The 119,787-nt window shown below is 50.4% G+C and overlaps 8 protein-coding genes across 29 annotated transcripts in view; 5 read left to right on the plus strand and 3 right to left on the minus strand.

The window, feature by feature from the left end:
• Positions 1 to 8,488, plus strand: part of UBN1 (ubinuclein 1) — a 23,381-nt gene extending 14,893 nt beyond the window's left edge. For 10 of the 11 annotated variants that reach the window (XM_015877174.2, XM_015877176.2, XM_015877179.2 and 7 more), the window contains 5 exons: positions 246 to 288; positions 616 to 1,845; positions 3,164 to 3,416; positions 3,724 to 3,813; positions 6,044 to 8,488. In XM_015877174.2, coding sequence (XP_015732660.1) covers positions 246 to 288; positions 616 to 1,845; positions 3,164 to 3,416; positions 3,724 to 3,813; positions 6,044 to 6,096 — 1,669 coding nt within the window. In that variant the 3' untranslated portion in view covers positions 6,097 to 8,488. The remainder of the gene's footprint in view (positions 1 to 245; positions 289 to 615; positions 1,846 to 3,163; positions 3,417 to 3,723; positions 3,814 to 6,043) is intronic. The other variant, XM_015877177.2, reaches the window with a different exon arrangement.
• An 847-nt stretch (positions 8,489 to 9,335) lies between these two features.
• On the minus strand, positions 9,336 to 28,986 carry PPL (periplakin). Its single transcript, XM_015877169.2, has 22 exons — positions 28,834 to 28,986; positions 23,885 to 23,984; positions 23,524 to 23,678; positions 23,060 to 23,180; positions 22,396 to 22,521; positions 22,109 to 22,150; positions 21,867 to 22,028; positions 21,140 to 21,247; positions 20,837 to 20,932; positions 19,513 to 19,635; positions 18,664 to 18,810; positions 18,154 to 18,305; positions 17,767 to 17,864; positions 17,060 to 17,217; positions 16,158 to 16,336; positions 15,882 to 16,020; positions 15,520 to 15,713; positions 14,760 to 14,910; positions 14,383 to 14,466; positions 13,848 to 13,964; positions 13,552 to 13,644; positions 9,336 to 12,931 (listed from the first exon to the last, which is right to left on the minus strand). Exons 1-22 carry the CDS (start codon positions 28,893 to 28,895, stop codon positions 10,247 to 10,249), a joined length of 5,292 nt encoding a protein of 1,763 aa, XP_015732655.1. The 5' UTR covers positions 28,896 to 28,986; the 3' UTR covers positions 9,336 to 10,246.
• Positions 28,987 to 36,277: 7,291 nt separating this feature from the next.
• On the plus strand, positions 36,278 to 68,863 carry LOC107320997 (syntaxin-binding protein 4-like). 3 transcript variants are annotated; one of them, XM_015877454.2, is made up of 22 exons: positions 36,278 to 36,541; positions 43,073 to 43,146; positions 46,663 to 46,758; positions 47,464 to 47,533; positions 47,822 to 47,896; positions 53,193 to 53,278; positions 53,483 to 53,603; positions 55,258 to 55,399; positions 55,571 to 55,677; positions 56,092 to 56,248; positions 57,575 to 57,647; positions 59,447 to 59,544; positions 61,549 to 61,645; positions 62,132 to 62,259; positions 62,988 to 63,080; positions 63,215 to 63,280; positions 63,421 to 63,609; positions 63,901 to 64,017; positions 64,686 to 64,735; positions 65,631 to 65,761; positions 67,090 to 67,147; positions 67,595 to 68,863. In XM_015877454.2, the coding sequence occupies exons 1-22, from the start codon at positions 36,474 to 36,476 to the stop codon at positions 67,698 to 67,700; spliced, it is 2,202 nt and encodes a 733-aa protein (XP_015732940.1). In that variant the 5' UTR covers positions 36,278 to 36,473; the 3' UTR covers positions 67,701 to 68,863. The 3 variants fall into 3 exon arrangements, with proteins under 3 accessions (XP_015732940.1, XP_032303589.1, XP_015732941.1); XM_015877455.2 differs by lacking the exon at positions 36,278 to 36,541 and adding an exon at positions 40,364 to 40,449; XM_032447698.1 differs by lacking the exon at positions 65,631 to 65,761 and having other exon boundaries at positions 67,595 to 67,707.
• A 3,245-nt stretch (positions 68,864 to 72,108) lies between these two features.
• On the plus strand, positions 72,109 to 96,507 carry SEC14L5 (SEC14 like lipid binding 5). Of its 3 annotated transcripts, none has more exons than XM_015877339.2 (17): positions 72,109 to 72,231; positions 74,926 to 75,021; positions 76,907 to 76,982; positions 83,370 to 83,519; positions 83,637 to 83,768; positions 86,059 to 86,187; positions 86,802 to 87,021; positions 88,057 to 88,169; positions 89,692 to 89,881; positions 90,161 to 90,249; positions 90,780 to 90,850; positions 91,112 to 91,283; positions 91,469 to 91,603; positions 91,754 to 91,891; positions 92,127 to 92,372; positions 92,595 to 92,773; positions 93,392 to 96,507. In XM_015877339.2, the coding sequence occupies exons 3-17, from the start codon at positions 76,920 to 76,922 to the stop codon at positions 93,495 to 93,497; spliced, it is 2,133 nt and encodes a 710-aa protein (XP_015732825.1). In that variant the 5' UTR covers positions 72,109 to 72,231; positions 74,926 to 75,021; positions 76,907 to 76,919; the 3' UTR covers positions 93,498 to 96,507. The 3 variants fall into 3 exon arrangements, with proteins under 3 accessions (XP_015732825.1, XP_032303618.1, XP_015732826.1); XM_032447727.1 differs by lacking the exon at positions 72,109 to 72,231 and adding an exon at positions 72,290 to 72,353; XM_015877340.2 differs by lacking the exons at positions 72,109 to 72,231; positions 74,926 to 75,021 and adding an exon at positions 75,556 to 75,762.
• A 309-nt stretch (positions 96,508 to 96,816) lies between these two features.
• On the minus strand, positions 96,817 to 104,641 carry NAGPA (N-acetylglucosamine-1-phosphodiester alpha-N-acetylglucosaminidase). 3 transcript variants are annotated; one of them, XR_001558418.1, is made up of 12 exons: positions 104,538 to 104,641; positions 103,944 to 104,429; positions 101,696 to 101,835; positions 101,255 to 101,363; positions 100,827 to 100,955; positions 100,238 to 100,446; positions 99,923 to 99,970; positions 99,369 to 99,497; positions 99,110 to 99,241; positions 98,849 to 98,909; positions 97,773 to 98,364; positions 96,817 to 97,408 (listed from the first exon to the last, which is right to left on the minus strand). XR_001558418.1 is itself a non-coding variant. In XM_015877343.1 (12 exons), the coding sequence occupies exons 1-11, from the start codon at positions 104,624 to 104,626 to the stop codon at positions 98,145 to 98,147; spliced, it is 1,752 nt and encodes a 583-aa protein (XP_015732829.1). In that variant the 5' UTR covers positions 104,627 to 104,641; the 3' UTR covers positions 96,817 to 97,408; positions 98,120 to 98,144. The 3 variants fall into 3 exon arrangements, 2 of the variants coding, with proteins under 2 accessions (XP_015732829.1, XP_015732828.1); XM_015877343.1 differs by having other exon boundaries at positions 98,120 to 98,364; XM_015877342.1 differs by having other exon boundaries at positions 96,817 to 98,364.
• A 69-nt stretch (positions 104,642 to 104,710) lies between these two features.
• Positions 104,711 to 111,657, plus strand: ALG1 (ALG1 chitobiosyldiphosphodolichol beta-mannosyltransferase). Of its 4 annotated transcripts, XR_001558419.2 has the most exons (15): positions 104,879 to 105,104; positions 105,197 to 105,274; positions 105,367 to 105,470; positions 105,968 to 106,116; positions 106,584 to 106,673; positions 107,042 to 107,158; positions 107,481 to 107,602; positions 107,838 to 107,876; positions 108,327 to 108,386; positions 108,805 to 108,915; positions 109,477 to 109,591; positions 110,036 to 110,111; positions 110,300 to 110,498; positions 110,844 to 111,001; positions 111,548 to 111,657. XR_001558419.2 is itself a non-coding variant. In XM_032447728.1 (13 exons), the coding sequence occupies exons 1-13, from the start codon at positions 104,749 to 104,751 to the stop codon at positions 110,432 to 110,434; spliced, it is 1,287 nt and encodes a 428-aa protein (XP_032303619.1). In that variant the 5' UTR covers positions 104,711 to 104,748; the 3' UTR covers positions 110,435 to 110,532. The 4 variants fall into 4 exon arrangements, 2 of the variants coding, with proteins under 2 accessions (XP_032303619.1, XP_015732830.1); XM_032447728.1 differs by lacking the exons at positions 104,879 to 105,104; positions 110,844 to 111,001; positions 111,548 to 111,657 and adding an exon at positions 104,711 to 104,839 and having other exon boundaries at positions 110,300 to 110,532; XM_015877344.2 differs by lacking the exons at positions 110,844 to 111,001; positions 111,548 to 111,657 and having other exon boundaries at positions 110,300 to 110,532.
• On the minus strand, positions 111,137 to 115,281 carry EEF2KMT (eukaryotic elongation factor 2 lysine methyltransferase). Of its 2 annotated transcripts, none has more exons than XM_015877345.2 (8): positions 114,957 to 115,281; positions 114,777 to 114,848; positions 114,593 to 114,673; positions 114,423 to 114,524; positions 113,813 to 113,946; positions 112,694 to 112,989; positions 112,205 to 112,351; positions 111,137 to 111,630 (listed from the first exon to the last, which is right to left on the minus strand). In XM_015877345.2, the coding sequence occupies exons 1-8, from the start codon at positions 115,260 to 115,262 to the stop codon at positions 111,530 to 111,532; spliced, it is 1,239 nt and encodes a 412-aa protein (XP_015732831.2). In that variant the 5' UTR covers positions 115,263 to 115,281; the 3' UTR covers positions 111,137 to 111,529. The 2 variants fall into 2 exon arrangements, 1 of the variants encoding a protein (XP_015732831.2); XR_004308991.1 differs by having other exon boundaries at positions 111,517 to 111,630; positions 112,205 to 112,301.
• Positions 115,233 to 117,006, plus strand: NDUFB6 (NADH:ubiquinone oxidoreductase subunit B6). 2 transcript variants are annotated; one of them, XM_015877346.2, is made up of 4 exons: positions 115,233 to 115,440; positions 115,524 to 115,616; positions 116,193 to 116,237; positions 116,850 to 117,006. In XM_015877346.2, the coding sequence occupies exons 1-4, from the start codon at positions 115,261 to 115,263 to the stop codon at positions 116,916 to 116,918; spliced, it is 387 nt and encodes a 128-aa protein (XP_015732832.1). In that variant the 5' UTR covers positions 115,233 to 115,260; the 3' UTR covers positions 116,919 to 117,006. The 2 variants fall into 2 exon arrangements, with proteins under 2 accessions (XP_015732832.1, XP_015732833.1); XM_015877347.2 differs by lacking the exon at positions 115,524 to 115,616.
• The last annotated feature ends 2,781 nt before the right edge of the window (positions 117,007 to 119,787 follow it).

Genomic DNA, 119,787 nt, shown 5'->3' on the forward strand with positions numbered 1-119,787 from the left:
GTGCTTTCACTGCTCTGCAACCATTTCAGATACTCTGCTCTGCTCCCTAAATCGTTCCCCTGTGTGGGAGCTGGGACTTCCTAGGGCAGCAACAAATGTCATACGATTTTGAATCCTAGCAACCTGAGATGCTGCCTCTGTTCTTTGCAAAAGACTCAGTGGATCATCATTAACAGGGCCCCTGACTGGATGCTTCCCTACAGGCACTCAGTGAACCCATGTTTTCTTTGTCTCCCTTGAAACAGGGCGAAGAAGAAGGTTGTCGCTCCTACTAAAGTGAAGGGGAAGGTGAGTTCTGTGTTTTTTGGTACACACATTTGATATATCCCAGTAGTTGAGAGACTGCCATCCTAGGTCCTATACTTGAGCTTTGTATCTATGCATAGATGTAAGGAAGTTGTATTCTTAAACAGCAGCAGTCTGCACTGTGCTTGAGGAAAGAATTAGGACAGCAGCTAGAACTGATGGCAGCAGGAGTACCAGCCTGGAAGGAGGGTACCTGTCATCGGACAGGTATCACACCTTTCATCCCAAAATCAGGGACCTTTCCTTCCCTTCTCAGCATTACATTCTGCCTCTGTTTTGACTTTGCTTTCTGTTGTTATTTTGTTCCAGGAACTCTCCTCTAAACCTGATAAAAAGGTGGCTGTTTCTGTTCCATCAGTACATTCAAGCAACACCGTAGCTCTGTCATCAGAATCCCAGGCAGGAAGTCTTAACATCAGTGCCCAGACCAGAGAACTCCTGTCCCTTGGGACAGCACAAGCAGCCAACAGCACTACTACTCCTGCTGCCTTCATGGACAACTCTTTGGATGAAGATTTAATTCATAATCCTACTTCCTCCCTTGAAGCAGTCTCCAAGGAACTGGCTGTGTTGAACAGCAGAGCAGGAGGGAGCCCTGACTTTCCTCTTCCTGGAGCTCCAAAAGCTCCACCTGAGAAGATTCCAACTATTGCATCCTCAGAAGAGAAGAGAACATTTCCAAAGGCCCACCCTGCTCCCACAACATCCTCTGCTGGTTCCCTCCAGTCTCCTCTAAATTTCCTGGCTGAACAGGCCCTCGCATTGGGCCAAACTTCCCAAGACAAAAAGACAGAGAACTCTAATTATAAAGAGCTCTCCTGCCAAGCCTCCCCCAGCAAAATCCTTCCTGATATACACCAGGCTAAACAGAAGCACCACAGCCTGGTCCGACCAAGCCATGGGCCTCAGACCTCCACCTCGGTGCCAGGTACTCAGGTGAAGGTTTTCCACTCAAGCAACCAGCCACAGAAAACTTTCACCTCTCCGGCTCCATTTGTCAAACTGCAGAACCCCAAGTCCTCCTCCCCATTGCCCCAACGCTCCCTCCTCCAGCAGGTCAAGTCATCAACCAAAGCTCAGAGCTTCCATTCCTCTGCTGCCTCAGGCAGCACCCAAAACTCCAGCAGTTCTCACAAAAGCCCAGGCTCATCATCGTCATCTCTAAACTATACAGGAAAGCACTCAAGTGGCTCTAGCACTTCAGGACAATCCTATAAATCACCCTTTGTTTCTGGATCCCTCTCCAAGCATGGGGCTTCTTCCAGCAGCTCCTCATCGGGAGCGTCTGCAAACCAGGGCTGCTCCTCTGGGAACTTGCTGCCCAGCATGCAGACCCCTTCCTCCAGCCAGGCATCCAGCCGGCCAGCCCCGAGCTCTGCAGTGAAGAAGACTCCTGTCTCTCAGAAGCTGACTCTGGTGGCACCTCCAGGAGGTTCAAATGGAGATTCTAGTGGGGGCACACAAGGGGTGGCCAAATTGCTGACCTCCTCCCTAAAGCCAGCTGTTGCCAGCAGCGCCGCATCTTCTACCTCTGTGCCGGTAAGTAGGAGCATGCTGACCCAGCCCGATGCCAGGAGAGCACATGGCGTTGTGTCAGGCAGTCTCCTGACTTGCTGAGACCTGCCATAAAATGGTGACTTTGAAAGAAGTTCCTGAAATTCTTGAATGACTGTCTGGACTTTGACTGCTTAGGTTAGGAGGACTTGGCCTTTGCAATGGGTTTACAATCTAGAGTTCAAGCTTTTGTTTTCAGCTTAAAGTAATGATCAAAATACTCTGGTACCTTCCAGACAGCAATTTTTGGGTAGGCTGTGTAGTGTTCTAGACCTGGTGTTGTGAGTTATGGTGACAATAATGCTGCCACTTAGGGCAGGAGGAAGCGTGGTAAGGCAGGTAGCTGATATCATTGCATAAACTAAGATTATAACTGCCAAGTTGTTTGAAATTAGGTCTGCGTTTTGACCTTCTTACATTATAAGTAATTTTAGTATTACTGGCGCTTAGTTTCACTACTGCTCTGCAGAGTAAACAGTCTGTGATACTGGGCTTTAAACTCAAAATGCCAGCCCAGCTATTTCTGTCCACATTCTGTTGCTCCCCGGCTGCTCTCATAGGTAGTGAAGTGATATTTGGAACTCAGCTTGCTGGCAAGCTGTGAAACTCGAGGTCTGACAGATCAATGAGATACGATGCTCTGTGCAGGTCTCCCGGGATACCTATACAAATCTGTATTATTCAGCCATTGTATTTAATGATTTTCATCCATAGACATTTCTAATGCAGTTGTATTAGTTTGTCAGCTGCTCAAATTGGCACTCGTTAGTGGCACACAGTAAGAGCAGGGCAAGAAAAATGTTTAAATGGGCTTGAGAACCACATACTATTCAGCCTGTGCACCCTGTCTGTTACCAAGATAAAGAGCTGGAGGGCATTTCCCAGTGGAGCAGAATTCTGTGGGAGTGATCTCCAATAGCATTCTTGGGTAAAGAGGTAAACCAGGCCTTGGTGCCCTGATTTGACAGCAATTATATGGTGTTGAAAGATAATAAGAAGCTTCCTTCCTGGAACTCATAGGCAGTAGTTTAGCTTTTCCTCTGCTTATTGGAGGCATAGTTCCAGAGTAAGAGAATAACAGGCTCAGATCCAGTATGGTCACATTAGGAGACCACAGAATCCAGCAGCTGGGTTGTTAGTGTTCTGGGCACCTCTAGGTGGCCTCAAGAGTTGGCAGTTTGGGCACTGCTGGGAGGGTGCTTCTTGCAAGGAAGAATTCTAGAGTATGTTTTGATTTGGAGCTCTTGATGTTGACTTGCCTTGTTTTTCCTACTCCTGACTGACCTTTTCTCTTGCTTTTCAGAAAGGAACTAGTGGAGCTGTGCTGCTAACCAGTTCTTCCTCCTTAAGTGTACTGTCTCCATCCTACAAGTCCAACAATCCAAAGTTGCCAGCTGCCCTGAGCTCCACCCCTTTAGGTATTATCTCTCCTATTCATACCTTCCCTCTTCATGTCATCTCCTTCACTTCAGACTCCACCCCGAAAGCAGGAGTATCAAAGGATGCAATAGTTACAGGACCTGCTCCAGGAACTTTCCACCATGGCCTTGGCCACAGTGAGTGCACTCCTGCTCATGCATGTGTCTTTGTGCCTGTGCTGTTAAACAGCAGATCATTGGTGTTCTTGTTGTGTGAAGCCATTGCAGACAAACCCATCTCTCTCTCGTTGTTGCTTTGTGCTGTAGTTCATGCATTTATACCTCTAGCAGTTGCATTTGGAGAACCTTGGGCACATTCCTGTAGCTAGCCCAGAAGTCCCAACAGCTGGAAACCAAACTATAGGCTGCAGCTCCTCTATCATTTCTGTCTTCAATGTGTATTTGTTCTTTTTTTCCTCTCTCCTTTCTTTGTTTTTCTCTCTAGGTCTTCTGGCTGGCTTGCACTCCAGCCCCCACCATGCTGCGCCACTCCCACATTCTGCCCTGTCCACTCATTTACCGCAAAGTCTGCCAGGTAACTTGTCAGACAGTCTTGTTTGTCTTCTGCATCGTGAGTCACCCTGTATCTCAGCAGGATGACTTTTAGGGGTGAAAGCAAAATTCCTGTCCTTGCTGTCTGACCGGTGTGGTCGTTGCTGAAACCTCCAGCCTCCCCAAGGTTCAAAGCGAGGCGTAGCCCTCTGTGTCCTTTGCTGTTTTGTTAGCCAGTGCAAACGTGTGCTTCTGAAATGAGGAGCACTCGGTGCTTATAGTGAGCGTGGGTTCCTGGAGGCACTTAATGTTGCTGCTTGCGTCGTGGTAAAGGCTTATTCTGTTAGGATGAAAGCTGTGCCTCTTTATGCATAGTCTGCCAGGACTGCCCCAAATTGAATATGCTGCCTGCGTGGAGTTTTGTCACTGGTGACCTATATAATGTGTGTCAGACCAGTATGTCTTTCGTCTGTGCACTGAGCTAATTGCCCACATCTCCTTCACAGTGAGGGATGCAGGCTGTTTTCCTTGGTACTGACGATGTGATGATTTTGCAGTTAAGCCTGCTCCTCCCCGATTGATGCCTGCAGAACTAATGCATAAAACAAGAGATGTCCAAAGAACATCTCTGCTGATAATTGGAGCTCTGCCTGCTGTGGTTGCAAATGCTTGTAAGAACTGCCGAGGAAGGGAAGGAGAGAGGAATCCATTCAGCATTCAGGAAATGGAAATGAGGGAACACCAGATTGGGCATGTCTGCTTTGGTAATTGTGCCATGTATGTCAGTGGTAACTGCTGCAGCTATTTCTGCTTTACTGATCAAGAATCCCTTGGCTCTTCACCGTGGTTCACCATGACTGTCGTAGATTCTTATTGGGCAGTGTGAGTCTGATCTGGGAGTGACTGTGCTGGCTTCATACTGTGGCACTGAAGACATTAGTAGATGTGTGGGCACACTTCTGGAGGTAACGTGGCCTCCTGGAGCAGTCTATGTGAAATGCCCTTGGCTGCTGAGGACAGTGCTGGAGGAAGAGGAGACCACTGAGCAAAGCTGAAAATAGGAAGAATTCCTCTCCTTTGCTTCTTTCACTGGAGTTTGTGTGGGGTGAGTTGTTAGGTCCCTCCAGCGTGGCAGAGCACAAGAAGCCCCTTGCAGCAGTTGCTGTGTGACAGACCTTTCCTTCCTGTTCCTAAACTTCCACTTGCTGGAGAGTGAGGAGATTGATTTTGGTTTGAACATGAGTTGTGAGATGTTGCTGAGGAGTTGTTCTCTTCCTCATTATTTGAAGGAGTTTAGAGCCCTCACTCGATGTTTTCACACAAACATTGAGCACAGTGCAGTCTTTTCTGACAATGCAATCAATTGTGGTGCTTTGTTAAAGAACAAAATAGCTTTTTCATTGGCTACCATGGTCTTAAAATATCTCCTATTTCTTTGGTGGAATCAACTGTAGCTGGCTGTATAAAGAGAAAGCTGAAAGCTGTGAGCTGGTGCTTGGGAGGTTACTACAAATGCAAGGAACTGTTGATGCCTTATGTGTAAGTGCTTGTAGCAGCCAGCATTCATCAAAGAGCATTTGAGCAAGGAGCATCCAGTGTGTGCTTGTGTGTCTTTACTGCTGTCTTTGCTGATGGGTGTTTCTGCGTGCTGGTGCCATGGCCATGGTTGTTCCAACTGCTTGCTTTAGAAGTACTGTGTGCTGGGACTGCAATCTTGCATGGAATGAACCGTCCTTGTCCTGGAGAAGGAGCTGTCGCTGCCCTGCTTGGTGCCACTGCTGCTTGACTGCACGTCTCAGTATATCCATTTGTTCACTGTGATCTAGTGGCAGTTTTAAGTGTTCCTAGAGAATTTCTGATCTGTTAAACTACCTTTCTCTGTTCACTGCATTTACTCTTTTTCCTTCACATCTGCTCCTTTCTCTTACTCCAGTGGTTAGATTCCTATGACTCCTGTTGCTGTCAATGCACATGTAAGGACTTCATTACGACAGCAAAGGTCTGCTGAGTTGTATTCAAATCAACTGTAGATGCTAGGCAGCAAGCATCATGTATTTCTAGTTTCCTAGGTTGGGAGACACCACAGCCTGGCTTTTAGAGGACAGATTGCCAGGCTAGCTAGGAAAGCAGCCATCTGAATCCGTGCTGTGGTGCTTTTGTTGAGAGGCCACAAGAGACCCTCTGTGCTTCCTGTGACTGCAGCTCCTCTGCTGCACACAGCTCCATGGGGCTGATGCTGAAACCCTTCCCCATTTGCTTTTGTTTCCTTTCAGATGCTTCTCAGCTTCACGGCAAAGGGTCCAACACACAGCAGCGGAAGTTGTGACGTCTGCCAGGAGGGGAGCTAGAACACACATGGGATAAACCGAAGAGCAGTTAATTCATGGATACCGACGGTGACTTCTACTCATGACAACTGGAGAGACTGAACTTCAACGAGGGGGTTTGTTGGTGAGTTTGCTCAGAGGTTCTCAGAGTAAAGCCCCACACCAAGGGCCACCTTGAGCCACGTCGCGATGAGAGAAGTGTTTGTAGCACTCTTCTATTGCTGCTGCCCTTCATGCATTCCCTGGCACTGGCATGAGCTGGAACTTGCAGGGAGAGTGGCCTGGCTTTCCTGCAGGAAGTTCAGGGCTGGTGGATTCCCACTCACCTGCGTCTACGTCTGCCAAGTACCTCCAAGCCCAGTTACCTCCTTGGTCTCCCTGTGGAGGGTATGAAAGGTGCTTCTTTCTTTTGCTTTGGATTTACTTGGACAATTCTAGCACTGCCAGTGCTTTCTGAAGACATTTCACTGATTCTTTTCAATTGTACTATTAAGCTGTGCTACACTTAATAGGACCTAACATTTCCTGTGCGGTGAATCTAACGAACCACCTGATGTTCCCCTCTGGAGGAGAAAGAAGACTCTTTAGAGAGACACTTCTAGATGCACTCATGGACGTTGAGAATTCGACATCTTTTGGTTTTTGGAATTTTCTTTTTTTTTTTCTTCTCCAAAGGGATGCTTTTTTTCCTGCTCAGTTTTATCCTCATTACCGTTGAATGCATTGGATTGAATGGGACACTTCTCAGCATGTCATATATAGGAAGACATAATTCCAGTGCCTTTTATGGTGGAGCAAGAATGGACTAGTGACATACATTTCAGCCCTATTTTATGTGCTCCTCAACCCTTTTTTAATCATTCTGTATTTAAGATGTATTCTGTTTATTTAATAGAGCTTTTTATGGTTGCACATCAAAAAAGCTGCACTGTCTGGACTTTAATGGTGTCTTGGTGACTGCGAACACAGTACCAAATCCAGCAAGAGCACCAGTTCTTATCAGAGTTTGTGCAAGCGGGTTCCAGACCCTCCCCTAAAGCCATTCTTTCCTAGGGTTGTCAGCAACGATCTCTTTAGTGGGCAGAGGGAATGATCTAGGTTAACCAAGGTCACTTATATTCAAATGAATTCCAGAGAAGAGTTTTGCTCTCCTTGATGATTTCTGCACTAGAATCATGCGCTTGTCCCAGCGGCAGGAATGGGGACCATCTGGGGTTGGGGTGTATCAGTTTTATTTTTTAAGATGGTATTTTAACTCTTAGCCCTAAATACTTCTCCCCTGAGCACACCCTTTCCAACTGTGCATAGCGAAAGGCAGGCTGTGGTTCCAACTGAGCTTTCTGGGTTTTATTTTTCTGCTCTCCCCAGTCTCTTTTCTCAGGCTCCTGTAGCCCATGTTCTGAATTGTGCCGTGGTGGCACTGATCTGCATAGATTTCAGCTGTAGTTCAAGGGAAAGTCTGCAGCCTTCCTCCTAGAGCATTCAGGTAGGATGCTGGCGCTGAGTATACCAGCAAATATCTGCTTTTGTTTTCCCTATTTTTTTGTAAGCTCCGAGACAGACTGTTCTCTATTTGGGCTGGTATGTAATTTTCCAAGATCATTGTGTTGTTTATATTAATAATAATAATAATAATATTAATAATAATAAAATGCAGCTCAGAATTAAAAATCTGTTTACAGAAAATATCTAGGTTGTAGCAAAAGAGCCAAAGACAAGAACTTGTGTGACTGAAATGAAGCACAGCAGTTTATCGTTGGTCTCTGATCAGTGGATGTCGCATGGTTCCCGTTGGAGGCCTCATCCTGAGAGGTGCTTTGCACCTTCAACTTCCCATGGTTGCTGAAAGCACGTAAACACCTGGTGGGACAGGGACTCGCAGCGAGTGACCCAAGGTGCTGGTTCTATCCCTCTCTTTGCTTTCACTTGAATGCTTCTGCTGGGAGGCACCTGTGTGCGTGGCCAGAGCAGGACGCCCTTGTTCTAGGAATATAGCGAAGCCTCTTGCCTCAGGGAAATGTTTATTTGGTGGAAATTCTGTGGGATATTTCTTCTTTTTTTAATTTACGTGCTATAATGAATGAGTGAATGGTACGGAGCAGAGCTGCAGCAAGGCAGAACCACGCGGAGGCCTGACAGCTGATGGGGAGCCAGGGCTCTGGCCTCTGCCTCAATGGGGCAATGTGCAGCACTTCCGTGGCAGCGTGGGGCAGTGAGGCTCCCATGGCACTTACTTTATAGGGCAGTTCCTTTTGGATGTAAGAGCTGCGGTTTACTATTATATTTTTTTTGTGTGATGGGACTGTCTTGCTGAAGATGATGGGGGTGGTAATGAAAACTGTTAATCTTGTACAGAATAACTGAATAAATTGTTTCAATGTTTCCAAAATGCTTTTTTTGCTTCCCCATCTCCTTCCCTCTAGTTTTTACCATTTTGCTTTTAAGAATTTGTTTTAGCTTGGTGATCATCTCCTGACCCCTATTTCTTGAGTGACTAATCAATTACCGTCTAACTAAATGTCTTACTTTGTAAGTGTACTGTGGCTCTGAAGCCACTGTGATGGTAGAATTAATTCTTGTTCAATGCTTTTGAATCACAGAAGGGGTTGGATTGGAAGGATTGGATATTTGCTGGAGCAACGGCACGATCCTGCGTGATCCATTCATTTACAAAGGTAGAATAATTGCACTGATCTCCAAAGCCAAGAAGGATGGTCAGTGAATGCTCGCTGATGCTTTTGTTGATGGCAAAGTTTGCTGAGGCTCAGGTATTGAGCTTTAATGAAAGGAGAGGTGTCACATGAAGAATGCGGGCTGGTCGGGGCAGAGCTGGATGTGAGTATGGCTGAAAGGCAGCACTGCTCTGCCAAAGCTTTTGCTGCATCAGTTGATGACATAACGTGAAAAAGATCCTGGGGTTTAAACTTTGATAGAGGGGTTGGTAAAGCAGAAATTGCCCTGGTAAGGCAGAAATTGGGGTAAAGGAAACAGTTAGTTGTACTCTAGAAGTCTCTAGTAGCATCCCAGCATAAATCCCTCTCTTCCCGTAGCTGCAGTCTCATTTGATGGTGCAGTTCCCTCCCATCTAATGCCGCTAATTAGTCCCAGCTAACGCTGAGTCTGGTCAAAGGAATAGTCCTATTTATCAGTTTCTTTTTAATGTTGACTCTCAGCTGGCATCTTCCCATAAGGCCAAGGATCAAGAGAGCGCTGTAAGCAATAAAGGAAGACAAACATCTGATTGGAACCACTGCATTTTTTTTTTATTTCATACTATAAATAGAATTCCCCTCTATTTCCCGTTCCCGTACACAAGTAAGTGAGACGTGTAGCTGCATGTAACTCTATTCGATAAGATACCAGCACAAATGGCTCTCAACCACGAGGTAAGCTAACTGTGTTTCGAAGGCACTCTGCGTTTGGTTACAGTTGCATGCTTTACACCAGCATCTTGTGTTCGGCACTGCTGCCGGCTCTTCACATACTTCTTGGTGAACTCTATGGTATAGGAATGCTCCTCCTGGATCTAGGGCTGACACCATCAAATTACTGTGCTTCATTTCACTCTTGCCCAGCAGCATCAGCACGCCGGTGAGCAAAAAGGTCGGGTGTTCATGTGATGGTACCAAGGTGAGGTGCACATCACGCCTTTTGCTTACAGAGCCGGTTTTCTCCAAGGATAATCCCATCGTTTGGTTGCCCACAGTCAAACTGTGAGGCTTACCAACATGGAGCTGATGTACCCAGCTCTCGCTGGTCAGCCCAGAATCATTTTGACCCTCAGTCTCCTAACATCTGCTTTATTTATTTGTTTTCTGCCTTTGTGGCTTACATGTTGAAGAAACTGTGGGTTTGACTGAGTCTTTTGGACTTCAGGTACTTTGCTTGTTTTTGGCTTGTCATCTTGTTTGTTGAGTGGTTGGGTAGGGCTGAAGAGGGAGCGAAGGTTTAGTTGTAGGCTTGACAAAGGTGTTTTCCACTACTGGCGGTGCTTTTCCGCAGCGTATGACAGCAAGCAGTGCGGCTTCATAGCGCGGCTGGACAGAGGCTCTAGCATTTTGGAAGATGCAAAGGAGGGCGAGGATTTGCAGTGATCTGGTAGTCTTAACAAGTGGTGCAGCTCTGACTTGCTGCCTTTAAGAGAAGGTTCTAAAGTGGAGCGAGCACTGGGTAGTTACTTCCAGACACCAAGACCGCCAGCTCCTGGATTGACATCTGCTTGTTGAGGTAACTGTTGTACTGGGCCGTGCTTAGTCTGCCGCTTTTCAGCGCATCTTCGATTGAGAACTCTCTGCCTGATTTCCTGTCGAGGATCACGGATGATTCCCCATTGGGCCCCTTGATTGAGATCTCTTCCCAGTCGCATTCCTGACTCTTCAGCTTGACAAACAGGCTCCATTCAATGAGGCCAAGCACATGAGCTTCCTCTGGAGACATCTCCTTGCCTGTGTCTGGATCGATGACCACAATGGAGCGCCTCAGGTGGTTCTCTCTTTGTTCCCTCTTGATTGCCACCGTCTTGAGGCGGTTCTGGAGCTGCTCGATCTCTGCATCTTTTTCTTTAGATAACTGCTTCAGATCATCTAACTCTCTTTCCAGAGCTTGGAATCTGGAGTCTAGGTTTATTCCACTGTCCATGTGGGTCATGTTTCTCAAATCCCGAGCTTCTGTTGCTGTGAGTTCAATCTCTGACTGCAGCCTCCTTGTTTCCATCAGCAGGTTCTGTTTCTCAAGGTGTAATTTGTGGTTTTCTTCTCTCAGTAAGTCTAGTTCCTTCGATGACTTAGAGTTGTTGAATTCCACCTCAGACAGCCTGGTTTCAAGCCTATTGATGTCCGCATCTAGCTCCCTCTTGCGCCTGCTCTCCTCTTCCAGGTTGCTCTTCAGCTTCTGAATCTCATACTCCGTGTCTCCTTTGTCCACTTGGACGCTCTCTGAAAAGACAACTTTCTCTTTGACCTCCATTTTCTCCAATGAAAGAAGCTTCTTTCTCAAGGCTTCCAGTTCAGTTTGCAGGACTTGTCTCCGGTGTTTTTCTTCTTCCAGTTCCAGCTTGAGAAGGGAGTGCTCCTTCTCTTGCTGGGGATCTTGCTGAAGGATCACTTTCTGTTTCACTGTTACTCGTTCTGTCGTTTCCCTCTCTTGTTCTTCTAACTCATTCAACCTAATCCTCAGCCTCTGCACTTCCAGTTCCGCCTCTCTGCGGGCCTGTCTCTCTTTCTCCAGTTCTTCCAATTGTCGCTCCAGCTCAGACCGCCTCCTCTGCAGCCTGCGCAGTTCTTCACGGAGGGAATCTATCTGCTTCAGCTCGCTCTCAATGCTCTGCGAGAAGGAGTTCACTTCTGCTTTCAAGGCAGGATCTTGCTCGTACTTCACCACTTCTTGCTGGACCACTTTCTCCTTCACCTGGGAAAGTTCCTCCTCCTTTTGTCTTACTTTCTCTTCTTGGAGGAGCCGCTCCCTCTCCAGGTCAACGTGCTTCATTTGTTCCTCCGCCAGCTGCACTCTCAGAGATTCCACCTCCTCTCTCGTCTTCGGGTCCTCCCGGAACTGCAGAATTTCTTGAACAACTTCCTTTGTGTGCACTTGAGGCTTGGTATCCTTCAAAGCTTGTATCTCTTGTTTCAGCTGGTAGATCTCGAGGTCAGCTCTTTCAATTGCTGCTGTCCTCTCTATGATTTCCTCACGGAGCCGCTGTAGCTCCTTTTCAGTTTCTGGATCATTCTTGTACTTAATGACCTCCTTAATGACTTCTTTGACTTCTACCAGCGGCTCTCTGTTCCGCAGAGCAGCCAGTTCATTCTGACAGCTCTTCAACTGTTCGTCACCACCCCGGTATCTCCTCTCCTGCTCTACCAGCTCCAACCGAAGGTTGGCAACTTCATTTTCAGCCTTAGGATCCGGCCGCACGATCTCCCTCACCTTCTCCTGGACAACCACCTTGGTGTTCTCTTCCTCCAGCAGCTGGATCTTCCTGAGCAGCTCGGCCTTCTCCCTCTCGTTGGAACGCCCCTTGGATTTCTCATCCTCGTACTGGCGCCGAAGCTCATTCACCTCCCTCTCGATGGCCACGTCTTTCTCCACCTTCAGCACCTCCTTGACAGTAATCTTGCCCTCAGCAATGGCCCGTTCCTTCTCGAGACGTTTGAGCTTCTCCTGGAGGAAGCTGAGCTCTTCCTCGTGCTTCTGCCTCAGGGCACTCTCCCTCTCCTTGTTCTCTTGCAACATTCGGAATTCCATCTCCAGCTGGGGATCGTTCTGCAGCTTCAGCACCTCCTTCTCTGTTACCTTCTCCTGCTCTTTGTTCTTCTCGCTGGACAGCACAGCGATTTGTTGGCGTAAAAGATTGACCTCGTTTTCCCTGGTTCCTTCCTGCCTCCTGAGCTCTTCCAATTCTTCTTTGAGCCTCAGGATTTCTTCAGCTTGAGCCTTATCTTGCTCAATGCGCAGCACCTCTTTCACTATATACTCCTGCCCTCCTTCCTTCTTCTCATGCTCCAAAACACGCAGCCTGACTTTAAGGGCCTCCAGCTCATCCTGCAGCACCTGGTTCTTGCGCTGCTCTTCAGCCAGGCTTTGCTGCAGTTTGTGGAAGCTCTCCTCCAGCTGCGGGTCCGGTACTTTCTTCACCAGTTCCTTCTTTACCACGGTTTCTTGAGGCTTCTGGTTTTGCAGGTGGACAATGTTGTTCTGGATGGCTTGGATCTCAGCTTCTAACTGTTGCCGACGCTGAGTCTCATCCTCAAGCTCTTTCTTCAACTTCCAGACTTCTTCTACAGGCCTTACAGATTTTTTGGTCTGGATGAAGTCTTGTGTCACCTGAGCCTCTGGCTGCTGTTGTCGAAAAAAAGCGTGTAGTTAAGCACCAAGTAAGCTCGTTCACTCCTGCGACAGTACTGCAGGAGGATGCTGATCTGGGTTAATGGAGGCTGCCTATTGCAAACACTAAACAGGGCAGATTTGCAGATGGGTGTTTCTTGAACTGCTCTGTGGATTCCTGGCCTGGAAATCGCTCTCAGTGATACCTGTTATGGTCCCAACAAAGCTTTAAGCTCTGACAGATGCACATTCTGGTATGGGCTAGGCATAAAGGAAGTGTTAAAAATAGCACAGAGCTTCTAAGGATGATCAGGAACTGGAAAACATGGAGAGCTTGGGCCTCATCCCAGGCAGACCACTTCATTGAGGTGTCTGCTGATTGATGGCTTTAGGGGCATGAAATGCCAGCTATATTCATTTCCAGTTCAGCTTGTAATAGTAAAGGCACACGTGTGTGTGTGTGATTCTCATATTCTCTCAGATTCACACTGCCACAGCCTGTTGCAGCTGCATCAAGCTGCCTGCCTGCAGCACACATAGATCTAAGCCAAGAGCTTGAGCTTGCACCGAGCTGACCCTCAGGAGCCACACAGCACAGCCAAGCCCTGAGCCTCTGTGTGTGGGAGATGGCTTACCTGCCTCAGGAGGCTCTGAGCAAATTCCAGGTTCTGCAGCCTCTGCCTGTTCACAGCATTCACTTCGGTGAACTTGGCTGCCAGAATGGCTTCCTAGGAGATAAAAGAGTGTTCAGCAAAGGTGGTGGGACCAGGGATCGTCCCTGGTCTTGGCCAGTGTCAAGTGGCTGGTGGCCTGCTCTCTCCACAAGCACTTCTATCCAGGATGCTGACCATGAAATGCTTGTTTGCATAACCCCCGTTGGTCCCACAGGCTGTGAGCTGCTGTAGCTCTCCGTAGGGTACCTCTTGCTTACCTCCTCTTTCACTTTTGCAGCTGGAGATTGCAGCCTGGGCTTCTTGCTCATGTACCCATTGCGCCCGTTCTCAAGGTCGAGGATGGACCGCAGCTTCTCAGCTTCCAGCTCGTAGTCCTGTGGGAAGAAGTTCCCAGGAGGAAGGGGTGAGATTCCTGCATCACCCCCCCCAAACTCCATCTCTCTTGACTTCTTCCCTTTGGCCACATTTTGGGCAAGCTGCTGAGGCTGGTGTGGGACCTGTGGGTCACCCTGCAGGCTCTTGGGCACGTTCTGCCTGTCCTACAGTCTGGTGACCACAGCAGTATGACCAGACTCACCAGTCACCTCACCAATGCTGGCCATGGAGTAGAAAACTCCTTTCCCAAGCAGGAAATCCTGGCTAATTGCCATGTGATGTCCATGTTGGAACAGACATCACCTGGGTCCAGCTCCTCAGCTGTTTAAGCAAGCACACTAGGCTTCCTAGTTCTTCAACAGACAGCTCTCAATAGAATGTGAAGAGTTTTCCTGCTGGCAGAATTGCAGCCCTTACCTTTACTGCCTGCTGGTACTGCTGAGCTGTGGCAGAGACCTTTTGCACCTCCTGTTCTTTACTTGCGATGTCACCAAGGAGCGCCTGGGACAAACAAAGATGCATTCAGAGGGAATGCAGAAGCCCAAAGACTTCATTCACCTTTTGGGAGGGTTGCCACTGAAGTTACAACACTGAGAATTGCAACCTCCTAGCACTGCCCTGCTATTTACAAACATGTCACAGGTAAGAGTGTGGGACCTTATAGTGTAAAAATAAAGCTGCTAAGCCTGTATGTTTTCCCATGTTATGCGCAGGAGCTGTTTGACTCCATTAATCATCTCTTTGTGGTCCTCTTCCCCTCCCTCAAGCAGCCCAGGGCTCTCAGAAAGAATTACCGCTTGGTTCTTCAGCTTCACTTCCACTTGCTGGATGTTGTCTGTCTCCTGCGGCTCATAGTTGGGTATGTTGCAAAGGAACTGGTTGATTTTGTCATAGTTTGTGCGGTAGTTGGAATAGGCGCTCTTTGCTTTCTGCAGGGTCTGCGTTCTGTAGGGGAAATGGACTCAATGTCAGCACAGTCTCAGTTGTTGTCTTCTTCAAACACCTCTTTGTTCGTCCCTGTTTTCCCTTCCCTGCTCCCCAAAGACACAGATTTGAGCTGGAGTTGTTCTCCATCCCCCTCCCTGCAGGTGCTCTTCTGCAGGAATCACTGCCACCTGGTTGGTGTGAAAGCAAGAGGAAATCGCAGGAGAAATGAGTCACAGGGAAATGGCAGGGAGAATGTGGAGGATGCTGAATGCTGGGTGGAGCCTGCAGTGGGATAAGAAGGCACAAGATGTGCTGTGATCCAGGCAGAGGCAGGTGTGGGTGGATGACAGCTCATATGCTCTTATCTCACCTACTGCTGGTGCAGCCACTTGCCAAAGTCCCCATCTCTGTTGCAAGAACATTTAATCCCAGAGGCTGCCCAGACCTACCCAGCCAGCGCGTGCCAGGAACATCTATCGCCTCCTCCTTGGCACAGCCTGGAATCCATTCTGCAACTGCCCATTCCTAGACAGCATTACACCTCTTCTGCTTTCAGAGTGGTTCCTGCCCTACTGTAAACATCCCAGGCTGGTCCAGTTCCAGCTAGATGCTGTCCTAGAGCCTCACCTGTGGTCAATCTGCTTGCTGAGGTTGTTGAAGCGCTGGTTGAGCTTGTAGAGCTCAGCTTCCTGCCGCTCGATGTCAGGACAGTGCTCTTGGAACTTGCTGGCCAGGGTGTTGGAGCAGGTCTTTGTCCTCAGCAAGTTCTGTTCTGCCTCATTAAGCAAGAACCTTTTGGATTGGAGCTCAGAGCCCATGGCCTGTGGAAAAAGGAGGGAGAGATTCTTCAGGGCCGCACATGTACCAGGTTTTTGTCACCACCAATTTGTGTTCAGGGCTTGGGGCAGCAACTGCTACAGCTCCTGGGAAGCAGTTCTGTGTGTGAGACACATCAATAGGGTAGAAAACAGGCTGCAGCAAACACTCACCAGCAGCTCTTCTTTCTTACGGTCTATCACCCGCAAGTCCTCTGGCACAGTGTCATCTGTGACCAGTTTGTTCTCATATGAAGACAGCAGGTCTCGGCCTTGCTGGAGGCTCTTCTCCAGGTGTGTGGCCACCTCAACTCTGTACGGATGCAAGGGGAAGGATGTTGAATCATAGAACCATTAAGGTTATCAAAGGTCTCTAAGACCATCAAGTCCAACCACCAGCCCATCACCACCAACCCTGTCTGCTTCTGCTGGGCTTGTGCCATGACTTACTTCTCCTGGGCAGCACTGAGCAGCTGAACCACACGGTCATACTTCTTGTTGGTGTTCTCCACCTTGTTCTTTACCAACGTAGCGCTGCCAGTGTTGGGCACGGACTCAATGAAGGCCTCGCAGTCCTGGATCTTCCTCATTTTCTCTGGTTCGATGCGACGGACTTCATTGGTTATATTCTGCGGTAGGAAAAAACCTTTGCAGCAACTGAACCTTGTGGCTATGGGGAAGAACAGCTGACCTGTAGCTGTCTGGTGTGAGAGGGGAGGGCAGGGCTGAGGTGTGTGCTTGGTGGCAGGTGCCTTTCAGCCCTAAAGGGAACAAGAAGATATTTTCTCCATCCAGGCTCATATCCAGCTCTGTTGGAGCAGGCTAGATAGCCCTCAGCAAGGAAGCTCCGGCTCTGTTGGAAACATGCTGAGCTCATCTGGACCACTGGGCTCTGCAGCCTGAAGGCTGGCTTCTCTCCTGGACATCAAAGTGCTGCAGACAGCTGGAGCAATTTGCTCTCACTTGTGGTGGCACTTGGATTTTGACACAGCCCTCAGCAGGTAACGTAGCCAGGAGGTGGATTTCCTCCTGGAATGAGGGAGGTTTGTGGCACAGAGCCTGAATTAATTAGGGGTCAGAAGGAGAGGAAGGGAGCAAAGTGTTGCAGCACCGGAGCCTAGTGGAGCAGATGCTGAGTTGTGCACAAGGAGAAGTTGTGCCTTGGACTGCAAGTGTTGGTACCTTTGTTTGGTCACTATGTGGTGGTGGCACTGCCCTGTGCCCTCATGCCCCTGGGAGCACCGACAGCATCCAGAACATCAAGAACCACTCTGAAGACCTCTTGGAAGGACCCCAGCTTTGGAAGCAGGGTCCCTGTGTTGCACAATGTGCCTGCTCCTATAGCCCCGTACCTTCAGGTCCTTGGAGCGCTCAGTGCTGTCCTGCACAGCCCGACTCTGCTCCAGCGGCGGACGGAGGTTTGCTGTTATTGCTTTCTCCAACTTGTCCAGGTCACTGTGTACTTTCTCCAGCCCTGCCAGAAGCTGGCGGCCCTGAACTGATGCAGCATCTGGGGAAGGAGAATGGGGCAGGTTAGAGTCAGCTCAGTCCCACCACTGAGCATGAAACCTCATCCTCCTCTGCTCTCTGCCTGCTGTAACCACAACCTGCTTGCTCCAACACTGTGCCCCAGGACTCTTAGGAGATAAGAAGCTGTCAGTGATGTCCTCTCACTCCAACAAAGCAGCAGCCCAACGCTTTGGCCACCAGCAAGAGTCAAAGGCCCTGTGTCTCAGGTACTGGTGTGTGCCCAGGGCAATAATGGTGTCCCCATCCATGCAGTGTTTGAGATGTATGGGTGTAGCACAAAGGGATGTGGTTTGGTGTGGGACTTTTTGGCTGATGGTTGGACTTGGTGATCTCAAAAAGCTTAAGCAACCTGGACCATTCCAAGATTTTGATTCCAGGTGGTGCTATGTTCCACCATTATCTCCTGGGTACGAGGACAGAAGTGGCGCAGGATTGCATGGTTGTTGGTGGAGGGGACAAAGCAGAGGCACCCCTGAGCTCAAGACACTACTACAGTGTAGGGGAAAGGGCTGCCCTGGCAGAGCTGTACCTCCAATGCTGTCGGCCTTCAGCCCCTCGTAGCGCTGCTGGAGGACATTCTTGCAGTTGGAGGTTTTCTCCTTCACAGCTACGTAGCTATCAGCAATCCTACAGAAGGGAGAGCGTGGAGATGAGGTAAGAGCTGCCCCTCCAGCACTCATCTGGCCTGTAAAAACTGGGAGAAGCCCAGCTGGGGGGTTCTCGGCACCCTCATCCACATTCATAAGTGGGCACAGCAGAGTCTTCCTCTGTGTGGTGCAGCAGGAGAGGTGCTTCATCCTGTGAGTGCTTCCCAGTGAGTGGGAGCACTCCCCTCACTTAAAGACCCCCCCAGAGGAGGGGGATCTGGCTGGAGGGGTGGCACTGGGAGGGTTGGGCGCTGTGGTCCTGCACTTACTGGTCTGCCAGTGCTATTGCCTCTGCATCTGGAGGGGGGATCATGAAGCAGACACCCGGGGCACTGATGGCACCTCCAGCACCGTCCATCACTTCCCAGATGTCTCCACTGTTCTTCTGCAGGGTGTAGTGGGCTCCTCGGGTTATCTGGCCCTGGAGATGAGAACCATCAGCAGCAGGTCAGGCTGTGTCCCTTGAACTTATGGGCTCACTCCCCACAGCCCCCAGCCTCTTCTCTGCTGTCAGTCACTGCAGCAGGGCAGGGAGGAGGTGGCATCTCCTGAACCTGCTGTGAGTCCCGTGGTGGAAGCTCAGTCTGAGTCAGCCCACCCGAGTGGCCACTTGGTGTGGCTGTAACCTCACTACCCCCCAGCTCAGCATGGCACTGCAACACAGCATTGCAGGGGGGTGTGCAACAAGCACCATGGCTGCAGGGCGATCAGAAGCTGTGCTTTGCCTGTCACCCTGTCCCCAGTGCTGGTGTCCCTTGCATTCACCCTGGGGCCGTTACCTGCTCGCCCTCATACTCGCATAGAGCCTCCACAGGGATGGGTTGTGGTGGTGGCAGCCGGCGGTACCGTAGGGGCAGGACATGCTGGCTGCGTTCCTGCAGCGACTGCACAACAGCATCGTACTTCTCCAGGGCCTTCTCTTGGTCCTAGCATGGGGAATGAGCAAAGAAACGTGGGATGGAGGGAGAGGGGATGTGCTCCTGTGCCCCCAAAGCTGGGAAGAGCTTATACTGATTGACAGAGCCTTCAGTTTCCTTTGCTTTTTGGATGGCTTTTTGGGTCCTGCTCTGCAGCCACTGGGATCCTGCACTGAGTGCTCCCATGTCCTCCTGCCAGCTCCTACAGCCAGGCTGAGGAAGGGGTCTCTGTGCCTGGTGCTGGGATAGCCCTGCTCCCAGCAATTAGCTCTAATGAGCACTTTACAAAGCTCTGTGTGGGTTGTTCTATTTGTGTCCAGGCAGGTGGGTGTCCTACAATGGTCACTGGGGTGGGAGTAGAAGGGCACCCATTGGGCAGAGCTTTTGCTGCACCAATCAGTGCTGCATCATGCTGGGGACACAACCAGGCCCCAGCACAGCTCGTTCCACTGCCTCCTCCGGCAGCAGGTCTAATTATACTCCTACCCTTTATGAGCACCAACTCAATGGGAGAACAAATAAAAACCAGCCCGGTGAGCAATTACGTTGCTGTGGGAGAGGCAATCCCTAGCTCAAGGCAGAGGAAGAGCCAGGTGGAGGGAGGCAGCAGCATGGCCAGTGAGCAGGGCTGGTGCCCACCCCTATGGGGACTGCACCGTGGTGCCATGGAGGTGCTCTGGATCCCCTGGTCCTCCATCTGCCACTACTCACATCCAGCTCCCTGAGGAGCGACTCCAGCTGGTATCTGTCCTTGAACTCTGGGCTGTACTTTTGGTCCAGGTCCGTATCGACTCTCTTCAAGAGCTGCTGGGCATCTTTTGCATCTTTCTGAAACTGCAGAAAAGCAGAATCTCTCACCAGGGGATCCCTGCAGCAGGAACAGCCCCTGTGAGGTGCCGTGGGTGAGACACATAGACAAGGATGAGAAACTGCTATTTGCAAGAGCAGAGCCAGGGAAAGTCAGCTGGGGGAGAGAGAAGGAAGGCAGCTTTTCTCCTGCAGGGTTGTTCAATCCACGTTTCCCAGCCCTCCCCACCTTTAATTGGGGTTTCACGTGGGCAGCATCACGCCACGTGCTCCTCCCTGCTGCCAACGAGGAGGAGCAGGCAGAGTTTGGCCCTTCCCCATGCAATCCACCCCATGGGCAGTTATTTGGGCAGGTACCAGGGGAAGCACGGAGGGGCTGGGCACCCTGCTTCCCCCTTGGCAGGAGCCTCATCACGTCCTCAACACGCCCAGGCTGTGGGAGAGGAATCCGGCCCGACCTGCTCCCTGCTCAGCCTCCCAGGCTGCCAGATGCAATTTATCAGGCAGACATCTGTCTGCAGCGCTCAGCTGGGCTGTGCAGCTCCATGCAGGCTCCCTGCAGCCAGCACAGCACTGCAGGTGCGGTTTTTCCCACTCACAGCTGTGCTGCTTTGGTGGGAAGCTCCCATTGCCTGATGTGAGGCTTCCCTGGGGGCTTTGCTGGGGGTTGAGGTGGTGAATAAGTTGCAAAGAGGCGGCAGGAGCCTCTGTGAGTCCCAGCAGAGCAGGGTTCTCTGCTGTGCATGAGGGTGCTGACACCGAGCAGTGGTGCTGGTGCATGGAGGAGGTGATTTTTAGGGGCACAAAAGTGATCTGAGGGATGGAACCTCTCTCTTCCAGGACAGGCTATGAGCTGGGGCTGTGCAGCATGAACAGAGGGCTGCAGGGAGAGCTGAGAGCGGCCCTTTGGTATCTAAAGGGGGGCTCTAGGATAGAGGGGGACAGAGGTCTTTAGCAGGGACTGCGGTGACAGGACGAGGGGTAATGGTTTCAAACTAAAAGAGGGGAGTTCAGATTAGAAGTCTGTTACAATATGGGCAGTAAGGCACTGCACAGGCTGCCCAGGGAGACAGCGGTGCCCCATCCCTGCAGACCCCCAAGCTCAGGCTGGGAGGGCTCTGAGCACTGATGGAGCTGTGGGTGTCCCTGTTCATTGCAGGGGTGGGACCAGGTGGTATTTAAGGGTCCCAGCTTCAGTTCCTAAGGCCCAGCCCCAGCAGTCTGATACCTTGTGGAAGTCCTCCATGAACTTGAGGTGACTCTCCTCGCAGATCAGGAAGTTGAGATACTCCTTCCAGTCGGCGTGGACTGCCTCGATGTGTGCCTGTAATGCAATGCTGTGTCAACACCTGGGGGGGATGGCAGCCTGAGCTGGCCCCGACCTGCAGCACCCATCCTGAGCAGTGCCAAAAGTGGGGCTGGGAGATGGGGAAGGGCTGTGGGTTCTGCCCAGAGCAGAGGAGCCTGAGGGGCAGCCTTGGGGCAGCTGCAGCTCCCCATGGTGGGGGATGAGCACAGCACCGATGCTCACCTCTATGGCGTTCTTCCCAGGATGGTTCTGGGCCAGCAGCTGGTCTCCATCTGCGTGCAGCTTGTTGATGGCCTCCTCCTTCTCCTCCAGTTTCCGATGGATGAAGTTCTAGATGGAGGGAAGCAAGCTGCTGACCCCCACACAAACAGAAGGGGATGATACCCAAAGCGCTGTGTTCCCTCGCTGTGGCTTTTGTTTTCCTTTCCTTGCAGATGTTGCTGATGATGGGATTCTTGCCAAGCTAATGCTGAGATAAGGGTGAGGAGAGGCAGCAACCTGCCAGCTTTCCTCTTTGCTTTATTTCTAGCACAAGATAAGGTTGTTCAGCCTGGAGAAGGTCCTGAGAGACCTTAGAGAAGCCTTCCAGAGCCCAAGGGAGATACAGAAAAGCTGGGGAGGGACTCTTTACCAGCAAGTGTAGGTAGTAACATGGCAAGGGGGAACAGTTTTAGACTAAAAGAGGAGATTTAATTAGTTAGGAGGAAATTCTTCACTCATAGGGTGGCACTGCTGCCCAGAGAGCTGTGGGTGCCCCATCCCTGGAGGTGTCCCTGCTCTATGAGAGGCGTCCCTGCCTGCAGCAGGTCAGAACCATCACACTGTAAGTTCCCTTCCAACCCCAAACCATTCTGTGGTTGTGTGATTAATGTTTCTATCACCTGTAGACCTCCAAGTGTTTAATGATGGGAAACTGAGGCAGAAGGGACCGGTGTGATCGTGCACCCACCTCATACTGGCGGCGCCGGCTGGGGTAGTCCAGGTTGTGGTCGCTCCAGTCATAGTGCGTGCGGTCCTTTGCCTGCTGATCCAGCCAGTAGAGCTTGTTGGTGCAGCGCTGCATGTAGTCCTGCAGCGAGTTCAGGTCCTGCTGCCTCTGCTGCGAGCCGGCCTGGCAGGGAGAGAGGGAGAGCTCAGCCCTGTGCTCGTCTCCGTACCCCACCCCAGCCCCGCACTCCATAGGTCTCTTACCAGCAGCTTCTGGTACTTGGCTTGGAGGTCACCCGTGTATTCCTGGGAATGGGAGAAGAAAGGTGGTTGGGGAGGGGGTGTTTGCAGAGTGGAAGTTTGAATAGGGCTGAATAGGGCTTTTGTGGGGTTGGGTTCCTCGTGAAGCTGGAGGTGATGTGGGATGCTCAGCTCCAAAGCCAACAGTGGGTCTGGGCACTCACCCAGCCCAAGCCAGGCTTGGGAGCTGCCTGCATTCCCTCTGGGCATGAAGCCCCTGTTCCAGAGGGATATGGGGCAGAAGTGCTGACCTTGTTGCCTTCCTTGGTGATGTGTGGGCCAATGGCCATGACTTCATTGTGGAAGATGTTGTGCTCTTCAACTTGGCTGTTGACCAGCGGCAGATCGGTCCCAAAGCCCTTGCCACACAACGCATCCTACAGCACATGAGATACGGGGTCAGCAGCAGGGAAATGGGATGCAGCATCCAGGGCCTGGGTGGCTCCTTCTGGTCACTGGAGCTGGATGTGGAGCTGGGCTGAGGCAGGCTCTGGGGCTGTTGCTGAGGGATATAGAAGCTCTCACGGGCTGTGCAGCACCATGATAAGGGGGATCTGAGAATTTGAGATTGAAGCTGATGCAGCAGAGAATGCATGCAGAGAATGGGGGTGGTTACTGAGGGCACCTGGCAGTGGCCATCCCATAACTGCAGGGTGGTTACTGAGAACCCAACAGCATGTAGATAGAGGATGAGAACAAAGGGGCACATGTTGGAGCAGAACTGGCAGCTGGGTGTCAGGGAAGCCTTAGCACTGTTAGGGCACCATATAGAGAGGGAAGAGAGCATGGTCTCCACCCTTGGATGCAGAGCAGCAGAGGTTTGCCCAAGCTCACCCAGGAGCCTCTCCTCTCTCAGCCCAGGTGTCCCCATTGAGGCACAGTGCCCAGGCAGCAGCACTGCTGTCCCCTCGGTACCTGTTTCTCTTCGATCACTGTGCACCAGTTGACCTGGGGCTCAATGTGCTGCAGGGGGAAGTTGTAGATCTGTTCATGTTTCACACGTAGGTTTGCCACTCGCTCCTTCAGCTGCCGGATGCTGTAGGAAGGGAAGGATGAGGTGAGGTGCAGGACGTGGGTACAGAGCAGCCCAGCCATTAGCAACAGCTGCAGTTGTCCCCTCCCTGCCCCCTTGTGATGCCCTCGGGGACCTCAGCCATGCCACTGAGCAATGGGCTGGGCAGCAGAGGGCAGAGGCTGCCAAGCACCAAGGCTGCTCTGTATATCATCTAGCTCAAGGCAGGGGGAAGATATTGCCCCGCAGTGCAGAGCTTGATTTGGGGCTGTTGGTGGGTGACATGCTCAATCGCTGCCTGTGGGTTGTGCATGGGGGGCTCTGAGCTGAACCCACAAAGAAGGCCATCCCCTCCCACGGTACTCACTCCTCAGTGATCATGTCCCCCTGGGGGTGCTTCATGTGCCTGGCGACGGCTGCATCCCCATCCAGCACATAGAGCAGCTTGTCCGACTCCGTCAGCTTCTGAGCTGTCAGCTCCTTGTACTGTGCTAGCTGGCATGCCTTGATCTTGTGCAAGTCCTGGGTGGGCAAAGAGCAGGGAGAAATGATCACAAAGGGCAAAACACCAGCATCCATGATGGCGTGCCTCAGAGTGGGAGCCAGATGAGCTCCTCCCTCTGCATTGCTCCCATGCAGCAGCGATGGGCAGGCTGGCTAGAGGACAATGTGGTCCCCTTCCCATCCCCTGAAGCACAGGCATGCACGGGGCCACAGCTTGTACTCACATTCTGCATTCGGGAGTCAGTCTCCACGATGTTCTTCTCCACTTGGTCAGCATTTTTCTGCAGGCGCTCAATGAGCTCGGTCAGCTCTTTGCTGGAGATGCTGGGGAGAGAGAAGAGGGAGAGGAGCTCGTCACGCTGCAGGTACCCGTGCAGAGAGGCCACATCCCAGGGGGCTCCTTTTGGCATGCCATAGCCCCACCACATGGCTGGGGGCCAGCTGAGCCCGCCAGGCCTTGCAGCTGTGTGTGACTCACTGCTGCCTTTCTAACACTTTCCAAAACACGCAGCCGTGCTGCCAACATGGGGGTGGTGGCCGGGGCTTCACGATGGGAGTGATGCCACACGTGGGCCCTGGGCTCAGGGCAGGAGTTCTGCTCACACCCTGCCTCCCTCTGGAGATACCAGCTCTGCAGGGAGGTTTGCACCATTTAGAGCAAATAAAAGGCAATGGGATGGCACACGCTGCATCTGTGCCTGTGCACTCTGGCTCCTGCCAGGCAGGGATCCTCCTTCCCTTCTCTATGTGCTCAGGGTACAAGCCTCTTTGCTGGCTGTTTGCAGGGCTGGCCGTCTGCTTTACTTCATATCAGTAAGGAATTGCATGGGGTCAGCCAGACGTTCCCAGCAGGGACAGCTGAGCTGCAGCCAATGCTTCCATTAATGCCCAGAACACCCTGTGCCACAGCTCCTGCATCGCCATGGTTAGTTTAAACATCTCACCTCCTCTATTGTTTTGGCTGCACTGTGCTGATGGGATGTAAGCACCAACACCACCACGCTCCCACGTGCTTCATGCTCCCAAATACTTGAAGGGCCCAGAGCTGGTCCTGCCATGAGGGCTGAACCTTGGCTCACTCTAATCCCAATCATTTACCCAGTGGAGATAACGAGCCTTAATGATCTCATCACGTGGAAGCAGAATTAATTGTTATACGGCGCGTGGAAAGGCTGATCCCCGTTAGAGCTGCTGCTCGGTGTGCCCTGTGTCTCCTACACAAGCTGTGGACCACAGTCCAGGTGGGAGCAGCGTTATATGGTGAGTTGCAGCATCATGGCTGCAATGGGGAAATCACAGCCATCCCCTACTGCGGATGCAGGCATCCACCTCAAGCCCTGCCCCATATACCTGCAGTAGATCCCACTTCCCCAAGAGGTTCCAGCACAGCAGGGCAGGCTGTGCACTGAGGTTTCTTTATATAGGTGTTGTGTCATAAGCTGGGCATGGAGCAGGGTGATGGCTGTGTCCATCAGTGACCTGCAGGGCTGAGCATCCTGCTGCCCTGCCTGCCTGCCCCATGCTGGCAATGGGGCTGCGTGCTGCCCAGCCACATCCTGGGGTTGAATCTATGGGGATCTGCAGCACGGATGGAAATGGCAGCCCAAAAGACAGAAGAAGTTTGGAGCTTGTTGAGTTTTGGTTTTGACTGTGATGTAGAAGCTTCCAGATTGTACAGGGGAAATAAAATTCAGCTTGGGATCCACAGTGATGCTGTATTTCAGATGGAGCCCAGATAGAGACGGCTTTGTTTGAAAAGGGGGGGAAAAGAAAAAGAACAAGAAAAAAATCCCTGGAAAACCAGGCTTTGTCATTGCTGAAGAACTCGAACATTTCCAAGGAGTTTTCTGATCACGAAGGAAAAAATGATAATGTTCGTGACAAGCTGTGTTTGACAATGGCTCTGTTTCTGTTCTGCAGTGCAGGACGGGGCTGATTCCAGCACGAGGGGAGGGTTTGCTCTGGCTTTTCCCAGCTGGGGAGCAGGGAGGAGGCAGCTGCTCTGTGCTTGACCGGTTGTTGCTCAAAGCTTTGGAGCCGCTCTCTGCTCTTCAGGGAGAGGAGATGCTTTTGCCCTGGCTCACCGTGCTTGGGAGAGCTCCAGCTTTGCTGAGAGCTGGCAGCAGCCTCTCGGGCGTTCCCCAGAAGAGCCCCAAGATGCTGCAGGGCATGTGAGCATCCACAGCAGGAGGGTCCCCCCTCTTCCCAGCATCTCAGAACAACACGGTGATGCTCAAGAGATGGTGTCAAAGGGAACTGAGTTCCAAACCAACCTTCTGCCTGGACCTCCCCAGCCCAGCAGCACCTCCAGCCTGGCAGACCCCCACACTGTGCCCTGAGCAAGGGCTGTGCACCAGCTCAGCTCTCTGACTGGTGCCAGAATTTGAACCTTGCAACGATGTGACCCCTCTGTTTCCTTCTCTCTTCCTATCAGCCCGTGTCTTTGCTGATAACACTCCTTGCAGTAAACGCCCCAGTGTGTGTGTGTGGGATGAGGGCAGGACTGCAGCGGTGCACAGTCCCTGGGACCTCTCCAAATGTTCTCCTTTTCAAACGAGGAGGAGATTTCACCCACACCCCTAAAACAAGGGAGTGCTCACACAGAGCAGAGCACAACCCCTGTGAACAGGACCTGTAGATCAGGTGCCATTCTGCATCCCTGCTCTCTTAGGAAGCTGCAACCACCCTGTGCACAGCAGTGTCTCTGTGCCATACAACAGCACTGCTGGTGTGGGATGGGGGCAGAGCAGAGGGCTACATCCAGCATACCTTCCATTTGGGGGAGGCCAAACTCTGGCTCCAAAGTCTCAGCACACATTGGGACGTAGCTGGCCAGCAGGCTGTCATGCTCAGCCCGCCTTGTTTCAGTGCTGTTTATCTTCCCCTGTATTAATGGTGATATGTTATTGTAATGTGCATGGAAATTAAAGTGAAAATAGGGCAGGCGATGGCGAGGCTCGCTGCGCTATAAATACAGAGCAGGGCCCTGACTCACCGGTTGTCTATTCAGTCCTGCTGACTCCAGCCCTGCAAAACAGCCTCTGGAAATGGGTACCAGCCCCACAACCAGGTCCCCCCCACCCCTGAGCCTTAAGTTCCAGTCCCAGAGGCCGGGCCAGGCAGGTGCTGCGTGGTGGGGAGAAACCCACCTCCTGCTTTTGGGATATGGGAAAGGGAATGGGGGAGGATCTGAGATGTTCCCCTATATGATATGGCTGCTCTGCCTTCCTGGGATGTGGGACCTCTGGCACCACTGTGTGGTTGGCACTGGGCTCTTCTTAAAAATAAACCGAATAAGATAAACACACTCATGCTGCACCCCCAGCAATGCCTCTCCTGGCACACCCAGCCCTGGCAGCTGGGCTGGAGCTTTCTCAAGGCTCCCACGGCCCATGTGCCCTTATCCCTACTCTCTTTTAGGAGGAATGGAGAGGGAATAGGGACATCCTACAACATAGACCCCATACAATTGTGCACCAGGAAGGCAAAGACATGGAGCACTGCCTGCCAATGGAAATGCCAGAGGAAGGGTGCTCAGAGCTGGCTGGCAGGGATGTTCTCCAGGGGCAACGGGTGCTGCTAAGGCTGGTACATCAAGGTCCCACCATGCCATGTGCACCCCAAATCCTCTTCAGGATTTAACACAGGGACAGGGGGAGCAGCTCCTGGCCGGGCTGTGACCCACTGCAGGACATGACCTGCTGCTCCATAGGCAGCCTGGGCAGCGATCTCCTCCCTCCACAACACTCCTGGGCACAGCTCCAGCACAACCTCGAGCTCGCCAAACCATGACTGGGTTGGTGCCATGCCACCGAGCTGCTGCCAAGCCTCGGTCACCGCGGCACCCTGGCACTGAGCACCTTCAACACGGCATCGCCGCCTCCCCAAAGTGCTCCACAAAGGCTGGAGGAGCCCCCACCGTGTTGAGACCCCAATTCCTGCTTACAACCTGGTGCTGGGCTGATGTTAGCAGTGCTGCTCAGTCCCTCCTGTGCTGGCTGGGAGCCTGGCACTGCCCAGAGCGCAGGACGGGGCGGCTGCCTGCTGTCTCCCTCTGCCTTCTCCTATGAGTGGTTCGACCGGTCGGACGCCGGCGTCCCCATCCTGATGGCAGGGAAGTTTCCCCACAGTGGGAGTGTTCCCTGTGTTTGCAGCTGTTTGTAAACTCACACGCAGGAATGAACAAATTGGGGCTAATGGGCACAGCCCCCTCTTGGCTGTGTCTAAAGCAGGAGGGGTGGGGGGCGAGGGGGAAGAGGGGGGTGCAGCACCGCGGTCCTGGCACAAACCAGCCTAAAAATAAGCCTGGTTTGCAGCCTCCCGAGTACCATGGCCCCACAGCAGGGTGTTGGCACCTTCCTTCAGCAACGGGACCACTGGGAATGGGGCTGGTGGGGGGCTCAGGGCCATCCCATCTTCTCTTGCCAGCCCTCCTGAAGGCAAGGGGTGTCTGACCCCAAAAAGGGGGAGCCCAGCAGCACCTGAGCCCGGGCTGAGGCAGCAGCATCCCCTCCTGCGGGCTCCTCCTTAACGCAGAGACCAACAAGGAAGAAACCTAAACCTCTCCCAGCACTGAGCACGTTGGGGATGCAACCCCTCAGCCCACAGCACGCAGCACTGAGCGCGGCCGTACCTCCTGGGAGGGTGATTCCCCATTGATTTCCATTTTAACTGCGTCTGTCTGACAGGCAGCTTGACTGCTGCTCTTGTTTTACAAGCAAGACAACTGAAGCACTCTGTCGCACCGATAAAGTTGAGGAAAAATAAAACAACGAAAAGAGAGAGAATAGAAGGAATCATCGATCCTTAGAAAGCACTAACAAAGGTTGATGACTTTCTGCCCCAAACTTCTGCTCTGGGATCTCACCTGGCACTCACAGGGACAGTGAAGGCACCTGCCCGGTCCCGTCTGAGCAATGAGTGCCATGCCATGCCCTGGGGATGGCACCGGGGGCTGCTCTCACCTGGGGGTGCCTGAACTTTGGGACACCGAGGGAATCTGGCAGTGTCCGCACACAGAGGCACCCCAACGTGGGGGTGCTTATGCCATGGGGTTGCCCACATCCTGGGGTGCTCGGGGCGGCCCCACAAGCTGCAGCACCGGCTGGGACCCCCGGCAGAATCCACCCGGGTCTGGGCGCTGAGCTCTCGGTACCGCAGCGGTAGCACTCACCTCTTCTTCTGCGCCGACGGGCTGTATTTCCCCTTGTTGCGCTTCCTGAAGAGCGAGTGCATCGCGTCCCCGGCCGCCGCCCGCTCTTCTCCTGCTCTTCCCCCGCTGCCGCCGGGATCCCTCTGAGCCGGGAACGGCGACGGCGGGGCCGGGCCCAGGGAGGGAGGCGGGGACGGGGCTGCGGCTGCCTCTGCCCTCCCGGGGAGCGGGGCCGGGGCTGGGAGGAGAAGGGAGGAGCCCGGAGGGGGATCCCCGCTGCTCCTGTGCTGCTGAGAGGACGGGAGGGGGGAATCCGGGGTGAGGGGAGGGGGATCGCAGCCCACTGTGTGCACAAGGGGGGGCACCTCCCGTAGACCCGTCCGTGGCTGCGAGCACCTCCAGGGATGGGCACACACAGCTCTGGGCAGCACATTGCAGGGCCTCACCGCCCACTGGGGGTCAAGAATTTCCTCCTCACATCCAACTTAAACATCCCGTCTTTTAGTTTAAAACCGTTCACCCTTGTCCTACCATTGCACCCCCTGGAGTCTCTTCCCATTTTACTGTGCCTTTAGACTGCTGCACCCCCTGCCCCTCCCCAGCTCCCCGGACCCCAGCCTCCCCAAGGCTCAGTGCCTGCAGCTCAGCCATTCCTATAGCAGAGATTGTCCCCCTCTGCTCCACCATCGGGAGCTCCCACCTGCAGCGCTGCATCCAGGCCTGGGGCCCAGCAGAGGAAGGGTGGGACCAGGGGCCAGTGGAGGGCACATGGATGCTCAGAAGTTGGAACATTTCTGCTATGGAGACAGTCTGAGGGAGCTGGGGGTGTAAAGCCTGGAGAAGAGAGGGTTCTGGGGAGACCTCACTGCAGCCATTCAGTTCTTAAACGAGATTATAAACTGGAAGGGAACAGCTTTTTACATGGTCTCATATTGACAGGACAAGGAGGAATGGCTTTAAGCTAAAAGAGGGGAAATTTAGGTCAGATGTTAGGGGGAAAATCTTCACCCAGAGATCAGTGAGGTGCTGGCATTGCTGGTCAGAGCTGGGGTTGCCCATCCCTGGAGGTGCCCATGGCTATGAATGGGGTCCTGGGCAGCTGGTTTGATGTCTGCTCTATGGGTCAGTCAGTAACCCTGCCCACTGCAGAGGGTTGGAACTGGGTCATCTCTGAGATTCCTTCCAACCTGTGCCAGTGTGCAATTCTTTGTCCCTTGTGGCCTCCTCCAACCCTGCTCCAACTGCTCCATGTTCCTGTGCTGCACACAGTGCTGCAGATGGGGGCTCAGGGAGTGGAGCAGAGGGGACCATCCCCTCCCTGCCCTGCTGGCCACACTCCTTTGGGTGGCCCAGGTCACTACACTGCCTGTTTATACCTCCAACCAAGTCCTTCTGCAAAGGGCTTCTCATCACCTGGTTTGTATGGGTTGTCCAACCCAAGTGCTCCCTTGCACCTGGCCACGTTGAACCCTATGAAGTTCCTACATGCTCAGCACTCCACTCCATCCAAGTCCCTCTGGAAACATCCCTTCCCTCCTGCTTATGACTGTACCCTGGTGGGGTACTGACTGGGAAGTCCCCAAAGAGCTGCAACCCAGGCAGAGCAGGGAGCAGCCAAAACGCCCCTGCTTCCCTCTCCACTGCAAAGCACCACCATGTGCTGCTGTATTTAGGGATGCTGACCCCAGGGTGCCCACTGGCCTTGGGCACGTCCTTCCCCTATTGCCACCAGGCTGTGCCCACACAGCAGGCAGGAAGGCAGCGGGACGTCTGCCCCCAGCCCTCCGTCACCTAAGAGGTTTTGCTCACCCACCCGCCAGCGCACAGCAGTCAGCAATTAGGAGCAGCTCTGGCATTTTGATCCTGGGATTTTGTGCCCATATGGGATTAAAGGCCTGAATACGTGATTGTAGCCTCCCCACCAGCCCCAAATCCTCTGCTGATTTTCTTTCTGGGGGCACGTCAGTGCATGGCTGTGACCTATTGATCCTGATCCCCCGCTTGCGTTGCACTGCTCCGTGGGGCCACTCGCTCCCCGCAGCGGGGACAGCTCACAGCCTCCATCCGTCCTCCGGAGCACAACTGGACCCAGGTGGGACCCACATCACCCAGCTGGGCTGCAGGTGCCATTGGAGGCAGCACAAGGCAAGTGTATGTGTGTGGGGATGGGGCGTAATGGGGGGGCAGGCAGGTAATACCCGAAACCATGGGATGTGGGCTTTGTTGGGCTGCAGGGCCTTGTGATGAGAGTGTGGGATCCCTGCATAGCGGGGACACTGCTGGCTGAGTGTGGGTGACAGTGCTGTGTCCTGCCTCCTCCCCAGTACTCACCAGGTTCTGCCAGTGCCCTACAGCTCATCCAAAGGCTTGGGCCACCTCTGTGCCTGCTCCCATATCCACTATCCCCTGCCCTGCTCCATTCCAAGTTGGAGGGGGGTGTGAGGGGGGGAGAGGAGAGCAAGACCTAATTGAGTTCCTTGTGTGTAACCACGTGAAGCTCTGCATGCCTCTGTTTGCTCTAAGAGCTCTCGTGCTTTCATACTCCTGCTATCTCACAGCAGCGCATTCCTGGGCACACAGGGAGTGGACTCTCCCAGCTCTGCCAGCCGCAAACCCCTCTAAGCTCAGCACAGTGAGGGGTTTCCAAGCAGCTGCTTTTGCCCACTGGAGGGTTTTTACATGGCAGCTCCTTGCAGTTCCGCAGCCTTAATCCTCCTGATCTCCCCACATCTCTCCCGTGGCTCATTTTGGTGCGTGGATGCCTTTGAAATCCATAAAATTGCAGCTGCTCACTGAAATGTGGAGCGGTGAGACACCCCACTAAAGTGGGGAACTGTGGTTTGTGCCGACTGCCCGGGAGTTCTGCCTGTATGTTGCTTGGGATCAGAGGAGCTGCACAAAGCTCAGCTTTGGGTTACACTGTGCCATGGGGACAGGCTCCCAGCCCCATTCTGTGCCCACACTGCTGAGCTGCACATGAGAGCTGTGCTCTGGGGGTGTCAGCAGCCTTAGCACTCAGTTTTTGGTCCCTCGCACCAAGTTCTGCCCATGGGAATGCATGGAGTGTAATCCCTCAGGCCTGGAATGCCCCTGTGCCCACTGATTGCAGGGTCCAGCTTGCCTCCAAGCTGTGCTGGATGCAGCACGGGATGCCCACATTGAGGTTTCCTCCCTCCAAGCTGCATTCACTCATCAAAACAAGGGCTTTTATTTTTCACATGATCCCTTCTGCAGCTTTGCCCATGCAGTGACTCCCACTGCCTGCCCAGCTCAGCAGCAGGTGGGGATAGGGGATCCATGCCAGTGCTCAGGTGCTGCTCTGTTCCTATGGGTCAAAATCCCAGCACTGTGAAGCTCATTCTGGGGTTGGGGCTCTGTCCCCTGTGGTGCTGGAGCACCCATGGGGCCCCTCCATGTAGGAAGCACTCGGTTGGAGGCAGCGATGTGGCAATATTGACTTAACCGGGGTGAGCAGCTCTTGAGCCACCGCTGCGGGAGGGGAGCGGGAGCGGAGCACGTTTTATGCAACGCGATTGCATTTTCTTGGCAAGCCCTTCTCCGGAGCTGCTCCCACGCCCAGCCGAGCCCTCACTGCTCCACCCTGCACCGTGCCCAGCACAGGCAGCCCAGGGTGTGGGGTGGGTGCTTGCCCCCCAGAATGGGGCTTGGTGGGGACATAGGGGGCTTCTGGGTGCTGCTGTCTGGTCCCCTGCTGGCACTTTAGTGCCACCGAGGCCCACTGCATCCCACTATGTGCCAAGGCATCCCACTGCATCCCATCCCTTCAGTCTCATCCCACCCCATCCCATCCCACCTCATCCTACCCCACCCCATCCCACTCAATTTCAACACATCCCACCTCACTTTCCCTCTCAACCACATCCTGGGTTAATTCAGGAAGGTTTTGGGTCTCAGTGGTTCATGTCAGTAGGGAAACATTGTGGCAGTGCTTTTCTCCATGCACCTTCTGGATAAGCACAGCTCCAGCACATCCCTTGGGCATTCCAGGGACCCACTCCCCCCATGGAGATGCTCAGCCCCCAGTGTTTCCCCATGCAGAGCTTGCTCTGAGGCTGAAGGGTTTCTCTCTGAGTGTGGGCCAGAACATTTGGAAGTATCTTCCAAAAGCTGAGACACGCAGTGAAACAAAACAAACAAATCAGTTCAGCCCAAAGCTCACTGATTTTCAGGGTGGAAATATTGACAGCTGTGCTCGGAGCCACTCGTGTCCGTTTGGGGCTGCAGGGAGTTTCCATGCAGGGTTGTAGGGCACGGGGACATCTCAGCAGTGCTGCTTCCTCCTGCAGCCCCCACCCGGGCAGGAATGCAGCCCAGCCCGTTCCAAGCTGGCCCCGAAACCTCAGCCCCATTGGAGGTGGCTTTTGCTCTGGAATCACCCCATGGTCCATCTGCCCCATCTGCAATGGGGCTCAAGGATGTAGTGCTGGAGAAATGAATGCAGGGATTTGTCCACCTGCAAGAAGCAAAGGAAACACAGCAAAGGAAACACAGCAAAGGGAACACAGCAAGTGAGCTGCTCCAGAGCCAAGTCATGCTCCTGTTCCAGCAGCGTGGGGATTTGGGGGGGTGGGAAGTGGCCTTTCTGCTGCTTGGTTTGAGTCAAAGTGTCACTACGAGTGTTAAATATTGAACAAACATGGATCAAAAGTGAGCACTATCAGCCAAGAAATACAAAGCAGCGTGTGTGGCTGCAGCTCTGACTCATTTGGCTTGGAAATGAAGCAGGGAGTAAATTAAATTCAGCTCTTCCTCACCATCTCAGTACGGAGCAGGGGATACATGTTGACACATGGGATGGTGGCAATTACAATGACAGGCACTGAACGACCACTGAGGAGGGCTCAGGGACATCCATGCTGTGCTTGGCATGGGGAGATCAGGGGGCTGGTGAGTCCTGGTCCCTGCAGGTGGATGGTGGTGTCCCCTCTGCATGGGGCCACAGCCCTGGACCTGGGACTGAAAGCTCAGGAGATGCTGAAAGGTCACACAGCTCCCGACCCGTGATGTAAAGGCAGTGAATTTCCGGGGTGTCATGTTTGCATCTGCATAAATATGTGCACGGGGTGCACCCAGAGCAGCTGCCTCCGATGGGCGAGGGAGATAATGTGCAGCTTCCGCCACTGAGGACAGGGCAGGGCAGGCAGCACCCTGCAGCTCCCCAGCACCGTATGGGGGTCTGTGCATGGAATGCACCCTGGGGCACCCCCTGGGCTCTCTGTGAGGATGGAGGTGGAAGTGCTGCCCAAAGACACCGGTTGCCTTATGATCCAGAGCAGAATCTCGCTGCCCTCGAAGTCCCCACTCAGTGTCACCCGTCCCAGGGTGGTGACAACACCCTTAGCAATCCCAGTGGGTGAGTAGGGGAGAGCAGCCCAGCCCCGAGCAGCCACAGCACCCCAACACTATGAGTGCTGTCAGTAAACCCTGCTGCCATCGCCCATCCCAGCTGTAGGAACCTGTCCTGGGGAGCACACCCAGCACTGCCCGGCCCCGAATTGCACCAGCCCTGGGAGTGGCTGCTGGGGAGGTTGGGGACCTTGAGGTGCCCTGGTGGTGGCGTGGGTGTCCCATGGCTGGAGGGTGCCCGATGCCCCCTGTGCTGCTCTGTCAGCTTGGTGCCCATCTGCATGCCCTCTGCATGCTGTGCTAGGTTCAGATCAAAGCCCAGCGTGGCTGTATGGCAGCACAGGGACTGTCCCCAGGATGTCCCTGCCAGCCCCAGGGGATCGTACCCAGCATGTCCCTGCTGGCACAGCTGGAGACGCTTTGCAGAGAGATGGGCAGACTGGAAAATCCCAGAGCTGCCATGTTGGCTTTGGCAGTGAGCAGCCAGAAGAGAATAATTTACATTTCTTGGGGATTTTTGTTCACCAAAGCCTTCTTCTTCTACCCTCTGCCTGTCACACCTGGGGAGCAGAGGGAGAGGGACAGCACAGCCAGCACCAGAGGACACCATGTCACTTTGGGGATACAGCACCAGTGCCAGCTGTGATGCCTCTCACCCAGAATCTTTGGAGCCACTTTGTCCATGGGTGTAAAGCTGAGCACCCCACAGATATCCAGGCCATGGGGATGCACAGTGACAGAACTCCCGTGGTGACAGCTGTGAGGGCAGAGGTTGTGCCTCTCCAGGACACTGTCACCGAGCCAGGAGCTGTCAGGCAGAAGGTTTTTGGCTCAGGCACATCCTGCACAGTCACTGCAAAGCAATGCTGAGCGTGCCAAGCCTTTAATTCTCAGTCTTCTTCTGGGGCTGCCTCGATAGTGCCCGAGAGCAGCGCCCGTGGGCTGTCCCTGGGGGTGTGGGTGCATCCACGAGACCGACTGATGCGTTTCCCAACTATAGGACTCACCCTGATCCCCAGCCCTGGGCCGTGCCTTCCCTGCTGCAGGGAGACAAGTCGGATTCCTGCACACTTACCAGGCTCAGCTGGGGGGGGGGGAACCACGCAACAGTTGTGCCCCAAATAATGTAGATGTGTTTACTTTTGTTTTTTGGCAGTGGCTGGGAAGGAGGTGATGGGTGCACGCGTCTGCAGCCCGGCCCTACTGCAGCTCGGCAACGCCTACAATCGGCTTTAAATAGTTCGATGTGCTGAGCACCGTGTGAAAGCCCGTGTGCTGGCTGAGTAATTATAATTGTGAGCAGCCAGGTGTGCTGTGAGGGGGGAACTGAGCTCTGGGATGTGCTGCTGGGGACCCTGGCTCCCCACCTTGCACTCCTGCTGCACACAGAGTGGTCAGTGGGCTGTGCCATGCTGTGCCAAGCAATGCCACGCCACACCAAGCCATGCCAAATCGTGACATGCTATGCCAAACCATGCCAAAGCATTCCATGTCATCTCAGACTATGCCATGTCATGCCAAATCATGCCATGCCATGCCAAACCATGGCACACCATGCCATACTGTGCTATGCTATGCTATGCTGTGCCATGCCCTGTTGGTTCATGCTGTGCCATGCTATGCTGGTCCACGCAGTACAACACAATGCTGTGCCATGCCTTACTGTACCATGCCATGCTGTTCTCATGCCATGCTGTGCCATGCTGTGCCATGTTGGTCCATGCTGTGCTGTACCATGCTGTGCCATGCCATTCTGTGCCATGCCATGTTGGTCCATGCTGTGCCATGCCATTCTGTGCCATGCCATGTTGGTCCATGCTGTGCCATGCCATTCTGTGCCATGCCATGTTGGTCCATGCTGTGCCATGCCATTCTGTGCCATGCCATGTTGGTCCATGCTGTGCCATGCCATTCTGTGCCATGCCATGTTGGTCCATGCTGTGCCATGCCATTCTGTGCCATGCCATGTTGGTCCATGCCGTGCCATTGCAAGCAGCTCTCATGCCACACTGTGCCAAGCTGTTCTGTGCTCCATGATTTCATGCCCTGCTGTACCACACTGTTTCTTTATGCCCTGCCCTGCTGTGCCACGCATGCTACTTCATGCCACGCCGTGCGGTACCACTGAACAGCGAGTATTTAGCAAGGGGGAGCCGGCAGAGGGGCGATCACATGTTCGCCCGCATGGGATTAGATGTGGCCGGTGGCGGCTGGGAGCCGAGCCCAGCGCCTGGTGTCGGGCGCTGCGAGCCCATGGCCCCGGGCAACCGGGCACAACCGCTGTAGGGCCCCGGATGATGTCCTACCTGCAGCCCCCTGGCCGGGACACGGAACGCTTCGATGGGCTTTCCCTTATTTACTGGTAAGCGGGATGGGATGCTGCCGCGTAGGGAACAGAGCTGCGCCCGGAGACCCGCGTCGCGTCTTAGGGAGCGGCGCTAAACCCACGGAGGGATGTGATGCGCTCATTGACCTCGCAGCTTTTGAGTGCTTAATTCTATCGATTTTGACAACGGGAGCCCCTCTCCAGAGGGAAGAGGGTGGCAGGGGAACGCTGCAGCCACAGGGAAGCACGCAGCAGCACACACTGTGGGAGGGCAGTGCATGGGGAGGGCAGAGAGGGATTGATTTATTTTGCAGACGGCAGCTGGGGAGCATCCATTCTGCTTGCAGAGACTGCGAGTGCTCCTGCTCCTCTTGCAGCCCCAGTCCTGGGATTTCCAATCTGGATGCTTCCTCTCCATGCAAAGCTTGGAAGGAGAGTGTCCATCCCATGCAGATCTATGGAGCTCCACTGGCACGGGCAGGGCTGCACCACCCGTGGCAGCGACTGCCCTGAGCCATGGGGTGACCTGGGGGCATCTGCAATGCATCCATCCCAAAATACAGACCCGGGGTTCCCTGCAGGCTGTGGCTGCAGGACGCTCCATGCGCGGGGCTCGGTGCAGATGTCTATGTAGGGCAGCTGGGAGCCGGCAGGAGCGCGGCTGCAGCCAGAGCCAGGGTTCAGAGCACGCAGCTTTAGCCGATTAACTGGGGGTCAGTGGGCCGGATCTGCACCGGCGGAGACTCGGCAGGCTCTTGGGGCCACCCCGAGCTCCAGTGCTGGCCAAACCCCAGCATCCCAACTAGGGACGAGGACCCTGCAGGCATCTGGGACCATGGATGTTTGTGGGACACAGCTGGAGTAGTCACTGAGGTGAGGGGTATGGGGTGCTGAGGTGGGTGCATGGAGTGGCAGCACCCCATGGGGGGCATGGAGAGGGCAGAAGCTCAGGGGGAAAGCTGCATCTCACCAGAGGGCTGCCCTGTCCCTCCCTTCTGCTTTTGGGAGCAGGAAAGGCAATGGTGTGGGACAGGCTCGTTGACCTTGTGGGTTGCATCCTGCTGCCAGTTCAGTGCCACCCATGGGTGCTGCAGTGGCTGAGGGTCAGGGAAATCAGGGTGGCACAGCACCCCAATCCCACAGCATCCCCACATCCCCAAGCACCCCCAGCCCCATGGGTCTGTGTGCTCCCCAGCTCTGCTTCCCACGCTGTGGGGTGATATTGCTCTACAGCTATTTTCTATGTGACAAATCTGTTCTTGTGTTGGGGTGTTGGGTCCAAACCTTCCCCAGCTTTGTGCCCCACAGCCAAGGGGAGCCCCTTACTGTGCCAGGGTTGGATCCTGTGTGCAATGGGCATCATATGCACAGGGTCTGTGTGGGGCTGTCTGGTTCCACTGCGAGCAGATGGTGGGGAGATAACACCTCCCCAGCATGCCGATAAATATGGCCTCTGATTAAAAGATTAATTTTACAGTTTGCCATAGGGATTGGATAAATGTGGTGTGGCAGTGGGACATCACCCTGAATGGTGGTGGCTCCGGTGCTCTGCACTGAGCACCCCTAGATGATCCTGTGGGCTTTGCCACATGGATCTGGTCCTCCTGAGCTTTGCCAGAGGGTTTGGTGATGGATCCTTAGCACACAGGGATGCTCACGGTTCGAGGATGAGGCCAAGCTCTTGCCAAGCTGCTTTTTGAGGTGTGGAGCTGCATATCTGCTGTGCTCTGCACTGGGTGAGACATCCTGTACAACTGCGATCCTTCCCCAAAGCCTTCATTTCCCCATCTCTCTGCACCCTTCTTGTTTCTCTCTCTCTCTGAGGACACACTGGGGGCCACCTGGGCTGGTTTCCTGCCACCATTCTGGTGACCCCCCCCCCATTAATTCCCTGCTCTGCAGCACTGCGGGGGCGGTGGTGATGCTCCCTCCCGCTGCCCACTCAACCACCAGCATCCTTCCCTGCTAATAAGTTTATAACCCATCCAATCCTATGACCGAAGGGATTTAGAGAGGCAGGGAGGCTCATAATCCCGTTAACCCTTCGTGGGACCAATCCCACTGCTGAGGAGTGGCTGCAGAGCTCCGTGCAGCTCCCATTCACAGCCGGAGCTGCTGGTGTTTCTCCAGCAGTGACTTTGGCACTGTGCTGTTCCCTCTTCTGTTCAGGCTTGTCTGTAACACCCCTGATTTGAGTTCACCTGAAACAGCTCCAGGGGCAGTGTTTATGAACACGGTGTGGGTGATGCTGTGGACACTTTGCCATTGCTTCTCAGCTTTACAGCAGCCGATTATCTCTTTTTTGTTTGATTTATTATCTACGTTTCATTGCTGATCTTCTAAGCAATGTTTTCTCATCAGACACAAACGCCTTTTCAGCCTACGCTGATGTTTTGTCATGAAACAAATGTGGGATCTTCATTAAGCACGAGTCCAACATCAGCTCTGGGGATCTCCCAAGCATCCCTTGCTCCCAGGGTGGGGATGTGGGGGCACAGAAGGGACTGCAGAGCCGTGTCCCATTGAGGCCACCCCTCCCACCTCAGACCTTATTACAGCTGCCTTCTGCAGCCTCAGAGTCGCTGCTGTTGAAGGACAGCTTTCTGCCTCTCCTTTAATTCCCACCCACACAAACCCTCCCAGACCCCATTCCTCCGCTAAGCCTTGATGCGAGGCTCCTGGTGGGAGCAGAGATACTGCCAACTCCTTGACCTGTTCCCAGGTCTGGCACCTCTGTCCCTCTCCTTGCCTGGCAGTAGGAGGAGGTGGCCATGTTTGTGGGTGCCACCACCCTATCCCACTCCCTCCTGCACCTCCTATTACCTCTCACCTCCTCCAGAAGCTCATCCAACAAGCAGGGCAGGAAGGAGGAAGCAGGAAGAAACATGGAAGAGGCCAAAGTGCACTGTGATGCTTTCCCAGAAGGTCCTCTCCAAAATACAGAGAAGTGGAGAAACCCACAGCAGGGGATTACACCCATTACACAGAATGGAAATTCTCACCAGTGCTGTTGCATTGCCATTCCATCTCATAGAATCATCCCATCATGCCCACTGACCATGTCTCTTGATGCCACATCCCCATGAGGCACTGAGTACCTTCAGGGGCAGTGACTCCCCCACTGCCTGTGCAGAAGGACCAAGAAATTTTTCTTAATACTCAACCTGAATCTCCTCTGGTGCTGCACTGATTTATTAAGAGAAATCTCCAGCTTGTGAGTCAAAAGGTTAATTCTGTGAATTAATCCATGAGAAGTCCCAGAGGACTTCCTAAAACTGTACAAAACAATGTAGATTGAATATGGTTGGAAGCTCTCTCTTGCTGTGACTGTCATATAACCTTGGGAGGGTAACAGATCAGGCACCAGATCAGCTGCCAAAAAGTCCTACCCAAGGCAAACACTGTGCTGGGGTTGCTCCTGGTCCCGAAGAGGCTGTGCTCTGCATGGGAGCCACAAAACTCCTTGGCTGTCCTTGACCAGTTCACTCAGGGTCAGAACTTGGTGCTGGGACCACCAAGGGGTGGATGGGAAGGTGGATCCCAAGCAGCAAGGTGGGAGGATATTCTTTGTGGAGCCTGCCTTTGGGTGCTCTGTATCCTGGTGCACCTCTGGGGGATGGCTGGAGAGGGCATTGCTAACAGGGCTCTCAGCATGGCACTGCACAGACCATCATGCTCCAGCTGCTTTGCTCCTGGTGCCACTGACTAAATCCTTCATGCAATGTAATGGAAACGTGAAGCCATGGCCTGAAGCAGTGATTGAGCACCAGGTGGGAAGGCAGGGCCAGCCCAGGGGAGCTCAGGTATAAGCAATACAGCTGAATGACCAGAAGGTGTGAAGCCAGGTTCCACCCCTTCCCAGACCTCATTTAAGGACTGGCAGTGGAGGTGAGGGTGTTTGATCTGGGGACCCCTGCCTACAAGGTCTTGTAAGCCTTCTGATGGTAAGCAGCTTCTTTCCCTTATTTCTAAGCCTACTGCTGTGGTATCTGAGTGGATTCTTACTTGCTGCAGCCTGGTACCTTGCTGTTCTGCTGTCTTGATATGCTTTTCATTGTGTGACCCTGTGTAAGTTAGGTGCTGAGTGACTTGCATTGGTGTATCACTAGGTGCATCTACATTTGGTGTCTAGTTGGCATTCTTTCTCTAAGAGATCAGAAAGTGGTTAAATGAGTTGTGTATGAGAGCTTTGCCTACTCAAAGGCTTTCCATGGGATTTTAGTATCTCATCTGCAGTCCCCTGGATAAAAGGCACTTGAGAACTATCCACACTGAAAACACAAGGAGATCTTTTGTGTTTTCCACTGTTCTACAAGTAGCTCTGCATTGCCCATTAAGGTGGCACATGGACAATGGGAACTCTCCCATTTGCTGCTCATCCATGGGAGTGGCATCCAGCAGACATGCAAATATTGGACAGAGGGTTTACAATGGAAGAAAGACCCCATTAATAGAGCTTGACTATCCTAGGGTGCAGTACATGCGCTGTGCCACCGATCCTGGTGCCTGTTGTCCCTGCAGGATGTGTTTCTATGTCCCACCATCTACAGATGTGTGTGGCTGGGGGTGCACAGCAGGATGGAGGCGGGGAGGCTGTTGGAGGGCAGAATGCCCTTCTGACCTCCTGATGGGCAGTGGGACAGCTGAACTCACTTCACATTAAGAAGGAAATGCTGTGGGCTGGAAAAGATACTAAAAGAAAAACAAACAAAAAACCTCTCCAAAACTAAACCCTTGAGTGCTACAATCTGTTACTGCTTCCAAAGCTTTGCTACAGACTTAAAGTCTTTAGGGATGCTGAGGATGCTTGTCCTGCACTGATCACTTCCCTTCATCTTTGTAGGGTATGTGCCTAGGGATGAATAATAGGGTGCTCCCAAATAATTATTCTACTCTTTTAATGGGGGGGGATGAGGGGTGTTCTGGAGCATCTCTGTTTGCCTGCTCAGAAAGGCGCTCACAATGGGCAGCGTTGGCTCTGTTTGGCTTGCATAAGCTTTAATCTAAAGTTGGAGATGTTTTTAGCTGATCTGTGTTAATGTTGGGTGGAATTAACATGCATACGGGGGCACCATGTGATCCCTGCCCTCCCCATTTTGCCTCGCTTTAACCGATTCCTGCCAAATCAGAGGCTGGGCTGGGTTGCCGCCACCAGCAAGATGCCCGCAGTCTCCGTGCTCTACAAAGGAGCCATCATCATCAGCAGGTGACACAGCGGAGAGGTCGGGGAGGGGGTGTGGGGGGGTTCTGGGGATCCTCTGTAGTGGGTCTTGGGCTCCTTGAGTTGGGGTCAGCATCTGATGGCATCAGCAGGCATCTGTTATACTGACACCTCTACCATTGTGTTGCGTTTCAGGTTGGCTTGAGCTGTTTCTTTTTGTTCCCGATGGTGTTTTCTCAAATATTTAATCAAAATTACTCTGGCAAACAGGAATGGTTGTCCTCGGTTGGGGTTGGTGTTGAGTTGGCCTCCCGGTCACCCTCTAAATACCATCTTCTGGCAGTGTGCAATGGGGCCAGCTGTTTGTCTGGGCTACTGAATGCATGGAACGTTTCAAGAACATCAAGGGGGGAGGTGGTTTGTAATAAGGATATTTTTGAAAGGTGTTTTGGGGGTTGATCTGAAGTCCTGGAGGCTCCTTCCCCTCTTGCTGGGTTCTGAGCTATGTGTTGTGTCCCCTTGTCCTCCATTAGCTGCATCTGGTAAGAATTTGGGACCTAATCTTGATTCAGAAGTTTGTTTTTGTAATCTTGATTCAGAAGTTTGTTTTTGTCTTGCAAATGAAATTCTAGGAAAAGGAGCATTTTGGAAGAGCAGCCCCACAGTTGATAATCCCATGCCTGGCTGTGGGCTGCTCACACAAAGTCCACTATTCCCATGGTGCAGCCTTGCAGAGCTGCAGCAGTGTTCTAAAGCCTGGCTTCGTTAAACCAAATTTATAAGTAATATAAAAGAGAGAAGGAAGAGTAGAGAGGGTAGAATGCGACTTGGCATGGGGAACGTGAAGATTTCAGTTGCTCTCTTCCCTGCTTTGGCTTGTGTTGAGAAACTCCCACCTTCAACCTGGCAGAGCAGATCCCTGCAGGAGGGGTGGAGGTGTGGGAAAACAGCCCCTGCCTCCTTGTGTTCTGCTGTGTGTGTTACAAAACCCCAGCAGTCGGTTTCGCCTGGTTTTCCTCATTATGGACTGTGTCTATTTGTGAAACTGGTATGTTCTCGGAGCACTGGTCTGGCCCTGATCTCATTTCCCAGAGCTGGACAGCTGTCCGGCCCTGTTAATCTGGGGTAATGAATCGCAGACAGGTCCATCAGCTTTGCTGGGTGGGGAGGATGATGTCCAGCACTGCACATATTCTCTCATTTAGCTGCATAAACCCCTGGGGGTGGCAGGGGGGCTGCATTTTGCCAGCATAGGCTTAATATATCAGTGTGACTCTCGGCTGGTGCCCCTTGGTCATCCCATGGGAATCCCTTGTTGTAGTGGTAGGGCTGCTGTGGGTTTGTTGGACACGAGTGGCAATTTATAGCAGCCCATGAAAGAATTATGCTTCTCATCTCTCTCCCAGGACTCTCATGGGACCATATGGGATGGATCGAACTGTGCATTGCTTTGAATTCTACGACTGTGCCAATGGACTGGGTGAGTATTCAGACCTCAAGACCTGAATCTGGGGAAGCCCCAGCATCCCTCATGTCACAACATTAGTGTTATGATCTGTTCCTTGTCTGAAAGGTTGGATGGGACCCTGGGCAGCCTGATCTAGTGGATAGCAAATGTACCCATGCAGAGAGGTTGAAGCTCAATGCTTTCAAGGTCCTGTGTAATCTAAGCCATCTATAACCCTATGAAATCTGGTATTGGTTCTTGTGTCTGTATGTGCTGAGCATTTGACAGCACCTTTCACAGCTGAGGCACTGAAATAAGGTCAACATTCTGATTAATTCTCTATTGTTGAGCAGCTGCAGTGCTGATGTGTGGGAACCCTGGGGTAGGGTCTGAATAGGATTGAGGTGGGAAGGTTTATCACACCTTTCTGCAGGTCTTGCTGATTTCTCTACATTAAAACAAACATAAAAAATTCCAAGCACTTTCTATGCCCATGCCAGTGTCCCGGCCCCAGGAAATCCTGGAGATGGGTCTATCTGAGAGCAGGCTGGATCCCATTGGAAACTCCAGCCCAGAGGTATGAGTGTGAACACAATGAATCAGCCATCCTTTGTAGGCACCAAACATCAAAGCAGAGGGAAAAGGGAAAGGAGATGGTCATACCCATCCAAACGTGAGAAACCGCCTTAGGCTCATGGAAGGCAGCTGCAAAGGATCCAGTACAGCACCTCCTTCCACCCCTGTGCTCCCAGCAGCAATCAGCCTGCAGAGCTTATGGGGTCCCTAGATGACCAGCTGGGCACCCAACCCAAGAGTCAAACTCCTCAGGCTTCCCAAGACCACCTGTTAATTAGAGGTTGTTCCCAGCTCCTGGCCGATGAGGCTTTCCTGGCTCTTCTCTCTTGGCCTTCCACTCATAAGGCCCATGGGAACTCAGAAATTTCTTTGCTTGCTGGCTATTTTAATATCAGGAGGTGTATTTGGTTGATGAGTTTGGTAGATTTGGTTGAGTTGATGGGTTTTAAAGGAGGAGATCCAGGAAAAGCAGCCTTGTGCTGTGCTGCTGGTATGTGGAACTGTGTGGGTTTTCCAGTGCCATCACCACTTTTCTCCATGCTTCTTCCCTGTGGATCCAGGTGTTTTTGCAGCCTGGTTTCTGACAGGCAGCACCAGCCTGCTTGGTGCTGGACAAATGGGTCAGCATTTGGCCTGAATCTATGGGAACCCACTTGTGAACCTGGGCAGGAGTTCAAAGGGGTTACCTGGCGGCACCAGAACCAAGGTTTGGTATTAAAGAATGGTCATCAAAGGGAAGTGATGCTTAAGGAGCATTTCTTAGAAATGCTGAGATCCCATTAACTTGACCTTCATCTTCTTAGGACAGGGAAGGGAGCAATTCACCTGCAATCTGTCCCTTCCTCCAGACAGAAGGAGTTGGCTGGGGCTGCAAGATCAACAGAGGGATTACGGGAAATGTAATTGAACATTGCTAGCTTAAGCACAAAGCAGGCAGGCACAGCCTGTGCTGACAGCCAGGGCTGCAGCACGGTCCTGCTGGGGCTGGTGTCCCCCTAGAAAGTGAATTTCACTGGTGAGGTGGCAGAAGAGGGTTTGGGTTCCCATGCTTGGAGCAGACCCCATGCTGCTGGGATGTCCAGGGATGAAGGCTGTTGGGCCAAACAACCGGATTAGCCAGAGCACCCCTGACCCGTGGTACAGAGCTGCCTGGCGAGCCAGGAGCAGGTGAGATTATAGGGCTGAGAAGTTGAGAACTGCAACACTGGCATTAGTGGGAGCAGGATTAGATGCAGCTGGGAAGCTCGAGAGTCTCAAAAATATATAGGATTGCTAGGTATCTGGAGAAAGCTTTATTTTGGTTTGTGTTAACTGCATTCCCACCTGGAATTTCCCCGTAAGTCTTTTTTTCCTACAGAAGAGAAATGAGTGGGGTCACCAAAATTGGCTCCTGGACCTCTGCCAGAATAGGAAGATTAAAGACAGAGATCTAAAATAGGCTAGATTATCTGGCCCTGAGTATGACTTAATAAGCATTATACCAGGACTTTGATGCTGTGATAATTAAAGAGCCGTTATTTACCTAAACTTGGTTTCAGATAGAAACTCAATTGAAATAGGTGTTTATAAAACATGAGGGTTCTCAGGGATGTTAGCCAAGCTGTAGAAATCCCAAACAAAGCCCTGAGGGGCAGCGGGTGGTGGGGGCTGAACATCACACCTGCTCTGGGCTGGGACCCCCATATGGGACAGGTTGTGTTTATCACTGCCAGCTTCAAGATATCCCATTGTTCAGCACCAAACTCAGGCCTGGGTATTGACTCCTTGGTGCAACACTCTCTTGGTTAAGGAGAGGAAAAAAGGGGCTTGGGGGTGTTTTTTTCCTCCTTTGTCGAAGTTTGAGAGTGGCTCGGAGTAATGCTGTGAGTAATCACTGATTTTAATAACAAGATCGGATTTTCCCCTGACATTGTTGGGGATAAAGGAGGATTTGTAGATAGTTTGGCTATATTAAGCCATTATTACAATTGAGTTGCAGACACAAAAGAGAAATGAGTCATTATTCAGTTGATACGTGGGAGGCGGTAGTGAATGGGCATCATGGTGATGCTGGAGGCATCTGGTCCCACCCCCCTGCAATGAACAGGGACACCTACAGCTCCATCAGTGCTCAGACCCCATCCAGCCTGAGCTTGGATGTGCGCAGGGATGGGGCTCCATCTCTGTGCCAGGGCCTCACCTCCTGTATCATTGCCTGGGAGAAGCAGCAATGATTGCATGTGTACGTGGCTGAAATGTAAAATTAAGATAATCTGTGTTTTATTGCAGTTTTAACAGGGATAGCTGGAAATTGCTGGGCCCCTAGGGCTTAGGATACAGTGGGCACAGAGCAGTGGGTAGACACTGTGCTGCTGTCCCCAGGAGGTCCTGAGCTGGGGCCAACACTAGGGCATGTCCCTGCTGCTGAGCCACTGTCCTCAGTCTGCCCTCCTGGCCACAGCAGCAAAATGCCCGACCGGCGGGTCCTGGGGCAGATTTGTTAATTAAAGCCAGGCTTTTTAATCCTTCTGTCTGCAGCCTGTATCTTCCAAGTGGGATTTAATGACAGTGGGTAAATAAGACTCTTGTGCCTCTTCCAGCTTATGTGTGCCAGCGGGGACATGGCCATGCAGTGCCAGCCTGTGGTGAAGGCACCCGTGGGGCATGGAGAGCTGCACAGCCCCAAAAGCCACCCCTGTGCTTTACCACAACAGCACCCAATGAGTCTCATCAGGGGCATATACAAGGACAGAATCACTGCCCTTTCCCAGCACTGACCACTTTAACTTCAAACACTGAGTTTTCAGTAGTTGGGAGGCAGTTCCTCCTTGCTTGAGAGCCCCTCAAAGTGGAGGAGTTGCTCCCAGGTGCTCTTGGCCTCTGTTCTGTATTATTATCCTACTGCTGGTGTAGGTCTTATCACAGATATGGTTTGCAACAAGTCATAGATTCAAGAGGCAGCTGGTTCATGCCTTTGTGCTTCTCCTCCTCCAGGAATTAAGGTGATCGGTGGCATCAAGGAGCTCACTGGAGAAGAATATGGAGTTTATGTCAAGAGGATCCTGCCAGGGGGTGTTGCTTATGCTGATGGTGAGTGAAATATGGAAGAGGGTGGTTGGAAAAGCCAGAGGATGGTATATTCTATATGCTGCTTTGTTGGGCATTTTGGGTCTTTCCTCCTGGATTCCCCAGTAGCAGAGTTGGGTTTAGTGATGATAATCACTGCAATGAAGGAGAGCAGCCTTTGGGCTCTGCAGCTTTTATAGGATTGCTTTGTGTCTTTAAGCCAAGCTCTATCCCCACCACATGAAGCTGACTCCACTTCTCTGCATGCAGTGATCGCTTGCGATTGCGTGCGGCAATGGGATGACTTTTTCAGCTCAGTGGGTATTAGGCAAAGGGTCTACGGAGTTCAACTTTTAGAACTTAATCCAAGAAGATTTATTTTTTTTCCCCCCAATGTAACAACATCATTTTTCCATCCAAAGCAGAAAAATCAGGAACAGGTGGAGGTGCCACTTGTGGGCTTTTTCCTTGACCTTAGATTGAATTGAGCAAAAGTTTTATGTCATTTTTGCCTGCAGCATGGGAGGCCTCTGATGTTGGCAGAGTTTTACAGGGACGTGGTAGAAACTTCATTTAGGGATACCTTGAAAAACAAGTTGGATGAGCATCTTGGAGAGACCCATGCATATTTCATTCTGTCTCTGAGCAAAGGCAGGAACAGCCCAACCTCTCTAAGTCCCTTCCAGCTGTATTTTCTGCAGGTTTTTATCCATTAGTTTTCTCTTCTAGGGCGCCTGCAGCCAGGAGACCAGATCCTGGAGGTCAATGGAGATTCTCTAATTGGGGTTACCAGCGAGAGGTATTGTATCCAGACAGAAATCTTGCATTCCTCTTGGTTTTGTGTGATTCTGTGAAGTGGTTTAGGCTGCAGGTTGTGTGAAGGACACCAGGGCATTGCTTTGTCTGTGCTCTGTTGCAAACAAAGGGATTCTGCACCCTACATTCTTCCCAAGGGCCAACTTGGGAATCATCAAATGAGAAGTTTGTGTGTGAATATAGACTGGTTTAATGTGAGCTTTGACATATGGCTGGGTGAGCACAGTGCAGCCCCACTCTGACATGGCACATTGTGGTTCTTGTTCCACAGGGCTGTGGATATCCTGAGGACAGCATCAGCCACCAGCCACATGCGCCTTCTGATAGCCCGCGATGATGATGCCAGGTGAGGGGTGGCATCTTGCATTGGGAGGGTTGACAGTGGCATTTGTTGGCACCTGGGGGGCATTTGCAGGACGGGGCTTCAAGACCATGGTAAAGATAGAGGTGGCCAGGAGTCTTTGGCTGAGGGCAGGATGGGCATGGGAAGGCTCCTCCAGCTCTGCTGTGTGGTGTTGAGTTGCCTACAGCTTATGGCACCCCATACAGAGCTCTGGGTGAAGATGTGCAAGGACAGTAGGAACTTCTCTTTCCTTTTCAGTTGGTTGCATTGAGTCTTCCTTCACACTGCCTTTCCCAGTGGATTCCTCCCTCCCAAGGGAGGATGTGTTGTTTCTCTCTAGAACCTCTCCCTTTGAGGTTTTGCTTCCTTTAGAGGTAAACTGAGGCACTGAAAGGAGAAAGAAAGAGTTCATTTTGGTCTTGGCTGGATGATAATGATGGTGGCACAAGGGCAGGATTGTGGAAAGCCAGGTCTGGGATGAGATGCTCACATCTGAGGGGGGATCTGGTGCAGCGTGCTGAAGCATCATCTTTTGGCACATGTGGGACATTGAGGTGCACCAGGAACCACAGACGTGAGCTGAGGGAAGGCCAGGTGCTGTCATGGGCTTTGTGCTGCAGGTTGCCATGTTGCTTTCTCAATGCACCCATGTCCCATTAGTGTAAGAGACTGTGTTTTCATTTCTTATCCATTAACAGCCATGGAGCATCACCCCCTTAGCTCAGCAGTGAGAGTGCTGTAATGACAGGGCTGAGATGCATTATATTCTGGAGGAAGGAGTATTTGGTATTAATGACAGACTACTTCTTTTATTGTGCTTTATAAGTGGAAATTGCATCCTAAATAATGACACAAAGCCTGAGTCCCTCAGTAGGTGCCGCAGATGCTCTGGCTGAGGCCATCAGGTTGCTATAAACAGGGACACTCAGTTCTTCATTGACTTCTGTCTGCTCTGAGCTGCTCAGGCCCCTCGACCTCACCTCTTAATATTGTAAACTACAGCAGATGGTTCTTTAAAGCATCCCCACTCGTGGCTCTGGCTGCAGCTCCTGTGATGCAGTGCAGAGCCTGGCTGGGGGCAGGCAGACCTCCAGCACTGTGCTCAGCCTCCGTCTGCTCATCCGTTAAATCTACATAAGGTTACCCAGAGGGACAGGGGGAAAAGTAAGCAGTTTATTTATGGTGGGTTGGCTTTGTTTTTGGTAAAGATTTGCAGAGATTTCGCTTACATAATAATCTCAGAGATGAAGCATCTCCAGGATGAAGGGCTGTGGAACAAGGAAGGAGGATTTTCCTCCTTCCTACCTACTCTTTTTTTTCCTTACATCTGCCTTCATTTTTACAATGCCATGTCAGCTTTCCAGGCCATGGGCTGAGCACCACCCTGCAGCTTTTCTTTGCACAGCGGGGGAGGAAAGGCGATGGCTCTGGATTTGGAAGAAGATTTGCCCTGCCTGCCAATTTTCCCCATGACTCAGCTGAGTAGCATTTTGCTGTGGTTGCCCTTGGGTGAATTTGACTTATAAACGCTATTATTTGTCCCTGAAGTTAATTATAAGCCCCAATTACCTGTGCTGGTAATGGATCTCAGTCCTGGCATGTATAAGATGCGTGCTTTCGGCCTGGAAAATCAGGCATCCTGCAGAGAGCTGCAGTAATGCTAGGGCTTGGAGCAGAGCATTCAGATTTAGAGCTGGGCGCTCTGGAGGACAGTTGGTTCTCATTTCATCTGTGCTCCTTTTTGGCTAATGAGGATAATTTTATTGCATACATGTAATCATTGTTTATTCATCCTCAGCCCCAAAGTTACAATAGCTCCTTGTTTCCGTGGGCTGTGCTGATACCATGCCGGTCTTTCAGGTTTATCAGTGTGAGAAAGCCTTCCTGTGCTGCACCTCCTAGCACAGCATAGCTGGTGTTTGGTCACACATCTGAGCACGATGCATGCGGGTCATCTTGTCAAAAAACGGGCTGATGTGTTAATCATGCCTTTCCATATGCAGTGATTGCAACACACATAGAGCATATGTGTGGTGATCCCCTTAGCCTGCAAGCTCCAGCTGTGGGTGGGAGCTTGCTCCTGTGGCTGCTCTCATAGAATAGTTTGAGTTGAAGGGACCTTTAGAAGTCATCTGGTCTCACTGCATGTGATGAACAGGGACGGTCATAGCTCCATCAGGTGCTTGGAGCACATCCAGCCTGAAAATCCTCAGCAAGCCTGACATCCCAGGCTCTTTAGCTGCTCTTAAGAGAGAAGCACATTCTTTCATCCCAAAGCCACGATGCATGTGTGCCCACTGCTGCTTTCCAGGCACCTGTGTGGATCCATGGATACAGATCATTGCCCACCTCAGAGCTCAAAATGCCACAGCTGCTGTTTGATGGGTGTGAGAAAACAGCCTTGCTGGCTGCTTGCATCATGGTTGCAGCTCTTTGGGTTCAGGGTTCCACTGCCCTGCAGGCTTTATTTATTGAGACGCTATTAATGAGAGCAGTGTCCCAGGCTCCTCTCTCCCCAGTCTTAGTTCAGGGCTCAGGCTTCCAGACGCGGTGCTCTCACGTCACCTTTGATGTTGGACTCACCCTTTGTTCTCCCAAGAACAAAAGAGCAGGACAAAAAGGTATTATGAGATAAAACAGCAATATTCTGCGGGAAGATTGACCCCCTGCTGCTTAATCTACTGCAAAGTCAGCCGCAGCTGGCTGCTGCTGCATTGCCATCATCAACTCCACGCTGCAGGGCTGAGCTCTGTGCAGGGCAGCCTGCCCAGCCTAACCTTGTAGGCCTGCAGGGATGGGGCACCCTGTGCCAGTGCCTGTCTGCCCTTATTGTAAAGAACTTCTTTCTTAGATTGAATCTAAATCTCCCCTCCTTTAGTTTGAAACCATCTTTTCTTCCAGCAGACCCTGCTGAAGAATCTAATTTCTTACAGCCCTTTCAGACACTGAAGGGCTGCTCTTGGGTCTCCCTGGAGTTCTCTCTTCTCTAGATTCTCTTCTTCAAATACAATACTGAGTAAAGGGCAGTGCATTGCTTGCTGCTGGGATAGCCTTCAAGTTAATCACATCTTTAGGCCTTCATGGAATTGCTGTTTGCAGTATTGACCAACAAAGCAGGAGCCAGGAGGGCAGCGTGTGATGCAGGTTGTCACCTGTCCCTCCAGCAAGCAGCTGGGCTGGACATCTCACTTTGTAGATGAACAAAACTCAAATAACATAAAAGAATGCCCCAGCCTTGCCTGCCCTTGCTCATAACAAAGGGTTTGACAGCACGGGCTGTTGATTGGGCTTGCATTGTTCAGCAGAGCTAAAGAACACAGGAGCTGCTGGACCAGTTGCATTTGCATTGACTAAGGAATTTGTAGCCATTGTTTTAAGTTCATAACCTGTCCCATGCTTTGCTGAATTATTATCTGGGGAAAATGTAACAATGGATGACCACAGAAACACCCAGCCCAAAACAAAAAGCCAGCTGCTGATGGCTTGGTAATCACTGGAAATAGCATGTTAGCTTCTAGCATGTTAGCCCTGCCATTACAGTAGGTCACAGAGGGATGATTCCATCCATCTCCGCGTGAGTTACCAGGAAATGGGGATCCGAATGCTCTATGAAAATACAGGGCTTTTATTGGAAAAGTGAGGAATTTCTGCTAAGGTAAAATCCATTCATGGCTTATCCCAAGGAAAGCATAGGATGGGGAGTCAACATTCTGCTGCTATAGGATCTATCCAAGATGTCTTTCAACTTAGTTCATGTTTCAGTGTTTAATAATAGAAACTACCAGCTGGAGTAGCTTCATGAAAGTGATGTTTCCTGGCAGGTCTGTACCCCAAGAGCTGAAAAGCTGCCCTGACCAAATGGCCAACACGTTTGGGTTCTGGTTAACCACGTAACTGCTCATCTTCCTCCTCTCTGAAACATGGGAAGAAGATGTGGGTTTGCCATCAGCATGGTACCCATTGCCTTCCCAAGCCCCAGTGAGTGCCTATAGGATCTATCTTAGCTGTCCTTCAACTTATTCAGTGCTCAGTGCTTTATTTCAATGGATCTCCCACTTGAAATAGCTTTATGGGAGTCAAGGTTCTTGAACAAACCAGTTGCCTTCTTTTAAGGTCATAGGTTTGGTTGACAGAGACAACAGTGCCAATGCAAAATATCTGGATTCACTGAGACGTTCCACTAAGTGTTCTGTGATACTTGGATTTAAAATTAGCATTAAAAGGAATGATTAAGGCATACATCTGATGGCAATACAAGATAAGGCAGGCATTGTGCTTTGAAGTCAGGTAGAGAGCTGGTTGTTAATGGGAAGGCTTAAATTACTGAGAACACTTCCAGCAGGATCCTGAGGAGCTGATGATTCACTCATCGTTTTATATTGTTGACTCTAACCTGGCCAATAACGCACAGCATCTACCATGGCAGAGCGTGCCAATGACACAACGTCTGTCGGTGTGCAAGAGCAGGCTGCTCGGTGAGGAAACTGCTGCTGCAGTGGCTTTCCTGCAGGTTGTGTCCTGGGCAGGACTGGCTGTTAGTTGTGAGAACTGGCTGCTCATTGCTTGGCTTTTCATGTGGCTGCGCCGTCAGCCGGCCGCCTTCCCATGGGGATTCCCTCCTGCCTTCAAAGCGGACACCTAACGCTGTCTTTGCCACAGAAGCACCAATTTCAGGGTCTCTCCTCTGGCTGTAATGACACCTGGAAGGAATGAGTCAGCCCTGGGACTTCTCTCATTGAGTGAAGGTTGACTTGGCTGGGAAGCATTGGGTTATGAAGGGAGGGGATGGCACAGGAGCAGAGCAATGGCAGCTGCCTTGCCCAAAGAACAGACGCAGCATGGATGGGTGCATGAGGCTGGTGCTTGACCCCAGCATCCCCTTATCTGTGCCCCCTTGTCTGAACGGATGTGAGAGGCTCACAGCAGCTCAAAGAAGGATTACAGAAATGATGCAAGAGCTGGTAAACGTGGCTAATGGTGGGTCTTAATGGCTTAAGATCTCCACATGTTCTGCTTGCTGAAAGGAAGGTTGCAAAGCAACACCTCTCATACACGAGCAGTCAAGGCTCAGCAAGGACCTTTGGGTGTTTTCAGTTTCAGCCTGGCAGCAAAGCATTAATGAAGGCAACCTCTTGAGATTGCAGGCTTTAGGTGTGAGAAAGCTCTTCCTGCCCTCCAATGCTGGAGGGAGCCAGCCCTATGGGCTTGGTAATAAGTCACAGAGTGAGGGCACTGCTGTCACATAGCGGGGTGGGAAATGGTCAGCAGCTGCTGACCCATCTCATGTTTTCCTTTCCAGGAGAGAGTTCTCAGAGCTGCTGGAGAAGTTTGGCTCCCAGAGCAACACCGGCTCCGCACGGAGCTCACCAGTCCTACATGGTGGCAGTGAGTACCAGCACCAGCAGCTCCATGGCTGCCTTCAACCCTCTGTCAATAGAGTTTTCTTTGTCTCAGTGCTATTTTGAGTGTGTTTTGGTCTGATTTGGTTTGGGTGAAGGCTTGGAGGAGGTGATGTCTGAGGATATCAAAGCAGGAGGGTGGTACTGAAGATTTTCTGTTCCCTGAACTGATTGTAACCTTCCTCTTTAGGTCGGTACCTGGAAAGCACATCCTCAGGCTCCTCCTCACGCTCCCAGAGCCCGCTGCTGCTGAGCCCAGCCAGCTCCCACGGCCCCTTTGTCGGCAGCCCAGCGCATGCACCCCACACACAGTAAGTACAGCCAGGCCCCATTGTGCCACGGGGTAGTGATGTATGTACAGTAAAAAGTGAGAAGCTCCAGACCACTTGCTGGTCAGAAAGATGCCAACATATATCTAGTACTGTTTTGGGTAGAAAAACTACACTAACATGACTATAGTGTTCAAAGGATGGCTTGTTCATCTTTATGTCTTCTGTACTATTGAATCAACGTGATAGTTTACTGTTATAACACCAATTCCAGAGTGTCCCCTAGCTGTCCTTGTCACAGCAGTAGCTCTCCTCTTCTTGGCAAGTCTGTACCCCAACAGCTGAAAAGCTTCCCCAGCAAAATGGTCAACACATTTGGGTTCTGGTTAACCACACAACCACTCATCTTCCTCCCCTCTGAAACATGGGGAGAAGTTGTGGCATCCCACCAACCGTGAGGACGGTGCCCATCACCTCTCCAAACCCCACTGAGCACCTCTGTGAGGCCACTGCTGCCATCACAAGGTGCCTGAAGAGCACATTTCCCATTGCCCTGCTCCTGGCACGCTGACATGGCACAGCGAGACAGTGAGCCATGGCCACCTACAGACACCTTGTCCTTTGGCCTTGGGAGCGTTTCCTGGAGTGTGTGTTTTCATGTGGTCATCCGGCCCTTTCATATTTCGCAGGGTCAGAGGTTTGGGCAGGCTGAGCTTGTTTTTGGCCGAGTCTCCTCACTAGGGTGTGTGGGGTTGTCCTTCGAGAGACGCACAATGCAAAGGGTGTCAGCGGTGCTGGAATTGGGACCGCTGGTCCCCAGGGCCCACAGCTCCTTTTCCTTTGACACTGTAAACAAGTCAAGTTGCTGCTGCTGTGGAGAATCAGGCCTCTCTGCAGAACCAGTAAATCCTCTTGCTAAATATCAACCCTTTATTAGGGATTTGCAGAGCACAAATATTTGGCACCAGAGGTTTAAGCTGCTTGCACAGAGTTGAGAGACCCTTTCAGAGGAGAGGCCAGCTCATCTCCTTGGCAGCTGGTTTGGATAAAGCAGGCATCTTCCCTCCTCAGTTAACCCCCTGCATTTCTTAGGGCAATGATTTTTCATAAGGTTAAGGAGGCACACAGTGAGCTTCACTTTGACTCCTGCTATGGATGCTTAGTAGTTAGCCAGCCAATCTGTCTGGTGATTTAGGTTGGATTTTGAATGATAACCTCATTAATTCTTTGTGTGCTTTGGGCACAAGGGTGCAAAATCTATACTGGCTAAAAGTTTAGTTTCTTCTGTCTTTTAAAGCGCATTTCTTTAAATGAAAACAGGTATTCCCCACATTCAGGATTAGGCAAGGCAATTATCTTCATAATGATAAACAACATCTGCTGTGAAACTGGTGTCTTCACCTCCTGCCTCCCACGTGGGGTGGATGGATGCCCCATCCCTGGATGCATTCAAGGCCAGGCTGGAAGTGGCTCAGGGCAACCTGGTCTGATTGGTGACCCTGCCCATGGAGGGGGGGGTTGAAACTGAATGATCATTATGATCCTTTTCAACCCAGGCCATGCTATGGCTTTGATAAAGAGATGCAGAGGCAGAAAAGACCCTATGCTTGAAGAGAACCAGGCCAAATTCATCCAGAGACGTGGTGAAATAAACCAAGGTCACCTTGAGTCACCTGCTAACCTCTCTCCCTTGCAGCTGCTCCATTGAATCAGGAATCCAGAGTATTTCTATAGCAAAGTCCTCTGGCCTAGGGCTGATGGTCAGCGGTGGAGCCAACAGGCCTGATGGACCCATGGTTTATGTCCAAGAACTTACACCAGATGGTGACTGCTACAAGGTAAGTCAGTGTAGAAACCCTCAGTGCCTCTGAATAGCTAGTTCTAGAAGCTTTAGCTGTTCTGAAGCAAAGGGATGAATAATGCATTACATAGACTAATGGAGATTGTACTGCAGGAGAAGGTGCTGGGCAGAGGGACATTCTTTCCCAGTGCTTTTTCTCTTTGTTTAGGATGGTCGGCTCCGACCCGGTGACCAACTCATTGCTATCAACAGAGATTCTCTGGTGGGCAGCACACTGGAAGAGGCCAGAAAAATTATTGCAAAAGCCAAATTCAGGTAGGCGTGCAGTACATCTCCTGTCATCAACACAGTGTAACAGTCCTGGGGAGAAACCCTTAATGTCCTGCCAACCTTTGGCTTCAGGAAGCAGAAGGCTGTTTGTGTTTGAATGGCACTTCAAAGTGCCCATGACCCAAAGAAAATTTGACAGCCCAGACCCCCACAGAGTATAACACAGAGCTTCCCAATGCTCTGTCCTTGTGAATATCCCATATCGCTGCCCAGAAGGGTTCTGGTTTAGAACTTAAGCCCAAACAAGCAACCTGGCTGGTGGAGATCCCCTATGCTGGTGTGGATTCCATTGGCCTCAGTGAGATTGCCCTGTAGAAAGAACCACGGGCACAAAAGTTTCACAAATTTCAGCTGTGCTTTATTCATTCTTAAAATAGTCTCTATTTGTTGCTCTTTCAGACATGAGGGAAACACAGAAGTGGCCTTTATTCCTGGAAGGGGACGGTTACATCCTGGACTGTCACCTCATAACAACATCCCATCGCCACCACCACCAAAGGCTGTGGGAAATGGGCTGAGCTCCTGCAGACTGAAGGTCCACGTGAGGTCCCCAGAGGTAGGCTGAAAATTCAGGTCTGAGACCACAGTCCTGTGATCTTCCTTTGATCAACAAAACCCCTTTTTTAGGGACCTTATAGCGCTCTTTCTGGACTGGGAACAGTCTGTAGCATTGACGCATACGTCTCTGTTTTGCAACTGGGTATTTTAAAGCTGAAATATTGTGTCTTCTGTCTTGGGTTTGGGGCAAATGACAGGAGCTTTGTCTCCAGAGCTTCCATCCAGACCTGTTTCAGGAGTGTCAGGTTTAAAAAAACAGCAGTGCCTGGATAGCAACCTGCATCTCATTCCCAAGCCACCGTAGGGCTGGAAGGGATTACGAGAGTCAGTTTGATCTAGTTTCCTACCTAAGGCAGGAACAGCTCTTTGTTCTTAAAGACTTCTGATGAGGACAAACCTGTAGCATTCCTAAGCAGCCCATGACTGCTCCTTGCCAGCTTAATGATAAGACAGGCTCACGCTTCCTTGCTCTACGCTGTGTTTGCTGAGGTGAGGGCTGGAGCTGTGCACAGTGATACAGGATTTAACCATGCATCCGCCACGATAATTTAGGCCTGTGGCTGGGCTGTGTGCAGTTAGCATTCCTTTCCTGGATTGTTGCAATGCCTGTTGTATCGCCCGCCCTTTTCCACCTCAAATACCATAAGAAAAGGCTGGATGATGTTTCCTTTTGTATGAGCATCATTCCCAAAAGGTTTTCCTTTCCAGACCCTGTGGAGACACAGACTCACAAGGATGCCAAGCACACGTTGCCTTTGGCTGTGCCAGGCTGCAGACATGCTTATGAAAGTTGGCCTTAGCCTATATATACACATAAATATACCTTTATCATCCAGCTTGTGTAATTCTATGTATGTGAAAACAAACTTCTGGCTGGAATTACATTTCTCCTTCCCTCGCTTTGTTGCTAGAAGATGGAACCCCTAATGATGGCTCAGCTCAGCTGGGCTGTGGCTCCTTTCCCTTCATCTTCAGGCTTCAGCCCATGAGCTGATAGTCGAGAAAGGGTGGGCACACAGCTCTGCTTCCTGTCACACTCATTCTGAGTTATGTTTGGGGTGACCATGGTCATAATGAGGAACTCAGCGGTGTTCTGAGCACAGGGGCTTAAGGAGAACCCCTATGGAGAAAGCTCAAGAAGCCAAACTCATCCTCAGCTCTTAATTTCAGCTAGAGCAAAGATGAATTCACATTTTCCATGTGCAGTTGCTTTGGGATGGCTCAGGGACAGCTGGGTTGCTCCCTCTGAGCTCCTCTGCTCTGTATTTACACCTCCAGATTGTGCTCAGTGATTCTCTATACCTTCTTTGTCTTCTTTTTCTAGAGCAGACATGAAAACCATTTTCCTGTGCCTTCTTTGTCACCAGATATCTGCCCACCAGAGCTCACTGTCTCAGGTAATAGCCCTGCTCCTCGTTAGATCTGTGTTGGCCACAAGCACAGCTGTGGCTCCTCAGTGCTGGGGACAATGAGATCCACTTCCAGCAGCATTTATATTACTGTAGTGTAATTTGATGTTGTGATAACGACACTGACCCCAGTAGTAGAGAGGGAAGGTGGTACACCCAATAGGTCGTTGTTATGCTTGTGTTGATTTGTCCATGATAGCAAAAGTTTTTACTAAGAGGTTTGGAGGAGTGCTGTCTCCTACTGGCAATAGGAAACAGTGCTTGTCCCATGGGATTGTTTGCAGCAGCACCTTCGCCCAGGTGCAAAGATCCTTGCAGGCAGCATTGCCTTCTGATGGGAAGGAACAAAGAGTTCACCTCAGGTGTTCAAATCAAAGTTGCTTCTAGATGAGACTGTCAGATTTCTCACTAAGTCCAGGCTTCATTTTTGCTTGCTTTTTCATGCTGTTTCCTCCCCATGCTCTGAGCCCACTGTGAGCTGGTAATCAGGTGGGACAGCCCCAGGGGACTGGTGGGGGGGGATTGAGCTCAGATCCCCATGTAGCTTCACCTTTCCATAAAGGAATCACAGGGAGCCTAATTTACACCCATGATCTGGGGCCTGGGAAGGTTACTTTCAGCAAGATCCCATATATCCTTGTGTTACAGAGGTTACTTCTACCTGGAAAGGTGGGCTTTTACCATGGCAGTGAGTCCACAGCAGGCACAGCCTTGGTTTCAGGGAGGCTTTTATGTGGCCACAGCCAGCAGTCATTGCTCCTGGCGATGGGGAGCAAACCACCCCCAGGCCATGGAGCAAAATAGTGATGACCTCATGGCTTCCTGCCTTAGCTGGGGGATTTTATTGCACACGTTTGCTTTGTGCTGAGTGCTGAGAAAGGTTTTGTGTTGGTGTTGTCACCCCTGAAAGCAGACAAGTGGCTTTGAAAGAGCAGTAAGCCATGCTCAGAGCCCAGGTCAGGGCTGCCTGGAGGTAGGAGCCCAGCAGACAGCCTGGATATCCGCATGTCCAGTGCTGACAGCAGAGCCTTGCTGAGCTAATCCTGATTAGCCATGCTCAAAGGTAACATCTCTGCCCTTGAACTTGGGGAGTGAAGTGCCAGTGGCCAATCCAGCAGCCCCATGTGTTACCTCTTCCTGCTTTCCAGCTGCTGCCATTAGCAGAGCAGATGAATCTCAGGATTAGGATGAGGCTTGTGCCTGTCGGGCACCACTGAAAGGCTGGGCCAGAGATGGGAGCCCAGTCTGTAAAGCAGATCTCAGGCAGGAAAAAAGAACTGGCCCTTGGGAGAATCCTGTGCTGCTGGCACAATGAGGGACTGCCATGCTGTAGGGTGAGCAGAGCCACCCTGAGCTTCTCCCAGGGGATGTTGTCACTTACGGACATGGTTTAATTGTGGGGTTTCTCCCAGGGATGAAGGAGCACAAATGCCATAGCAGTGTTATCTATGCCCTGCACCATCAATGAGCTTTGGGGACAGCACCTGCAGGGAGCAGCCAGCTGTCAGCAGAGGGTTTTCCCCTTATTGAGATAGCATCAACCTGCACACTGCTGCCCTTTCTCCTCTTACAGGGATGTTTCAGCATCCAACTTCCACCCCATCAGCCTGCCTGGGAAAGGAGCCCAAGGCCTTTTGCAGGCCTGGGCCCAGATTTAACAAATCCTGCTCTTTAGTTGTGTTCTGCTGCATCCACATTCTACTTTATGTAACCTGAACGTTGCTTCACAGGCACTTCTTTCCTCTATCCAAGCCCTCTTCCATTAACATTTCCCCCTGGTGTTTCAGCACCCTGCTCAGCCCCCAGCCTGAGAGCAGCCACGGGCTCCAAACCCAAAGTAGCACTGGATCCTCACATTCGCCTCAAGGATGGCAAGCTGGAGCTGGTGAGTGCATGGTCCCAAAGTGGCATCTCCTCCCCACCCTCCTGGGGTGCTCTGTGCAGAACATCCAGGATGTAGATGTGCCACCAGTCCCTCCCTGTGCTGAATACTGACGGTGGGTGGGTGGTCTGCACACAGCCTGGGAATCTGGCCCTGAGCTGAGAGTAGACACAGCAAAACCTGGTGTTCAGCTGGGAACTGGTAGAGAACTTTCCATTGTGCACTGATATTGCATTTGGTTATGGGGGAGTTGCACCAGGTGTTAGCACTGAGGTCACTGTGTCACTTCCCAATTGCAAAACTGAAAAGGAATGGTCGGAAGGAATCAGCCTGGATGTTTGCACAGAATAAAGCTGCTGTGCCTGATCAGTGCTCTAACCAGCACACCCCGTTCTGTACCAAGCAGGGGCTGCTGCTGCTTTAGTCCCCTTTACTCTCACCTGTAGCCACCCAGGGCTACAGCTCAGGAGTGTGGTTCCATGGTGGCATTGCACTGCTCACCTGCTACAGTTAATTTATCCAATCGTTGCTGAAGATTCTGGAAAAGCCCTTCATCTCGACTCTTCAGTTGAGTTTGCTGGAGGTTGTGTCCAGTTTTAGGAGATCTAAAAGGGAGAGCAGGGTGTGGTGAGCATCCCAGCTGTGTGCTAAGAGCCACTGGAAGAAACTTAGCTCCTCCTGGCCACCCCCCAGCGCTGCAGGCAGCCCCAAAGCCCCCAGCACTGCCTTCCCTCGGCTGTGCAGTCTGTCGTGGGGGTCGTGCTCCCCGCTCTGGTTTTGGGGTGCACGTCCCTCCTCCCCACTCCGGGCGCTGCTGTTTTTAGGGGCAGTGCGGGGCTCCGGCGGACATCTGCTGCCACCGCCCGGCAGCGCGGGGCTCGGCTCCTGCCCGCACACGGGCTGCGGTGTTCTCCTCCTCTCCCTTCTTCTCTTATAACCCCTATCCTATCCTCTGCCCTCCATCCCCTGCCCTATCCGCTGTTCTCTCTCCCATCCTCTATCCAATCCTTTATCCTCTATCCTCTATTCTGTCCTATCTTACCCTCTATTATACCCTCTACCCCCTATCTTCTCTCCCAACCAATCCCATTTTATCCCATTCCATACTCTATCCTATCCTTTAACCTCAGTCCTCTCTTCTATCCTTTATCCCTTCCTATCCTCTATCCTCTGTTCTCCCCCTTCTCCCCTGTCTCCTTTTCTTCTATCCCATCCTCTCTCCTACTTCCTGTTCTCCAAGATAGGGATTTAGGATTGTCTCTACCTTGGCTATAAACCAGCCTCTCTGCAGTGTGAGGAGCTTGGGCTCTTGGCATTCCCTTCCAGAACCCATCACTGGGAGGGGTGGCTGCTGTATCTCCTATAGGGTGACACGGTGGGGACGCTCATGTGGAATGTGGGACCCTTGAGTAGGAGGCACAGGTGCAGTTTCAACTTCAATCCCAGCTCATTCCCAGCTTCTCTGTTGAGCCGGAATTTGTCTTTTAAAGTCTTTTAGTCGTTGCCTCTGGCACCAAAGTGGTTTTTGCACAGGTTTAGCCACCTCTGTGCAGTGCCCAGGGGTTGAGTTGATAAATATCTGCAGGAGCATCCTCATAATGAGAGCAATAGGTGCAGTGAAGAGGGAAAGTATTTGAATGTCTCTCCATTGCCTCAGGAAATACACTGTGAATAGTTTTTATCCTCTCAATCCCAAGCACGGTTCAGGCTGCAAGAGAAAGAGCTCCAAGCATTTAATAAAGCTCCTGCCCATTTAATAGCTGCAGATCTGTTTGCCATCTGCATAACATGTTCTTGGAGAGCTGTGAACGTATCTCCTGGAACAAGCATTGCTGTACAGCTGTAGGAAAGGAGAGACTGGAAATCCAGCCCAACCCTGCTCCTGCAACAGCTGATGCCTGGAGCTGCTTCCAAGAGTAACCCAGCACTGTGTTCTCTCAGCACCTGCTTCAAAGCATTCCTTATATTTAGTATTTTTCTATTAAGTGCTTGTTGTTCCTGCGGCAGGTTCTGCAGTACCTCGGCCTGGAGGTGACCGAGGAGAAGAAGAGGCAGCTGCGGCAGAGCCTGACCACGGACTCACAGGGGACAGTGGCCTATGGAGGTGAGCAGGCAGCTCCCCGTGGGCTTTGAGCATCTGTGCAGCCTTAGTGATGGCTGAGAGAAGAGAGAGATGGCTGCTGGAAGGCAGCGGGCTGGGCAGAAACATTCAATTGAGCCCAGATGTAGACTGAAAGTAGTTATAATAAGCAGCAGATACCAAGAGTGCCTCCTCCCCACTGCACCTGAATGCAGACCAAATCTTGATGTTCACCCCCATCAATTCAATGTTGCTCCAAAGTGCTGAAGCCATCGGTTTGGACTGCATTGCTTAGGTCAGAAGGAGCACCAGCAGGCAGGCTGGGGCAGGGAAATGCTGTCTTGGTTCAAATGTTTATAACTGAAATCCACAGTGTTCTAATGCATGGTTCTTAATTAGAATTACATATATATTTAGAGTATGTATCTTTATAAGTGTCTCTAATCCCACTCTTGGCAGCCAAGGGGTTTCCCCAAGCTCTTTCATTTCTCTCCTGCCTTTTCCCCTCAGACCTCCTCCAAGCACTCAGGGATGTGATGCAGGATGAGCTGGATGAGGCTGGCCTGGACTCCAGCTCTGTGCTCTTCACACAGCATGAGGTGGCCAGTCTGCTGGATACATCAGCATTCCATTCCCCGGTCAGTGCATGTCCTTCAGCCCTGCTCCTGAGGAGCTGATGCTGTGGGGCTGTGCAGGGGTGGGTGTGGAAGATTTAGGTTGGCCTTCCAGTACTTGAAGGGAGCATATAATCAAGAGGGGGAATGGCTGTTTACATGGGGGGGCAGTGATAGGACAAGGGTGAATGGTTTGAATCTGAGACAGGAGGTTGAGGTTGGATCTTAAGAGGAAGTTTTTCCCCCAGAGGGTGGTGATGCACTGAACAGGTTGCCCAAGGAGGCTGTGGATGCCCCATCCCTGCAGGCATTCAAGGCCAGGCTGGATGTGGCTCTGGGCAGCCTGGGCTGCTGGTTGGTGACCCTGCACACAGCAGGGGGCTGGAACTGGGTGAGGATTGTGGTTCTTTTCAACCCAGGTCATCCTATGTGTCTATGCATACAATGGGACAAAAACTAAGGTACTTCTCTAAGCATCATGGAAAGCTGATCTCAGATAGATGAAGATATCCATGAAAGAGCAGTCTGCCTTAATGAGGGATCAGAGACTCAAATTCTGGAGTGGAGGGGAAGCGTCCCGTTGAATTACTTAGTGCGCCTTTTCATTTTCTTCCTACAAATGCCATCTCTTTTCCCAAATGAGTTTGATTCACAGCTATTCTGGGGATGGAAAGCAATACACCTGCAACACAACTCACTGGTTTTGGTGCAGTGGTGCCTAACGCTGCCTGTCCTCTACCCTCTGCATGCAGACCCTTGACTCACTGAGCTGCAACGGCAGCGAGGAGATGGAGCAGCTCCAGATGGAGATGACCGATCTGCGGCAAGAAGTCCGAAGGCTGAAGGTGGGACCTCTCCTCCATGTAGACCCCAGAGTGGGTCCTCAACTCCCTCTCCCCCCTCACTAAAAGACCAGGATCCCTTTTAGGGGATGTCCTATCACTTGCTGCTTCTAATCTGGTGACGATATTTCCTTTAGTCTCTCCTGAAAGAGATGGAGAGCAATAAGAAGTCGATGGAAGATGAGCTCCAGAGGCTGAACCAGGTGGGTGATGAGCTGCCTCATTGGATGTGGCACAAACTGTTGATCATTTTTTCTTCTTCTTTCTTTTTAACAGAAGCTCAGGTCCTCCCTGACCCAGAAAGGGGATGCAGTGCATTCACATTGCTTCTCACTGCTTCCAGAAAGCCTTGGGCTTCCTCTCGGAGAACCGGACACTGCACAGCAAGCTGCAGATGGCTGAGGTGGTGCAGAGACAGGCACACAGCGCAGAGCAGGACTACGAGGAAGTGATCCACTTGCTGGAAGCTGAAATTGCAGAACTGAAGATGCAGCTGGCAGGGAAAAAAGCGAAACACGTCGCTGAGATAGAGGTAATGCAACTCCTGAGCCTGGGAGTACAGATACACACAGAGACAGGGCTGAACAGCGCTCCTGATCCTTCTCAGGAGCTTCCACCCTCTCCCTATAAAGTAGAAAGTCATGGTAGTGTATACATCACTTGCTGTATTCTACAAGGCCAGCACTGCCTTTGGGTGTGCACTATATTCTGTGCAGCTCACACCATTCGTTCCAAGAGGACTGAGGTTTCTGTTTATAGCAAATGCTGTGAGCTGGTCAAAGCCAGGGCTGGAGGGTCCTCATCACCTTCCTCTCTTGGGCAGGAGGACATCCTGGAGCTGAAGAGGCAGCTGTCCCTGGCTGATGGTCAGCTACGGAAATCTGAAGTCTCACGGAAGCGCCTGGAGATCTGCAATAGGAAACTGCTCCTGTTTGTGCAGGTGATGTGCTGAGCTGCATTACTGCGGCCTCTTTCCTTAGGAGGGATTTTGCAGTTCCAGCTCATTTCCTGGTCCATAGTCCACCTCCTGGTGGAGAGAAAGGAAGTGAATGGTTTTGAACTGAGACAGGGGAGGCTGAGGTTGGATCTTAGGAAGAAGTTTTTCACCCAGAGGGTGGTGATGCACTGGAACAGGTTGCCCAAGGAGGCTGTGGATGCCCCATCCCTGCAAGTATTCAAGGCCAGGCTCAGTGGAAGCTCATCCCTCAGTACTATCTGAGCATTCACTAACCACAGGGGGAAATTATATGTGTGGGTATCATTCAGAAAGCAGGGATGGTTTGGTAGCCATGATCACAGCCTTGCTGAAATGTAGCCTGCCAAACCACTCTTTGAAAGAGTATTTTTATGCTGTGTTCAGTATACTTTATTTGCTGGCATTCAAACGCATCATTTAGAAGTGTCTGTGTATTTGCATGGGCTGTGAACGTTGCCTGTGCTGCAAAAGGCCTTGAGATATTTGCTTCAAGGGCAATGAATAAGGAGAAGCTGATTACTGTCATGTTAAATCTGATCAGCAGCAGAAGCCCATGGGGTTTGTTCTCAGGAATTATTCGTTCCTACAAGTCTGAAACCTTTTTGTTTTGTTTTGCTTTTCTTTTATGGCAGAATGTTCACAAGGTCCTGAGCACACCCGGTCACCTACCGGATGAGAAAAGGTAGGAGATGGCTCCTGGGAACTGCAGACCAGGAACATTTCATATTTCTGACCTTTCCAAGGGGAAGGTGATTCACACAGAACCTACCTATGCTGTCACTTTGGGAAGGAAACCATTGGGAAATGATGCTCTGGGGGCTGCAGTTCTGTTGGTGCTTTGGGAGCAGCTTGCCTCTGTTTTGGGGGAGAAATGACTAGGTGAAGCACTCCTGTGGTTAAGCTGCTCCTGTTAGCACAATCCCTTAGCAAGCTGTTTGAATGAAGCAGAGTTGTGACTCACCTGCTTTTCCTAATATAAATCACTCTTTTGGGTTTAGGGACATGTACTTCTCTATCAGCAGCTATGGAAACTGATAGAGTGAGTGGAAACAAAGAGCAAACGTGACTCTTAGCTTCAGGAACGGTTGCAGAAAGGAAGGTCAGGGCTCCTCTAACCCTTGGAGGAAACGTATCAGAATTCTATTATGGGAACTCTGGTCATGTTTTGCTTTCGTTTGTTTTAAATTGATTCACCTGTAGAAAGGTCAGGGCCATGTTGGTAATGGCAGCCCCTTAAAGAAAGCTGATCTGTAAGAGGGATGTTAAGGGGAAGCAATTCTTTAAGATGGCGAGGTTTCCAAGATGGTTATTCCTATGGTAATAAAGGATAAAAGACTTTGAGGGATCCTTAAAATATATATATATAGAAATTTGAACAAAGTAATAGTGTATCTTAAATCTCTACCTGTAACAACACGAGCATATCTGAAAGAGACTCCTGTAATGCTGAGGGTTGGAGGGGCAATGCCCCCTGAATGCAGTCATGCAGAGTTAAGTATCCTTCAGAAGAAGCTGGCCAGGATTTTCAGTGCTTGCTCCATGATAGAAGTATTGATGGCACTTTCCGTATTTGTAAGAGTCAACAGTGAAACAGAAGAGGATAAAACAGACGCAGTCTCAGATACATCTCTTCCATCTTCAGATCTTGTTGACCTTTTGCTATCAGAAGCTAAAGAGCTGCTTGCACCAATGTTCTCCAACAAGGACGGTAAGCACTAAGCTGACTGGAGAAACCCAGATCCAAGCAAGTCACAAGGATGCTAATTGTTAGCATTAATTACACTTTCCACCAACCTCCATCCTCTTCTCCTGTACCAGCTAAGTCTCCCATGGACATTCCCAATTCTTTCATGCTAATTGAGATGTAATTGCCCTCTGTGTACCCATATGACTTGTAGCTGGATCTGACAATCAGACTTGTGATCTAAAGAGTCAAAAAGAGTGTGGCTTGTGCCCCGGACCACAGGAAAGGTGCTTGTCCTGCAAAGAAACTGGGAGCAAGGAGGATGGCTTTATGGACTCATAGTAACGCTATGAAAGGAACAATGCTCCTTGAGATCAGCAGTCAGATCTCCTGTTCTAGGGAGGACCAACACACTAGACCAGATCTGCAATGCTTTTAGCCAACTGCATCCTAAACACCTCCAAAAAGGAGATCCACAGCCTCCCTAAATAACATCTTCCCGAGCTGCATTGTGCTCCATGCAGATAAAGATTTTCCTAACGTCTAGTCTGAGCTCCCCAAGGTGCAACCTCTGGCTGTTGCCCCCAGTTGTATTGTCTGCCACTGCCAGCAAGAGTTTGGCTTCAACATCTTTTTGTAATTACCCTTGAAGTGAGTGCTGTGGGATTGCCTTTCAGCCTCCTCTTTGCCAAGCTAAATGAGTTCAGCTCCCTCCGCCCTCCTCAAGCTCCTCTTGCAGGTTCTGAGCCCCAGGGCTGCCTTTGCTGAATTTTATCTCAGCAGCTTTGAACTGGGAACCAAAAACTTCTTTCACCATCCTGGCATGAGTGCAGCAATACTGAGTAGAGGGGAAGAGAAATCTCCCTGTTTCCTTGGCATGCAGGTCTGGCAGCCCAGGTTCCCTTCCACTCTCATGGCTGCAAAGGGGAGAAAATCAGTCACCAAGCATCTGAATTAATTTTCCAGCCTGAGGTTCTCAGCTGTGACCCACAGATGCTTCTTAGCAGCAGTTATTTGACCCTACTTGTCTCTTTCCATGCAAAAGAAGAGCTTATAATCCCATTGTCATGATCAGGTGAGGGTACAGCCCCAAACGTGTGCCCACTCCTTACTCTTCAATGCCATTCACCAACTGGGCACACTGGCACAGCCTTTCCTGCACTGCCTCTTCTCAGAGCACAAGATGCAAGGACAATAGCAGTAGCCTTTGGGAAGCGCTCCTCATAGATGAGCATGTTAACATTTCCAGAGTGCCTGCTTCATTTATGTGTGTGTTATGGTGGTGTAGCAGTGGTGCTTCTATTGGACATCCTCTCTAACCCTTTACTTATTCTTGGTTTTTATGCTTGCAGCTTCTCCATGTGACAGGGACCAGTGCCTGCCTGCCGAGGGGTTCCCAAATTACAAGGAGTAGGTGTCAAAACCCAGTCTTGCTCTTTACCTTCCACATCATAACTCCTACTTTTTTCCTTGATGACTTTGAACCAGATCATCTGATAGAGAGCTCCACGGCCTCATTTTTTCTCCAGTCAGTAGCAAGTCATAGAATCAAATACCCATCTGTGTTGGAAAAGACCTCTGAGATCATCACGAAGTCCAACCCATCCCACCATGCCCATTAATTGTGTCCCTCAGTGCCACATCCCCACGGTTCTTGAACACCTCAAGTGGGGATTGTGACCCCACCACCCCCCTGGGCAGCCAATGCTTCACTGCTCTTTCAGAGAGCAGTTTTGTCCTAACATCCCGCCTGAATCTCTCCTCTCACAACGTAGGGCCACCACCTCCCATCCTAAACTCTTCATCTTATCTTTTGCATCCTTTTCCCATGTTACAAAAAACACTCTTTCATTTCAGCCATCTCCATCAGAAGACCACATGGCCACCTCCTCCAAGTCAGAACAAGGGTGACCAGCCGCAGCCACCGAGCCCAACCAAGGAGCTGCCCACAAAGCCAACATAAATCTCCCATAAGCAGCTCATGTTCAGGACTGTGACAGCATGCAGCTGCTGTGCTGGGAGATGGCAAGGACACACAGCAGGAGCTTCAGCTTCCAGGCAGCCCAGAGAGAGAAATAAGCTTTCTAACATGAGACTGATTCCTTCTGATTGCTACCCAAGACTTTATCAGCAACCTCCCCCTGCGCGTCTACCTCTGAGCTATCATACAAGGCTACCTGCTCTTGGTTTTGCAGCTTTATAGGAAAACTATTCTCAAGAGGTTACACAAGCCTGGATTTCACTGGCAGCCTTTTAGAGCTTGGATCCTGGGTAGTAAGAGGAGCACGGACTTACTCAAGGGACTCAGATTCCTTTTGGTATTTCATACGAAAAACCAAAGCACATTTAGTGGCTGTCATCAATGCAGCTTAATCCATAGCGTGCTAGCTGTCTTGGGATAGGAACTTCTCTTTTTATTCTTTTTGTATAGCTTATCTCAGCTGCAATGCTTGAAACAGAAGCAGCATCCCAGCAAGCTGCTGGGGGTGTCTGTGTGCAACTGGTGCCCACGTGTTGCTGAGCACTGAGTGCTCCCTGCAGAACCCAGACATCACAAACGCACCTCAATAACAGCCTGCAGAATCACCTGGGAGCTACATCGGTGTGATGCAAGCTTGTACGTGGTTAGCAGTGGACATGGGAGAGGTCTGAGGTGAATACTGGCAAATAAAATGAACGTGCTGCTCAGCAGGTGCTGGCTTTCTGAGCTGGGTTATGCTTGCAGTCACTGTGCACAGTGTCTCTGGGGTGAATATCTTGCTCTGCTACATTTTTAACTCCATTTCTAACTATTCTGACAGCTCACAGCAAGATACATACAGGAGTAGCAGGAGAATGGGATGCATTCTAGCTGTTACACCAAGTTACAGTTACTTTAGCTTTCCTTTGTGTGGGTTCAGGGCATCCTTTATAGCTTTACAATACAGGCCTAGGAAAAATCATGGTGATAACTGATATCCACTGTATCAAAGATAAAACTGCACTGCTAAAACAAGGAACTTTGTGCTGGAGCTTCTCGGATTAATAACCAGTGTGAAATTCCAATTGAATTTACTTTCATAGCTTGTGACTTTTTTTGAATACAACTCTCAGAATGCAAATTAAAAGACTTCTTTTAAAAGGAAACGTTGTTCTTTGGATCACACACAAGGATCCTCCTTGGAAGAAGATGCTTTTAAACAGTATTCATCTTTTTGGGGTCTGCTGTAGTTTACAGCTTGCTCCCCAGTGCTCCCTGTTTCAGGAGCAGTTACCGGTGCTACCTGTGGGTTCAGCCCTAGGGCTTGGTTCCCATCTCATGTTATATAGGCAGGGGGAATGCTATAAGACGGTTAAGATGTGCACAGAGCCAAACCCAGTCTCACCAGTTTGGTCTGTGCTGTGTCTGGGAAAGCACCTCCCGTCCCCATGGAGTTTGTGTGGCAGATACAAGATACAACAGATACAACAGAAGTGTTGGGCTGCAGGCTCTGTTTGAGGGCAATGTCTCCATCCATTGCTCTCCACACCTGCCAGAGCACAGTGCCAATATGGTTTTGGGAAGGAGCAGGTCTGCAGCTGTGCTGTGCCATCACGTACACCCAACATCACCTGAGACTTAATGGGAAAAGAGCATGTTATGGGATGTATAAAAGGCCACAATGAAACAAAAGAGGAGAAAACAGACGCAGCCTCAGGTGTGTTTCTTCCACCTTCAGGTCTTGCTGACCTGATTATTTTGGCTTGAAGATTCTTGTGGCAGTCAATGGGGGTTTTGCTACCAACACTAATAATGATGGGATTGTCTCAAAGTGTGGGTACAGAACTGAGTACTGGAGCAGAACAGAGCAGCAGGAACAGTCCCATCCCAGCAGGGATTGTTTTTGTGCTTAGGGAGTGCACTCAATGCTCCCTCCATAGCCAAGTGATGCATATTTTAATGTCCCAAAAAGAAGATTGCATATAAAGTATTCACTGTGGGTCACAGCCTGGCAGGGGTAAACGTGCCCAAGCCCAACCACAATGAAGCTGACACTCATGTATGGCAAAGGTTGGAAACGGTGAGATTCTGGTGCAGGGCTGTTGTACTTTGTGCATCCTGAGCTGTGTGACTACAGAAGAGCAGGGAAGTCATAAACCTTTCACAAAGCCCACGCAATCCTGTGTCCCCAGCTTATTGGCAACCTCTTTGGAAAAGAAACCACGCAGGTTCCTATCAGGCTCCTGGTGTCAAACTTTGTATGCTTTCCAAATCAGCCACATTCCTTGTTTTCCATTATTTCCTTTGAACTCATCATGTTCCATGTGCCACTGCTTCAAGCACAGAAAACTTTCCGTTCTCCTATTAGTAGCATTGTTACTAACTGCTGCCTTTCCAGAGATGTGCTGGGGGATGATGTGACTGGAGATGCACTCCTGGAGGTGATACTGATTGCAGTGACCCAGAGTAACAAACCTGTGTCATCCTTGCTCCTGGGTAAGCGGGGTCAGGCAGAGCTCAGTGCATCACAGGGCAACATCTCCTTATGAGAGGCAAGAAGGGGAATGTGTGAAGGGACAAAGCAGACACAGGACATGTCATTTGAACAGGATCTGTTTCATTTACACAAGGCCTCTCCTGGTACTCTTAGACAGCTGGATTCTGTCCTCATTTGTGGTATCATAGCTTGCTTATAAAGTGCTGGGGATCTGCTGCTGTCGCAACATGCCATGCCTGTGTAAGAGAGCCCCACACTGAGCAAGGAGAGGAAGAGCTCTTTGGCTAAAAATGGGTCCTGCAGGTCATACCGAGCTGTTAAAATGTGAATCAATGAGAGTTTCATGAGCCACGGCAGGAGATGAAAGCAGTCCATGTAGATGGACATAACAGTGTTTGAGACACTCACAAAGATGTAACTGAGGAGTACCAGCAGGGTCAGCTGTTGGCCCAGCAGCTTTGGGGGTCACATATCCCTTTCCTGATGGCTTTCTTTTGTGTTCTTCCTACACAGAGCAGAAGTTCAGTTCCAACCTGTGGGCTGGGATCTCTTGTTCCCTAATGAAACCAACCAAAACTAGGTACGAGTGCCTAATTTAACAGCTGCAGGATGGGGAGGTTGGGCAGGCAGCCACCTCAGCATTATCTTGAAAGGTGAGTGTAGCAGAGGGCCATTAGTACACCATTTATCTGCAGTCTGATGGGTAAGGTAACTGAATCTGCTGTAAGATGCGCTGGACTGGAGCTCATTAGATCTCCTCTTTCATCTCCGTCAGTGATCTCTGCCACCTCACTGCACGACCTTGGCAGTGTGTCCCATCTCACTTTTGCACCAGAAAAAGAGACTTGCAGCAGCAGCTGATGTGAGCAGCACAGGGCAGGCAAAGCACGAGGGACCCACAGGAGCTCCAGTGTTTTTTGCTTCCTGCTCCTTCTAAGGAAATGTAACATTAACAGAGGTGGGAGAGGAATGCCTTTCCTCTGAAAGCATCCTGAATGAGAGAGCATAGGGTAAAGGCAGATGTGAAGGCAGATGCAGGGCTTGGATGACTTGGTTTCAGCACCCAGCCCTTCCATGCAGCCTGCAGGAGATGCTGACTGCTCTGGCCATGCAGGATGTGGCTTTCCCGGAGTTCTGCCATTTGAAGGCTCTGTGTGTTCTTTGCAGAGCAATGGCAGGGCCGGCCTGCTTGGTTGGAGGCAGCAGAACATTTCAGGAAACATTACTGATCAGAAATAAGACCACAGCTTCCTGAAATGCCTGCCCGGAAAAGGAGATGTTCTCCAGCTCGAAGTGATAAGGAAGCAGGAAAGGAAACACCATCTTGCACAGTGTCAGCTGGCGCCCAGGGAGATCTTGAAAGGAGGTTTTTGAAGGTGTAAGACATCGCAGGGCTGGTCTCCCACATCCCCTCCTCACCTTCCCTTGGTGCCCACAGGTGCCACCAGCCTGGGCAGCTCCTCCTCGGATACAGCCACATCCTGAAGGACGGAGCAGAGCTGGTGGCACCAGCATCGTCCAGCAGGTGGCCCGGCAAGAGGAAACCACTCCCTGGATCATTGAATATCCCGACTTGGAAGGGACCCATAGGGACCACAGAGCCCGACCCCTGGGCCTGCAATGAGCATTGTGGTCCTTTGCAACCCAGGCCATTGTGAGATTCAACCCTTCCAGTGTGCCCCAGCTCGGCCCGCCGGCCACGACCCCAGGAACAATAAGCCGAGCTCCGAGCACTTCACTACGGTAAAACCGGGCTGTACCCCCCGGTTCGGCTCAACCCACCGAACCAGCCGGACCTGAACGAACCGAGGCGGGGATTGGGGGGGGATTGGGGCGGAGCTGCGACCCGCAGCACAATGGACAGCGCTCTGCGGCGCCGCGTGCGCTGGGGAGGGGCGGGCGCGGGGCGGTTGAAGCGGAGCCGGGGGCGGCGCAGCGCTGAGCCGGGTCGGAGCCGCCGCCGCTGCTCGGAATGGGGCCGGCCCGGTTCCGATGTGGGCGCGGTGAGGACGCGAGGAGCCGGAGTGGAGCGTTTCGGTGAGAGTCGTGTGAGCGGTTCGGTTCGGGGCTGTGCTGGGAGGGGGATTCCGCCCTAATCCCGGTGCCGTGGGGAGGAGCGTTCGTAGCACAGGTGGTGTGGAACTCCAGGGCTGAGCACGGTGAGCCGCTATTGAATGCGTTGATGTATTTGGGTCAGTTCTGTCTTAAAGCCCCCCTTGGCTTTAAGGCTGGGTTAAACCACGCGTGTGCTGGGCTCGGGGCCGCGTGGTTCAGCTCCTCCGAGCAGCGCCATTGGTGCGTGGGTAGGGGAAGGGTCGCGTGGTGGCAGCGGTTGTACCCTGTGCTCTGCCTGGGCCCAAGGAAAACGCGGCCGTGAGCTGATTGTTCCCTTCCTGCTCGGGGTACCCGCTGTGCTGTGCTGTCAGGGCATCATCCCACATGGACTTGTGTCTATGTTAAGCTGGGGCGCTTCTCTGTTATGTCGGAGCTGTTGTGTGCATGTGGGGGCAGCAGAAAGGGCTCCGTGTAACCCTTGTGGGTGAGGAGTGAGGGCTGCCCCTCCAGGACGCTTTCTCTGCTGCCAGCCAACAAACTTCAGCTGCCAGGGAGTCAGAGTTTGGCTGCGTGAGTGAGAGAGGTCAGCAGTGGCTCTCTGACAAGAGGATTCCCTACTAAGTATTACGAGATAAAGGCATATAAATATTAGGCATGAAGCTGATTTTGATGCTTGCGTGGAGGAAATGGCTCACTCGACAAATATTTGAGAGCAGAATGCTTACGCTGTTCCTTTTTCTCCTTCCCCCTTCAGCCAAAGGCTCTGTTCCCTATTGTGTTGTGCAGAAGGTGGAAATGCTGTCGGGGTGTTTATGTTGTCCGCCCTTGGTTGTAATCCACCACTGGACTCACATCCGTGCAGGGTGGCAGCGTGGGGGCCGGGCTCCCAGCAGCTCTGCCCTGCTGCCCTCCGTGCCCCTTCATGATGCTGTGTGCACAGCTCAGGGCTGAGCAGAGGATGGAGCCCTGTCTGAGATGACATCGGCTCCTAAAAGACAGCAGTGGTGTCTGCTGGCACCATCCCATTCCTTACTCGAGCTGCAAAAGACAAAAGCAAGTTTTGGTGTGCAGAAGCTCTAATAAGCATCCTGCAGCTTGGTGCCATCTTGTTATTAAATAGGTGAGGCATCTGTGTCAGCACCTACCACAGCAAAAAGCTCTCGAGGCAGAGAGGTGTCGTGCACAGCTTTGTGCATTGATTTGAAGAGGGGGGATTAAAGGCTGCAGCCCCCTTGGAACCCTCCTCCTTTCTGGCTTGGGGACAGCTGGCTCTCAGGTGGTGGAAGACAATTTGAGGAAGTCTGGAAGTCTTGCTGTTTTTAGCTGGGCTTTATGAAAGCAAACAAACAGAACCCTCAAAAACCAGAACCAAACACAAAACCCGCTCGGTGCTTCTTCCTCCTGCTGACAGGAAGCTGCCATGGGTGGGAGAAGTGAAGAAAAGCTGTGGCTGCTGAGTTCTGTCACCCAACAGGCAATGCTGGGATAAGAAGCTGGGCTTGTGGGCTTCAATCCGAGGCTTTATGTATATTTAATTTCTAAACCCAATTTCTCATTTCCAACCATCTGGCTGTAGTCTGTCAAGTCAGCCTCTCCTACAAAGAATAGAATAAAAGTTAAGCATATGGAAAATCCCTCAGGTGCCTGCTGGGTGATTCTAAATAAAGTGGAAGCGTGTAGTTAATGTCACTGCCTGTCCTCCCTCTGCTGTGTGCTGCCATGCGTGCTCCCTGCAGGAGCCCTCCCAGGCTCAGCTGATACTCAGTGATAGCTCTGTGTGCTGCACGTGCACTTCTTGTCAGGAGCTCACCTTGTCCCTGAAATGCCACCGAAGTTGCTGTGAGGAAATGGTGTGCAGTCAGGGCTTGTTTCCTTCTCTCTCCAGTGCAATGCCAGGGGTGTATTCTTGAGCTCACCATTAGCTCGCTGCCATGCAGGGTTAGGCTCAGCTGCAAGGTGCCGTAGCAGAAGGGTCATGCAGGGAGCCCCAGCCTAACAACCCTGCGTGCCACTGGCATTGCTGGCAGCATCGTGGGGCGCTTTATGCAACGTGGTGGCTGCTGCTGCCCAATGCGTCTAGGTGCGCAATAGCTGAAGTGCTTCTAACATCTAATTTGGATGGTTACAGGGATTAGCTGCATGTGTTGCTTCAGTGCACCGGCTGCTCCGGTCTCTCTGAGTTTTTCAGGCTGCTTTGGGCTTGGCCAGACCCTGGTGTTACCCATCGTGTGGCTGCAGGTCTGCCTCTGGGTGTGGATTAAGCCATTAGGCTGCAGGTTACTGAATCACTGCTCTTCAGCCCAGTTTCCTTGTGTGCTTTTGGCCAGATGCACAGACAAAGCAGAACAGGCAGCTGGGCTACTAGAGGCTGCAGTGGTGTGGTGGGTGTTTATGGAACCAGATGTGGTTTTGTACTTGTGGAGCTGCTTTCTGGGCTTTATAAAGAGGTTGAAAACATCTGTTTCTAACTTGTGTGAAATACTTGCTGACTGCTAAAACAGGTCTTTCTTTCAGGTCTATAAGTACTAGGAGGGTGCATGTCTTCAGCAAACCTGGCTCAGCAGCCTTCTGGTAGCACATGGAAATCCTACATCCTTATCACCACCCGTCATCTGCCTGTATCCCCATGCACAAAGTCACTACTCTCACTGCCTTTCTGTTTTCTTTCCTCCCCAGGAGTTCTAGCTGAAGACCCTCTTGCTTTGAGAAGCAGAATGACTGCTCAGTCTTGAGGAGGGAGCACAGAAGATCTGCTGGCACGCTCTGCCCAAGGTATGGAAGGTTTCTGGGTCAGGTGTGAGTTATCAGCTGTCTCTCTTCTATGGGTACAGTACTTTCTGTCCCCTTTGCTCTAAATTCCCTCAGCCAGAGCAAACCTGTGGCAGGCTGCTGTTGCAGCTGCAGGCTGGCATAGCAACAGAGCGGTCCAGGCAGTGTGGCAAAAGCTGTTTGCCTACAGCTCATGCCGCTGTGTTGTTCTTCTGCTGCCTTTATTCCTGGGCTGTGGGTGGCTCTAGGCTGCTGTGTCCCCGGGCTTTCTCCTGCAGAGGTCTCTGACCCCTTCCTACAGCAGTGCCAGAGTTCCAGGCTTAGCAAGCAAGGCTAGAACTGGCAGCAAGCTGACAGCTAAAGAGGTGTGACAAGGCTTCTCTTGCTATATTTGCACTGGCTCGGAAGGTTCCCGCACAGCGTAGGTATTGCGCTTGCATAATCATATTACAGCGTTGCATTACAAGGTGCCCCGTGCCTCTCTTGGCTCGGGTATCTGATATGTGATAGCAGCCTGGGCTTCCTGGCTGTTTGCTTGCTCCCACTCCGCTCACTTCACTCTGAGGTGGATGCTGTGCTGATGCCTTCTCTCTGCATTTACTCGCTCTGCGAGGACCGGCTTTTAGCATCGGTAAAGCTCCCAGCCAGCCAGCAAGTCCTGGTTGTTGCTCCCTGGGTAACGTGATCCTCTGCAGGGCAACTCTGGGACCGTGAGAGCCTTCTACAAACATTCCCTGCTCTCAGGTACCCAAACTTTTTAAAGCTTTAAAGCCTTTTTCCCCCCTCCCCAGCTGAACGCTTGGATTTTTGTATTGATGGCATTTTGCAGCAGTTCTACTAGAGGAGGATCTGCTGCCGGCTGCCTTTTAAGTTGTTTCACCTCCAGTTTTTGGCTTTAAATGTCAGGGATAAGTTGTCTTGTGCTTGGACTGTTGAGTTCAGCTGTGCTGCTCTGTGTGGTGCTGCCAAGGGCTGCGTCTGCTTAGCAGTGGAATTTGAGCAGGGTGGAATCAGCATAGTCTCAAACCAGCTGCCCAGTTTGGTGTTTCAGATGTTTTTGGATGGCATTAATGGGACCGACATAAAGGTTCCCAAAAGGATTGTAGGAAGCAGCCCGAAAACCTTTATAATGGCTTATCTGCTTCCTTGAGATGCCTGTTATTGACGCGTATTTAAGGGTTAAAACCTCAGCAGGAGAGTGTGAGGGAGGAATCCTGATGAGAACAGTGAGAGGTGGCTTGGAGAAATGAAACACTGAGAGCTGAATTGTTTCCATTGCATGCAGTTATTCCCTCAATTCAGCTGCAGGCAGTGGGCATTCAGGCAGTGGGATGTGATTGCCAGCTTAGCATCAGGCGTGTTCTCTAAGCACGCTGTTTCCTTTTCCTTTCTTTCAGTGGGTTTAAAACAGCAAAATGCTACTTGGAGCACTGAAGTATTTAAAACAATATACATGAAGCTGTGCAAGCTTTCAGCAGGGGGGTTTGCATAATGGTATTCAACTTAATGCAGAAAAAAGAAGGGGGGTGGGAGGGGAAATTGCCATGTAAGCTTTTGCAAGGTCCCTGGGAGAGGCTGCCTTTTCCAGGTTCTGGCTTGATGTCTCTGTTTTTGCTTTAATTATTGTGTGTTTTGAGCTGTAAGTTGGAGTAGTGCTGGGAAGCAGCAGAGGACTCTGCTGTGTGCTGGGTGTGTGCTGGGCTGGGGCTGAACGCACCTACCTGCCTTTCTTCCATCAGTCACTTACAAAGTGAGGCCGGGCAGCAAACAGACCTAAAATCTCTATGGGAGTGAGTTAAGGCTGCCAGGTCTGTCCATGAGCATTGTTGGAATGGGTCAGGGTCAGTTATCAGGGACCTGAAGTTGTTCAATCTGATTGGTATTACAGGTGCGTGCTGAAGATGGTGCAGAAATACCAGTCCCCAGTTCGAGTCTACAAATACCCTTTTGAGCTGGTCATGGCGGTGAGTAACACTCAGCACTTTGACTTCTCCAGCTGTTGCAGGCTGCAGCCTCAGGCCAGTGGGAGGTGGGGACTTGCAGTGTGGTTAGCTTATCTTCGTGGCAACCTTCTGTGGGAGTGCTGCAATAACACAGGCTTAGCTCTCGCTGTCTTTTGTCCTTCCTTTGTTTTCCATGACAAATAAGGGCCAACATCCGAGTGTTTTCATAGAGACGGTTCATTTGTCACTGCAGGGAAGAAAACAAACCAACAACTTGTAGAAACTACTCATTCATCATTTCAAGTTAAGCACTGGAAGGAAAAGACTGTTTTGTTGTAGGCAGTGTCCGTTTGTTGCTCTATGCCATCTTTGCACTGTCACCAGATGCCGTTCTGGTCAGAATCTCTCTAGATCTGATCCCAGTTGGTATCAGGCTGCCCAGAGAGGCTGTGGATGCTCCATCCACCCCTGGAGGTGTTCAAGGCCATGTTGGATGGGGCCCTGGGCAGCCTGACCTAACATTACATATGGAGGTTGTTGGCCCTGCCTCTGGTGTGGGGGTTGAAACTCCATGATCCTTGAGGTCTCTTCCAACCCTGGCCATTCTATGACGATAGGATTTATGTATCATAACATTCTGTGTTAGGATTGGATACCAGTGCTTGTAATGGAGATACTTGGCTCTGGGTTCACCTCTCTGTTCTCGCTGTCTGTCTAAGTAGGATAACCCTCTCTAGGTGCCCATCAATAGATTGGCTGCTTGTACAGCGAGCTGCCTCTAGACAAATCCTTTGTAAGCTTGTTAGCAGAATGCCTAAAGGCTGGAGTTTGATGGGTTTAGTTTTCAAGTGGTTTAGTTTCGTTTGTCACGTTGAAAAACTGGAAGCAGAATTTAAGATTCCCTGGGATTTCAAGGTTGGGATCATAAATGTCGTCCTTTAGGAGCTCAGCAAGCTCAAATTGCGGTTACCTTAGCAAAGTTATTAGCCCTCTTATAAAGATTAAGTTACTCGGTCCAAGGTCACCCAGAGGACTGTGTGGTAGCCTAGGGAACTGAATATAGACCCTGCAGTCCCTCTCTAATCTCCTGTGAAAATCACGTGTCCACAGCAGGGTCTGCATTATTACAAACACTGACATTTTGAAAGCTTCTAAAGGCGGTGGCTGGGCCTGGTGGCAGTCCATACAGGTTGGATACAGGCTTGGTTATCATCTTGGATGTGTTGGGATGGAGCTCTTAGTTAATGTGGAGGCAGCGTGGATCTCACAGAGCTGTCAGGCTCTAGCTGTCAGTTGCTGGAAGTTTTGCAGGCAGTGTAGGCGTGCAGTGAAGCTGTTTTGCTCCTCAGCACATGGCATTGCCGTTAATCTGCCTCAACAGAAATCTGACAGCAGCTTCCTCAGTACTGGGAACCTTATATTCAGCTACTTTCATCTCTCCTCCTCAAATGCTTTCTGTGAACCTTTGGAGCTCAGTGTGCTCGTGCTGATGCTTGTGTCAGGAAGGTAAGGATGGCGTGAGCAAATTCCCAAACATCTCCCTGTTATAAGGGTCTCTGTGCACTGAAAACATTTGTAATGGGGAGGGTGAGACTCCTGGGGCTCTGTGCAGGCTGTGCTGTGAGTTAAGGAGGGTTCGATAGGAGAAGTGTTCTCCCCCAGAATCTCTGATGTTTGGATGCTCTGATAGCGACCTATGCAGGTGCTTCCTCCAGTTATGAGGACCTGAGAAGCAGGGTGGTTGTAGCCAAATGATTCACTGCATCCTGGCCTTGTTGAAAGGCATTGTGTTTCCCATGCCTTTTGTTGAACCCTGCCACCAGGAACACGATTTGTCTTGCTGGGGCTTGCACAGTGCGCACTGTGCAGCTCATCCTCAAGACAGCACAGGGCTGCACGTGACAGAAGAGCCCGTGCTTTCACTGTTAATACCTTTATTATTGTGCATCTCTGGTTAATTGTCTATGGATTTACACTCTACTGGTTACTAAGGCTTCTACTGCTGGCATTCTGGCATGAGCAGGCAGTAAATTTGACAGATGTACAGAGTCCTTCACATTGCTTTCCCCTTCTTGTTCTCTTTGCTAGTCCTGTGCATCTGAGAAATAAGAAGGGATATAAAGGCTTAGAAAGCATCTCCTGGTCATGCAGGAGTTTTGGTTGTTTTTTCTCTTCCTCTTACAAGCAGAGTGCTCCCTTCTTTATAAACAAAGGATCATCTTCTCACACTTGTCCTCATCCACAGAAGTGATTTTCGTGTGCTTTGTTCCTATTCTGTGCTTGCATCAAAGGATCACAAAGTTGCTCTTCAAATTACAGCCAGTGACATCTTTGACTTGAAAAGAATCTTGAGTGTTTTTATCTTGCCTTTCCCTCCCTTTTCCCTTCCCCTTTTAAATGTAGCTGTTCAATCCAGTGGTGTTCAATCCATCAACATGTGCTGCTGAGTTTGGTTTGGATGTGTGGGTCCATAATGTCTAATAGTACAGGAAGCCAGGCTAGGAGAGAGACTGGATTTTTCACATTATTTGTTGCCAGTGAATTATTAGGTCAGGTATGGCAAGGATTCTTTCCCTGTTAATTTTCGTGGTGCATTCAGCCTGTTAGACTTACAATCTACATCTACCACACTTGAATACTCTGTAGTGTGCCCTAATTTTGCTTTGTTTCCAATGCTACAGGCCTGAAATAGCTGTGCACTATGGTCTTTCTGCACAGAAGTCTCTCAGCCTTAAAGATCTGTTAGGGACAGCCCATCATCTTCCCTCTGTGTTGGTCTGCAAATAGAAACTTGGCTGTGTGAGGTCCTGATCTGCCACCTGTACTTCCAAGCAGCTCTATTACTCTTTCCTAGTTGTAGAAGCAATGCAGTTCTCTTTGCATTTACTTGATCTGAAGTTCATTATTTTTCAGGTAAGATCAACTTAACGGACCCACAATGCTGGGTGCTTCTGCATCCCTCCAGTGTGGTCTGAGTGCTAACGAGCTTGCTGGCAAGTTTAGTTCAGGCTGCAGATGTTACTGTTTTTATCTCAGAAATGACTTCCCATTGAAATTAGTAGTAAAAAAAAGAGTTCTCCATCTTCCCTCTCATCCTGTAGCACAGAGCTGTAGCACACAGCTGTATCCCATCAAAAGCAATTAGTTGTGGTCCTTGTGTGGGGTGTCTTTCTCATTGGCCCAACCAATTATGTCTCTGTCTTCTGGTATCCTTTTGTACCAGCAGTGACAGGGGGTTTGTATGCACAGTCTTAATTGAAAGCAGCTCGTTGCTATTTTAGCTGTCAGGATTAGCTGTAGGAGGAGAAACTGAACGCTGTTGAAGTCCTAATGGCTAGAATTTCCCTCCATGCAACTTTCCCAAACTATTTTTGCTCATATCTTTTCAGTACGAGTATGCGTTGTATTACAGATGTTGGCTCTTTAGGAAGCTTTACATAATGACTGCTTCCCGTCACGTTTGGCACATTGGCTTTATAAAGAGGTTGATTAAACCCTGACACATTGTACGTGCTCTGCTCCTTGATGCTGTGTTTCTCAGTATTTCACTGACTGGTGCAGTGATTCTCTTCTAACACAGCATCTAAGCCTTCTTGTGCCGGGTGGGTGCTGCAGTTCGGCCCAAACAGCTTGCAGTACACCTTGGTAACAGAGAGAACGGTGTGTGAAAGCAGTGCAGTGTACAAGCAGAATGATGTCTAACAAGGATGGTGTTAGCTCTGAGGGTGTGTTTGGTGTGACAAGTTCAGCATGTCTTCACAGCCCATCTGGGTCTCGCAAAGGCTGCTGCTGTTGTGCTGTATCAGATGTGCAGATCGGCTGTCAACTGCGGAGCAGTATCTTACAGCACCTACAGCACAGATGCGCCATAGAACACATCTTTGGGCCTTGCCTTACACTTAATTATAATTACAGACTCCCCAGCTGGGGCTCCAAGCCGTCATTAATCTGGGAACATCCCAGGCTGATTTTTAGACAAAGTAGAATCTTAACCAAGATACTTGATGCTGGTTCACAGCTTCTGCTCTCAAGTGTGAGCACTGGAAAAAGAAAAGCACTTGCTGCAGGGAGAGCAGAGCGGCTTCTGGCAGCTGAAATGCTTCACAGGCACAGAACAGCAGTGGTTCAGCTGTGCAGAGTGGCTGAAAAGACTGGAGGATTGCTCTCAGTGCAGCACCATTGGAGTGCCAGAGGGGAAGTGCGGTGCTTGTTGCCCACTGTGTCCTTGGGTAACCACAAGTGAGGTGTGGTTGAGCTTTGCAACCTGCATGCCCAGTGCTCGAAGGCTCCTGGATCAGCTGATGTAGGTAACAACACAGATTTCAGATAGTGTGGAAATGGGGTTTTTGCTTGGCAGTGCCCTGGAGATTGCAAAAGAATCAAAGTGCAAAGAGGAAAATGTTTTAAAACAGCTTCTCTTGTTGCTCAGTCCCTGTAATATATGGCATGAAATGTCCCAGGAGTCATCCAAACACTAGCTAAGAAATGGATGCTTCCCTACAAAAGTGACTGTACTCCCTATAGCAGGATTGATAGGGATACAGAACGTGCCTACTGAGCGCAGACAAATCATCTTTGGATCCAGGTGGTCTGTCTCCAACCATTGTCCACGCTGGTATTTTAAAGGAAGGCAGCTTCCCTTGCCTTTATTCTTGCCATGCTTTGAAGGAAGGCTTGTTGTGACTGTCAGAAGGCACTGGGTTAACTTTCCATGTGCTTACAGAGGATTTAGTGTTGACTCAAGACGTGCTGCTTTGGTGTGACTTGATGGCTTGAAACCGTGCTGTCAAGATACACTATAAATATCCCATCATCTTACTGCTGAGAAGCACTTGGCAACTGAATTCTGAAAGCAATGACTCCTGTGTCAGCTGGGATCATTCTTCACAGCTGTATTCAGTTGTTCAGTCCCTGTGCCCTGCCACCACCTCCTCAAGTTATTAAGCTGAGAGCGAGCAATAGTCAGGCAGAGCTGACATTTCTCTTGAGATTATGGTGTGGGACGCTGCCCCTTGGGCAAGCAGATGATGTTTGTCACAGCTGCTGGAAATGGATAGAAGTGCTTATTTCTGGGGATGAGATGCTGGCTGTATCCATGCACCCAGGTCTGCTTAGCCTGCACAGTGGACATCATACAAATCCTTTTGTTAGACTTGCATTGCCAGTGCTAAGACTCCATTATAGCTTGGCAAGAGTGCTTTAGGAATGGATGAATCCAGCACCATGTGTGGATTTGGAGAGTAGTTGGATCATTTGAGCAATCTGTATGGCATTGTCCATGGTTTCACCTGCTCCAGGAGCAACATGGAATCTTATTGCTTTGGAGAAGGATTCATTTCTCAAGCTTCATTCAAGGAGTGCGGTTTGGGGCTGGAATGGATGAGCTCTGAATACTCCTTGCCTGGTGCAAGGAGACACAATATAGCTGGAAGTTCAGCTTGTATTCCAGTCATGTCTAGGAGACTTTTTGCTCTTCTGCTGAATGTATAAGCATAGAAGTTAAATAATAAACTCTTGAGCAAGTAATAAAATAGGTGAGAGAACTTAGAACCACCATCAAAGGTTGAACCTCAAACAGGGTGGATTTCCTTAAGCTCCTAAGCACAGCGGCCTGTCCAAATTTGACCCTGAGTTTACGTAAATCATCCACAGTTCTTAAAGCTGCTTCTGGCAACAACAGATTGTCGTGCCAACCAAGCATTACTTTGTGAGCCAGCCTTTTTGATTTGGGGCTGGTTCACTGAGCAGCCTGCGTGTGATGTAACACTTGATTGCTGTGTTTTGCCCTTTAAGGTGTTAGTCACCCGAGATGTCTGCTTCCTTGCCTTCCAAGCTCTGTGCATCTTGCCTGTTTCTGCAACAGGTAATGCCAAACATGCCCAACAGTGTGGCAGTCATTCCTGGATAAGGCATTGCTTCTGTGATTGTTAACAACATGGTTTTGTTTCTGCTTTGTGTGGGAAAGAAAAGAGATGTGAAGACATGCTTAGCTGCGTGACTGGCACAAGTGGATGCTAATGGTGTTTATGTGTATTTGGATTTAACTTCACCCCCTTCATTCCCTCCCCTTTGATTAGAGAAGAAAGGCAGCCATGCATTGGGCTCTTAGTGTAAGGGAAACAAGTAGAACCATAGAATGGCTTGTCTTGGGAGGGACCTTAAAGATCTTCTTGTTCCAAGCTCCCTGCCATGGACAGGGTTGCCAGCCATTAAATCAGGCACTGGATCAAGTGCTAGATATGCAGCTCAGGGCCCCATCCATTTTGGCCTTGAGCTCCTCCTGGGATGGGGCATCTAAACTTCTCTATAGGCAGCCTGAATGATTCACAGCCACTTAGTCCATCTGGCCAGAAGCAGAAATATATAGGTATATACATTTTACTTCAGCTCTATTTATTTTACTTCCAGGCATATGAAAAGCGCTTTCCTACATGTCCAGAGATCCCAGTCTTCCTAGGAAGTGAAATCCTGCATGAATCCAAAAGCGACGACGGAGCGATCCATATCATTGAACGGAGCTGCAAACTGAACGTGGATGCTCCTCGGCTGCTAAAGAAAGCAAGTGGAATCTAAGGGGCACGGAGTGCTGGGCTTTGTTGGCTGGTTCAAATCAGTGAAGATTCCTAACGTTGTCCTTTCTCCCTTTTTCCCCTTTTGGCTTTTCACCCTTCTCAGATTGCAGGGGTAGAGTACGTGTTCTTCATACAGAAAAATACAGTCAACTGGAAGGAGCGAACTCTGCGCATTGAAGCCCACAATGAGACTTTTGCCAACCGTGTGGTCGTCCTTGAGACGTGCAGCTACTCAGTGAGTGCCTCGACCCTGTTTGTCTGTGAAGAAATTATTGGGAGTCGTGTGTTAGAGTGTAAGGCAACATTTCGTGAGTGAGTTTGAGCACTGGACTGTGCTCTACAGTTTGATAACAGGAGTCCATTGGGTTTTGGGGAACAAGTCTTTCCCAGTGCTTTCATGGAGCATGGGAAGCTTCCTTAAGTTGACTTCTAGTTGTAGTGTTGGGATCTGGAGGGAGAGCAGAAAACACGACTGGTGCTCCAGGATTGACAGCGTTCCCTGAATTTCTTTCAAGTTGAAATTTGGGTTGGTAAAGCACCAGGAGCTTGGACACGTCTCTAGATTTGGGTATTTAGGAGGAAACTTGCATTGCCAGGGAGGTTTGGCAACTGACTTCTCTTTTTGCCTACAAGTGAAAGTGTTAGCATCTATTTTATCTCCATCTTCTTGCTCTAAACAAAGAATCACATAACAGAATGACCTGGGCTGCAAAGGCCCACAGTGCTCATCCAGCTCCAACCCCCTGCTGTGTGCAGGGTCACCAACCAGCAGCCCAGGCTGCCCAGAGCCACATCCAGCCTGGCCTTGAATGCCTGCAGGGATGGGGCATCCACAGCCTCCTTGGGCAACCTGTGAACAGTGCGTCACCACCCTCTGGGTGAAACATGTGGAGAAAGGTCTTATGTGTGTCCTGGGGTGCCTTGCTTTGTGTCTGTTTCTTCGGCAGCAGGGTGCCATTTCACTGTAATTGTGCTATTAGGGATCAGTCACCATTAAACAGCTTCAGCTGTTTCTTGAAGCGATCAGATACTGCTTTTTGTTCCCTAAACAAAAGTAGATCCCATTACTTACCTGCCCTCTCAGCAGCTGGATGGCAGCTCAATTTCTTGGGGGTGAGCAAACTGTGTGTAGCTTCTGCTTCAAGCAAAACAAATAGCTGGAAAGCTGTCCACCCTTTTGGATGGTGACGGGGAGGTTCCTGAGCCAAAGATCAGTCGGTGGCTACGTGGCGTTTCCCAAAAATGACAGGAAATCAAACTTCCATCACCATGAAGGGTGTTGACAGTCATGAAATACTGCCAGGTCAACTCTGGGATTGCTCACGCTGCTGCACTTGCTGATTTTGGCTGTGCTGCTTCTCCGGCTTGAGTCCTTCGGAAGGAAACGTCAGCAGCTGGGCTTTGAGGAGAGTGCTCTTCCTGGAACAGAGTGGGAGCAAACTGTCTGCATCCTCAAGATGGTTCTCTGCTCTATTTTTACCAGCTCTCTTTTCACCACCAGGACGTACCGGAAACAGGTTTATTCTCATCTTTCCTTTTCTGCAGTGTTCTGTGAAGCAACTTGCAGAAATTTGATCCTTCTCTTGCGGCTGCTGTATTTTTCCCTAAGGGAATTTGTGTCCTTTGTAGAGCTCGCTGTGTATTTGTGAGTGGGCTGGGTTTTCCTTTCATACTAGTTCACAAACAGCAGCACCTGCAGAGAGGAGGCAGAGTCCCCCCAGAATAGGATTAAATTCAGAAGACAAAAAGAAAAGCTTGTGTAGATTGTAACCATATGTAGGGTAACCAGGGGGAAACAACTACATAGAGAAGATGGATCTTAGGGGGAAGTTTTTCACCCAGAGGGTTATGATGCACTGGAACAGGTTGCCCAAGGAGGCTGTGGATGCCCCATCCCTGCAGGCATTCAAGGCCAGGCTGGATGTGGCTCTGGGCAGCCTGGGCTGCTGGTTGGTGACCCTGCACACAGCAGGGGGTTGGAGCTGGGTGAGCATTGGGGTCCTTTGCAACCCAGGTCATGCTGTGATTCTATGACATTGAACTGGCAGTGAGAAGATGCCCGGTTTGACCATGCATGCTGTGTTTAGTGGGGAAGGCTGATGTTCAGTGGCTGAGTTTCCTATCCAGAGGTAGAAAAACCTTTTCTTTTTCTTTGCTATAGATTGAAAGATTGTCCTGAACGTTCCCTAAGGAGGTTTTTCCATGACAGTTTCAAGACAGCTGTCTTGCTCCTATTTTAGTTCTGCTATTAATGCAGCTGTTCAGGTGTGCTGGGTTTTAAGCTTATTTTCTTTGTGAGTGTGTGGAGTGCAGCTTCAACCACAAAGGTTCACATGTCCAATTCACGACATGCTTCTGTAACTCATTCAGTCTGTTGGATCTCAGCACCCTGTAGGAAGCCTCTTTTGCCCCTCTGTGTAGCTCTGGAATTAAATTCAGCCCAATTAAGTACCAGGAGTGAGGGCCCCATGGAACTGAGCTGCCTGCTGCCATCCAACCCTGTGTCTGTCTGTCTTTGGGTTTAGGTTCACCCAGAGAACGAAGAGTGGACGTGCTTTGAACAGTCTGCATCTCTTGACATCAAGTCATTTTTTGGCTTTGAAAGCACGGTGGAAAAAATTGCCATGAAGCAATACACGTCAAACATCAAACGGGTAAGATGGGCTTCCCTTTTGTGCCATTACAGAAGTGCCTGCTGTCAGTGCATCTCTGTTTTCTTCTCCGTAAAATAGGCCCACTGTAGCTTTCTGTTGCTGCTTGTGTCTCTGGAATTGCTCAGCAGGACAAAGGAAGAAAAAAGCCACTGTGCAGTGAGCAGAACCAAAGTGTTCACTGAAATGCTTCTGTGCAGGGGAGGGATCAGGCTGTGCCAGTGGGTGCTGTGGTGCCAGGCTCCTCAGACACTGAGGACACTGTTCTTATGCAAGAAAAAGCTGTGGCTAAAAAGCAGCAGCCTGTCCCTCCAATTGCCCAGGGGTGAGGTGCTTCCCTATGGCTGCAGAGGAGCAGCCAGGCTGACTGAGAGGTGGTAGGGTAAACATGTTGTAAGAGACTCACAGCACTGCAGTGTGCCAGGCTGGTGTTGTACTCTGCCATCTGTATGTGCTGATGTTTCTGCTGGAGGTTCGTGCAGATGGAAGGAGGCAACTGCTTTCCTCCTGTTTATCTCTAATAGTGATAGTTGTCCATCCCAAGGAGGAATCTTTGGCATCTTGCAGGCTTTGAGTAGATGGGATAATTCTTCCTTATGTGAGTTTTCCTCTGTCAGGGCAAGGAAGTCATTGAGCACTACCTGAAGGAGCTGATCTCCCAAGGAATCACGTTCATCCCTCGTTGGACGCCTCCTGTGACACATGGACAGAAGGCAGAGCAAGTCCCAGCCACCAGCCACGAAGCCAATGATGCACCACTGGAGTCTGGGGCTCACGGAGCTACCAAAGAGCAAACAGGCAGCTCCTGCCCCCCAGCAGAACCCATCAGCCCTGATGGTACGCAGTGTCCTGGCAGTTCAGATACCCCGAGTAGCACTTCATAATGAGCTCATTTATGTTTCTTTTTGTCATGAGGGTTTTTTCCTTCTCGGTTACTGTTGGGAAGAGGGAATGTTCTTTGCCTTCTTCAAGAACAATACAAACAGTTGATCTTTTTTTCCTCCCAATCTGAAAGGCCAAGAAAAGCTTTGCAGGCTGCATAAAGGGTGATTTTTGAGTATAAAGAAGAGCCCCAACCCTTGGCTTTCAGCTGATATGTAAGACATTTTATCCTTGAGAGTGGAGAAACTTAAGAGTGCCCTGAGCGCAGTGCCAATGAATTACTAGCCAATATTTTGCCCTCTTCAGTGTGAGTGTTCTCATGGCTTTGTTTGGTTCTGTGGGTTTTTCCCCATACCCATCACAGAATGGAACCTTATCTTTATGTGTATTGACACCTGCTAGACTAAGGAAGCTTCTCTGTCAGAAATGAAGAGAGCAGTTTAGATCACTGATGTTGGAAATAGCTGTTGCTTCTCAAGAGCAAAGAGCTGCTCTTTCAGCTGAATGTAACTCAGGGAAAAGCTTGAAATTTGGCACTTTCCAGGGTTCTGCTCTATGTGGGCCTTCTCTGTAGCTTCTCTTTATTGGAATTTGCCTGCAAACACGATCCAAATCCATATAGGAGCTGGGAACAAGAAATATTTCTGTGCTTTGAGATTAACTTCAATCTGAAAGTGGCAGATTGTGTCTAGCAGAAGGGGAGAGCAGCTCTCTTTCTGTTTATATTCATGTTCATAAAGTGATTAACTTCCTCGAGTCTGTTTCTCAGCTTGCCAGCTCTGTGCATTCTGTGTGGGTGTAGCACTTGCTGCATATAATTTCTATATCATCAGCCAGAGACACCGGCATCCTGTGGGTGTCCAGTCCTTATTCTGCAGATAATGCTATCTGCTGAGTAAAAAACATTGTGAGTAACGTGATGTGTAGAAATGACCACGTATCTCTCTCCTATGTCACATCTCCTCCAAATTGCTCTTTTTCTTTCTCCAGCTGACAAATTGGATGCTGATTACATTGAGCGATATCTGGGCCAGCTGACTCCAATGCAAGAGAGCTGCTTGATCCGACTTCGGCAGTGGCTTCAAGAAACTCACAAAGGCAAGGTGGGTAGATAACACAGAGAGAACCCTTCTGCAAGTCTGAAAGCAATTGTTCTCATAGCTCGGATGTCCAGCAGTAAAACTCAGTTGTGATAATTGTGTGTTGAGACTCAGCTGTCATGGCAAGGTGAGGTTAGGGTCTGGAATGGAGAGCAGCCTGTGTGATCTCACAGCAGCTCCCAGCAGCATCATGGACTGCAGCTGCAGCCCTGTGTGTGTTGGAAAGCCTGTGCTGTGGTACCCAGGTGTAGTGGTTTAGCTGTGCATTTACAGTGGGCACTGATCAGGGCTGTAAGGGATGGATGGATGGATGGATGGATGGATGGATGGATGGATGGATGTTTCCCAAACCCTGCAGGATGGGGTGGAGTGGCAGATGTGGTAAGCTGTGCCAATAGCACAGTCCTTCTCTCTTGACAGCTGCAGCTCATCAAAGAGGCAGTTAGTAACGCCTAGCTCTCAGTTAGTGCATGTCAGCAGCGTGCTGTGCCTGTTGGATCAGGCAGGCTGTGTAAGCTGATACAGCCAAGGGCTGAATTCCTTTGAGCAGAATTCATCCTGATCTTGTTTTAATCTCCTTTATCAAAATGTGCTGTTTCAAATGTGCTGTAATGTTTGTAAGCTACCTGGACTCCTCTTAGTTGAGGGAGAGTCTCTGTATCATCTGTGGATGTGGATGGAGAAAAACTTAAGCAGAAAACAGCAGGCTGGAGAGAATAGCAGTGTGTGCTATTGGGCTCTGGGCTGCCATTCATGTCTGCCCTTGTTTCAGCCTGCTGTCAGATGGAGGGGAGTTGACAACAAGCAGGCACGAAGCAAAGGGCAGGGATTCCCAGGTGTAGTTACATTTGAAATAGAGGATGTGGGTTTTCAGGTCATCAGTGACGTGTCAAATGAAACAAGTGTGGGCTTTCTGTGATGGGCAGGAGATGTCTCTGCTATTGGGTGTCCAGCTGAAAATGAGCCCTAGATGAGAGCAAGGCTGTGAGACTTTATCCATCTGTGTGTTCTGCTCGGGTCTCAGTTTCAGGTGGAGGAGGGACGTTCTATATGTCGGCTTGCTTTGTTCTGCAGGTTTTTCTTTCTCTTAAAGGCCAGGAAACGGTAGCTGGGAAAGGTTAAAGTGAAAGCAGATGGGCAAAGTGAAACAACGGCCTCTTGGGGAGGCTCTGCGAGTGTGTGCGGCGACTCCTTCCTCTTCAGTCCTCCTGTTTTGCTGTACTGCCCCTTTCCAAACAGGCAATGTAATCACATTCCTCGTTGGCTCTTGTAATGAAGGGGCAATGCTGGGATAGATTAACAGGCCCATATCTCTCCAAGGGATGTAGGTTTGTCACATCTCTTATGCTCACAGCACCACCTGCTGCACTGGGCTGGATTAGGAAAGGAGGAGGGGGAAGATCTTCAATCTTTGTTATCATGACTCTGAGAATTTAAAACCTGGTGCCTGCCCTGTGGGATTGTTTGCATCCTTCATGGTGCGGTGACAAAAGCATCAGCCCTCAGAATTAATCTCTTCCCTCAGATCCCCAAAGATGAACACATCCTTCGATTCCTGCGGGCTCGGGACTTCAACATTGACAAAGCTCGGGAGATGCTCTGCCAGTCCCTGTCCTGGAGAAAGCAGTACCAGGTGGATTACATCCTCCAGTCCTGGAGGCCCCCAGCCCTGCTGGATGAGTATTACACCGGAGGGTGGCATTATCAAGACAGAGGTTAGAAGCTTCTCCCCCCACCCAATACATTGATCAGTGTAGCTTGCATTGCAAGACCTCATAAGTAACCTGTGTTTTTAGGAGAAGGTTGTGTTGGTCCTTTAAATGCTGACAAAAGATTTTGAACATCTGCAAATAGTCAGCCTCTCTTTTTTGCTGTTAATCCTTTGTTTTCTCTGCACAAATGATCTGCACACCTTCATTCACTGAAGGTCTTTACACCTATAGGCATTTCAAGGTCAGTTATTGTTCTTTTCAACCTATGTGTTTGTTTTGAAGATGGGCGACCTCTCTACATCCTCCGCCTTGGCCAGATGGACACGAAAGGTTTGGTGAAAGCCCTGGGAGAAGAGTCACTGCTGCGACATGTAAGACCTACGTTCATTTCCAACTTGAGGAGCTGCATTTCCCTTGGTGTGTAGAAGTCTGGCTGTAGTGCAGCAGTAACCTACATGCCTGACGCAAATAATCCCTGTGTTTCATGGCCAGCACCCCCCCAGGTTATACCTTTGGCATAGCATAGCTTCTCTGTCTTCCTGTGCAGGAGGTGGTGTTTCTGTAATGGTGTGAATGAACCAGAAGGATATTATTCTCTGGTAACATGCAGCTCAGCTGTAAGCTTTGCATGCCCCTCTATGCAACTCAGCTAACAGCATTTGACCTTGAGTCTCTCGCACTCTTAGATTTTCAGTGTCTGTATCTTCTGTGTTCGGCTGAACTTCTCAGCAGAGCAGCTTTTTTACATGTTTTCTCCATATGCAGACTCTGCTTTGCACACTCTAAGTTCTCAGTCTGGTATATTACTGGACTCTGTATGTTTTTTGAGAGGTTTCAGGAGCTCTCCAGGTTCCTCAGCCATACTTGGGCTAATCCAAGTCTATGCTGTCCTTAATTTCAGGTTCTGTCCATTAACGAAGAAGGACAAAAGAGATGTGAGGAGAATACCAACCTCTTTGGGCGCCCCATCACGTTAGTACATCCATTTTTCTTGTATCCTCGTAGACTTTGTAGTAAGAGCAATAACTCTGTGGGGGATTTTAGGTGAATTTCTTAGGGTTAAGCTGCAAGCAGCAGTATAGTCTGTGTCATACAGTCAGCTCTTGTCTGGACTTGGGGTACCTTGCATAGCAGGCCTAAATGCAGATAAACTCTACAGCTCCATATGGGTTGCATGCTGAGCAGCTGCTGTACAATGAAGGTTCTGACTGGTCGTCTTTGTGTTCATTTCAGATCCTGGACATGTCTGGTGGACTTGGAAGGGCTGAATATGCGGCACCTCTGGCGGCCTGGAGTCAAGGCCCTGCTTCGTATTATTGAGGTTGTAGAGGACAACTACCCTGAAACTCTGGGGCGACTGCTGATAGTGCGAGCACCCAGAGTTTTTCCTGTGCTTTGGACTCTGGTAGGTGAAATCAGGACTGCAGGATCATAAAGGCATGTACAATTAGCTAGATTGTAGAGTTATTCAGGTTGGAAAGGACCTTAAGAACCGTGTCCAACCATGACCCAACCACACTGCCCTAACAGTCTTCCACTCAATCATGGTCCTCAATGACAGAGGTGTCCTTTCTTCACTTCTTATTTCAGGTCAGTCCGTTTATCAATGAGAACACAAGGCAGAAGTTCCTTATTTACAGCGGGAATAACTACCAGGGTCCAGGAGGGCTGGTAGACTATGTAGACAAAGAAGTGATCCCAGACTTCCTAGGAGGAGAATGCATGGTGAGTTTTCCTCCACATTGTGTAGGTGGAATCTACAATGGTTAAGCTCCATCAAATCTCCTCCTGTGCACCCAGGTGCGGGTGCTCAGACTCAGTGGTTTGCCATTGGCTTAGTATTTACCCTCATACTTGTTTGTCTGGCTCTTCCAGTGTACTGTCCCAGAGGGTGGGCTCGTTCCCAAGTCACTTTATCAAACAGATGAAGAGCCAGAGAATGCAGATCACATCCGGCTATGGACAGAAACTATCTACCATTCTGCAAGTGTCCTCAGAGGAGCTCCACACGAGGTACAAACCAGAGCAGCTCTGATACCGGGGAGAGATGGCATAAAAATGGCTGAGCAGGTGTACTGGGGCAGCAGCTGGCAATGGGAATCAAAGGATATCCTTAGGAATTGAGGCTGATCCTTTACCTGACAGGCCACAGCGAAAAGTGTGTTTGCAGAGTGGGAAGGTAGAGGCTGGCTGCTATAGGAGTACCAGGCTTGTTACTGTGCATGAGCTTGCTGTATTTCCATTACAGATAGTAGTGGAGATTTTGGAAGGGGAGTCTGTGATCACCTGGGACTTTGACATCCTGAAAGGAGATGTGGTGTTCAGCCTCTTCCACTCAAAAAGAGCTCCGGCAACAGGTCATAAAGAAGCCACGTTACCAGGTACCTCTGCTGGTGGGGACAACGTGCAACTGATTGACAGGACGTGGGTCCTTGGTGTGGATTACAGCCGCATGGAATCTCCTCTGGTTTGCAGGGAAGGAGAGAGCATCCAGGTGAGATGTGTTTGTGTCCTGTAGTCCTGGTGTGCTCCAAAATGGTCTATTGGCGGAGAGGGGAAGGAACGGGTGGGATGGGAAATCAGGAGTTGCTTGGAAATAGTTGTCATGGCAATCCTCCTCTGGATTCCCTGTGAAAATCACTACTATTGCACTACTCCCACCAAGTCATCCGTTATGAGACTCACAGCGGTCACTCAATGCCACTCTTACCTCCAGGGTTCTCATGTGACTCGCTGGCCAGGCTTCTACATTCTCCAGTGGAAGATGCATGGTCCCCTGCCCTGCTCTGGCACTACCCTCCCTCGGGTGGACGATGTTCTCGCCTCTCTGCAAGTTTCCAGTCACAAGTGCAAGCTTATATACTACTACGAGGTGCTTGCATCCAAGGACTTCAGGTAGGAGATTTACTCTGCAACCTGCAGAGCACTGAGTGTGACTTTAAACATCCAGACAGCAGTGATCTCTAGAAGGTGTGTGTTTAATTACTAATAATTTAAATGGTCACAAACTCAGTATGTTGTTACTTTGAGAGGACCTTCCCAACAGTGTGTGCATCTCTGCAGGATCTGTTCAGCCTCCTTTAACGCAAAGCATCCTTTTCCAAATCATCCAGTAGTTTGAATACTTTGCAAGGACTGCAGTAGGAGCTGGAAGGGACTGTTAGGTAGACTGGGCTCACTGAGCTGGGCACTCCCAGGGGGAAGCAACTACATAGAGAAGATGGATCTTAGGAGGAAGTTTTTCACCCAGAGGGTGGTGACGCACTGGAACAGGCTGCCCAAGGAGGCTGTGGATGCCCCATCCCTGCAGGCATTCAAGGCCAGGCTGGATGTGGCTCTGAGCAGCCTGGGCTGGGCCTTTGCAACCCAGGCCATTCTATGAGTCTATGTATACAATGGGACAAAAACTAAGGTACTACTCTAGGCAGTACAGAAAGCTGATCTCAGATAGATGAAGATATCCATGAAATAGCAGCCTGCCTTAACAAACACATCCATTTTGTCCCATGACAGGGGATCTATGTCAAGCCTGGAATCTTGCAACAGTGGATTTTCCCAGCTGAGCGGAGCCACAACATCTTCCAGCCAGTCCCAGAGCAGCTCCCATCTCTCCAGATAGCAGGGCTGTGGCTGCACCACAAGGAAACATTGCTCAGGGCTTCCTGGCCGCCCCGGAGCTGCTCATGCACCAAACCAAAGAGCCTGCAGGGGCTGAGCCGTGGGGCAGGCGCTGTGTGAGCACAGACAGCAGCCACTGCACAGAGGCTTCTGTTCCCAGCAGGGGACTCAGTGCTGGAGCAGCAGCTGTTGTTTTCTATCAGATTCCTGCTGCTCAGTAGGATATTTCTTACATTGTGTGTTTGGGCGAATGTCAGTTTGCATGAATTTGTGTATTACTCGACTCTCAAGGGCTCCTTCCAATCAGTCCTTTTCCCCTCGCGCGGTAGAGGAGACTGATGTTGCCTTATCTGATTGGTCTGTAGGACTAGATTTAATTCACCTGTAGCAAAATGAATCTCGTTTTCTGAGTGCCCAGGGTACCAATTGCTCGTCGGAAGGTAAAGCGGGCATTTCAGGTGCAAGGACTTGAAGCAAGCTGTAAATACTTTAATACAGATAGGATATTTTAGAGATTAGATCCAGGTCAAACCTAAAAGCTCTTCCTATCTGACAGGATGCTATTAGGAAATGTGTTGGATTGTTTTTAACCCACTGAGACACACAAATGTTCTCTAGAAAGTAAAGGCAGAGAACCTGCCGCCATGGGCAGCATCTTTCCTAAAGATACCTTTCCTTTTTCCTCAGGTTTACAAGCAATAATAGGTGGATCTGACCCATCTCATCAGAGTAGGTGGGGAACGAATCAAGTGATAAAGGGCTACGAAAAGCAATATTTTATCTCCTGAAGGCACAAAATGCTCTGGCAGTATTATAGGAGTCTTTACAACATGAGCTGACTTGAAAACTGTAGAGAGGGAGGACAAAAGAAAAAGCATGTATGTGTCTGAGCGCTTCCTGAAATGTATTTATTCAAATAATGGCTTATTTGAAGCTCACTTTTAACTTATTTATCATTTGAGAAACGAGTATTTATTAAATCCGATTGCTTTTTATTTTTGAGCAGGGTTTATTTTGTTTTAGAAAGGAATAACTGCTGGTTGGAGGATGGGATGCATCTCCTCCTGATCCTTGTGCAAAGGGTGTATGCTGAGCACTGTGTGCCTATGAGGTCCAGTTAGAGCCCAAAGCCTCACGGGCTCTGGAGGAATTGCTTCCCAGGGCTAAGAAGTGTTGTATATAGGAGTTGTGAGTATGTGGTGCTGGGCTTGGGGCAGAGTTGGAGCAGTTTGTGCTGGAGGTGTAGCTTCTTCCAGCGCAGCAACTCAGGTATCCACGGCCACGTTTCTGAACATGGTGGTCTGAGCAGACCATCTTTCTTCGTCTCTCGTTGAGCTTTTCCTAATGTCAAAGAACACGTGCAGGTGAGGAGATGGCATGCATGGATTAATTCCTTCTGACCTTGTTTCTTTAAACCGGTGATTTTTTGAAGCACAAAGATGAAAAGAGCCCCAGTAATTGGAACAAAAGATGACAACGTGCCCATGTGAGTTGCTTGGTGGTTTTATTGTCCTTTTCTTAAGGAACAGAGCCAAGGCAATGCCTCCCCCAGCTTACATCACTATGTGAGTGTGGATCAGGTAACCCAGTTCTGCAGGTCCTGGGGTGGTTCTGACGTCCTGGAGTTCCCCAGCTGGGCTGCACACTTCCCCATCTCCCCCAAATGAATTCTGTCTGTGTCTGGGATTTCAGCATGACTGGAGTCACACAGGGGGAAAAAGCACCAGAGATTCAAGAGTCCTGGAATTAAAAGTGCACGTGCGTATCCTGAATGAGGTCTCTGATGAGCTGGGCAGAGGTGGAGGGCTGCTCCTGCATTGCTGTGTGCTGAGCTGAGACCTCAGATCAGTTGAGACCAAGTTCTGGGTTCTGTTCCCAATGTCTCCTTGCAGATCTTACAGGCCAGGACCTTGGAAGGGAGCTGGTGACGCAGCAGGGCCTTGCAGCTGGTTTTCAGGACTTGGGCCACATTCAGGCATCCAGCTGGGGGTTTAATGAACTCCTCAGTTAATGAGGACTTTCCCCTGTTTCAGATGTTCCACATACAAAACATACTGCCTACCTCAAAGAGCTGTTGCCACGTTTAATGTGTTTGAAGGGAAATGGTCCTGTGGGTGATTTGGCACACAGCACCGTGCTGTTGTTTACTACTATGGCCATACGTGTAACCTTTGTTCTTAGCAATCCCTGCAGGTCCACCTCGTCCTGCTGCTCCCTGCTTCTGCCTCAGTGGGACTGAGCATGGACACTGCACCACAGAGGGTGGATGTCACATCAGAGCAGCCATAATGTGACCGAGCCACTTGGGTGAAACGTTTTGGGGTAGAAAAGGGCTTTTTAATGGCTGTAGACAGAATAGATTGACCCCTGATTTCACTAAATAGCTGAAACGCTGTTGACTTCTCCATTCTTTGGTCAGCTCTTTGTTGTATCAGCTCTGGGCAGCAGCGCCAGCTCTTCTTTCTTACCTGATGTGCTCCCATTGGGAGCCAAGTCAAGCAAGGAGCTGGGCTATTCCATCCTAAGGCCTAACACTGACCTGTGTCCATCAGGTTCCTGCATGCTGTTGGCTTTCATGTTTTCTAGCTTGTTTGTAATGGTGATTCTTATGAGTAACTATTTCTCTTCTGGAAGGCTAAATTGGTATCGTGTGATGTGTGTTGGCTTTTAATGACATCAACATCCACTTCCAAGCGATCAGCTACACATAAACTAAATGGGCATTATTATTATTATTAGAAAGTTGTGTTACTTTCTGTCCCTCGCAGCTGTCTGGTTTTATTCACTGGGGTCCTGATTTCTCTCAGCCAAAAAAGGAGGAAGGAAAAGAACCGAGGAGCTTCTCTTGAAGAGCACAGCAGCAAAAGGCCGGGTGCTCCACGCCACGTTACGTGACAACAAATCCAATGCTTAAAACCTACTCAGTTATAACATTTATGAGATTAAAACAATGCAGTATTTGTAAAAGCTGGACATTTCTATACATTGGGAATAAACCTCTCTGAAGTACATCCACCCGTTTGATGAAACTCAATTCTTCACGTGGCAAACCCTGAATGTTTCAGCACACGCAGCAGGTGATGTTGTTTTGCTTGTATCCAGCTGCTTTTACCACCTAAATAACTGCAATGTCTTTATCTTTTCCTGCAGGAGCAGCACTTGCTGTTTATTTCTACACCACGACAGTTTAGTACGGGCAGCCCTGCAGCTTAGACTTTAATATGGGAAGGGCTCATTGGGTCTGAATGATCCACTGAGTAAATAGAGAAGGATGGTTCCTCCTCCTGCAGCTGAACATTAACCAGTCCACTTTCAGGCAGTTATTACTAATCAACTTTATTCAAGTTTCAAATTGATGCTGTAAGTGATAGAAAAATAGAACCTTCCACTTACAAGTTGATTTGATGTCAACAGCGGCACAAAAGTTTACATTTCCTTTGCTTGAAGAGATTGAAAATCGAGTGCATAAAAACGTTCAGGCTCAGACTTTCAGGCTTAAACAGAAAAAGATGTGCAGCATTAAAGTAGCATATTAAAGGCATGTTGCTCCTCACAGGGAAGCAAACTTGGATACTTTTACACTGTGCAAGTATGTGTTCCATAAAACATCCAGTTTCCAGCTGAGATGTTCAGGATGTTGGGCTGCCTGAAATGGTGAGCACAGCCCCAGCTCTTTGATGGCTGCCATCCCCATAAGGGAAAGGCAGTTCCAGCAGCAGGAAGCAAGAAAAGCTGCAGGGACCCTGTGCAGCTGAGGGAGGGCAGCCTGGTGCTGGGAAGGCTGAGCAGGCTGTGGTGTGGTGAGCACAGCCTGGGGCTTGGTCAGGTCCTGCTGCCTCCTCCATTCATTCCCCAGCTTGGAGGGCTCAGTGCTGCAGTACCTCTGGCTGAGCTGCTCAGAGCACGCTGCTCCTGGGAGGTAGGAGAGAACACAAGGCTGAGATGTGTGCACCAGACTTTTCCTGTTGCTGTGCTGTAAGAATTTACCAAGACAGTGCTCATAAAGCACCTGTTAGACCAGTCCTGGGACTAAGGATGTTGACTGCAGTCAATATAAGGTTTGGAAGGGGGGGAAAGAAGGCACATGAAAGCCACAACCCTGTGTGTCAGCCTCTGAGCCTACTGCTGTGGCAAGGAGGAAGAATGTTGTGGTTTCATTGCATTGCAGCTGTTTTAGCATCTTAAAATCTTACAAGGGAACCATAAACCAGATAATTCTTAAAGCAGCTTCCTTATACTTATCTTTATGCAAGAGGCAACATGCAGTTTATCTTACCTCTTCAACATACTTATCGACTGTACCACTGTGTGTGTGACAAAGGACCTTTCTGAAGTACCCATGGCTCCTATTTTGCAGCTGTGGAACTCTCTCCTGTATGTGTGGAAGCTGGCCCCATGGCTTGCATCCTCTCATGGCAGCTCTCATCTGCTCCAGTCAGAGCAGGTGGGGAGGTGAGGGAAACCAGCCGTGTCCTCAGCAGGGCTGGGCAAGAAGCGAGGGAGTTCTTGGGCTAAAATCTCTTGCTGCTGCTCTTGGGTTTGTCAGCAGTTTTACACTCTAGATCTAAAAATTCTCTGTAACAGTCAGTGCTGAATGGCAGCACAAGGTGCAGCGTGAAATACCTCTTCTCTTTTCCCAGCTGGGATTCTAAAGGAGTGTCTGACTTTGGTCCTGAGCATCTTCTGCTTCACAGGCAGCTGATGTTAAGGTATGGCTGGCTTCTCCATTCTCCCTCAGGGGGTGATAGCGATATTCACCACCTCCGTGTTGCCTCTCTGACCTGGCCTTGAGAAAAAGGCCCACGTTTCCCATGGCACTAACTGCGAGAAGCAGAGCCAAGACAAAGGTCGCAGAGATCCAGGTACTTCTATCAGACAAAAGAAAAATCCACATGAGCAACATCTCCTGCCCTGCTCTCACACATTTCAGCATGCAAATGTTTCCTCAAGGTTTGTACTCCCTTCTATCATCACAAGCTTTGGTTCTGCTCTCAGCTATGTGAGAAAAGGCTCCTTAGAAAGGCTGCTCTGACAACCACAGCTAGCGGATATTTTCTGTTCTACACTCAGTTAGCAGGTGACCAGTTGTGCATGCAGAGGGGCTGCAGCTTCACTAATAGCACAGAAGCTGTGCACTGGTGTGGGGACTATCCCTGTCCTTTAGTTTTATACACAGAACATCAGCGGAAAAGGAAAAGAAGATGATGTTTAAGTGTAAGCTGCTGTGTACTATGCTCGGTGTATAGTCACTAACAGTGGCTTCAGCTCAGCACTTGTCTTACAATTGGGTTTTAGCAGTTTGCTCCATCACTCCGTGCATGCATACTTGTCTGATTAGTATTACACACTTACTCTGACAGAGAGAAGTTTTCTTTGCTCTTTTCCTTATCTGGGGAAGCCAAACACCTCCAAGCTGGAAAGAAAAAAAGAAAGAATAGAGGGAAGAAAGCAAGAGGTTAAAATTCCATGTATCAAAGGTGAGCTTAATGAAGGTAATAGAAAGCCATGCCTTGTAACTAAGCAAACAACATTATGTGTCAAAGCTGCTCTTCCGAATGCTAAAGAAAAACACCAAAAAACAAAACCATCCCACAGCTCTGTACTCAGCAATACCTTTGTCGAGCTGGTCCTGTATTCCCAGTTCATAGGTGATGTTACAGCTGCCTGTCTGCGGGTTGCAGGGACACGAGTGTTCACATGCACAGAGCTGCTGGCAGTTGGGCCCATACCAGCCCATAGGACATGCTAAGGGATGGATTACAAGAGATCAGCCATTCTCAAACCTCCATGTGCTCTGAATTCACCCAGTCTATCACCCTGAAAGTTCCCCAACCCTCCCTCAACACCCTGAAAGCCTCTCCCCAGCCCTTACCATGCTCACAACTGGTGCCATAGTACCCGGCTGGGCAGGAGCAGATTCCATGCACAGGGTCACACAAGCCACCATTCTGGCACTGACATTTCTGGCTGCAAGCATTCCCGTAGAAACCGCTCACACAAGCTGCAGGAGGTGAGCAGAAATCTCATCAGGCCTCATCGTATTCATAAGCAGCCTCACCCTATGCTTGTAGCCCAGAGCATTTCCTGGCCTGGGATGTTGATGGCTGCTCAGGAAAGCAGCTGAGTCTGGGTCTCAAACAAGGAGCAGCAGGTTTTGCCCAGGGAGCAGGTGAAAGGAAAAGGTTGGTTTGCATAGGGCTAAAATTAAAATGCTTCATACCAACCCTACTGTAAATTCTCAGGCTGCAGTTAAATTCACACTGACAAAGGAGAGCACACTGCAGCCTCGCCCTCTGCTGCTCCCTCTTGGAAAAGGCTCTTAGAGGAACCTCTCCACCACTGCAAGCAGCCAGCCCATGATGGAGGGGTTCAGACTATCCCCTTGTTGTCTATGAAAAATCAGAGTGGAGCAGAAATCAGCATTACCTTCACTGCAGTTGCTGCCAACCCAGCCAGCGTCACACAGGCATCCAGCTGTGTAAAAACAAACAGGCATTAACAACAAGAACACAGGCTTAGAAATAGTAGGAACTAAAAATCACAAGCCTTGAGATCAGGCTGCTTCTGCCAGGGAACCAACAGAAGTGGAGTCCTGAACTCCCCGAGTTTAGGCACAAACACCCACCCAGGACAGCTGCCAAGCAGGGTAGCTCCCACCACACCTCCCACTGCTTGGATTTTGAGAGATTAACTCAGGGTCAGCTATTGGTACCCGCTGAGCTGTGTGCAGCAGGGACTCACAGGCAGTGCAGGTGCCATGCAGGCTGCAGTTGGAAGGGCCACAGTCCAATGTGTCACAGGCTGGGCCACTCCAGAAGTCCCCAGCACAGTGGCACTGTCCCTGCACGCAGTCCCCGTGGCCGTTGCAGTCTGCAGGCTCGCAGGCAGGCTCGTGGACACACACAATGGTTGAGATGCTCCGAGGGCATCGCCACATGTTGTCAAAGGAGCTGGGGATAGAAGATGGGTCCTGTGAGGTGTGTTATTCTTTAGGTACCCTGACATGAGGCAGGACAGGGTCTCCAAGTCAGTGCCTCTCTTCCATAACAATCAGTTTGCAGATCTCTGCTAATCTGGGTGAACACACAACTCTGAACCTCCCAGTGGAAGAGCTGCTTTCATTCCCCATTCCCACATGTCCCTGATGACTAAGAGGAAAAAGTAGGTAGTCACTAAATTACTTTAGACTCACTCTCTCTGAAAACCTGACATTTGCCTTTACAATGTGAACAATCAGCAACGGCAACGGAATCCCCTGCAGACCATCATGGTGGCACTGAGCTCTGCACACTAAACAGGAGCTATACAGAGACCATGCAGCAGCACCTACCAGTGCTCCGAAGGGTAACTTGCAAGGGTCCCATTCAGGACCAGCGTTGCTGACCCTCCACCATCCAGGTTGATTGCATTGATGATTCCCTGCTGTTTCAGAAACTCGGCCATTTCCCAGAGGTTGATTCTGCAAAAGCAAATGGTTCTTCACTGGTCATTCATGCTATTGAACAATGCTGTTGTGTTAGAAGCTTGGCTGCTCTCCCATCCCAGATGCACTGACCTACTGCCTGAAGGCTGCCATAGCATCCTCTGGCTCTGCCTCTCTATTACCACAAACCATCAAGCAGTGCCTTCAGTTGAGCTCTGCACATCTCTGCCTTATAACTCATTACTGGAAGTTGCAGACTCCCTCCAGCTCTGGTGACAGAATTTAAAGACTGGACTTGCACCTTCCCTGGGGGATTACCACAACCTTGGCCTTACCCTCTAGATTCAGTCTGTCCATCCACATGAACCAAGACCAGCTGCCCCTGGCTGTCATGTCCAACTGCAGTCCTGGCTGATATCACGTTGATGAACTTCTCAAAGGTTCCTATGCAGGAGAGGAAGTAATTCACACAGCAGCTGGGTGACAGAACTGGCTGTTTAGACACAATTGCCTGCAAAACAGCTCCCAGCAATGAGCTCACTATACTGAGACGCAATGGGAACAGAGCCCATGTTTCTCTTCTTCATCCAAGACACCATGCAGACACCCTATTTCCAGCACTGCACTTACTGCAAACTTAAAGTTAAGCAGCACAGAAGAAATCTGGATCTCTTAAGTGAGTAGCAGCTAGACAGCAATTTCCAAAGCTCCCCTCACCTTCCAACAGCCTTGTTAGAAGCACAATCTTACCCACAGTGAAGCTTTACAATATTTACCTGTGGTTTGAGTTTCATCACACTCTGCAATTTGACTCTGATTGATGTACACTTCTCCATCCCTCAAGAGCCAAACCACCCCGCTCACAAGCTGCACGAAAGGGTTTGCTTGATCCAAGACATCCTCTTCAGACAGGTAACTAGGAAAAAGAGAGCAGGAGGGGTTATCCACAGTCACAGCATTGTCATGTAGAAGTCTCTTCTGCAGCCAGCAGGCTCCAGAGGCAGGAAGAAGGGCAAGACGCAGGTGAATGAATGCTACATCCAAAACTAGAGGTCAAGCAGCGCAAAGCATCCCTTCAGCACCCAGAGTGGACCCTCTTCTCAGCTGTTATATACAAAGCCACTGTTAGCGACTGTCCTGTGCACAAAACAACTCCTGCCAACAACGTGGCCTGTGGATCTGAGCCAGGATAAGGGCAGAAAGCATCTGGCAGATGATGAGGGCAGAGCTACTCAGGGATCTGGGGAAGTATCTTTAACACCTCAGCATCTGTCAGCTTCCACTCCACGCAGAGCAGTGGCACCAAACAGACTTTGAGAGGGTTTTCAGCAACAGCAGCCAGTCTGCCTGCAGCTGCTCTGAGGGATGCTACCTGCTCCCCCCATCTGGGATAGCTGCCTCTCCTGTTCCAGACAGCAAAACCTTCCCCTGGCAGGCAGCAGGAAGGACTGTTCAGCTTCTATTTCCAAGATAAGGCACTGTGTGTCACGGTGGGATGCTTCCCAAGGGATAATCTCATAAAAATGAGAGTGCTGAGCAACATCTGGTTCATCAAAACCTGCTGCTAGTTGGTGTCTGCAACACACAGAAGACAGCAGCAAAGGTTGGACCTAACAGCTGTACTCTCACTGCAAGATCTGCTGGTGTTTCTTGGTTTAATGCCAATTCCTTTACATGCTCCGAACACGTCTTGTGGGAGCTGGATGCTTACCTGATCATTTTTTAGTGTGTGTGATTGTAGCTGAAGAAAGCATCCTTGTTTGGAGAAAAGCATAAGTGTAAATACCTGAATGGAAAACATGCAGAAAGAAATCCCTTTTAACAATGGGAAGTGAACCCAGAATGACCACAGCTGAAAACTGATCAGATTGCACAGCACCTGGCAGCAAACCTTGCTGGGTCTGAGGGTATGTGGGAATAGGACAGTGGAGCAGGGAATGCAGCCAACAGAAGCAGCAGCTTGCAACCCAGTTTCCAGGCTGCTTCTTAGTATTCTGGGAACCACCAAAGGACCCCTAGGAACTTTTCTGGGACCTTTGCTGTACCTGCTGCTGCTGGGGAAGGATATCAGCCAGGTGTTGTACTTCTAGTAAGTGCTAAAGTCCTTCTGTCAGCAATTTGTGATCAAAGGGAGCATTTGCCTCCTAATTAGGGAGTGTCACACACCCCTTCAGCTGGTGCCAGAAGAAACCTATATAGCTGCCAGGCAGAGACCACAGCTCTCAGGAGCCAGCAGATGCTGTAGCTTGTGCAGAGAACAGCTGGAAATTATGCAGTGAGACAAGGTGACACCACAGGGAGTAGCCTCCAGCACAGCAGATACCCAGGTGCAGTCTGAATTGCAGAGGGAGAATGCAATGCTCCAGTGTCAGGCTGTAGGCTCTCACTAAAGCTGGGGCCAAAGGAAACGGTGTCCTGCTGTGTCCTGGTTGAAAAGCTTTGCTGGCAAGAAAAGTTGCTACAGGAGGATATCAGTGCCCTGCACAGCAGCTGGGATGATGAAGATGAGATGGACAGATAATAACCTGCACTGCTGGGAAGGCTGTGAGTGTCAGGAGCATGGCTCAGGGGCTGCAGTGGGATGGTGGTCAAGTGATTTAGAAGCATTTATAGAGAGCTCACAAAAATCCTGTGGTGTGAACTGCTCCCTACAACTATCTGAATGCAGGTTGTAGCGTGGTGGGGTTTGGGCTCTTCTGCTGTGTAAGCAGTGATAGGATGAGAGGTAATGGCCTCAAGTTGCACAAGGGGAGGTTCAGGTTGGTTATTAGGAAAGATTTCTCTGGAAGAGAGGTCAGGTGCTGCAATGAGCTGCCCAGGGAGGTGGTTGAGTCTCTGTCCTTGGAGGTGTTAACATTTGTTTAGCTGTTGGACTGAGGGACACTGTTTAGTGGGGAAATACAGTGGTAGGTGGATGGTTGGACTGGATGATTCTGGGGGTCTTTTCAATCCTGGTGGTTCTATGATTCTGTTACTCAGACCGAAGCAGAGGAGGCTCAGGGGGAACCATCTCACTGTCCTTACCCAAACACCATGGTGCCATCCCTGCGGATGCCGAACTGTGCGTTCTGCAGCCCGTGTGCGTTCCGTACCATCCTGCCGTCGCTCACCACGTTCCCCAGGCACTCCCCGCTGCTCATATCGAAGTAACCTCCGTTCTGGGCCACCAGGCACCGGCCCAGTCGCGCCGTCTCCTCCACGGGGACCCTGCGCTGCTCCTCGCATCCCCCGGCACCGCCGGGCTCCAGCACCGAGAATGTTCTCAGCGGGTTCCTCACGAAGGTGAAGTGTCCGTACACCGCCCGGCTCCGCTCCTGGGCCGAGGGGATGTAAGAAACGAAGGTCCGTGTGGTGGCTGCGGGCAGCCCCGTGCTGTTATCGCCGGGCCAGGCCTCGTGTGTCACGTTCCCGTGCCGGACGGGCTGGCAGGCCCTGACGTGCCGGTGTCCGTGCCGCGGCCCGTGCTGCCCGGCCGGGTAGGGCTGCAGCAGCCGCAGGCCGGAGGCGGCCCTGTAAGACAGCACCGCGGTCACGGAGCGCTCTCATAGCGAGGCCTCCGCGTCCCCTTCTACCGGCGAGACCCCGACAGAGGGGCCGGGTCCCACAGGAGCCACTCACCCGGCGCCGCCCTCCGCGCCCAGCGCCGCCAGCACCGCCAGCACCCACCGCCACCGGGCACCGGGCACGGCCCACACGGAGGCCGCCATCTTGGCGGGCGCACACCGCGCTACAGCGCCCCCTGGCGGCGGGAGGCCGCGCTGCATCCCGTGAGGGAACGGAGCGGCGGTGATCGGTGATGAGCCGGGATATCACGAGGCGGTGATCGGTGATGATCCGTGATATCACGAGGCGATACCGCTCTGCTGGGTGCCGGTGTGTAACCGATAACAGCCACGTTCGCAGGGCAGGATGCAGGAAGGGTCAGTGCAGCGCGTCTCCCCGCACAGACCGGCCGCAAGGGGGCGCTGTGCCCGGCCGTGCTCCCCAAGATGGCGGCGGGCGGCGCCGCTCTGGCCGTGGTGGTGCTGCTGTCGGTGCTGTGGTGCTGGTGGCGGCGGGCGGGGCGCGCTGCGGGCCGGGTGTGTGTGGCGGTGCTGGGCGACCTGGGCCGCAGCCCGAGGATGCAGTACCACGCGCTGTCGTTGGCCCGGCACGGCCGCCAAGTATCGCTGCTGGGCTATTTACGTGAGTGAGGGCTCCGTGCTGAGGCGGTGATGGCGGCCCGGGGCGGGGTGATGCTGTGGGCCGCGTCTCTCAGCCTCCAAATGCTCCCACAGAGACTCGGCCGCACCGCGACGTGCTGAGCAGCGGGGAGATCCAGGTTGTGCCCGTGTCGGAGCTGCGGAGCTTGAGAGGTGCGTGAGGTACCGCGGGTTGAGCAGGGCTGGGGCTGGGGGGACATTGTGAGCCCAGCCGGCTGTGGGACACACGGGACTTTGTTTTGCAGTTGGGCCGAAGCTGTTCCAGTACGTGGTGAAAGTCGTTGTACAGACCGTGCAGTTACTGCACACGATGCTGAGGATGGAGCCGCCTTCCTGTGTCCTCCTTCAGGTGTGTTTGTGTGGGTAACGTTATTGGTATTGCATTGCAATAGGGTTTTAGCAGCCTTGGACACTGGTGTTCTGTATTTGATTAACACATAAAGCTCTCTGTGCATTTAGACCTGTTAATGGATCGTGATCATCTCCTCCTTCTTGTTTCCCTTTTCTTATTGTTCAATGCTCCTTTTCTCCTATGCTGGTAGATAGTGATAGGACAAGGGGGGGATGGTTTTAGTCTAAAAGATGAGCAATGTAGATTAGATATGAGGGGGAAGCTGTTCATTGCAGGGCTGGTGTGGCCTTGGTACAGTTGTGGATGCTCCATCCATGGAAGTCTCCATTGGTAAGGATGGATCTGGTGCCTGATGGGGTGTTGGCAGGGCTGCCTGGGGAAGGGATGCTGAAACTCAGTGATCTCTGAAGTCCCTTCTAAGCCATTCTGTTACAATTGTAGTTAAGTGTTGGCCCCTCAACCTGAGGAATATTTTCCTCTGTTTTATTAAACAGAATCCTCCAGGTTTGCCCAGTATAGCTGTTGCCTGGCTGGCTTGTCTTTTCTGGAGAAGCAAGCTGATAATAGATTGGCACAATTACGGATACACCATCATGAGTCTGAATCATGGAAGGAATCACCCATTGGTGCTCATCGCAAAATGGTTTGTACAGTAATTTCTTCTGTGAGCTACCTGGAAATAAGGAAATGAAGTCATTAGCAACATGTGGCTTTAGGTTGGTGTGTGAGAGCTACAGGAACCGAGAGATTTGCTGATGTGGTTTAAACACGTTCCCTTTGGTTGGACCTGTTTGGTGGAGTGCAAATGCAGGCTTAGATCTAGTGAGTTTTGTTTCTTGCTGATTCAGTGTGACCACTTCTTGCTTACAGCTTTGAATGCTTTTGAGAGCTGTGTTCTCAGGCTTTAAACGACAAGGAATCACACATAACCCTTCTCATGGGCTGATACTGCTGTAACATAACAGTATGTGTAATTGTTAATTAAACTGAAGTTACTGGGAGCAGTTGAGTTTTTGTCTGGCTTTTAGTTTGCATCAGTGCTGGAGAGCAGTTACTGTGTGTGTGTTGGAGTTGCCTTTGGGTTCTTACTGGGTTTCAATTTTCTGTCAGGTATGAGAAGCTGTTTGGGCGATTGTCTGACTATAACCTGTGTGTCACTGATGCCATGAAGGAAGATCTGTGGGTGAACTGCAACATCCGGTGAGTTAAAAACCTGTAATGTTATGTGCATACTCAAAGCAACAGGAAAGCATGCAGTCCTGGGGAGCCTGGGTTCAGAGTAATCCTATAGAAGCAACTGTCAGGACAACTTTGTCTTGTTTTAATGGTTGTGTTTCATCTACTGAAAAGACACCTAAGAAGGGCATCCTTTGTACAGGGTTAATGTGTCAAACTTGGTCTGTTCCAACAAGCTTCAGGAACAGAGAAAGTTGAGTCAAATCATCCTTTTGTTGTGATGATCCACTTCCTTTTTGCGTTGTGTCGCTGTAGCCTGTCACTGTTTCTTTGCCACGTGCTTTTCTGTTGGATCTGGTGTTTATTTAACTGATGAATTTATTTCATTACAGAGCAGTAACGCTGTATGATAGGCCAGCTTCTTATTTTAAGGAAACTCCATTAGAGCTTCAGCATCAGTTGTTCATGAAACTTGCCCAAGACTATGAGCCATTTAAACCACAACATGTGTAAGTAAAGCATGAAGTTACAGTCCTTCACTGAATAGCACAAGGTTATGGCATTTAGTCACCAGAAATACCTTTAGATGGAGGCATAAGCTCCTCAATATTAACGGATGCTGGTCTTTGTATGCTTACTGTGTGAGTGCATCTAATTGCCACTGGAGGGGCCATCAGGGATGTCTCTGCAGTGATGACTATCCCCAGAGAACTTAGATGGCGAATCTGAAACCAAGTGCTTGGAAATTCATGCTTCTGAAGCACTGCATTTCCTTCTGTGTTTGCTGGCTGTGTTTGTGTAGTCTGTATTCTGAAAGTTCTGTTTTTGCAGTACAGAGTCTGTCAGTTGGAACGCTGAGAGGTCGGCCTTTACAGAAAGGGATGAGAAGAGCGGGGATGTGACAAGAAGCAGAGGACGGCCGGCTCTTCTCATCAGCAGCACCAGCTGGACAGGTTTGTAAACTGCTTATTTTTAGTATATTGACACTTTGGAATAAAAGAAAATTAGGTCTGTTTGTACTTCTCACACTGGACACTTATTTCCGTCACAAGTATATGGTTGTAGACTTTCAAAAATGAACATAATTGTGGCAAATTTTGAACAGGAAAAGCGTGTTCCGTACTTAAAGATGTAATTCATTGTAAGTGCTAAAAGCATGCATGTTGCTAATAAGACCCTTTCTTTCAGAGGATGAAGACTTTTCAGTCCTTCTGAAGGCGTTAGAAGGTCAGTACTAAGGAATGCCTCTCAGCTGTACAAAGGTGGATAGTGGGTGAGGGCTTTTTCTAAGTAATACTTCCTCTGTATTCAAGTGCAAGTGCAGGTGTGTGTGATTGGTTTGCAGTGGGTTATGAGTAGGAGCTGACATATGGAAATGAGGCCTCTGAATTCAACTCAGGGTGGTGATGGGGGGAATTCTATTTCTCACTTGTAAATGGCAGTAATGAAATGGCCAATATGGCGTAGTCAAAGAAATGTTTTATGGTTAATGATTTCTAAACATACTGTGATTTATTTCTATAGAGGTCTGGGGATTTAATATGTGAAAACTTCCTACTGTTTGGTGAGACGTGTGTTTGTGGAGAAATTACTTGAAGTAGGAAGCTGAATTATTTGCACACGGTGACCCTTTATGATCAGCCATCCATTTACTTGTCAGGTTTTTGTCTTCCCCAGATTATGAGCAGTATATCAATGAGGGAGTCAAGCTTCCAGCTTTAGTATGTGTGATAACAGGTAATACTTTATTCATGTTGTAATTCTTTCTTTCTAATAGAAACGTTCACTTTCACACTGTTTGCTCTTCCATTGATGTTGAAGAGAGAGAAGGGTGTTTTGACTTTATCTGACTGGAAGTAATTTATAGTTGGATTCTTACAGCAGTGTAACCATGGTACATTTTTAAAGAGGGGATGTTAACATGTTAACACTGTCCGATACTGACTGCAGGCTCTTCTAGTTTAGTGTCAGTTCACTTTGCTTTGAGGAGGATTTAATCTCTTAGATGTCTTTTGGAGGATGATGGTTGGTATATTTTGATGCCTGTGAGACAGTAGTTGTCACCTGTACAGCAGCATCCACTGATTGCACCTAATTTTCAATCACCCTGATAAAATCACTGCTATCTTTTCTTTTTTCTCCTTGCTTTAAAAAGGTAAAGGACCACTAAAGGAGTACTACAATGGACTGATACAGAAACTGCACTTTAAACATATCCAGATCTGTACACCGTGGCTGGAAGCTGAGGATTACCCAGTTTTGCTTGGTAAATGATGAATTCTGAAATGATTTGATGTGATGAAGCGTGCACGTTCATGTCCCGGTTCACACTCTTAAGCAGGTCAGGAAAGACATCTCAGTTTTTGACTGAGCACCCAAAAGAAGCTGAAATTCTAAATGATGATGTTTTTTGAATAGTGTTGTCACATTCTTAGTATTGCATCCAGTGTGATAAGCTCAGTACGGTACTCACGTACATATCCAAGCTGACCTGGGGTTTCAGATCTGCGAACTAAGGTGGAATCACATGAACAGGAAGAGCCATGCAGCATATCCTGCCTGGATTGTGGTATCTCCTGTGTGCGTATCTGTTCTGGGCAAATGAAGAGGCCAAAAGGCTGCTCTGTGAGAAATGTGAGATTTACAAATTCTCTTTAATTCAACAGGAACTTGCCTGGTATGTTTCTAAATGCAGTCATGTAGTTTAATATCTCTTGCTCATATTTAGCTCACATCATCCGAAAAAAAACCCACATATATATATATGAGTATGCAGTAAGACCAGAAGAGCTGCTTCAGAGAATTCAGAGTCTTGTTTGCTTTTTAGGCTCAGCAGACTTGGGTGTGTGTCTCCATAAATCATCTAGTGGATTGGATTTACCTATGAAGGTGGTAGATATGTTTGGCTGCTGCTTACCTGTGTGTGCAATATATTTTGAATGGTAAGAGTTTGCTTATTGTGCTACCAGGATTTACAGGTCCTTGCTCCGTGAAGAGGTGAATATATGCAGTAACCAACCTTACAGTGCACAGAGCTTTGGGGAAAAGGCAGCTCTTACAAATAAATAGGTATTAATTGCAAATATCTCATGTGCTGAGCACGGGCAGATTTTCCTTAGGGGTTAAAGTTGATTATTGCCCTCATTTTGATGTGCATGGAGATGAGTGGCACAATGACTGAGTGAGGGCCCTTTTGTATTGTACTGCAATGCAGTACTACAATACAAGTTTCATTTAAACTTCAGTATCTGCCTTTGGTTCCATTTTGTCAGGAGTTCAACCCCTACCTGTGCTGCCCATAGGAAAGAGACACAATGCAACTTCTGAGATGTGCATCTCCCACTCACTGTTTTTCTTCTATTTTTTTCTATGACTTTTGTTCACAGTTTACATGAACTTGTGAAACACAATGAAAATGGGCTGATATTCAGGGATTCAGATGAACTTGCAGAACAACTGAAGGTAAAGACATAAGAGATTATTCTATCCTATTAGCTCTAACCACAGAAGTCTTACTATGTGAGCGACATGTTCCCGTATTACAGACATCCATATTTTGCATTCTCAGAAGGCACTGCTTTGCTAGAAAAGCTAGAATTGATCCAAAATAGAACACAGTGGTATTTTTCTGTGTTATTTTTATCTTACAGATCCTTTTCTTGGGATTTCCCACATTGGAAGGCAAACTCCATGAGTTCAGGAAAAACCTTCGTGCATCCAGGCAGCTGAGCTGGGATGAGAGTTGGGACCAGACCGTTCTTCCTTTATTTAACCAGACTGAATGACTTTTGGGGGGAGTATGGGGTCAAAAAAGCTATCATGTGTGCACCTCCAGGACTGTCTTCAATGGTGAATAAACACTTGGTATTGTTTACAACTGTAATATTGAATCACTTCAACTGATCAGACAAACCTCTTCCCTTACAACTGGAGCTTTTTGTGTGGGTAATAATAGTGCAGAAGGTGCAGCTGAGGTTTTCCAGCAGATTCCTGCCTGGTGTTATGGCCATCCCCATTAGCCAGTGCTACACACGAGGTAAACTCAGCATTCCTCTGTTGTACACAGCGATGCTGATGAAAGCTTTAGAGAGGTTTTGTCTTCCTGTAATAAATATCCAACTTAATTCCAGCTGCCGTGGGCTTCTTCAGCTTAAAGAATATTTCTTAAATTACCTGTCATTGGTCTTCTCTCAGTTACTACAGGAGGAGGAAGTGAATGTATTTCTTCCTTTTCTTAAAGTAACTTCTAAAACAACATCTAGAAATGGAAGTCAAAAGAGGAGAAAAATAATACATTCGGTTCTGCTTCAGGATTAATGGTGGCTAATGAATGACGTGAAGGTCCAAAGCAGGTAAGCTAAATTCTTCTCCTCCAGCATCAGTGACACCCTGTATAATGTGCAGGCATTACTCAGGTTGTTCTGGGATGACACACGTTGCAATTTTGCAAACACACACACATACAAAAAGCTGACATCAATTACAGCTGGTTTTAGTATTAAAAACGTTTATTATAGAACACTGTTCTATTCCCTTGTCAGTATGAGATGCACACCTGCAGGAGCGCAGGGTGAGTCTGCATTGTTTACAAATCAAAACTGCATTTAAATAATTCAATCCAGTTCTCCAGAATCCAAGTGCATCACAATTAGGGCCTTTTTCTCTACAGCTTGTGGTGCACAGATGCTTATAAGGAGCACGCACGCTGGCAACTGCAGGAAGAAACATAAACTCATTTTGACAACAGCTCGTGCATATGAGATACATGCATAAGGCTGCTCTTGGTGCACACATCTCAGTCTGTTTGTAGAATTCAGGACAGTCTTGGCGTGAGGATGAGAGAAAATTTCCTCTGAAGTCCTGTGCTGTATTGACCAAATCTATGTGAATAATTGCAGGATAGTCACGTTGGGCTGCGTATCATGGAGAAAAATCCTATTGCTGTGGGTTGGAATAATCTGCCATCTGATCCCGGCTTTATCTGCAAAGGGAAACACTGAGAATCGTATTTCTGCTTAATGAAATAAAGAGCTAAAGTTGCACGTCAAGGTCTGTACAAAGAGGTACGAATGTAACAGCATTATTGTGTTACGTAGCCAACCACTGTGCTCCGGCTGTACTGCTGTAAGGCTGCAATAGGTTTTGAAGGGTGAGAAGTCCTCCATCTCTCCCTTTTACTTAAATCTCTCCTCCTTTTTAACCCTCAAAGGACAGTTACAAGTTGCAGGCCACAGTTAAACATTTCTACAGTTAAATGCAGTGCAGGTTTTTGCCTGTTCTAGGCTTAACCCTTATGATCTTTCCTATTAGCACCAAACTTGAGTGTGTCTCAAATTGACACTGTAACAAATGAGAGTGGTGGCAGGATGCAGCAAAGGGCTGAGATGTCTTAATGTCCTGAGCGAATCCATGTATCTCAGGCAGAGTTCTCCTGAATCCAAGGATCCCATTGCTGGACAATACCCATTGCTAAAAAGAAATGTTCATCTCCACTACATATTAAGTCAATGGGAGAGGCCAAATCTATTGATATAGTGAATGAAAAAGGCACCTACCAAGTTCAGCCTGGAATGTGTGGTAAGTGTCCGGGTTACGGACTGTCAGAGCAATATAGATCTCAGGTTTTCTGTCTGCTCTTAGGGTGGAGAACTTCTGTAACATACCAGTAAGGGATAAGGTTACCTCTGGATCATATATCACATCTGCATGGGGGAAGAAAAGGGAAGTGTTCAGTGTTTATTAAGAGCTAAGCAGAAATCAAGCCACAGAATTCCATACTTGAATTCTTAGATGATTTTTGCCTTGGAAAGCCACTACCTACCCTGTCTCAGTTTAAAACCATTCCCCCTTGTCCTATTGCTGTCCATCCATGTGAATAGCCATTCCCTCTCCTGTTTATACGCTCCCTTCAAGTACTGGAAGGCCACAACAAGGTCTCCCCACAGCCTTTTCCAAGCTAAATAAACACAAATGTCTTTATTTCTGTTACCTCCTTCCTCCTGCATCTCTCTGCAACGTCAGGCATAACCAGAAGGGAGAGCTACCTGCTGCAATGATGACGTCTGCTTGCAGAGCCAGCAGTTGTTTTTCTGTAACTGAACCCCAGTCGAGCTCTGCAACAATGAGTTTGGGTTGTTGGGATTCCTTCCTTTCTGCCTCCTGCCCTTGGGCTGGATTCATAGTTTCAGGCTGCAGGGTGAAGCCATTCAGACGGATGTTTTCTGTCAGCTGTTTGAGAACGCAGTGGTGGTAATCACTGAATATATATGTCTTGGGATTGCAGGTTTTGCAGATCACGAGTCCAGTGAAGCCGACTCCACTTCCTAACTCCAAGACTGTCCTAAAGATTAATGGTGGAAAACAAGTATTGATGAGGAATCTGACGTTGATTATTGAAATCAGAATATTCCAAGTTTATCTAAAGGTAAATTCAGCTACAGATTATCTCAGTTTTTGAGCAGATCCTCTATGATTTAATGCTTGTTCCAAGTAACTGGTAAAGATAGCAAACAGGATTCAATTATAAGAATTAATCACTGGAATTATTAATTCCATCGTGGGGGTGAGAATCATTCCGCCTATTTCTGGACTTCTGCAGCATTTATCTGTATCTGAACTGGTTGTGCACTTCTTTTCCTAGTGGAGAGATGTTTCTAAAGCACAGTTCTATCCTAATTTAGCTGAAGCTGTGCTCAGAAGTGCCCATTCCTTTCTGGTCCTTATATACAAAGCATCTTTCAGTATCTAGAGGGGGGCTGTAAGAAAGAAAGGGATGGATTGTTGAGCAGGAGCTGTTGTGATAGGAAAAGGGAAATGGTTTCAAACTAAAAGAGGGGACATTTAGACTGGATATCAGTAAAGTTAAATATAACATTAGTGGTGATGCTCTGGCACAGGTTGCCCAGAGCTGAATATGCCACATCCCTGGATGTACCCAGAGCTGTGTATGGCGCCCTCGGCAGCGTGAGCTGTGGCCAACAGCCCATATCATGGGCAAAACAGCCTACAGTCCAGAGCAGATCAGGGCAGGTGCTGTAATGGTTTTCATCTCAAAGCCTGTTTTAAAGCAACTACGCCGTCATCTCCTGAACTGATGCAGAACAGGAGGAGAGCAGTTGTTATCTGGCACCAGCTCCCATTTCTATCCATGATGCTGTTGTTACCTGTTAGTGAACACCGCGGGGTTCTCCGTTGCCCACTCAGCGAGGTGCAGAGCAGCATCCCACGTGACGAGCCCTGTGGTTCCTTGAGAGATAATGGCCACACTCTCTGAAAGGGTCACGGCTTCTCCTGAGGGCTGGGGGTCACACGTGGGGGGGAGAGAGATGTCAGCAATGGCAGCTGTGCTGCAGCTCACAGCTGTGGGGCAGCCTGCAGGAAAGGGCAGGAAAAACTCGGGGGCTTGGGGGTGATCTCCACTTTGACTCATAGAACTGCTTGGAGTTAGAAGAGACCTTTAGAGGTCACCTGGTCCAACTCCCATACAACCAACAGGCTGCCCAGGGAGGTTGTGGATGCCCCGTCCTTGGAGGTGTTCAAACCAGGTTGGACGGGGCCATGGGCAACCTGATCTATGGGGTCTCTATGGGGATCTATGGGGTCTCCTGGGCAACCTGATCTAGTAAAGGTGTATGTTTGGTGGCCCTGCCAGGCAGGGGGGTTGGAACTACATTATCTTTGAGGTCCCTTCCAACCCGGGTCATTCTGTGATTCTGTGAACAGGGACAGATGATTAGAAGTGCTCTGTAACGAAGCCGTCTCGTTAGCGTTTACCAGTAAGTAGCTTTTGTAGCACTGAGTGGATTCTTCCTCGTTTAAGACACGTGCCAACGCGTCGTACAGCTCATCCAGGGGTTCGGCTGCCGTGGATTCGTGCTGTGAACAGAGAACGGAGCCTCAGCTGCCACCCCGAGCCCCAAAGGGTAAGAGTAAGAGACCGGTACCTTGTTAATGAGCTGGGTGAGGAAGCACCGTCTGTAGGAGGCGGGCGGGGGGAACCGCGCACACAGCGGGTGCAGGACGGTCTGCAACGATAAACCGTGACGGCGGGTGGGTGAGATGCCGGCGGCTGCAGGATGGACGTGGGGGCGGCGATACGAGCTGGGAACGCGGTTCATTGTGCGGTACCTGGTGCAGGATGTGAGCGAGCAGGGAGCACTGGGAGCGCTCCGGGCCGGCCCGCAGCTGCTGCTCCAGCTCCTAAAGCACAACGAGAGCGGAGCTGAGCCCGCAGCCGAGCGGACGATCCCCGCACAGCCCGGCCCAGCTTGTATAGTAAAAAAGGACTCTATAGTAAATGTAGCTCACCGCCCAGGGCATGGCACGGAGCTGCCGCACCGACAGGAAGCGCCGCTGGAAGAGCAGCCCCAGCTCCGGCCCCGCCATGTGCCCGGTGCCGGTAAACGGGAGCGGCACGAAGGAGCGGAGCCGCCGCCCCAACGGGGACTCGAACCCGCGATCCTCGGATCCAAAGCCTGACGCTCTCACGCCCGTAGCGGCGGTCCAAGCGACGCGCAGCTCCGCTTCCGGCGCGGTGTGATGACGTCGGTATCCCGCGCCGTCGCTAAGGACACGGTGCCCGGGGCTGAGCTGGGCCCGAAGCGGCGGCGCCATGGGCGGGTACACGGCGGACGAGAAGCTGCGGCTGCAGCAGCTCCGAGCGCTACGGCGCCGCTGGCTGCGGGACCAGGAGCTGAGCGACAGGGAGCCCGTGCTGCCTGAGCGGCGGCCGGGGCCTATCGCCGCCTTCTGGGAGCGATTCCTGCAGCCAGGCGGCCTATGGAGGATGAAGGTGAGCCTGGGTCCGGCCTGAGCCCCGGCCTAAGGCCTGGTCTGAGTCCCGGCCCTGAGCCCCGCTGCCCCGTTGTCCCGCAGGTGTTCAGCGCGTACCAGACCGGCTGCTTCTTCGTGGGCCGGGTGCTGATCCCCGCCTGGCTGCTCCACTACTACATGAAGTACCACGTCGCGGTGCGTGGATCGAGGGGATGGGGAGAACTCGGCGGTGTGTGAAGCAGGAGAGGGAAGGGGTTGTGAACCGGTCAGATAATGAAGGAATGGCTTTATATTGAAGCCATATATTCATATTTCAGGGGGAAATAGTTTACCCAGAGGGCAGTGAGGTGCTGCTGCTGCTGCCCGGAGCTGTGGGTGCCCCATCCCTAGAGGTGCCAATGGCCACAGATGGGCCCTGGGCAGCTGAGCTGGGGGGAGGGCAGCCCGACCACAGCATGGAACCGGGTGGGCTTCCAACCCAACTATGATATAGTTCTGTTACAGTCAGTGATCATTGGAGGTGTTGGGACAGCTGGGCTGCAATCATTGGTGTGGGAGGGAAACCAAATGCTGGGATAGAGCTCCCAGTTCTATGTCTTTTCTGGCTGGTATCTTTTTAACTAGTGGGAGGAAACCAGCCTAGTGAGCTCTACACATAACAGTGCATGTTTGAGAGGGGTTATGAGGAACAATTATACTCTCTGTGTTGGAAATTCTTTATGCTTCACCTGTGTGATGTTCTTATTTTTGTCTCCCCCTCTGTGCTTTCAGAAAAAGCCGTATGGTATCGTTATGTCAAACCCACCCATATTCCCGGTAAGTCCATTCATACTCGTGTCATCTTCTACCTTTGTGAAACAGCAGCAGAGAAAGGATGGCTCCAGAAATAGGGGTTGATGCAGCAGCTGTGCAGGGAGGATTTCACCCCTAACAAGTACATAGCAACGGACTGAAGGCCAAGCTGTGAGCTGCTGAATTCAGCCTGATTGCTTGAGCTACGTCAGCTCAGCAGGCCAAGGCAATGCCTGCAGCTTGAACAAGCAGAGGTCAGGCATTGGGTTGGCTTTGCTACGGGGTTCTGCAGCTCTCCATATACAGCTGGCTGTTGGGTTAGAGGCTGTGCTGGAGATGAGCAATGCTATGGTGAAGGTGGTTATGCAGTGCTACAAACCCAGTGTATGTTCTTGAAACAATAATCACTTTAAATGCTGCTTTTCTGTGGCATCAGGAGGGTGAAGCAAATGCAGATTGCACAGAATTTAGCTAAGGTGCAATGGCAGCATCTTGAGAAACGTGGAGGAAATGACGCTTCTGAGTCCATAGTTCTTGTTTAGAAGCGGGGCGGTCACAGCTTGGTTTAAGAAGTGAGCTGTAAAGGAATCCATTGTGTGCAGGAGGAAACCTCACCGTGTTCTCTCATCCCATCAGGGTGACAGGATTTTAGAGACTGGAGAAATTGTTCCACCTCTGGCAGACGAATCCTCTGGGCACCACTGAGAGCAGAAGGTCGACGTCCTGCACTAATAAAGGCGAGAGCTGCAGCCGCCTGTTTTCTCTTCCATAAAGGAGTCTTTACTGTCATCGCCTCATCTCTTCTGTCCTTTGCTTTCTCCTTACTCCAAACTCTCCCACTCGGTGCTCATGTGAGAGTTTCCCTTGCTTTCTGTGAGATTTATTGCTCCCCTATCTCCTTTTTATCCCTCCTCTCCCCTATCTCTTTATCTGGCCTGACTGTAGAGCAATGTGGGCTTTACAGCAATGGCAGGGGCAGTGTAGACTGCTGGGAATTGGGCACTAGTCTGCTCATAGGAGGGGTGTCATGGCAGGCTCCTGCACACATGCACACAACAGCTGTCCTCTAGCAGACAGCCCAGCAAGCCCCCTTCTGTCTGACTTCTGGTAGTTACAGTGCAAATTAAGCTTCTCCCTATGTCATCCCATGTCCCAGCCAACAGAGGGGAGCAGAGAAAGCACCACAGCATCGTGCTCCACCAACCTCCCCATCCCAGCCTATGAATCAATGAGATGGGGACGTTTTAGACACAGAATCCAGCTGGGATGGAGAGCAGAAGTTCCTAAGTCATCCCAAAAGGGAGGTTGGTTTGTTTGAAGCAGAGGAGGGAGATGAGGTTTTGAAGAGCTAAGCCACAGTTCATTATTCCTTCAGCTTTAGCTCTTCATTCTGCCTTCAGCCTTTCCTGGCTTGGAGTCCTCCTGCCCTCTCTGTTCCCAGGCACCTGTAGCACTTTCTGCTGGGAAGTACCAGCCTTTAATCTAGTGCTAAATCCGCAGATATTTTGGTGCCTATTTTGGTGATAGAAATGACTAAAAGAGGAATTCCGGGTGTGCCTGGAGATATGGAATGTGAGGGGCTGGGACGGGAGCATGGTGACCTCACAGAACTGTGCGATGGCAACAGTCTCTGTTGACATTTGTGACGTCAGGCCTGCAGAGTTGTGGCCAACACGTGGATGAAAACTTTCCTGCAGTCAAAGGGGATCCAGGAGGGCCATGGACCCCTTGACAGGCAGCCAGGCACAGCCCCCTGCCCCCCATTCTTTGCTGGTCACCCAGACACCCAGCAAGTATGCAGCCACCTCTACCCCTAGGTAAATATCAGCTTGGAGTGGGTACAGGGAGTTGGGGAGTGAAGGGTGGTGGTTGTGGGGAGCGTGAGGGAGCAGCAGGATCCCTGCAGGTCATCAGGAGGTTCTGGGAAAGGGGACACTGGGGAAGCTAGAGGGTTCATGTGAGGGCTGGAGGGGGCAGGGGAAAGCAGGGATTAGGGAGATAATGGGGGTGATGGAGGGTTATTGGTGGTGGTAGGGCCAGCAGGGTTAATGGAGGGGTTGGAAGGGTCTCGTGGGTGGGTGAGGTGCCGTGCTTCCTTGCCATGACCATGACCCACGGTGGGTCAGCTCCCCCAGCACAGAGATGCCCAGGATCAGCTCTTCCCAAAGCGGCTACAGCCTGAAGCGATCCTTCGCCTGCACCAACCTGCTGCTGCTCAGCCTGGCCAGCCCCGATGGCTCCGTGGGCAGCGATGCATCCCTCGTCCCCCGCGTACGCATGTCTTGCTCCAAGGAGAAATCCAAACCCAACACCTCTACAGTGAGTGACTGCTGGGGATACCCCACATCCCTGGGAGCTCCCTGGTACCCCACCACACAGATCATCAACACACTGGGGACATCCCTATAGCACTAGGGATGCCTGATAGCCCCAGGGAAACATTGACACTCCCCATCTGTAGTGAAAAAAGACTGCAAGGTACCTCCTGAGTTCCACGGAGCCCTAAGGGACCTGACAGTCTCCCTCTAATCACCCACGTCCCCTGGATGAGGGGCTCTGCTGGCTGTTCAAGGACACAGCAGGTCCAAGGCTTGGACTGGTGTCCTGTGTTAACCAGTAGAGCTGGTATGTGGGGTCACCATGTGAAGGAAACAGATACCTCTCCAAAACAGAGAGGGGTTTGTCACAACCCCAGGAAAAAAAGACAATGCATGATAGAGTGTCATGGGACATTAACAGCAGAACTCATTGTTACTGCAGGAGAAGTGATCCTCACCACGACTGTGCCACTGAAGAAGGCAGGATGGGCTGCACATTGAGCCGGACCAGCCACCCACTGCAGGACATTACATTGCTTCTGTGCAACAAAGATTCCTGTGTACAAACCTGGTGTGATTCTTTACTTGGGGCTTTACACCTCTCTGAAAAACCCCTTCTGAGTCTTCTTTACCTCCTGTGGGTGATGCATCATCCTGATGTTGGGATCAAAGCTGGTTGGGGTTTGTACAGGATGGTTATCTTCAATGTTCTGTGTTACACATAGGACCCCACATGCATAGTTACATCTACTGCATAACTGCACACACACAAATAGAGTCTGGGTCAAGAGTTACATATTCTTTGCACAAAGCTTTGCTACAACAGCATAAGGACACATGGAGGAGGGTCCCCTCACAAACAGGTCCTGGATCACATGCTCTGGGCCGAGGCTTTCACTCAGAGCTCAGTCAGGGCCTCCTTGTTCCTCACCCTGTACATGAGGGTTGTGGTTGAAGGCAGGAGCCAGGACAGCGTGGAAAGGAGCCACTTAGTGGCATGGAGCCGAGGTGTAAGGAGGGCAATGCCAGCTCACAGCCTGCTGCTCTGGGAGACCAGGGCTGGCAGCTGCTCTGCCCATTGAGCACCACAGCCCTTCCTCCCTTTCACCTGCTGCCCCTGTCCAGTGTGTGGGATCCTGCGGTTCTTTTTAAGGGGCTGCATTGAATTGAATTGCACTAAATTCGGAGCCGGGGGGTCCCGGGGTTACATGGGCTCCGGTGTGTGGAGGGCTGAGGCAGCCCGGAGCTACATCCCC

This window comes from Coturnix japonica, chromosome 14, assembly GCF_001577835.2.
Source record: "Coturnix japonica isolate 7356 chromosome 14, Coturnix japonica 2.1, whole genome shotgun sequence".
Taxonomy (NCBI): Eukaryota; Metazoa; Chordata; class Aves; order Galliformes; family Phasianidae; genus Coturnix; species Coturnix japonica.

Bases quoted from the DNA above. Each gene is read 5' to 3' on its own strand.
- PPL (XM_015877169.2), bottom strand. From the start codon at position 28,895: ATGCACTCGCTCTTCAGGAAGCGCAACAAGGGGAAATACAGCCCGTCG. The intron at 18,306-18,663 runs GTAACGGCCCCA...TCTCATCTCCAG, and splicing joins GCGAGTATGAGGGCGAGCAG to GGCCAGATAACCCGAGGAGC. The intron at 17,218-17,766 runs GTACAGCTCTGC...CTCCTTCCCCAG, and splicing joins GAAGGCCGACAGCATTGGAG to ATGCTGCATCAGTTCAGGGC.
- LOC107320997 (XM_015877454.2), top strand. From the start codon at position 36,474: ATGATGTCCTACCTGCAGCCCCCTGGCCGGGACACGGAACGCTTCGAT. The intron at 55,678-56,091 runs GTAGGCGTGCAG...TTGCTCTTTCAG, and splicing joins ATTGCAAAAGCCAAATTCAG to ACATGAGGGAAACACAGAAG. The intron at 63,081-63,214 runs GTGGGACCTCTC...TATTTCCTTTAG, and splicing joins AAGAAGTCCGAAGGCTGAAG to TCTCTCCTGAAAGAGATGGA.
- SEC14L5 (XM_015877339.2), top strand. From the start codon at position 76,920: ATGGTGCAGAAATACCAGTCCCCAGTTCGAGTCTACAAATACCCTTTT. The intron at 86,188-86,801 runs GTAAGATGGGCT...TTCCTCTGTCAG, and splicing joins ACACGTCAAACATCAAACGG to GGCAAGGAAGTCATTGAGCA. The intron at 91,892-92,126 runs GTACAAACCAGA...TTTCCATTACAG, and splicing joins TCAGAGGAGCTCCACACGAG to ATAGTAGTGGAGATTTTGGA.
- NAGPA (XM_015877343.1), bottom strand. From the start codon at position 104,626: ATGGCGGCCTCCGTGTGGGCCGTGCCCGGTGCCCGGTGGCGGTGGGTG. The intron at 101,836-103,943 runs GTAAGGACAGTG...TCTTTTTCCTAG, and splicing joins GATGGCACCATGGTGTTTGG to TTACCTGTCTGAAGAGGATG. The intron at 99,242-99,368 runs GTAAGGGCTGGG...TCCATCCCTTAG, and splicing joins TGGCACCAGTTGTGAGCATG to CATGTCCTATGGGCTGGTAT.
- ALG1 (XM_015877344.2), top strand. From the start codon at position 104,909: ATGGCGGCGGGCGGCGCCGCTCTGGCCGTGGTGGTGCTGCTGTCGGTG. The intron at 105,471-105,967 runs GTGTGTTTGTGT...TTTATTAAACAG, and splicing joins CTTCCTGTGTCCTCCTTCAG to AATCCTCCAGGTTTGCCCAG. The intron at 108,916-109,476 runs GTAAATGATGAA...TTTGCTTTTTAG, and splicing joins GGATTACCCAGTTTTGCTTG to GCTCAGCAGACTTGGGTGTG.
- NDUFB6 (XM_015877346.2), top strand. From the start codon at position 115,261: ATGGGCGGGTACACGGCGGACGAGAAGCTGCGGCTGCAGCAGCTCCGA. The intron at 115,441-115,523 runs GTGAGCCTGGGT...GTTGTCCCGCAG, and splicing joins GCGGCCTATGGAGGATGAAG to GTGTTCAGCGCGTACCAGAC. The intron at 116,238-116,849 runs GTAAGTCCATTC...TCATCCCATCAG, and splicing joins CAAACCCACCCATATTCCCG to GGTGACAGGATTTTAGAGAC.
- EEF2KMT (XM_015877345.2), bottom strand. From the start codon at position 115,262: ATGGCGCCGCCGCTTCGGGCCCAGCTCAGCCCCGGGCACCGTGTCCTT. The intron at 113,947-114,422 runs GTAAACGCTAAC...TGTGACCCCCAG, and splicing joins GCTACAAAAGCTACTTACTG to CCCTCAGGAGAAGCCGTGAC. The intron at 111,631-112,204 runs GTAGGTGCCTTT...TTCCCTTTGCAG, and splicing joins CACATTCCAGGCTGAACTTG to ATAAAGCCGGGATCAGATGG.